Source organism: Pelodiscus sinensis, chromosome 23 (assembly GCF_052426305.1).
Source record: "Pelodiscus sinensis isolate ZL-2025 chromosome 23, ASM5242630v1, whole genome shotgun sequence".
Classification (NCBI taxonomy): domain Eukaryota; kingdom Metazoa; phylum Chordata; order Testudines; family Trionychidae; genus Pelodiscus; species Pelodiscus sinensis.
Window position 1 is genome coordinate 14,383,659 of NC_143074.1, and position 127,012 is coordinate 14,510,670.

A 127,012-nucleotide genomic window follows, 5' to 3' on the forward strand; every position below is an offset into this window, starting at 1 on the left:
CTGCCCTGCTCCCACCTGCAGTTGATAACTTACTCCCCCCTGAGCAGGAGAGACCTGAATTTACCTCAGGGCTGGCTTTCCTGAGCCTGATTGGAACACTGAGCTCTGATTGGCCAGGGCTTGCTATTTCAACCCAAAGAAGGACACGCCACGTTGGCCGTGTAAGTGCATCCTCCCTGGTTGCTACACTGGAACCTGGTATCCTGCACTTCAACTCTGACCCCTTGCTTGACTCCCAACAGCATCTCCTGCTCTAACCACTAGACCCAGCTGCCTACATCTTGGCTCCAACAGTTAGGAATCTAAGTATCTCTGAAGCTCTGAGCTAAACCGAGCCAAGGGGAGTCAGCGTTTCTTTAGGACAGTGCCTCAACCAGCAATTCACTCTCTTAAATGCAGGCCTTTCTCTTTAACTACTGATTTCACATCATGATTTAAAGATCAGTAACTTGGATTGTCTTGATTGAAATGGAGCTGTTCTGGCTGGGAGTCAGGTGAGTTTGATTGTCTACGTGCTGGCAGAGCTAACCACGGATGCGGGGAGCCCTTCCCAAGGGAATCCTGTGGGATGAGGAGGTGTGGCCGTTTCAGTCTCTATTGCAGTGAAGTTCTGTTCAGTTTCCTTAGCGCCTGCTTCTGGCCTGTACGTCCCACCCGCTTGTTCAATGCACGTTCGCAGGCGCAGACCAACTCGGTGCCGCCCCTTGGGGTGGGATAATCAGTGTGACACCAATCATGGATCTGGCTCTGAGTCTAGAGTCTTTTGTGCACGGAGCTCAGGACCGGATTTGGCCCAGTCGTGTTTCAGCAGAGCCCTGCCCCCTCCCTGCTCTCCATGAGAGTTTCTTGCTGGCACCACAGCGAGTGGCTCATCGCGATGCTAAATGGGGGGGTGAGTTTGGGAAGGGGTGACAACAGAGCTGTCTGCACGAGCCTCCCCCGAATAGCAGAGTGCACGTTTCTTGGAACGTCGCCATTAGAGCTGGCAAGTAGTCGCTGCACACGCACCTCATCAGCCATCATAATCATATTAATAATGAAAGGGCAGCGCCTTCAAAGATCTTAGACCCTTCCTTTCCTCCGCTGGCAGGAGCGCGGAATGCAAAGGAGGCGCGTGCACCTCATTCCAAACAGGCCAAATAGCACACACAACCTCTTCAATCAGCAGCAAAGAAATTACATGGAGCCAGTTTTATTTTTAACCCTGTGTCTCTTTCTCTTCCCCGCAGGTTGGGCTGTGAGGGCCTCTCCCGCTGCCCGGGCAAGGCTCGTGCTTGGGTCTGAGGGGAGGAGAAGACAGCAAGGAAAGCAGCTCTAATGGAATCCCAAATCTGCGGCCTGCCCGTTCCTGCCGCCTGCCAATGCGCAGCGATCAGAGCCGGCCATCGCTCTGGTCTCAGGGAAGGTAAGGGACATTCGTAGGCTTCTGTGACTCCCTTTGCGGTGAAGTCAACCCTGTGCACTCCTGGCCTGCCGGAGAGGCCGCAGCCATATACTGTGTGAAGGCTGGGCCAGGGCGGAGAGAGGACATCGGTGTGTTTGCCTGTTGCTGTTGAGCCCTCTCCACCAGGCACAGTGGGAGGTGCTCTGCAGCGGCTTTTGGATGGGAGATCTTTGCAGAGCTCCCTTCTTTCCCGAGCTCAGCTGGGGAGCAGTCTCTTAGGACTTGGCTTCACTGCAAAGTTAATTTGGGCTCTTCCTCGCATGGAGGCCTAAGCCAATATCCTGGCCTCTATGCAAACCCCTCGGCTGTGTCTACATTGGCACCCTTTTCCGGAAAAGCGATGCTAATGAGACAAGTCGGAATTGCAAATGCCAAGGGGGATTTAAATATCCCCCACGGCATTTACATGAACATGGCTGCCACTTTTTTCCGGCTCGGGGCTTTGCCGGAGAAAAGCGCCAGTCTAGACGGGATCTTTCGGAAAATAAAGCCTTTTCCGGAAGATCCCTTCGTCCTCTTAAAATCAGGAATAAGGGATCTTCCGGAAAAGGCTTTATTTTCCAAAAGATCCCGTCTAGACTGGCGCTTTTCTCCGGTAAAGCCCCGAGATGGAAAAAAGTGGCAGCCATGTTTATGCAAATGAAGGGGGGATATTTAAATCCCCAACGGCATTTGCAATTCCAACTTGTCTCATTAGCATCCCTTTTCTGGAAAAGGGTGCCAATATAGACACAGCCCTCATGCCTGGGCATGGGGAGGCTTGACACCCAGGCGGCTGGCCCCTGGGTAGGGGGAGGAAGGTTGGGCTAAAGCAGTGTTTCTTAAACTGTGTTCCATGGCACACCAGTGTGCTGCGAGGCAGTTGGAAATATCTGCAGAGAACATCAGAATTTAAAATGGCTGCCCTTAAAGGGGAAGGTGACTCTTTTTTTTTTTTTTTTCTCAACAAAAAATCTTTGGTGTTCCCCATAAAAATAAATTATTGTTTGGTGTTCCTCGGTCTTAAAAAGTTTAAGAAACACTGGGCTAAAGCCAGTGTGCTGCCGCCACGTGAGCTGCTAACGTGAGCTCTCTCGGCAGTGCGCTCTCAGGCTGAGCCTCTCAGGTGCCACTTGTCCTCCAACGCTGTCCCACAACTCCCACAGGCCCGTATTTCCATGCCGTCTCTCTGCTTCTGCATGGCAAGTCTGGAGTGCAGCAGGCAGAGCCTTTCCCACCCTTTTTGGGCACCCCAAAAAGTCCACCAACGACACAAGCCCCATGGTTTAAAAGCATTCTGTGCAGTGACCAAGCCTGGCCACGGTTGTTGGAGCCTTCGCCTTGCTCATGGGCCTGACTTCACGCCAAGCCTCTGCCAGGAGCAAGGCCTGCACTCAGTGGCAGGTCTCCTCGGTACAGAGCGCATCGGGTCTAGCGCCGAGCGAGGCCTTTTGCATCGACCTATCACGTGGCCCCCCTGCAGCGGGCGGGCAGAGAGCTCAGTCGATCGATTTGTGTTAGCGAGGTCAGGGTCTTTGCTCTGCACCGGAGGGACCAATAGCCGCGGCCACGCACCAAAGAGACTTCAGCTGTGGCTCAGGCTCCGGCAGCACAGGGACAGCACGCAGTGGAATGAGCAGTGGCGCTGGGACTGTTTGTAGGGTGGGGGTGCAGAGCTGCCCCCAAAACCTTTTCACGCCCCTCACTGCCCCAGGCTGGGGTCACCTGATGTCCATCTGGTCTGGGAGAGTTGGCAGCCCTGCCACAGCCGGAGGCGGCTGCAAAGACCCGCATTGGAGGCAGGATCCAGGGTGGCAGCGCAGCCTGCAGGGCAGGGGGCCTGGACCCTATGGACGGCGTCTGCAGTGCCCATGGGGACAGTGGGCGGCAGGACCCTCAGGGGTGCTGAAGCCACTGGGAGCAGTGGGACCCCGGAGGGGCTGTCTTGAGACTGGGGCATGGGTCTGGTGGAGCCGGCCGAAGGACTGGCCCTTAGGTGTGGGAAAGCAGAACAGAAAAACTAGGGGAGCTGCAGCATCCCCCTCCCCGCAGGCTTCTTCCCATGCCTATGGGAATGATGAACACATGTGCCAGAGAGGAGACGTATTCGAGTTGTGTTCTCGTTTTATCCCTTTGTGGCAATCAGCTCCTGGGTCCCACTAACTCTTCATCCCTCCATCCTCTTGTCCTGATGGTTTGGGGGTAATAGCAGGAAATTATCTGGGGAGGGAAAACAAAGGCACTTGGTTATCCAATGGAAAGCAAAGCTCTGGTATGTGCGAGGCTGCAAAATACAGTGAGGGCATGAGGGACAGCGCTGGACAGAGCCATTGGGAGGCGTTTTGGAGCCTCCACTGGCCAGGGGAAGGAAAGAGAAGAATAAGCCTGGGAAACCATGCCTGGATTACCGGGACAGCGCTAGACAGAGGCAATGTTTTGGGGGAGCAGATCGTTTGGCTGAGACTCCTGGGCTGGAGAGTGTCCCCAGGTAGCCAGCAGGCACAGGCTGAGACCATCCTGCTCCATGCAGCCCAGAGGAGAACAGCGGCCATGGGAGAGGCCGGTTTGGAGTCCTGGTCAAGTCCCTTTGCTGCTCTTCGCGGTGAAATGCGCCTGAGGGCTCCCCCACAGCAGGGAATCCGTCCATGCACATGTCCCACGTACTCCGGGAGGGAAGGCACTAGGGAAATACTCCCCCCTTGGACCTCACTGGCACGGAGAGCGTCCCCAGCTGCTGAGCCTCCCAGAGAGCGCGGAGAGAGCAGAGTGAGTTCCCCACGTGGGTGAGAGACCCCACAGGCTCCGCCCCAGCCTTTACCTCCTACCAGCAAGGTGGGCCCCACAGAGCTCTCGGCCTGGGCTCTGCCGAAGTCACCGCACTGAACTGAGTGCAGGCCTGGGGCTGTCAGAGGGTCGCTGGGCAACGTGCCCCACTGCATGTCTCCAGCGCTGGACTTGCTCTGCTATTCCACAGCAGGGCGCTGTGGGCACTGGGCATGGGAGACCCCTCCCCTCCGCTACAGGGCTTCTCTGCATGGCAGAGCCATTTTTTGGCACGTCAGTATTCACACCGCCCTTGTCTGGTGCTGCACAGATCAGTCCCGCCAAACGGCATCGGTGGAGTCCATGCTGGTGAATGTCCAGTCGTCGCACTTAGGTGCCATCAATCAAGTAGGCACCACGGGGGAAGAAAAGAGGCAGGAATCTGTTGCATCCGTACCTGCATGTTCCATAGCACTGTTTTCTTTATCCCCTATGGAAACCCCCCTCCCCTTGGCTTGGGGCCACTTTATACTCAGTAAAACTCCCTGACCTGCTTGCCCTTTGGCAAAACGTTTTCAGTCCTTTGAAGAAACATCCTTAACCCCCCACACTCCTTAGGAGCCTGATCCCAAGGGATCCCTGGCTCCAGTTGCTTTCAGTGGGAGTTGAGGGCACGTAGAAATCCCTCAACCTCTCTTCCCTTCCCTGAAATCTTAAACTTCTTGGTGCTCCGGGCAGGGAGGTCTCTCCCACCCTAGCGCCCTGGTGCAGCTGCTGGGGATTCCCGACTATGGAAGCAGTAGTTAGTTTGGAGAAATCTTGGCTGAGAAGCTCAGGGGGTGGGGGCGAGAGGGAGGTTAAATAACTACCCGAGGAAGGAGCACATTGAGGGTAGGCCAGGCTCTGTCTGGAGGAGCGCCCGGTATTGCATAAGTCCCAATGCATTCCAGGTAGCAAGGGTAGAAGTGGGCTCCTGCTTTCTCCACTGGAGATGCGAAGGCCTCCACAGAAGATTGAGGAGCCTTTGTGTACGTTGTTTTGTTTTTATTTTTTGCACACACAAAAAAACCCACTTCCCCAGTCATGAGAAATGTTTTTTCTTCCTCTTGCTTTTTGCCCTTTTTCCTTCTCTTTGTTTCCCCTCTTCCCCTCTCTACTGCAGCAGCGTATCGATTGAACTGTCTTGTTGTAATCCATCGGGTCTATGAAAATTTGGCTTTGAACAGTCCCCGGTGGGAGCGGGAGAATCGGCCTGCGTCTCCGGTTTGCGTGCACTGCCGAGTTCACACCCAGGCAGGCCATGGGGCAGAGTGTGGTAGGAAGGAGAGGGCGGTTGCTGGTCAGCCCGCTCAGCCCTGAGACAGTGGTTTTATAACCCTTGCTCTAAACTCATTTGGTGTACTAGGCCCGATCCTGTTCCCATCAGAGCCCGTGGCAAATCTTTCATCGTGGTCAGTGCCAGCAGGATCAAGCTTGTGGTGGGGTGAGGGAGCTCAAAGTAGGGCAGAGGTGCTGATTCAGAGGAGAACTAATTGCAGGCTCGTGGCTCAAGCAGGCTTGCAACCTCAGGGGAGCCGACAACCTCTGCAGGATCCTGGACAAGACGGGAAGAGCTGGTTCTGTGCTCCTGAAGGGGCGGGGCCTCAGGCAGAGCCCCTCCCTCCCCAGCCTGCCATGCTGCCCAGAATGGGGCTCTGGCAGCACTTTAAAGGGGCCCTGGGTTCTGGCTGCTGCCACAGTAGCAGCAACATCTGGAAGGCCCAGGCTCCTTTGAAGCGCTGGTCCCCGGGGCAATTGCTCCCTTTCCCTCCCTCCATGGTCCTGCTTCGACGGCCTCCGTATCGGACACCCCAGAGCTTGGGGCGCTCAGCAAGAGGATTTTGATCCAATCCGTTACAAAGAGGGGGCTTATTTGCTTTCCACTGGGGTCTGGATTTTGAACCTCCCCAAGTTGCACCGGGGTTTGGAGTTGGATTTTGGTTTGAGCACTGTGGATCCAGATTCTAATTTTAACCCCTTACTTTCTTCCCTCGTTAATATTCAGGATGCCTGGGCTTTAATTCCAGCCCATTTCTAGTTGCGAGGTGACCCAGAGGGCTTTGCAAGGGATCAATCCGAGCACACGGGCTGTCGCTAGCCTCGCTCAGAGCAGAGAGGCAGCGAAAAGGCTGCTGGCGGGAAGCTGATTATATGACTATCCAAAGGCTTTGCAGGGGGCAGGACAGAAAAGAGCACTTTAGCTACTCTCTGGCTGAGGAGGGAGCAAGGAGGGGAGCAGCTGACCAGGGGCTGAAAGGAGCTCATTATCTGGCTACCCAGAAGTGTCTGCAGGACAATGGCACAAAAGAGCAGAGGCTGGCCCAACAGGAACTAGGAGAGAGGATAGAAAGTAGGAACCCCTGCTGGAGAAGCTCGCAGTTAAAGAGGATTTCCATTTCCAGCCCTGAGCTCCCTCGCTGCAGTGTTACTCCATCTATTGTTAATGATGGCAAATGGTTAAAAAAAAAAAACACAGGAAAGATTTTAATGTAAACCATCTATTGCATGGAAAACACCCTCCCTAGGCCATTTGGAGGAGCGTATGCAGGTAAATGGGAGGTGCCTCTCCCAGGCTGTGCTGCTGACTGCTAGACCCTGGGGATGCGATGATGGCATCTGGGGTTCCACTGGTGGGGAACTACACTCCTGGGGCAACAGTGCCCCTTCATCACAGGCAAAACCTGCCCACGCTTCCAGCTGCCTCCTGCAAGTTTGCAAGACGCCTCCATTTAATCGCTCTGTTTGCAGTAAAAGTCCTTAGGAATCCCCCTGCCAATGTAGAATAACAACCGAGTTTATTGAAAGTTTATCTGAAACTGCAGGAGCAGAGCAGGGAAAAGTAGTCTCCAGGTGGGAGAGAGGCAGCCCAGCTCTGCCCCAGGAGATCCATACCAACCCCCTCACCATGGAGGATAGCAAGTCAATACGCTCAGTCAACGAAACACAGTCTGGAACCATGGATGTCGCCAGCACATGTTCCCATTGGCCCATCCCATCCTAAGGGGCCGGGCGCTGTTACCTAGCAACTTCTGAGCAATGTCAGCTTTCACCAATTAACCCTTGCCTGGGCACCTCATGCCCCACCTCAAACCAAACTCCAAGGAAAACCTCCCTCATCTGGGCAGAGGGAGCCTTTGTGTGATCCTTTGGGGCCCAAGTGGATGACAGAAACTTGGACGACAAAGGGACCGTGCCCTGTGCCCTTCCTGCCTGATAGTTGTGGCAGGACTGTCGCTGTCTGAAGGAGGAAGAAGCTGATGTGTTAGCAGACACAAACTGATGGGCTTCTCAGAGCTCCTCGGGTGAAGGAGCAGACTGCAGGTAACATGTTCTGTCACACACTAGCTGCACCCTACCTGAACCCCATCAGTCTTGTACTGCCAGATATCCCCCTGGCTCCTATGATGCTCATCGAGAGGACAAGCTCCCTGTGCTTGCGGCGTGCCAGCCTAACAACAGCAGTGAGTCAATGAGGTGCCGGTCCAGGAGCCTACTTTGACAGGTACCTGAATCCCAGAGGTTGGTCATGGAGGGATACGAACCACCAGCAGGGTAAGAGCATGGGAGAAATGGGCCTAGGAGTCTAAGTAGGTTGCCCATCTCATGCTTTTCCTTTGACAGTGTGGGCTGGTGAAAGCCCTTACCTCTGCCAAAGGAGATCTTTGCAGGTGACATACAACCCTGGACTTGTGCTCGGACTGCTCCACTTTGGCCCTTGAGATGATGAGCCCAGAGGGTGCATTGCTTTCCCAGTACAACCATCCACCATCCTGATGGCTCCCCTCACTTGGCTAGAACTCCGATGACAACTTGTCTGGTTGGATGCCGATCAGCCGGCCTCAGCGAAATCTGAAAAGTGAGGGAATGATTCTAGATTAACTCTTGGGATGTGTCAACACAATAAAGTTATTTCGGAATAACAGCTGTTATTCTGAAATAACTATGCGAGCGGCTTCACAGCAATTCCATTATTTCGAAATAATTTTGAAATAACGGACGGCTTATTCTGACTTCTGTAAACCTCATTCTGCAAAGAATAATGCCTATTCTGAAATAGCTATTTTGAAATAAGGCGTGTGTAGACGCTCTACTTCTGCTATTTTGAAATAGCCCTTCACCAGGGCCACTCTAAGTTATTCCTCCTGGGGCTCTAAATCGAGATAGCTTATTCCTAGAACATCTACACTGCAGGGAAGCCTCAAAATTAGTCCGAGGCAGACTTCCCTAGTGTAGACGTGCTATTTCAGAATAACTATTCTGGAATAGCTTATTCCAAAATAACTGTGCAGTGTAGACACAGCCTTAGGCTGCGTCTAGACTGGCAAGTTTTTTCCACAAAAGCAAGCGCTTTTGCGCAAAAACTTGCCAGCTGACTACACTGGCTGCTTGATTTTGCGCAAAAGCACTGATGTTCTACTGTCCGAAATCAGTGCTTCTTGCGCAAATGCTTTGACGTTCCTGTTCGGGCAAAAGCCCTTTTCCGGAAATGTTTTTGCGCTAGAGGGCCAGTGTAGACAGCTAAAAACTGTTTTGCGCAAAAAAGCCCTGATGGCGAAAATGGCGATTGGAGCTTTCTTGCGCAAAACTGCATCTGGATTGGCACGGACGCTTTTCTGCAAAAAGTGCTTTTGCGGAAAAGCGTCCATGCCAATCTAGACGCTCTTTTCCGCAAATGCTTTTAACGGGAAAACTTTTCCGTTAAAAGCATTTGCGGAAAATCATGCCAGTCTAGACGTAGCCTCAGTGTTTGGGAAGACCAGCTGACAGGTACCGGGATGGATGAGCCTTCTTTATGGTCCATGGTCAGAATCTTTATGCTCTCCCCCCTCTATCCCTAAATGCTCATTTAGGCAGCTGAAGATGTCAAGAAAACCCACTAGGGGAATGAATTCTGGAAGGGTAACACTTGCACACCATTAGCAGTTTATGCCACAGTGCAAGAAGCTGAGAGAATTCACTGGCCAGCCAATATGAAGTTTCCCACCCCAAGGACCTGGCACAGGCTTACAGGCATGTCTTTGCTGCTGATGTTTGGTGGTGTTTGAAATAGTGAAGCCGGGAGCTGTGCAGCAGCAGAGCCATCGTTTGACTCATCATGCTGAATTGCTAGCTGGTCACTTTCCCTGAACTGAAAGCATTTGCTCATGGGTGTCTTGTGTCCTGTCACTCACACAACATAAAATGGGGTTATTTGACAAAGAGGCGCTTTGCTTTGCTGATAGCTGCTTCGAATCTATAACTCGTCTCATCTCTTGAACAGGGAAGAGGAAAAGAGTCTGTCTGGTGCTGCTATTTGATTTGTAGATACTAAAAAAATACCTGAAGGGTGTTCATGCTGACACAGTCAGTCTGGGTAATCAAGCCTTGTTGATTATTCAAGGCTTAATGTTTTCTCTGGGGGGAAAAAAATCCTCAGGTTTATGTTTCAGTGACAGATGTTTGGTTTCTAAACGTCGCAGTCATTTTGAAGGCTTCATTCTCCAGGCAGAGCATGCCGTGGTTCCAAATCGACCGGTGTAAAACCACATGTCGTGCGTTTGTCATTGCATTTCCACTTTTTTCTTCTTAGCTGTCATTGGAGCAACATGCCACGGTCCTCTCCTCAAAATGATCCGTCTCTCTGAAACTCCCCTCAGCCTGCACTGAGTTCTGACAAAGGCTGGACAAAAGCTTGGGATCTACACAGGCATGGTCCGATCTGCTTTGATTTCCCTACAATTCATTAGCTGTCACTAGAAGTGTATTTGTGGAGAACCATTTGGAAGCGTCAAAATCTTTTCCCCCGCATTCTATTCTGAGTTGCCATTTCTATCTAACCTATCTATCTTTAGCTGTGTGACTACTGACTTGCCTTCTGATTGGTTCTGTGAGCCCCGATGCACCAGTGAAGATCTACTCATGCCGTGCCTATAGAAAAGACCCACTTAGGCCGCTAATGCGAGAGCAGGGCTGGTTGTTCCCCACAGGGTATTATTGAGTGCTTTATCAAGTCATTGTAATAAATGTCTCAAATTATAGCACTTCCCTCACTTCCCTCGGGAGCCTATTTTGCAGACTAAGAGATCTCACTGTCAGGAGTTTTCATGAAAATCAGACTCATATTTTCTTTTTCTTAATCCCCCCCCCATTACATCTGTTGTGTCACCCTCTGCCGTTCACCTCCCACCAGGTCATCACACCATCCGAACTGTGGTCTTCCTCCTTCTCCACTGGCCCCTGTAGGGCCTGACCCTGGTGAAGTCAATAGGAGATTTGCCCTGGTCTGACCATTAGCCAGGAGGGGTAGGGATGGTGTCCCTAGCCTCCGTTTGCCAGAAGCTGGGAACGGGCGACAGACAAGGGGTGGATCACTTGTGGATTATTTGTTCTGCTCATTCCCTGTGGGACACCTGGCATTGGCTACAGTCGGCAGACAGGATACTGGTCAGGTGGACATTTGGTTTGACTCAGTATGGCCGTTCTTACACTGTTATGAACAAACCAATAAATGAACATTGTCAGTGTTCCCGCAGAGCACATAAAAGGGTGTCACAAGGAGGAGGGAGAAAAATTGTTCTTCTTGGCCTCTGAAGATAGGAGAAGAAGCAATGGGCTTACACTGCAGCAAGGGAGGTTTAGGTTGGACATTAGGAAAAACTTCCTAACTGTCAGGGTGGTTAAACACCGGAATAAATTGCCGAAGGAGGTTATGGAATCTCCATCTCCGGAGCAGATTAGACAGACATCTAGCGGGGTGGTCTAGACAGTGTTTGGTCCTGCCGTGAGGATAGAGGGCTGGACTCAATGGCCTCTCAAGGTCCCTTCCAGTTCTAGTGTTCTATGAGTCTGAGAAACATAAGATCCAATCCAGCTCTCACTGATGTCAGTGGCATGCAGAGATTCCCTTTGGCCTTAGGAGGCATAGGACTGGACACATAATCTCTGCCCCAATGATCTTACAATTTAAAGAGAAGAGTGATTAAAATCTACAAATATCAAGTACAGGTTGCATCTCTATAAAGCAGGACTCTCTGGTCCGGCAACATCTGTGATCCAGAAGGCTGAGAGAGTCACAGCATGCTGCAGGTGGGAGCCTGGCACTATGCGGTGGCAGGGGGCACACAGCCCAGCTGGGCTGCAGGGGGTGGGGATGGGAGCTAGGAAGTCCAGCATGCAGCTCAGCTGGGCTGCGGGGGAAAGTTTTGGGGAGGGGAGGTCCAGGGGCTGGCATGTGGTTCAGCTGAGCTGTGGTGGCATCCAGGAAGCCTAGTGGGGGAAGCAGAGCAGAGGGGGAACCAGCAGCAGAGGGGCAAGAAATGACCTCCCCTGGTTCGGAAAAATCCCTTCTCTGGGTGCCAAATCAGGGAGGTCCAACCTGTACTGGATTGTCCTACGGTTGTCTCTCTTGTGCTTAATAGTATATAAATTACAGCCCTTCCTGTGGGAGGAGCATTAACAGGACTAAACTAGCTCCACTCCTAACCTCCTAGACAAATAAAAATGTCCTTGAGAAAGTAAAATCACAAGCGGATAAAGTGTGCCATCCCAACCTTACTGTTTGCACAGTGCTTTGAACATGTAAAGCTGCTATATATTTTATTACTATTATTATTACATCTTGGATCAGCTATTTTGTTTAGAGTCTGGGGGAACTAGAAACGGTCTTCTCTCCAAGAGGAACTGAAGAAAAATGATTTTTTTGGGTTAAAAATAACATTTTGATGTTTAAATAATCTGAGGCTTTTCTGTTTTGATAGTTACCGGCCTGAAAATGTATCCAAAGATCAGAGGCAACTAAACAATTCACTTTAAAAAAAAGTTTAATGTGTTGTGCTCTAGTTAAAATGTACCATAAAATGACTGAATTGAAATTTTAAGTGGGGGGAAAAATATCTTCAGGGTTTTCTTCTTGTATTTTATTATTGCCAAATAAAATACCAGCCTACAATTAAAGAAACACTTTATGTGCCAACTGACATAGATAATATTGGTTTTCTGGCTGCACTTTTTGTAGCAGCCATCGAAAATAAATGATGCAGGATATATAGCAGCCATCCAGACACATTGGCTTGACGGTGGATTCTGAGCAGCCATCATTAGAGAGCAAAACAGAGGGATTTTAGTCCTGCTTTAAATAGAAATTTCAGTGCAGCTTTAAGTGTAGCTGCATCACTAGTGCCTCCATAAAGCAGTTCAGCTTTTATAAAGGAACTAGTAGATTTACCCAGCGTTTCTCGGGTCCTTAACTCGATTCATTTTTGTTTTTCTTCATTAACTCCTAGCTCTGAGGTGGGGCCGGGATGAGGGTTCAGTAGGCAGGCTGCACAGGGCAGAAAGGATGCCCTCAGCCCTCTCTCGCTGCAGCAGCTTGGAGCCAGCTGAGAAGTGCCTGTCTATAGCTGCTGCAGTTCCAGCTGGCATGGCTGGGGCAGAGATGCATGTTCCCGGCTGGGGCAGGTCCAGGTTCGTCTGCCCCCTGCACTCCCCAGCAAGAATGAGGAATGGAGTAAACTGTGCATTTTCCCCTCTCTCTGTGACGAAGGGGAACAGCCAGCAATGTTCCTTTATGAATCGGGGGCGGGAAGAGCTGCAGGCCCCCCTCCCTAAAGGATACCTAGGGGGTGGTAGGCCTGGGGCAGTCCCCGATGGAGAGGGGGCATGCCCCAAGTCAGCCCCCTTCATCTGCCTGGTGATTCTGTCTCTTTTCAGTATGGTTTTATGCGGCCCTGAGACAGGGTGCTTGCCCTGCACTGGTCCTTTAAAGGCAAAAACCTAGCCCTGAGCAAGGGCTGAGAGAAGCCCCAGTGGCTGATGAGGGCCCAGCTGGAGGGCTTTATAAAGAAGGGCTCTTGAAGGGAGAGGAGAAGGGACTGCTGCTCTTAATAGAGAGCAGGAGAGCCTTGGTTGCCAGGGAAGCTGAGCAGTGACAGGACTGGGGGCACTCTGGCCCAGTTAGTCCCCGGGCTGCAGAGAGGCAGCCAGGTTAGGCAAAGGCAGCAGGTCCACATCTCTGCCAGAAATGGGTGGCCATTATAGGCTGCAGTTTGCCCCGATGCAGGGGCTCGATGAAGACTGGCAGTGGGTCACCAAGGCAAGGTGGGTACAGGGGAACTGGGTGTTCCCTGGGAGAAGAATTGGGAGGGGAGGGCCCTGGCGTGCAAAGCTGGATAAACACCTACACCCTCGGAATGGGGCCGGAGACACTGGAGTGGGCACTGCTGGAGGGCAGTGTCCTGAAGCAGATGCCGTGGTCCAAGAGGGAAGCGAGAACACGAGGAGGCACCAGCTGGAGGGAGGCGTCCAGTGATTCGAGCAGCTAAATTCCCAGGGCTACCGGCTGGAAGTGCCATGGTGGTGAGTCAGCCCTCGTGACAGGCCCTGTATGCATCTGGGGTGTGGGGGAGCTTCATGCCCAAGCCCTGACCTTGCTTTAAGTTATAATAAGAGGAAGCTGCCTACCCAATTTGGTGCTCCTAGCTCTTACTGTTCATGGCAGGGGTGGCGAACTTGCATGGATCCTGACCCCAAGGATCAGCATTGAGGAGCATGTGCAAAGCTGGAACATACAAAAATCTACTCGTGTGGAACTCCCTCTTCCCTCCTTCCCCCCACTCCCCCCGCCCGGCTCTGATATGCAAGGGGAATGTGAACATAAGAACAGCCGCACTGGGTCAGACCAAAGGCCCATCTAGCCCAGTAGCCTGTCTGCCGGCAGTGGCCAGCACCAGGTGTCCCAGAGGGGGTGGACCGAAGACAATGATCAAGCGATTTGTCTCCTGCCATCCTTCTCCAGCCTCTGACAAACAGAGGCCAGAGACACCATTTCTATACCCTGGCTAATAGCCTTTTATGGACCTAACCTCCATGAAATTATCTAGCTTCTCTTTAAACTCTGTTATAGTCCTAGCCTTCACAGCCTCCTCTGGCAAGGAGTTCCACAGGTTGACTACATGCTGTGTGAAGAAGAACTTTCTTTTATTAGTTTTAAACCTGCTACCCATTCATTTCATTTGGTGTCCTCTAGTTCTTCTATTATGGGAACTAATAAATAACTTTTCTTTATCCGCCCTCTCCACACCACTCATGATTTTATAGACCTCTATCATATCCCCCCTCAGTCTCCTCTTTTTCTAAACTGAAAAGTCCCAGTCTCTTTAACCTCTCTTCATATGGGACCCGTTCCAAACCCCTAATAATTTCAGTTGCCCTTTTCTGAACCATTTCCAAGGCCAAAATATCTTTTTTGAGGTGAGGAGACCACATCTGTACACAGTATTCAAGATGTGGGTGTATCATAGTTTTATACAGAGGCAGTAAGGGGATATTCTGTGTCTTATTTTCTATCCCTTTCCTAATAATTCCTAGCATCCTATTTGCCTTTTTCACCGCCGCTGCACACTGTGTGGAAGTTTTCAGAGAACTATCCACAATAACTCCAAGATCTCTTTCCTGATTTATCATAGCCAAATTAGCCCCCATCATACTTTATGTGTAGTTGGGGTTATTTTTCCCCATGTGCATTACTTTATACTTATCCACATTCAATTTCATTTGCCATTTTGTTGCCCAATCTCTCAGTTTGGTGAGATTTTTTTGGAGTCCCTCACAGTCTGCTTCTGTCTTGATTATCCTAAACAGTTTGGTATCATCTGCAAACTTTACCACCTCACTGCTTACCCCTTTCTCCAGATCATTTATGAATAAGTTGAAAAGGATTGGTCCCAGGACTGACCCTTTCCATTTTGAAAATTTACCCTTTATTCCTACCCTTTGTTTCCTGTCTTTTAATGTGGGCAGAATCTTTCTCCTGAGTCAGGAGCTTTTTGCTTTACTTCTCACCTGTGTGCAGCCCCTGACTGATTTTTTTTTTCTGTGGGTCAGCACCCCTCTCCTCCTCCCCCCGAAACAGGTTTCCCATTCCTTGGCTTAGGAGGAGTTCTTGAACAAATGGAGGGACAGACAGCCTCGCTTGCTCACAGATACACTCTCTCAAATATGTACTAGATTCACCCTCTGAAATAGAGCTCCCCAGCAGGACAGATTTGAAAATGAGATTATTTAAGTAACGGTACCTAGCATTCGCATGTCCCTTTTCATGCAAGGATCTCAAAGCCCCTTGCAAACATTATTTACCACAGCAAACAGCACCTCCAGGAAGTAGATAAGCATTAATCTTGTAATACTGATTAGACAGATGGATAAATGAGGTGCGTAGAGGTTAAAATAGGCCTGAATTGCAGAGCAACTGAGTGACTTGGGTGGGTTTCCAGTGATGTGGTTGTTACAGGTACTCAGCACTTCTGGAAACAGCCTGCAAAGCTCTGGGTAAAGCAAAGGCTCTGTTGTCTTGTGGACAGCACAAGGGTCCAGGAACCATGAGTTCAAAACTCTGCTGTGTCAGGGCTTGTCCTGTGTTTTCACAAGTGGCCATGGATGCGTTTTCACTCAGTTTGAGACCCCTTGGAAGCTATAGGTGCTCTGGGCTGCGAGGATGAGGTGTCTCAACTGGCCACCCCAAAATCAATGGCCTTTATGACAATCTGGGTCAAAATGACTCATTCCATGTCACGAATCGGACACAGCTCAGAACCCAGGAGTCTAGAACCTCAGCTCCGCAGAGCCCTGCGTGGATACAAAGTTTGAATCTATATCTGCATCCGTAGCCACCAAAATGAGCCGTGGATCCCTGCAGCTAGAAAGCAGATCGCTGCCGATTTGCAGGGCTCTGTGGGCTCGGCCTGATGTCACAGACCCCCAGGCGTGGCTCGATGTCTATATTTGGGGGAACGGCTCCAGTCAGGCCACTGGAGCTGCATGTAGGAAGGGAAATTCCTCATCGGCCTGAGGTTTGCCGTTCAAGGGGTAACGCTCTCCTGCCCCTTCAAACAACACTCCTGCCCCGACCCCAGCTCCAGCTGGTAGGCCCTGGCAATGCAGGTACACCTGTCTGCCTTGTAGCTTAGTCTTTTTCATACCTCGGGCCCTTTTTACCTTTGAAGCCGGCTGGATGGCCCACCAAGCACCTGGACCTGTTCTGGCCAAGGCAGTTTTATTTTTCAAGGCAAAACTAGGCCACTAGGAGATAGTGTTAATGGGTAGAATCAAGCTAGGGGTTATCCCTCAGGCGTGTGGGAGGAAGGATAGCCCTATCCCAATACCTCCTCTGCCCCCTGCAGAGCAGTTTACCCATAGGCTCCCTCCCCCATACAAATCTTACGAAACATTTTTGACGCCGTACTGTAAATCTTCTCGCGCAAGAACCCGCCAGTGTAGACATAGCCAAGGAGTGCCTGCCCCTCCCAGCTCTTCACACCCGGGGAGAGGGACAGAAGGGGGGCAGCTGCTCTGCCCCAGTGGGTCATTGTTGCTGTTCTCAGATCCTGGGCCCTGCCTATGTAGCAGGCTAAGGGGATGGCAGTGGGTGCCAGACACTGACTTGCACTTCCTCCTGAGCTGGAGTTGCCAGGTGCCCGGTATTGACCCGGACAGTCTGGTATTTTCGCCTCCTGTCTGGTTAAAAAAAATTCAGAAAATACTGAACACCTAAAATGTCCGGTATTTTTGGATTTATTTTCCAAGCCAGGAGGCGAAAATACCAGATACCTGGCAACCCTACAACACACTTAGCAATTGGGCCCGGGCCCCCTGCTCACCTGGCTCTGCAGGGAAGCTCCCTTCTGTCTCAACCAAGAAAACAAGATGGCCAACAGCAAAAAGCCTAAAGACTTGAGCAAGGGGAAGCAATGCCTTCCCTGGGTCTTAGTGTTCATCCTTTCCTCTTCCTATCCCTATTCTGACTGCACACAATTAAAGGGGCCCTACTGTTTTGTTTTATTCCCCCTCCACAGAATTATTCCCCTGGTGTTTTTTTTTTGTTGTTTTTAATTTTTTTGTTTTTTTGTTTTGTTTTTTTTTGTTTTTTCAGTATTTTTGTTGAAATCATCTGGCAACACTATCCCGAGCGCCCATTGCTGTGTACAAAAACCCCATTCAGTCCCCCTTCCCTTAGCCCAGTAAAGGGCAGACCGGGGGGTGGCAGAAAGGGGGTGCCCGTGCTGCTGCCCTGCTATTCATGTAACTGAATGAGATGACATAAAGGCAAGGCCCTGATCGCTGGAGGTCAGTCACTGGTTCCCCGGGGATGGGCTGGTGTGGGGCTCTGGCTACGTCCCAGCGAGGAAGTCACATTCCTCCTGCTCAACATTTTTAAAAGTAAAAACTCCCCTTGGCAGTGGAGACGATGTTGCCCTCCCCCGAACAGAGAAGCAGCGTGGCCTAGTGCATAGGGCAGCAGGCCAGGCATCATGGGAGCTGGGTTGCAGTCCTGGCTCTGCTTCTATCGGTGGCAAGGACAGTCTCTTTGTGTCTGTTCCACCGTGCCCGGCACAGGGAGGCACTGAGCTCAGCTGGGGCCCAGTAATGAATCCGATGGGGTTGCTCTCTTCTGCTCTGGAGTAGGCTGAGTAGTAGGAGCAGATGGAGGAGAGAGACTGTGTGTGGGGCTCTGCCCCTCATTATTCACTGATTCCTAGCACTTAGGCCCCTCTGCTCCCTGTGTTGCAGAGGGGGAGAAAAGCCAGCAGTTCTCATCCCTCCACAATGTCTGGTGTGGTGCCCACTGGAGGGGCCTGAGACCACAGGGGCTGGTTGCTGGCCTGCTATTAGTAGGAGTGTTAGTAGGAGTGTGTGGTATATTTGTAGACAAGGTGGGTGAGGGAATCTCATTTACTGGACCAGCTTGTGGTGGCGAGAGACAAACTGCGGAGCCACCCACAGCTCTTCTTCTGGTCTTCAGCTTGTCTCTCTTAGCCATTGAAGCTGGCCAATCAAAGCTCTTCCCTCACTGCCCTCATCTCTCTCAATCGGTGCAGGTCTGTTTTGGCCCTGGGTCCACCAGGGTTCCCAGTGCCTGGCCCTGGCCACATCCCTGGCCTGATCTGCGGTGCAGCAAGCAGGGGTGTGGGGGCACAAGGTAGCTCAGAAAATGTGTGCAGGTGGGGAGCCTTTGCCCCCCCCATGTTTGTCAGCTTTGCTGAGTGCTTTGGGGATCCATGCGGTGATTTTCCCCCCTGCAGCGTGGGTGGGAGACCAGTTCCCTTTAAGAGAGCTGAGCTCTTCTGCACCCTCCCTCCCTCAGCATGGATGGGCTGGGGGTGACAGTCCAAGTCTCTCCTCTGCCCCTTAGCGGTGGGCACTGCCTCTGCTGCCTTCTTTTGTGAGGGAGGAGGCAGCAAGAATCGAACTCCATTTCCCTGTGGGGCAGCGCTGGAATCACTGGATTCCCCCCATTTGCTCGCTGTTTATTCAGATGTGTGGCTCCTTCCTCCCAGCCCTGCGGTGTTCATCCGCTGCTGAGCAGTAGCGAGGGGGAGATGGAGACTTAGGTCGCCTTTATATCTCTTGTCTGAGGTTGGTAGCAGAGGACAATGCAGTCAGACCCTCCCTGGGCACCCACTTCCAGCGACCCGGGCCTGACCTGCCTGGGATTAGTTCCTCCTTAGGGAGCTGAGGTAATTGAGTCTCTGCGCTTTCCTTCTCTGGCCAGGGCCTCTTCCATCCCGCCTTGCGACTGCTGACTGGCCCAAAATCCCGGTGGTAATTGGATCAGGGCCACTCTTTTCCAAGAGACTATTAAATCAGGCTCGCTGCCCCCGTCAGGAGGGACACGCTTTGGAATATAAAGGCGCAGAAGATCACATTACCAGGCTTATTTCTTGTGCTTCAAACCTTTGAAGCTATCACAGCCGCTTCCTTGGTGCAAAGTAAATTGAGTCTGTTTTTATTGGGGGGGGAGGGGGAACAAGACAAAGATAGTGGTAGCAACTGATATTGGGGTCAGGCAGAATCTGGCCTGGAGCGCTGAGCACTCACAGCTCGTCACAGCCAGAGGGGCCCCAGGGGCTTAGCCCTGCTGAAAAATAGCCCTGTAAGAATCTCAGCTGGGGAAAGAGAATGGGACCAGAATAAATAATTCTATGCCCAGTCTGGCTGTCTTGGTGACACAGCAGCCCTGGGCATCCTCGGCTCATCTCAGCAAGGAGCTATGTCTGCCAGGAGAAGAGAGGTACAGGGGTGATGGTAAAGCCTTAAATCCCTGCTTTTATGAAAGGGGGAAGCTTATTTTCAGGAGCTCTGGGTTGTTCAATGGCATTTGCCCCATGAAGCAGGAATTCACTGTCCGAGCTGGGCAGAGTTTAAGTTCCTAATGGGATTTGCAAAGCAGGGGGTGCCTTGTGAATAGGCTAATTTGTACAAGCCAGCAGCTTTCAAACCCTGCAGGTGACCTCTTCAGCCAGTGTCCCTGGAACAATTTTTAGGCCGGGGGGTGCTGAGCCATGCCCCCCACTATACCTATCTGCACCCCCTCACTGCCACACATGGGGGTGACTGCAGAGCCCTGAGCCAGAGCCAGGAGCAGAGCCCAGGGTGCAAGGCTGGGAGCCGGGACTCCAGTGTCAGCGGTTGGAACCCCAGGACCTGTAGCTGAGACCTGGTGTCAACAGTGGGGACCTCCAGTGCAGGCTGGCAGCCCAGCCCTGATGGAGACCCCAGGCAAAAAACCTTGGGAATGTTGCCATGTCCCCCACATGGCTGAAGCCATAGGCATAGGAAGTAGCAAACAAGAGTATGCTCAGGTGATCACATTGTAGAAGCTGTAGAAACTATTTTCATATTTAGCTAGAAGCCATCTTGTATAACAGAAACCATTTCAGCTTTTCTCTCAAGCATGTAGACCAGAGTGAACTTTCTGTTACCCCGTGAGAAGAGGCCTACAGGATGGGCTATTGGTATGTGTTAATTGGGCTGGTTGGGACAGGAGATGCACTCCCTCATACCTGTCCGCCATCTTGTTGATAAGGCTTTGTTTTTCCAAGTTTAATTGAGGATTTCTGTAATTGGATGCCCTGACGTCAGACTGTTTGGCTAAGGGTATAAAGATACTAGGATTGATTGTATTAGCAGCTTTACTGGGCCTGGCTTTGCTGGGACCACGTTTGGCTCATGCTGTGCTTTATTAATTAATAAAGCCGTTTGTTAGCTGCCTAAACAGAGAGGAGCATTTTTGCTTCGACAACATGATTGACTCCAACTTAAAATCCTGCTGAGGCAGCCCACTCTCTGGAGTTGGTATGGACTCTTGCAAGCTCTGACACCTTGGAGGTGGGCACTGTGTAAGGGGTAGATCAGAAGATCTTGTGTAGCTTGGCTTAAGCTCAGTTGAGTTATCTCTGAGTCTTAAGAAGTGCAGTTGTTTTACTCACTTGCCTCTAGACTCTTCATAATCATCACTCCCCTGCACAGGAAATTTACCAGGTGTGCTGGGAGTTATTTAATAAAGGGGAGCAGAGGCTAATTGAATAGAAGCTGAGAAGGTAATTTAACAAATGACTCATAATGGGCTATAGAACCTTTTACCTCTAGGTCATTGGTTTATCTCCTTTTCGGGTTGGCGGTGACCATCTGTTACCATCTGATTGCTGCTTAGCAGCCAATATATGAAATAAATGTGTCCCAGCCCACTGCCTCATGTCCACATCACTGAGGATTTGTGTGCAAGGAGTTGTGGCTGTCCCCTTTTTTGCTGGGAAGCGAGTCTAAGGTTTGAATGGGCCACAGAATCTAGAGTCATCCTTAAAAACAGTCCCTCCGGCTGAGGTGTGTTGGGAGGAGCTGCTGCAGCCATGTTGGCTCTGTGATGATCTCAGTTTACTTGAAGCAATCTGTAGCGCCATATGTCCTGGGTTCTTGGGTGTGAGTTAAGGTGTGTGGGGGGAGAGGGGGGAGCTAGGTGGTCTAATGTGAGCTCTTGTGGGCATTGTGGAAGAGAGTTCAGAAAGAAATGGAATAAAACCACCCCAGATTAGGAACGTAGCATGCTTTCTTTGCATGCCTTGTCTGACAAGTAGTTCAAGTCTCTTAATGGCCCCTCACACCTTGGCTGTGTCTAGACTGGCACGTTTTTCTGCAAAATCATCTGCTTTTGCCGAAAAACTTGCCAGCTGTCTACACTGGCCGCTTGAATTTCCGCAAGAACACGGACTTCCTACTGTAAGAAATCAGCGCTTCTTGCGGAAATACTATGCTGCTCCCATTCGGGCAAAAGTCCCTTTTGCGCAAAACTTTTGCGCAAAAGGGCCAGTGTAGAAAGCTCAGATTTGTTTTCTGCAAAAAAGCCCCGATTGCGAAAATGGCGATCGGGGCTTTTTTTTGCGGAAAAGTGCGTCTAGATTGGCCACGGACACTTTTCCACAAAAAGTGCTTTTGCAGAAAAGTGTCCGTGCCAATATAGATGCTCTGTTCCGAAAATGCTTTTAACGGAAAACTTTTCCATTAAAAGCATTTCCGGAAAATCATGCCAGTCTAGATGTAGCCTTTGTTAAATAAAGTACGCCAGTCTAAGGAGTTAGGACATCCCATTTCCTGGGCCCCAGCAATAGTGATGCCCATCACATCTGCTAGGTACATAATAGAAGCTCACCTTCTTCCAGTTTATACCAGATGTGCTATGTCTACACTGCAGGCTTCTTGAACAAGAATTGTTTTGCACAAGAGTTCTTGTGCAAAAGGTCTTCCACAAGAGCATGTCCACAGTGCCATGTGCTTTTGCGCAAGAGCATCCATGGCAGTGTGGATGCTCTCTTGCGCAAGAAAGCTCTGATGGCCATTTTAGCCAGAGGGCTTTCTTTGCGCAAGAAATTCATGTTGCCTGTCTACACTGCCCTCTTGTGGAAGAGCTCTTGCGCAAGAGGGCTTATTCCTCGTGGGGAGAGGAATAACTCTTCCGGAAGAAGCCCTGTTTTCCGACGCTGTACTGTAAATTTACTTGCACAAGAACACGCGTGCAGTGTAGACGCTCTGCTGTTTTTGAGCAAGAACAGATGTTCTTGCGCAAAAAGCCTGCAATGTAGACGTAGCTGATGGAGTCTTGCATGTGGGTTATATTGACAAATGTGGAGCAGGCAAAGGGGATGGGATCTGAGTTTGAACTGGAGTTAGGAGTAAAGATCCACTCCAAACAAGTGGCCAGATCCTATGAGTGACAGGAGGGAACCCGCCCCCACTCTCTAGGATGCCAGGATATACTCCAGTGACACAAGGTGCTGGGATGTGTACATCCAAGGGGCCAGGCAAGGAAGTTTCCTTTCCCTCAGTATGGAGGACGGCTTTGGCAGATCCTTCCCCAGACTGATTGGATTGAAGAGCCAGATGAGCCTGGCTAGCAAATGGGGTAGCCTCAGGTTATGCTAACCAGACCATTAAGAGGGCTTATAAAGGGAGTATGGCTGGTCAGCAAGGGGCGAATGAGGAAGAACAGCAGCTTTGTCTGGGAGGCTGTTAGAGAGGAGCAAAGCTAAGCTGGTAGCTAATTAAATAGAAAGGTTTTCTAGTGGTGCGCTGCTGTTTGGGCCTCACTCGTGAGCTAATACGAGAAGGCTGGTGATTATGGACTCTGAGACTTTTAGCTTGAATTATTAGGCAACTGAGAAGCTCAAACCCAAAGAAAGGGCATTTCTGGCTTTATCCAAATCCGCAAGAAAGGTCTGTTCCATTCAGCTGGCCCCAGTCATTGTTAGTCATTGTCAAGTCCCCTGTTTTCCTCAGCCACCTGGACAGGAGCGTAGAAGCATAAAGACCCTTTTCCTGCCTTTCCTCCTCTTCTGGGTCTGAGCTGAAGACAACAAAGACTTGCAGAGGCTTTAATGGGCTTTGGCTTAGCCTGTCGCTGATGATGGATGCGCCATTCTGGCATGGGTCTGGTAAACCTTGTGGGTAAGAACTTTCTCAAGATGAGATTTGCTCCTCAGAGTATAAACATTCATTAGGGGGAGAGAGCGTTACCATGGGCGTGAGACTATAGGATGTATCTGTCTGCTGAGATAAGCCAGGGCCTTGACAACGACTAATGGATTTATACCACAGCATGGGAAGATCTTTGTAATTTACCTCGCCCAACGGTCACCCGGATTTTCCTCATGACCCTAAGCCACTTTAGGTTCCAAGTCTGTGTGTTCCTTAATATGGCATTTCCACCTGGGTCTCCTCTCCTCTGTTAACAGTTTAAATGAAAACTGCAGACAGGGAGGCTGTTGTGTTTGTGCCCTTTAAATTTGTCAGTTCTGTACAAGATGTTAAAAATTGCTCCGCCTGCCCCGTAAATTAGGGGGGAGTTATTTAATTTTTCTGTTTGTCTGGGTTACATTAGTGCTCTGGTCCCAGCTTCCTTTGAAGATTCTCTGCACAGGATTGGGAAATTATGAAACTTGAGCAATTGAGGGGAGCACACCCTGATTACCCGATAGCAGTGGCTCTCAAAATTTTTGGCCCACAGCCCTCCCCTTCCCCTGCTCAAGGCAGACCTTTCTGCAGAACAACCACCTGTGATGACAAAATGGGTGAAGAAGAGGGTGGGAGTGTGGGGACTGGCTGGGAGGTTGGGTACAGGAGTGGGCTCGGGGTGGGGGGGCATTTTAGAGGGGGGGTGTATGAGGGAGATGGGGGTGCAAGGTGCTTATCTGGTTTGTGCCTCCTGCCACTCCCAGGCACTGCCCACCCACTGTTCCCATTGGCTGTGATTCCAGCCAATGGGAGCAGTGAAGAAAACCTCCAGGTGAGCAGTTTCATGTGCTTCTGTTCTCCCTTTGCCCCCTTCTCCCCCCCCCCCGCCCCGCCCCGCTGGGGGAAGGAAGGAGCAGCATCATGTGGAACTGGATCTGGCTCACGAAGCTCACACCCCTGCAGTGGGAAGTCAAGGCTGGTGCTCCAACCTCCACAAGGGAAGGGGCAGGGCTGGAATGCCAATGCAAGCTCCTTGCTGCAGGGCTGGGCGTGGTGAGCCATCCTGTGTGGGTGATGAATCTGAGGAACTGTCCTGGATTGAAGTGTCATTAGAGGAGGTTTTGGAACAAGTTGAAAAACTTAACAGTAACAAATCACCGGGACCGGATGGCATTCACCCCAGGGTTCTGAAAGAACTCAAATGTGAAATTGCGGAACTATTAACTGTGGTTTGTAACCTATCCTTTAAATCAGCTTCTGTACCCAAGGACTGGAAGACAGCTAACATAATGCCAATATTTAAAAAGGGCTCTAGAGGCGACCCTAGCTATTACAGACCGGGAAGTCTAACGTCCGTATCGGGCAAATTAGTTGAAACGATAGTAAAAAATAAAATTGTCAGACACGTAAAAACATAATTTGTTGAGCAAAAGGCAACGTGGTTTCTGTAAAGGGAAATCATGTCTTACTAATCTATAAGAGTTCTCTGAAGGGGTTAACAAATATGTGGATAAGAGGGATCCAGTAGATATAGTATACTTAGATTTCCAGAAAGCCTTTGACAAGGTCCCTCACCAAAGGCTCTTATATAAATTAGGTTGTCATGGGATAAGAGGGAAGATCCTTTCATGGACTGAGAACTGGTTAAAAGACAGGAAACAAAGTGTAGGAATAAATGGTAAATTTTCAGAATGGAGAGGTGTCACTAGTGGTGGTCTCCAAGGGTCAGTCCTAGGACCAATCCTATTCAACTTATCCATAAACAATCTAGAGAAAGGGGTAAGCAGTGAGGTGGCAAAGTTTGCGGACGATACTAAACTGTTCAAGATAGTCAAGACCAAAGCAGACTGTGAAGAACTTCAAAAAGATCTCACCAAACTGAGTGATTGGGCAACAAAATGGCAAATGAAATTTAATGTGGATAAATGTAAAGTAATGCACATTGGCAAAAAACCCCAACTACGCATACAATATGATGGGGGCTAATTTAGCTACAACTAATCAGGAAAGAAATCTTGGAGTTATCATGCATAGTTCTCTGAAAACATCCATGCAGTGTGCAACGGCAGTCAAAAAAGCAAATAGGATGCTAGGAATTATTAAAAAAGGGATAGAAAATAAGATGAAGAATATCTTACTGCCCCTATAAAAAACTATAGTACGCCCGCATCTTGAATACTGCGTGCAGATGTGGTCGTCCGCACCTCAAAAAAGATATTTTGGCATTAAAAAAGGTTCAGAAAAGAGCAACTAAAATGATTAGGGGTTTGGAACGGGTCCCATATGAGGAAAGGCTAAAGAGACTGGGACTTTTCAGTTTAGAAAAGAGGACACTGAAAAGGGATATGATAAAGGTGTATATAAAATCATGAGTGGTGTGGAGAGGGTGAATAAAGAAAAGTTATATTATGGGAACAAGTAAATAAGAACTAGAGGACACCAAATGAAATTAATGGGTAGCAGGTTTAAAACTAATAAAAGAAAATTCTTCTTCACACAGCGTGTAGTCAACCTGTGGAACTCCTTGCCAGAGGAGGCTGTGAAGGCTAGGACTATAACAGAGTTTTAAAAAGAGCTAAATAAATTCATGGAGGTTAGGTCCATAAAAGGCTATTAGCCAGGGGGTGAGGAATGGTGCCTCTGGTCTCTGGTTGTCAAAGGCTGGAGATGGATGGCAGGAGACCAACTGCTTGATCATTGTTTTCGGTCCACGCCCTCTGGGGCACCTGGTACTGGCCACTGTCAGCAGACAGGATACTGGGCTAGATGGACCTTTGGTCTAACCTAGTATGTCCATTCTTATGTTCTTATGGACCACACTTTGAGAACTGCTGCCCTCTTGCTAAAAACTTCCACCACTACTGGCACTTTTAGAGCTATACCAGAGGGGAATCGCACACCCATCTTTTCCCCAAGTGTTAAAGCAGCCTAGGAAATGGGATTTAACCAAGGTGGAATCCTCATTGGATAGACAGTTGTGTCCTCTCATTCTTTAGGGACCGGGCACAGAGAGCTGGAGCAAATTAGCCGCTTCCCCCACTGCCACTCCTAGTACAAGAACCAGGCTTTAGTTTCCAGTGCTGCCATAGTCTTGCTGTGTGAGCTTGGGCAGGTCACTTAGCTGTTCTGTGCCTGCAGTTCCCATCTATGAAAGAGGGGTGACATGCATGGGTCTGGTGAGGGAAACTGCATTTAAGATAGCGAGCTGGTGCTGTGGGAACACAGGGGCTATGTGTACATTTGCATGATTTTCCAGAACTGCTTTTTACGGAAAAGTTTTCAGTTAAAAGCATTTTCGGAAAAATCGCGGCTAGATTGGCAGGATGCTTTACCGCAAAAGCACTTTTTGCGGTAAAGCGTCCATGGCCAATCTAGATGCAGTTTTCCGCAAAAAAGACCCGATCGCCATTTTCACGATTGGGGCTTTTTTGCGGAAAACAGTACTATGTTGTCTACACTGGCCCTTTTGTGCAAAAGTCTTTCGGAAAAAGACTTTTGCCCAAACGGGAGCAGCATAGTATTTCTGGAAAAGCACTGATGATTTTACATGAGATCGTCGGTGCTTTTCTGGAAATTCAAGCAGCCAGTGTAAACAGCTGGCAAGTTTTTCTGCAAAATCAGATGATTTTGCGGAAAAACTTGCCAGTCTAGACACAGCCAGGGTGTGTAATTATCTAAAATAAATAATTCTTCTCTCTGCTCCTACTATAAATTGCTCCTGATATTCAAGCCTGTTTCCCGTTGTCTAAACTTCCTTCTGTTACTTCTGACTCCTGTTGTGCCAACCTCCCTGTCCCACCTTGGCCTGGCTTAGCTTGGCATCATTAGTTAAATTCCCCCTTCATTCAACGCACAGTTCCCTCTGCCTTAGTAGGGATTAGCCATAAAGTGCTCTTACGAAGCTAGAATATGCTTGGTTTTAACACAGGGGAATTCGAATAGTGATTTAGTTATTCCTGGGCCTCACATTTAGCTCTTCCCTGACATGTTGAAAGTGCTGTGAAGAAGGAAGAGGGCCAGGTAAGTGGGGGCTGGGGGGGCTCCAGTGTGTGAGGTGCATGGGGAAGGGGAGCCAGCTGGGGAGGTGGCAGGTGGAACACTAGTGGGCCGAGGGCTGCTGAAGCCCAGTGAGGTGAAGGAGGGGCACTCATGTGGCCCACTCACTGTTCCTGGTTGTCCATCCCTGTGCTGGAATGACATGGCGGGAGATCACTGAGCAGGTTCAGTACAGGAGAGTGCAACCCATAAGCCCCCTGGGACGAGTCCATTACAGGCCCAGCTAGGAGGCTTAATTGTCCATAAATGGTAGATTGACGCGAACAGTTTTTTATTTATAAAACGCTTTATTTTTTTTCACGATCAGGCATTTTTGACTGTTTTTGGGGTGTGTTTGTGGTATCGCTTCTGCTATCTGTAGGATGAAACCTTAAACTGCTTTAGATAGTTAACATCATAAAGGCTTTGACGGGAAGGGAAAAGGGGGTTTCCTAGCTCGTCATTTTCTGTTATGTTAGATCATGAATCCAATAGAAGCACCGCTCGCTCGTGTAGTAGTCAGGATTCACTGGCAGACCTCCTGATAACCAATGGGCTGCGTGCGTGTGCTCCTCTGTGCCGTGCTGGCTGGCGCAAATAGCCGCCACAGCAGACTCCCAGATCCCTCAAAGGCCACAAGATCAGAAAAGGACTGAAGGTGCCCGGTCAGGTTTACTGTCCAACTTTCACGGTCACAACCACCAGTCCCTTCCCCTCTCCTGCATAGGCAGCAGGTTATATGGGCCGTGATGCCCATGCTCCACCAGTATTCGGGAACTTGGGCCTGGCTCCACCAATGTTCAGGGTGATATTTTCAGAGCCGGCCCATCCATAAGACAGACTGGGGCAACCACCCAAGTGCTTCGGGGGTGCAGGGTCCAGGGCAGCCCTGGGGGGTTTACTGAAGGCCTGGCACAGCAGCAGCAAGCAACCTGGCCTAAGCCCACCCTGCTCCTCTTTGCCCTAGACTGTCAGGCAGGAAATGCCCTGAAGCTGGGAGTGATGAGAGTTCCAGCAAGCCGTGGAGCTGGAGCAAAAGGCTATGAGCAGGAGGCTCATCTACCAACTTCCAGGTGTTGACATCTGGGGGCAAGAGCCATACTTGAGAAGGAAGCAGCCCAGCTAGAGCAGGCACATGGCGAGAGATGCCTGAGGTTGTGGGACTTGAAAAAACTGTAATGTTTGGGTTGCACAGGGTATCCCCAGGGTGAGTGACCAGATCCCTTTTTTTTTTAAAGGGACAGTCCCATGTTTAAGCCCTCCTGTAGGTGTCCCAACTTATATTAAAAAATGGTCCAATGGCGCCATATTTTCTGTCTCTCCCCTCCCAGTACTGGTGGGTCCTGCTGCCGGCTGGAACCTTGCTCACCAGCCCCCTTTTGGCCAGCAGGTACCCTTCACCCTCTGTCCCATTTCCAGCCAGCCCTGGCTAATTGCTGCGGTGACTGGTGAGTGTGGGCAGGCGGTGGCTGACTACCTGGCACCTCTGCCCATCCATCAACGCTTTACATGCTTCTCTCACTTTCCTCTCCCTGCTGCACCTGTTCACCCCCTGCAGCCCTATTGCCCCTCCATATTTCCCTGCAATGGGTGTGCCCTGCTCCCCATGCTGTGCAGACAAGCAACCTCTGGTCAGCTCACCAGCAGATTGGCTGGCAGGCTCCTTCCTTCCCCTACTGCCTCTGCTGGGCCAGCATCTAGGGGAAAAGTCAAGACTTTATGGCCTAGGGTGCTGGCCTAGAGGAGCCAAGCCCTGCATGTGCTACAGCCTCATGCAGCGTGGGCACGAGGAAGCTCTGCAGTTGCAGGGAGGAAGCTATTTCCAGCATGTTTCCATCCCAAGCCTGCAGGCTTCACAGCAGCCCCTCTGGCAAGGGCACACATTGTTCCTGCCCCTAGGGCATGCCAGGCTGCTCTGCCCCCTAGGCACCTTTCCCTGCTGAGCCACCTCTCCTGCCAAGTTTGGAAAGCCCTTGCAGACAGATTCTCTGAACTCTGGAGCACAGTGCATCCTTAGAGCTTAACCACTTCCTGTCTGTGTGTTAGCCAGGGAACAGGACCTATGTGGGCAATAAAAAGGCAGCAGTTCACCAGGGTTAGCCCCTTGTGGGCCACTGCCACTATTTACTTGCACCTCTGCACGTACAGGCAATTGCAACTCCCATTGGTTAGGAACCGCAGTCCGTGGCCAAGGGGAACAGTGACCTCCCAGCTGGAAAGAAAAGCTACAAGCGCAGAGTTTACAGCAGATACATTGTGTTTGCCTACACCAAAGGTCTCTGTAAAGATAAAGGAGATGTGTTCTGTGCAAGTCCAGATGTTCGCTTTAAAGTGGGCACTTTACAGCAGCTGCTCAGACTTCTCAGGGGAGCATTGGGACACACTTGGTCCGGAGACAGGCAGGCATGGTAAGCGGCCAGCCAGGGCAGGAGCCTGCAGGCAGTGGGAGAAGGAGAACTGGGAGAAGGGAGTTCCCTGCTGTGTCCAGCACATGCTGGGTCCGGCATATATGGCTTCCCAAGATGGTGCTACTTTCCCAGGAAGGGCAGGAGCCTGCAGGAGGGAGGGGATGGCAGGGGAGGGTGGCTTCCTGCTCTGTCTGGCACACGCTAAGTCTGGCATGTGTGGCCTTCCAGGGACACTGCTTCTTTTCCTGCCCATGGGGGGGAGGGGGAGAAGAGACATGTGTCTGGCACATGTGGCCTCCCAGGTTCCCCTCCTCCTTCCCACAGGTTGCCATGTGAGATATCAGTCTTCTCCAAATAACACTTGAGTGATAGGGAGCGGATGCTGATTAAATGTGGCCATACACCTGGGCTTTAGGCTGCAATTCTTTGTGCTGCGGTGATGCCAGATCACTTACAGCTGGCTTGGCATGGGAAGGTGTCATACCATTTGATGTAATTTCCACGTGTGCTGTGGTATGTTGCTCACTCCCGAATGTGCTCATAATGCTGGCTGCACAGGAAAGGCCATTCTACTTCTCCGGGGACTTTTTGAGCTCACTAGGAGAGCAGTAGATGCACAAGTTCTGGTCAGAGTGGGGAGCTGCTGGAGGCCTCCAGCGTTGACTTTCCAGCAATGCTGTATCTACACTACCGTAAATTCAATCATGCAAGGTCGGGAATAGTGTTACTCCTTGTGAAAAGCAGGAGTACTGAAATCGACTTCAGTGGTCCTTAAGGTTAACGCAACAAGCTTGGTAGTGTGAATGCATCACTTAGAAAATTGACCATATGTAGCTAAAGTTGATGTAAAGGCCTAGTGTAGAGTAGGCCCTGGAGACAGGATCAGATGGAGCGGAGTTGGTGCACCACCATGGCCGTCATGTCCTCCTGTCTCAAGAGAACAAGGGTGTGTCTGGGATGCATTAACAGAAGTGTTGTGAGCAAGACACGAGAAGTCATTCTTCCGCTCTACTCTGCGCTGACCAGGCATCAGTTGGAGTAGTGTGTCCAGTTCTGGGCACCGCATTTCAATAAAGATGTGGGGAAATTGGAGAAGGCCCAGAGAAGAGCAACAAGAATGATTAAAGATCTAGAGAACATGAGCTACGAGGGAAGACTGAAAGAAATGGGCTTTTTAATTGAGAATACAGGAGAGAGAGAGGGGACATGACAGCGGTTTTCAAGTACCTAAGAGAGTATCAAGGAGGAGGGAGAAAAATTGTTCTCCTTGGTCTCTGATGATAGGACAAGAAGCAATGGGTGTAAACTCCAGCAAGGGAGGTTTAGGTTGGACGTTAGAAAAAACTTCCTAACTGTCAGGGTGGTTAAACACTGGAATAAATTGCCTAGGAAGGTTGTGGAATCCCCATCTTTGGAGATATTTAAGAGCTGGTTAGATAGACCATCCCTGATACAAGTCTAGAACAGGGGTGGCCAACCCATTCTGGGCCAAGAGCCAAGATAGTAGTGGATCTAGCGTGAAGAGCCGGGGCAAAGTTGTCAAGCGGACACTCTCCCCCCTCCCCCCCCCCCCCCCGCCCCCCGCCCCCAAAAAAACCCTGTCCATTTAAAAGGAGCTCCCGGTCATGTTTGGAGGAGGGAAAAAAACGGGAAAAAACCCTCTGCCCCTTTAAGAAAACGCATTTAAACGCTTTTAGAGGCTTTTTGGCCACATTATGCTCCTGCCAGCCAACGTCATCTTTAATTCTAGTATTTCATGGCCAGGCTGGTCAGCTCCCCTGCCCAGGCCAGCACAGGGAGCCGGGAGAAGAGAGCTGTTTTTGGAGGCACGGGGGTGGCTTGCGAGCCACACCTGGCGGGGAGGAGGGGGGACGAGCTGCATGCGGCTTGAAAGCCTTAGGTTGGCCACAGCTTAGTCCTGCCTTGAGAGCAGGGGACTGGACTTGACCTCTCAAGGTCCCTGCCATTTCTAGTGTTCTGTGATTCTATAACTTAGATGCCCCCAGGAATCTGGGAGGATTAATGGCAACTGGTACCCTGGAATGGATGTGTCTTCCTGTCTAGTGACCTCCACTGCCCAAACCCTTCCCATTCCATTGTAGGAGAAGCTACTTCTCATTGTCAGATTTCTCTGTTTGGTTTTGGTGGCTTTATTCTTCCATTCCCATTAGGCTGCATTTCTGGCGCCCCAGAATAGCAGGGTTTCCTACAATGAGTAGAGTAGCCTTGGTGCCTGGTGGTGGGGAGTTGGCCCCAGCTGTGTGTCCCCTCCTACTATTTCATTTAGGATCAATCTCAGAAGATTTGGCAAGTTTTAACAGGGCTCCCATTACCTAATGGGGGACAGTGTCAGATGGGAGGTGGATCATTTAACCAGGAGTCCCATTGTCTGGCTTCTGTCAGTGTCACTCTTCTGTTGGGTCCCATTTCCCAGCTGGGTTTCCTTATCTCTGGCCTACCAGCAGTTTGTAGACTGACAGTAGGCTACAATGTAGAGCCTTGCGCTGGGTCACTGATGGACAGTTGCAGCTAAGCCACCAACTTCCCTAGTTTGGGGAACTGTGCTGAGTTCTAATGGAGCCTCTTCTCCTTCCCTTCCATCAGCAGCCTCCTGTCAGTGCCCAGACTTCCCTGAGCCAAGAGTCTTTCTCCCCTAAGTCCCTTTGCTGGAGACACTGGGGGACAGGAGCTAGACCTTCAGCTCCTTCTATCCCCAAGGGATCCTGGTGCAAAGGGATGGGGGTAGGGCTCTCCAGGAGGATTTGCCCCCCCCCCCCCCGGCTGCTCCAGGATGACAAGCAGGGCTTTGGAACATGAACTCCACTGAGCCAGGAGAAGAGGAACTTGATTCAAGTGTCTCTCATGCCCTTTTCTGACTCTGCCTTCCTAAGGGGAACACTCCCAACCCACAGCCCCTGCAGCTACAGCTCCAACAACCGATCAGAGACCATCTCTCTGCGTCCGGAGTCAGGGAGCCCTCAAATTCGGGGAGGAGGGTGAATCAGAATGGGGCTCTATTGTTCCTTACATCCTTGGCGCTCTCCTGGGACACTCTGGGCCTGATGGAAAAGTTGACACACTGTGGAGGAAGGAGCCAGGCCAGCCTCAATAGACCTGTGCACACGCTGTGCAAACAAGCCCATCCCTAGGACTGAGACACTGTGCTCAGGGTGGAATATCTGATTCATTGATCATGGCGCTTGAGAAGGGGATTGTCACAATTCGTCTTAGTCTCTTTAGACAGGGATAATGCTCAGTGTCTGGGCTGGCCCTGTCCTTTCTGAAGTAATTGATCGACAGCTCATCAGGATGGAGATGGACCCCTTGAAAGTCTTGGTCAGAGGAAGGGGGTGACTGAGGACAATTCCTTCTCCCTCCTACCTCCAACCCCCAAATCTCAGTGCTGGTAGGAGAGAAGCACTGCTTCCCTTCGGGCCCACCTGGCCCTCCCAGCAGGAGTCTGTGACTTTTCTGTGAGCACCATCTCCTGGACCTCATGGCAGGAGTAGGGGAGGTTGGGCAGGGGGTGGGGGATTTGAGGCTCTGATTCCCAAAGCCAGCCAGGGCCCTGACTTGAATTTCCATCTCCTCCTGAAGGAGGAAGGGCCCACCATTGCATTGCCCTGACCAAGGATGGCCCAGTGGGGTGCTGGAAAATGGATTTCCAGTCTTCCCTTTCCAGTTCCCTCCAGCACTAAGGTAAAATTGCCCCCTGTCCCACCTAACCATACACACCTCCAAGATGTATTGGAGCCTGTCTGGGTGTGGGGATTCTGCCAGTAAGTTCGTCAGCATGGCCTGCCTGAGGTCAGACAAGGCCTTGTGTAGAACCGACGAAGCAAGGGATAGGCAGGGGTCAGAGCTGGGATATTGGGAAAACTTCTCCCTCTGCTCAGCCAATCAGCATCAAGGCTCTGAGAGGAGGGAGGCTGAGCGGTCTCAGCCGATGTCCTGGGTCATCACCAGAGGCGATTAATCTCAGAGCAATCCTAGCCCCGTTTCTTTGGGATGGCCTTCCACAAAGCCATAAGAGGGGGGTGTCTCTGAGGTTGCCCCTTGCCTTGTACCTCTGTCCTACCTGATGTGAGAGTCTCTCTGTGAGGTCACCACCGCCCCACCACCAATAGGCTGCGGTCCTGCAACAGGTCTTTGTGATGTCACTGCCACGGCAGCCCTTCCCCTGCCAGGCCGATGTCCTGCTCCTAGCCAGTCCCTTTGCACACACTGATGGCTCAGAGCAAAGTGCTCTCAAGTCAACTTCAGACCAACAATTGCTTCATAAACTTAAAAAACAACCAATGGTCTGGTAGCACTTTATGGACTAACAAAACATGTAGAGGGTATGGCGAGCTTTCGTGGGCACAGCCCACTTCTTCAGATGACCGGAGTTTTGAGTTTAGGATGTGCAGACCCAAAATAAAAGCTTTTTTAAAAATTGTTTCATTGTCATTATTCAGCAAGTGTTTAAGAAGAACTGGCACATTAGAGAGAAGCGGGAGCTGCTCCCAGACAATGATTGCAGAGAAGCAGCGTGATCAATCAAATACATGATTGCTTGTGACTTATTCGTTTGGTCTTAAAGAGACCAAAAGGACCTGAGTCTTTCCTATCAGTAGCCGCCTGCTCGGTCAATCAGCAGTGGGACTCATTGCGGGGGAGGGAGGGGCAGTTGCCCCTGGCGCCACGCTGCGGGGGGTGTCAGTTTAGTCCCTCTCCACTCCCCCGTCATCCCTCGGCTCGCCTGCTCCTCCTGTGCCCACTGCTGCCGGCTGGAGCCTCCTCTCCACCTCTAGCCCAACCCTCCTCCATCTCTGCCGGCAGGTTAGTGTGCGTGGGGGCCCGGCCCCAACTGGAGTGGATAGGGGAAGACGTGGTACAAGCTGTCATGATTGTGAGGGTTACCCAGCAGCCTGGGGATTAAGGGGTTAACTACACCTAGCCAGGTGGAGTGGCCAATAGGAATGTAGGTGGGACTTTCAAACTGGGACAAAGGAATTTGGGTTTTTTCCTTTCTCCTTTTGTCTCTCTGGGGGAGTCCTCTGCAGCTACAGAGAGGGACAAGCATGTCTCTCTCTCTCCAAGAAACAATTCTTCACTTTCTGTAAGTAGGGTAAAGTTTAGGTAGTTTCGTTCGGCTTTATTGTTTTAAGGGTTGGGTATGGGATCTGAGATCTGGCACTGCTTAAAAGATGTTTGGCTTTTCTTTTTAACTAAGTTCTAGCCCATGGTGTAATTCCTCCATGAGTATATTTTGTTACCTTTCCATCTGATCCTTATGCTTGCAACAGGAATATTGTTGTAATAATAAAAGTTTTCTCTTTTCTTTTTATTCACCTGGCATTGGTTACTTAAGTGTGTGTCTTGATTTTTATAATAGGGGTGAGATTTCCCAAATTATCTTTCCCCTAATCTCATTATTAATATTTGGGTGGTGGCAGCGGAAGTTTTATTCCCAAAATCTAGGTTTTTAAGATTTTGGGGGAAGTTTTATACCAAAGCCTGGTAGATAAGGCTTTGGGGTACACTTGCTGGCCCCCACTTCTGCATTTATCATGCCAGAGTGGGGAAGGAGCCATGACACAAGCCCACCCTCCCCTGAGGGTCAGGGTCAGCCTTGCAGCGGGGTCTGTGTGTGTGTGTGTGTGTGTGTGTGTGTGTGTGTGTGTGTGTGTGTGTGTGTGTGTGTGTGTGTGTGTGTGTGTGTGTGTGTAACAGCCTAGCTATGCCTCTGAGAGATGGAGTGGTCTCAGCAGAAGTCCAAAAGGATGGCCCAGGTCACCAGCAGAGAGGATCACTCTTCCAGTCCCACCTCTTTGTGAGAGCCTCCCACACTGACTGCCCCTCCTGCCCTGACACACATACACCCCTCCTTGGTGGAGGCAGGGAAAAATGGAAAAAGGGGAGGGGGAAAGAAGCAAGAGAAGAAGAGAAAGAGGGAGGGAAGGAGAAAAGGGAAAACTAAAAGGACAAGCCTCCAATGCCCCCCAGTGATTCTACAGGATAAAGTCCTTGGTAGGAAATTAAATCAACTTAACGTAGTGATTTCTGTGCCTAGAATTCACCTGGGACCAGGGAGATCAGACTGAGCAGGGTCCAAACCACTTTGAGGCTCTTACCTTCTAAACAGGGATTACAAAATCAGTGGCAGGGAAGGAGAAAACTCTGACAAGGTTCCTCCTCATGCTCATGTACATTAATCTGAATTCTCTCTCATTCCCTGGGGGAGACCTTGAGAAGGAGCCTTACTGCTGCAAAGCTACAGGAGTCTCTGAGGTTGCCCCTGCCTTGTGCCTCTGTCCTGCCTGGCTGATGCCAAGGTCTCTCTATGAGGTCACAACTCCCCACCACTGTCCCCCAATAAGCTGAGGTCCTACAACGGGCCTTTGTGATGTCACTGCCACACCCTCCCCGGTAAGGCTGGTGTCCTGATCACAGTCAGCCTCTCGGGATATTTGAGTGACTTCCCTTCGATCATCCCACTTCATGACTGCTAAGCCTGGGGGTCAAGCCGGCTGCACAGTAAAGTCCTAGAGGCTGTTTCCTGTGCTACACTTAGTTTTTCATTAATTAGTAACTTTAAGGCCAGAATCTGACCCCTGCATATCCCAGCCCTCCTCTAGCTAGATTCTGATCCAAGCACTCACCAGCCTCTATTAGGAGACATCAAGAAATGGAGACTCCGCCCCTTGCTTTGGTAGTTTGTTCCAATGGCGAATCATCCTCACTATGAAATGTTTGCCTTATTTTTATATGAATGTGTCTGTTTTCACCTTCCAGCCACTGGTCTTGTTCTGCCTTTTTCTATGACATTAAACAGCCCTTTAATGCCTGACATTTTCTCCCCAGGAAGGCACTTAGACTCTTCAATGACGTCACCTCTCAGCCTTCTTTTGTAGATGCTCAACAGATTGGGCTCCTTTCAGTAGCTCACAAGAAGGCATTTTTCTTCAGCCCTCAAAACACTGGGCTCTTTGCTGTCCCAGCTCCAGTTTTTCAATGTCCTTTTCAAAATGGGGCCCCCTAAACAGGCTGCAGTCTCCTCAGCCTCACAGAGGCAGTGTTACCTCCCTCCTCACTCCTCTGCTCATGTGTCTAGTGATGGCTGTAGCCCCATTCACCACAGTGTCGCCCTGGGGGTGCCTGTGGAGCGACTTGCCCAGTTTGACCCTTCTCCATTCCAGGAGTGTGGCCTGCCTGCTTGGGGGTTAGGGTAGGATCTTACATTTGGCTCTGGGAAACCTGTTTTGTTCACATGGGTCCAGCTTCCCCGGGGATCCCGATCCTTCTACATCACTGCTGTGGCCTCAGCCTTATTTACTTCTCTGCTCATATTTTGTCACCCACACGTGTTACCGCCAGCAATTTCATATTTTCTTCCAGTTTATTGATAACATTTTTTTAAACTGTTACTTCTGGAGAGCCGCAGATGAGGCAGATACAGCTAATTAGGGTCCAGCTGGGCCTGTATGAATATGGGCTCCTGGAGGGAAAGAGAATACACACTATTGCTCCAGCTGTGGAGCAGGAAGGACCTAGCTGCCAGGGAAGTTGGAGCCTTCCTGAGCCAGGGCAGGGCTGGAGAAAGGCAGGCAGAGCTGGGAAGGTCTGGTCTGACCTCACTCCCAGGCTGCAGGGCCTGAAGCAAGGCCTGAGGTTACTAGGGCTGCAATGAAACAGCCAGGATAGGAAAAGGCAGCAGGTCCACCCACACCCCCTTGCCAGTGATAAGCGGCCATTTAGGCTACAGTTTGCCCCTGAGGCAGAGGCTTGATGACGACTGGCAGAGGGTCACTGAGGCAAGGTGGGCAGAGGGGAATTGGGGGTTCCCTGGGAGGGGAGGACCCCAGAGTGCAGGAGCACTGAGATGGGACAGTGAGGAAAGGGCACCATGGGCAGGAAGGGACATGGGGCTGAACCACCAGGAGACCTGCCACAGAGGCTGGGACACCAACCAACAGAGGGCGCCTTGCAGCAGGAGAGTTGATTTCCTGGAGTGACCAGCAGCAGGCACGGTGACAGCAGAGCCGGTATTAGGGGCAGGTGAGCCGGGCAGTTACCCGGGGTCACCATTTTGAAGGGGCCGCTGACAGAGCCGGTCTTAGAGGCAGGCCGCGAATGCATTTTGGCCCAACCTCCCGAATCCTCTCCCCGGCTTTCCGACACTTTTTTTTTTTTTGCTCAACAAATTTTCCCCTGCGGGTTTTTGGTGGTGGTGGGTTTTTTAAAATTTTTGTCCGGGGCCGCCAATTGGTTAGGACCGGCCCTGCATGACAGACCCCCTTGTACCAAATATCTGCTCCTCTCAATCTTTTCTAGTTCTTCTGTCGGTTTTTCGAGATGTCACCCAAACCCAGGCAGAGTACTCTGGGTGCAGGCTTTCTGTGGCTTCGTAAAGAGGCATGATGGGGGATTTTCTGGGTTTTTTTTATCCCTTTCATAATAATAAATAATCCTTCACATACCGATAGCCTTCGTGATTGCTGCTGCACAAGGAGTAAAAGCTTTCAGAGAATTACCCATTGTGACATCAAGATCTTTCTGGCATGGTAACAGGTAATTTAGAACCCCTCGTGGTATGTGTCTAGCTGGGATTACCTCTTCCAATGAGCATTGTATTGCACATCTCGGTGTAGAATTCCATCTGCCATTTTTCCTCAGCAGAAAAGGATCTGGCGATTACAGTGGATGAGAAGTGGATGAGTCAACAGTGTGCCCTTGTAGCCAAGAAAGCTAATGGCATATTAGGGTGCATTAGGAGGAGCATTGCCAGCAGATCTAGAGAAGTGATTATTCCCCTTTATTTGGTCCTGGCGAGGCCACATCTGGAGTACTGCATCCAATTCTGGGCTCCCCACTAGAGAAAGGATGTGGACACATTGGAGAGGGCCCAGCAGAGGGCAACCAAAATGATAAGGGGGCTGGAGCACATGACCTACAAGGAGAGGCTGAGGGATTTGGGCTTATTTAGTCTGCAGAAGAGAAGAGTGAGGGGGGATTTGAGAGCAGCCTTCAACTTCCTGAAGGGGGGTTCCAATGAGGATGGAGAGAGGCTGCTCTCAGTAGTGACGGATGGCAGAACAAGGAGCAATGGTCTCAAGTTACAGTGGGGGAGGTCTAGGTTGGAGAGTAGGAAAAACTATTTCCCTAGGAGAGTGGTGAAGCACTGGAATGGGTTCCCTAGGGAGGGGGTGGAGTCTCCATCCCTAGAGGTGTTTAAGTCTCGGCTTGACAAAGCCCTGGCTGGGTTGATTTAGTTGGGGTTGGTCCTGCTTTGGGCAGGGGGCTGAACTCCATGACCTCCTGTGTGATTCCTTTAGTAGCTCTTCACAGTCTGCTTTGAACGTCACATTTTCTTCGGTATCTTGTTATCAACTGCAAAAGGTGCCACTTGCCTGTTTGCCTCCCTTCCTAGATTATTAGTGAATATGCTGAAGAATGCAAGGCCCAGTACCAAAACTGCCCCGTCCATAGGACTTTTTGGGGTGGCCACTGTGGGCCCTGTGGTTTGGGGGAGGTCCACTGCTGCCACCCCAAATGTCCTATGGACAGGATGTGGAGGTTAGCCTGCAGAAGCCAGGGGGACCCAGGGGATTACCTGGGGCTGGCAATAGGGGGTTGGACCCCATGCACTCACTGCACTAGCAGAAGCTGCAGGAAGTGGTGCAACACACAGCAGCCTGTTCCATTCCACCACCATCTCCCAGCCAGGTCACTCGGCCTCACTGTGGCAGCAGGAAGTGGAGGGACCCAACCTGTCAGCTCCATTGAGTGATGCGGGTTCAGGGGAGCAGAGCACAGTGGGCAGTGGCTGGGTTGCTATGGCTCCCACCACTGAAGTGAGAGTGGGGGGGGGGCGACCCTTGCTACCACCCCACACCAGGCCCCCTGTAATCCCCTGGGTTGTGTCACTTGGGAGAGGGGGCTTTGGGGAAGGAGGTGGAAGAGGTGGAGCATGGGTGGGGCAGAGGGTGGCATGGGGGTGCACTGAGGCAGAGGGTGGTTCCTTGGTGGAGAGGGGGTTGTCCTGGGGCCCTTTTCCCCCTAAGGATGGCTCTGCCTCGTATGGATCCTTGGGGGAACCCATTGGTCACCTCCCTTCTTTGTGAGCTCCTGTGAGCCATAGTCCACCTGCCACCTGTCTCTGCCAGAGCTAGGGGCTCTTTAAAGGTACGTTAAATATGTAGCTGGAGTCGACATACCTTAAGCTGAGCTTCGGCGCTGTCCTCAAAGCGGGAGGTTGATGGCAGAAATGCTCCCGTTGACTTCCCTTACTCCTTGTGAGGAGTTCCAGTGTTGACAGGGGCACCCTCAGCATTTGATTTATTGTGTCTTTACTAGACTCGCTAAATCAAACTCCAGAAGATTGACCGCTGCAGCATCCATCTTCCAGGAAGTGAAGACATGGTCTTGGAAATGCAGGTCCAAAGTCAACTTGGCCATGCCGTCTACTGGGGAAAGGTCCCTTTCCATAGGCATTCGGTATAATAGGCCTGACCCCACTCACACTCTGCCCCCAGGACACCTGCTATAGGAGTTCTGGGGTGAAGTGTTGTTGCCCCTAGCACTCTGGGGCCGGGGAGGCTGGAGCTGCGCACACACCCACCTGTGGTAGGGGGAGGCGGCTTGGCTCCCGTGAGGGTCAGGCTTTCAGCAGAAGAGGCGGAGCTGTGGGCTTGCCTCCCCCAGCCCTATCCTTGTCTGCTGCTGTGTCCCTTTCCTGATCTGTTGGGGGAAAATCATCCACAATGCTAGACAGTGCTGCACTGTGCCCCAGCCTTATGACATGGGGCGGGTGGTCTGGCAATGGAGCAAGTGGTCTGAGCAGAATGGGCTCCTACAGGAGGGATAACCAAGGTGCTGATGATTCTAATGGCGTGGCTGTCTCTGAGCTAGTGTGTGCAGGCAACATGGCAGCTGGGGGCTGTTGGAGGTTCCCTCTCACAAAGGGGCTGCAAAATCCAAGGTCCTGACCATCTGTGGCCACGGAAGATCCCAGGGCTTCTCCCCCCTTGATAGCGAGGTCCTAGTCAGGCTCCAAACCCCTCCACCCTCCAGGAGGTACCATAATGTCCAGAATAGAAGCTGGAGCACAAAATTATAGGTGCCTCTCTTAAGCAGCCTCAGCGGTAGGTGAAGTGCCGTGCATGGCAGATGAGCTGTTCTGGCTCAGGTGGGACGGGGCGCAACTGTGGCTAATTAAGGAACGTCCCACACCACTCCCATACCCCTCCTGTGCAAGTGTGATGCCACCAGACTGTGAACAGATCGATCGTTTAAGAAGGAGACTTTCACACCGACTTTCTCATTTTTTTGGAAGTGGAGTTTTAATTTCTCCGGTGACTGAAACTCCAGCCTCCCTGAGAGCCACAGCCTGTGTTATCAAAGAGCTGCCTCATTTCACCACTTCTGTGCTGCCCTGGGAGCTGACCTGCCATCCTTGGGAGATGGAAGTGGGTGCAGCTGGATGCAGAGAAGTAAGGCAAAGACAGCCTGGGGTAGAGCAGCCAGTGTGGGCAGGAGAGAGGAGGCAGAGGCAAGTTGGCTGCTGTAGTGTCCCAGGAAACGAATGGGTTTCTTGGGACGGATGGGATTCACCTCTTTGCTCTGGTGCTTTGCACTGCTCCAGCCCTGCCCAGCAGCCCGGGACTAGCCCTGCCCTCATCTAGGGCCCTGAGATAGTCCCAAAGGAGGCTGGGGCAAGAAGCCTACAGCTGTAGGACCCCGGATTATTAGGCAAAGGCTCATGGTTGGGATCAGCCATCACCTGGAGCACGTCAGCCTGCCAGAGGCCCAGGTGGGGCCTATAGAGGGAAAGTAAAGACAGGGACAACTGTTTGCGGTGAATGATGGGGGCAGAGAGCCGTTGCTGTGGGAGAACAGCCTGGGCTGTGTTTGGGACACTGACAAGAGGAGACTTGCAACTCAGCTTCCCAGGACGCTGGTTAGTTTAAATTAGGGGCCTGGGTTGTGTTGCAGGCTCTGGCTGGAGAAGCCATCTTTGCTTTATGTGGCTTTCTTGATATGCTGGTTTCTTTTTAGCTGTCAATGCTTCCACTGCAGCCAGCTGGAATGGGAAAGGAACTGTAAATACAGTTTGCTCTTGCTTTGCTTAGACATGTCAGATATTCAGTAGACGGGGCGGGGGTTTGCTCATTGTCACCAACTTCATTTGTGACCCAGCCCCTGCGCTGTATTAAATGCAGGGATAGCTACAATAGGGTTACCAATGTGTGCAACTGCAGGGGAATACAGAAAAGTGGGCTTGTGCTACCTTGTTCCAACCGCAAGGGCTCATAGTTAGCAGAAAGGATCTTGCAAGGGCAGGGGTTCGACTTTCAGAGCTCTGTGAAGGGAAAGGGGGAAGGAAGGTTATTCTGATCCGAAGGCGACGTGCTTGTGTGGAGTAGTTTGATTTGTTTCCCTCCCCAGCTCCTTTTGTTCAAAGAACAGAACTAAATAAATATCAATAGGAGCCTCTCTTCTTATGTTAATTGAGTTGAAGCTTTTTTTTCCCCCTCCCCTGCTTGCCAGGAGTTGAACTGGGAGCTGAAATCCTTTGAGGCTGATGGGCAGAAGTCACTGCTAAGAAGTGGATGGCAATGGCTGGTGACTGAGAGCCCACAGGTCAGTGGCAGAGAGATGCAATGAGTGGCAGAAGCACAATAAATGCCAGTAGGGCAGTGACAGGGAGGTGTGGCAGAGAGGTGAGAGAAATGCCCAGCAGGGCACAGTAAAGAGCTGATGCATCTCTGAACTCTGGATCTACCCTGACCAAAGGCAGCAACTGGGACTGGAGTTCAGAGGAGGGTTGGGCATGTGAAAGGGGATGTTTTCATTTCTGGACTTAAAAACCAGAGAGGAAAAGGACACTGCCCAGCCTGCTTGGGGTGCGACTGTTACTTGTGGTTTTAGTTTATGAACCCTGTTTGTGATGTTTACCCAAATTAAGGCCACACCACTTCCCTTCCTTTTTTATTAAAAGTTTCTTTCCTACTCTGATTGTGTGCTTGCGAGTGAGGAAGTAATTGGGGATGGTGTGTGAATTTCCCAGGTTACTGGCTCGGAGCTCAAGCCAGTTCTGTGTTGGATGGATGGAGAGGAACCCCTGGATATTGAACCTGGTCCTGGCTGCTGTTGGCTCTACCTAGCAGAAGGGTAACTACACCCAAAAAACTGTCTAATCAGCAGCCAAACTGCAGCTGCTTTGTGCTGGCAGAGCCTGCTGCTAAATCTGTCCCCAAAGATTTATAACGTGTTTGCTGCCGACTAACACCAGGTAGTGTTCAAAGCTGGCAATGTTTAAAAATTGTTCCCCACTAGTGTCATTTGTTTGCTCTTTGCAGGTATTCATCCTGGAGGGTGAGAGTGGATTAGTCGGTTTCATTCTTTGTTTCATCAGTTTCCTGTCTTGGTGTCCCTGGACTAGCCAAATGCAGCAGTGCTGAAGGCTGCAGGCGAGGCTCAGATGTTCTGAAGTCGTCTCAAGGAATTGATTTTTTTTTTTATAGATTAGAATAATAGAACACTAGGGCAGGGCAGTAAATGAGCAGAGGGTGAATGGGTGTGTCTGATGGGGCTGGAATTTAAACATGTGCCTGATGGTTCTAACAAGCTGTTGGAGTGACCTGTGCAGCAGCTTACGAGTGAAGTCAGGAGCAGGTTCCTCTGCTCTCCCCATTGTGCACAGCACTTTCTACCTGGGTTTAATTGCACCAGATTCTCAGTCCCTGCCCTGTGCAGGACCCAGCTCTCAGTTTGTCCGAAATCTGCTGGATCCAGCTGGGGCAGAGTTGCGAGGAAGGCGTGTTTGGGAGAGGCTGTGGCAGTTATATGGGACAGAGCAGCTAGGGGGTTGTTCTTCAGGGGCTTATGCTCCCTGTGGCTAGTGCGATGCTCTATGGTTCTGTCCACTCCGCAAGGAAACTGTCCATAAGGTTTAAACCATCAGGCTCTCTCCTGAAGGCAGGCCGTGTCGGTGGGTGAGTTCCATTGTCACCCCATGTGGGAGAGACAATGGGTCTTGTGCAGATGGGGTGGCTCAGAATCAGTGGCCATGGTGAATTCCGTAAGTCCCAGACTGCTGGGACTGTTCCAGAGGACTGGAAGAAAGCTAGTGTGGTGCTGATGTTTAAGACGGGCAAATCTGGCTAACTATAGACCTGTCATTTGAATTTCTAACATCCGTCCCAGCAAGAGGCACAATTAACAAAGAATTAAAGGAGGGTAATGCAATGAATGCCAATCAATGTGGGTTTATGGAAAATAGATCCTGACAAACTATGTTGCTACCTATCTTAGGAAGATTGCAAGTTTGATCAAGGAAATAGCGTGGATGTAATAGACTTAGACTTCTGAGTGTCCTTTTTATTAAATGTAGGGAGATGAAAAATTCACATTCAATAGATTAAAACTGATAGGATGCTCGGAGTTCTTCAGAGTGTCTGACGGGTGAGCAGGGGAGGGCTGCTATTTAATATAGGTACCATCTCCATCACCAAGTCCCCTTCTTTCTGTCTTTCCCTGCTACCAGGCCCACAATGTGTCCCAAGTGCTGAGCTCTGAGGCCCAGGACAGGATGCCAACAACCCTTGGGGGGTCCCATCCCCATTTCCTGCCCATTCGGGGCGTTCATTCTGTGCCCCATGCCCTGAGTGTTTCCCCAGGAACATGGAAGCAGCTCTTGGCTGTCTGCTGCCCTGTAACAAATGGGCCAATGTGCCGCTGCCCTCTAAAGGAGGTGATCGGAGCTACTGGACTGTGTGGCACACACCTTGGACTGTAACCAACAACAGGAGAGTCTCCTTTAGCATATGTTGAAGACACCTGGGCTGTGTCTAGACTGGCCAGTTTTCCGGAAAAACTTGCCAGCTATCTACACTGGCCGCTTGAATTTCTGCAAAAGCACTGACTTCCTACTGTAAGAAATCAGTGCATTTTGCAGAAATACTATGCTGCTCCCGTTCAGGCAAAAGTCTTTTTCCGAAAAACTTTTGTGCAAAAGGGCCAGTGTAGACAGCTCGGATTTTTTTTCTGCAAAAATGCCCCGATCGCGAAAATGGTGATCGGGGCTTTTTTGCGGAAAAGTGCGTCTAGATTGGCACGGACGCTTTTCTACAAAAAGTGCTTTTGTGGAAAAGCGTCTGTGCCAATCTAGGTGCTCTTTTCCGAAAATGCTTTTAATGGAAAACTTTTCCGTTAAAAGCATTTCCGGAAAATCATGCCAGTCTAGACATAGCCCTGGGGTTTTATGGAGACACGTGGATGCAGTGATCATGAATTCCCAAGCAGTGATGCTGGGCAGGACAGTGACCGCTGATGCTCTTGCAAGCTGCACAGGCAGCAAATTGAGCAAGTGTTTTCTCCCATAATAGTTGCATTTGAGCACCAGCAGCACTGCCAGCCCTGAGCCCTTTGCTGGCTCATTTGCTTGCAGCCTGAAGCTGGAGCATGCAGCAGGCGGTGTTTAAATCATGCCAGCTTCTGATCTCCTACATCACTGGCCCCCTGTAGCGCCCTCATTCCTAGGGGGGTGATCCCTGCCCTCAAGATCTTATAATCTAGGTGTGAATGCAGCTGGGGATTGGGCCTTTTTACCACCAGTTTGTCTGGATGTGCTGTGAGCCTGATCAGACCACACAGAGGTGAAACCTGGAATGAGGCTGAGATACAGACAATGCACTTACCAATGTTGCCTCTCTATCCCTTCCCCCACATCCATGTGTAGAATAAATGTTATGTGCACCAAGGCATGTGTGAATGTGCACCACCACTAGGAACACATGCTGCCATGTACCTCATAGGGAGATATCTCTTTAGGAGACCCAAGAGGGGAGGTAGGAGTGAGTTGTCTGGGTCATCGTTGCTAGGCCGATTTAGCACTTCACTGGAATTGGGCTGGTAGTTTGGAGGTTTGCTCCAATGGGTTCTGTTGCTGGGGTTAGACTCCATGAGGCCAAGCAGGCTGGGCAGCTGCTTTCCTAAGGGCCATGTGTCCAGTTAGGGTTGCCAGGTGTCCGGTTTTCTACCGGACCGTCTGGTATTTGCACCCGTAGAAAAATTCAGAAAATACTGGACATGTGCAATGTCTGGTATTTTCTGAATTCCCGGCTGGGCGCCAGACGAAAGCCTGGCGGGGGCGGGGGAGCGACTGGGAGGCGGGGCCGCGATTAGTGCTGGGAGCCCTGTGGTCGTGTGCAAAAGCCGGGAGGGGTGGGGGCCGGGACTCCCAGCCACTCCCCCGCCCAGCTTTTGCATGCGACCAGAAGCTCCCAGCACCAATCACAGCCCCGCCTCCCAGCTGGGAGCCTCTGGTTGTGTGCAGAAGCCAGACGGGGGGGGGGGAGTGGCTCCTAGCCCCTCCCCTGCCCGGCTTCTGCTCGCAACTCGAGGGAGTGCCTGGCAGGGGCACAGCCCGAAGGACTCCGGCTGTGGCCAGTGGCTGCCCCCCCCAGTCTGCTTCCTGCCCCCCTTCCTCCCGGCCAGCTCCGCGGCCCCCCACCCTTCCTCCCAGCTAGCCCCGCAGGGAAAGGGCTGGATGTGACAAGTGAACATCTTCGAAAGGGCTCAGGACTGGGCTGCTCCTGGTTTTACCCTGCCTGGGCAGATGAAGGAGTTTAGCCTCCAAGCCCAAGATCTGACCTCAAGCCCTTGATCTGCCAAACTCCCTGCATGACCTAGTCCTACCACTTCCAGATCTGTGCAGTGGGGATGAAACGTCCCCATCTCCCAAGTGAGTTCAGATGTATCATTTGGTATTCTAAAGGAGGGGGAGGGCTGTGACGGACCGGGCTGTGTCTGGGCACAGCTGAGGGCGTCCGCTCAGGGCGAATTGCTCAAATTCGGGGCTCCTTACAGCCCCCAGACTGGTGACCTCTCCAAACAGGCCACAAACCAGTCCCACAGAGCGCTTCAGCTGCCTGCCTGAAGCCTCACGAGCAAAACCCCTCCGACACCCCAGCAATATCCGTGCACCAGATGGCCCCGGGCCTCATACACAGGTGGGGGGTCCTAGCACCCAACCCCACCTACCCCGAGCAGGTTCTGTCCGGTTCCAAGAAACCAGCCACAGATCCCTGGTCAATTTACCCTCTGGATCTTACCCACAAATCATGCTGGGCCAATCCTTTAGAATCTATATCTAAAGGTTTATTATCACAAGAAAGAAAAGCATGAGAGTAAGGTTGTTAAAGAATAGTATGTTACATGCACCGAATCTCCCAGTTCTCGATGCAGGCTCTAGCAGAGATGTTACAGCTGCTGGTTTAAAAGTCCTTGTTGCACATCCTAGCATCGGGATGGGTTCACAGGTCTTCCGGGCTCTTCGATCCCTGCAATGCTGCCTCTGGGATGAAGTGCTGAGCTGAGAACCAAATGGCATCGACCACATGGCCTCTTTATACCTCCTTCCTGGCCTCTTCTGGTATGCAGCAGGTCACCTGGTCCTTAGCCTCTCTCTGCTGGCCGCTCTTAGGTGTCCGCCCTCATGCTTTAGGTGTGTCCTTGGCCCATTGAGTGCCATTGTCCCACAGGGCCTCGCTAATTAGCATGTCCACAGGCCCGGGCTCTGCCCAATGCTTAACCACATGCAGAGAAATATTTAGTATCCACACAGACTACAGATTCCTAACTACACACACAGACATTATACACTCACATAAATAGCGTACCCAGGATCAGCCGACAGTAAGCTTCTATTCAATACCTCACATGGCCCCCTTCTATACCATTCTTGGGGCCAACACCCCCACCTATGGGTGCAGCATTGATCTGGCTGCTTCCCTCAAGATCCAGAAACGTGACAAGGGCCTCATCTGCACAGCCTGGGGGGGGGTCCCATCCCCATCTCCTGCCCATTCACAGCATTTGTTCCCTCCCCAAGCAGGTGCTCAACAGCCAGTGGAGACTGAAATATTTCCACTCCCATGGTTCCCCCGCAGTGAGAACATCAGTGTCTTATCGGGACCATACAACCCATCCTATTGCAGCCCCAATCCTCCTTCCACCTTGCTCGGAGGGGGTGGGGCAGGAAGGACACATGCCCTGGCAGCCGTGAGAAACCAGATCCAGCACCAGTTGAGATGCAGCACCAGGTCCCAGTGTCGAGGAAATCACCACGCCGGGGGGCACCAGTCAGACCACAGGGAGAGTCAGGCTCAAGGCGTTCTGCTAGGCTCCTCTCCCAGGGAGGGGGTGGCCTCTCTTTAGGTGGAGGAAAGACGGTCCTGCCTGGCCACAGCTTGGTTGGCGTTTCCAAGCACATGCAAAGAAGCGGTGTGGATGGGCGGGTAGAATTCCAAGTCACTCCCCTAGGGGGCGCTGTGCTGCTAGGGTGGAGAGGAGACTGAATCCCATATCTAGGTGATGAGATGTCCCATTTTTAAAGGGGCAGTCCCATGTTTCAGCCCTTCTGACGGTGACCCTTTTTTTGATTGGCAAATGGGCCTGTATTTTCTGTCTCTTCCCCTTCCTATCAGTACTGGGGGGTCCTGCTGCTGGCTGGATCTTTGCTTGCCAGACACCCACCTGCCAACCGTGAGTAGGGGGAGTCCAGTGGCTGGCAATGGGGTGAGCAAGCAAAGCTGCAGTGTGCAGGGTCAGCTGCTGCCCCTGCTGGTCCATCAGTTCAGGCCCTGCTGCATGCCCACTCTGGGCCAGGAGTCCCCCCCCCCCCCACACACACACACCCTACCGCCTACCCCATTTCAGCCAGCACTGTGTGCAGGCAGGTGATGGCTGGTTACATGTCACCTGTGCTGCCCACACATTGGCTCTTTACATGCTTCCCCTCTCACTATCCTCTCCCTGCTGTGCCCGTTCACCCCCACACCTCTCGTGCCGCTGCTCCTCCATATCTCCCCCAGTGGGGTGTGCCCCCCTCCCTGTGCTGTGCAGAGAACCAGCTGCTGGGTGGATTATTTATCTCTCCAACAGCCTGGCTGGCAGGCTCCTTCCTTCCCCCACTGACCCTGGCTGGGCTGGCACCCAAGGAAAGCTCAAGCCCTCTGGCCCAAGGCGCTGGCCAGGAGGAGCAAGCCCTGCATGTGCCTCAGCCCCACGCAGCGCAGGCCTAGGGAAGCTTCCCCGCCCCCCAGCTGAGCTCTGCAGTGCTGGGGAGGAAGCTATTTGCAGCATGTTTGTGACCTAACCCTGCAGGTCCCCAGGCTGGGGTGCTTAGCACCCTCTTCACATGCTGCACCCTCCACCCTAGGTCCTGCCCCCAAGGAGTGAGGGTCTGCTCTCACCCCAGGAACCTGCCCCTGCTGAGCTGCCTCCCTAGCTGGGTTGGCTGAAGCCCCTGCAGTCAGGTTCCATGGGCCCTGGGGCTCTGTGCAGCCTTAGGGCTTAACCCCTTCCTGCCCAGGCTGTGACCAGGGGACACGAGGCGGCTGGGTTATGTTGGTGGCCAGCAGCAGCTTGGAGATGTGAGCTGCCATTTGACACTGCCGGCAGGAAGTGACTAGGGATGTGATAGTGTAAATGGTTCACGGATGAGCCTGAGCTCCTAGGTTAACCTGCAGTTACTCACAGGACCCCCTCCAGCCCTGCTGCCTCTGATACAGAGGCTGCAGCACAGGGGGGAGCAGTCGCCTCTGCAGGAGCTGGTATGCACATGGGGATGGATGAAAAGCCAGCTTCCCACGCGGCACCGGTTCCCAAGGAGCCGCCTCCCACCCTGTGTGTAAAGATGTGACTGCTGGAATTTTCAGTGGTTACGTGTTTACCTGAATACACACATCTTACCATCCCTAGAAGGGACAAGCTGCTTCTAGGGGAGCAGGGGCCAGGAAGGAGAAGAAATCTCTGAAAAACACAAGCCAGGTTATCTCCACCTCCACCTCCACCCCATTCCACTGGCAGCGGCTCCCATCCCCTCCCTCCCACACAGAGCAGAAAGGCGGCTACTTGCTATGGGCTGATGCAAACCTGAACAGAAGTCCATGGAGTGGAGGGCTGTGACCCAGCATGTCCCCCACATGTTTCCTTGAGAAGATGCAGCAACAGGTACAAGCAGTGGCGGGTCTGTCCTGGACTGCCAGCCAGGCATGGAGGGTGGAGAGTGGTCAGTCATGTGAGAGACTTTCCCCCATGTGAGAGACTTTTCGGGAATGCGTGTCACCTCTCCCCAATCAAAGCTTCAAGATAAGAAGGTAAATAAAGGCTCCAGCCACGCAGTATTTCTTTTTAACAGGGGCTCAGTTAACTCGATGTTAATTTGAACATTTGTACTGCATCTTTCTGACTGACTGATTGCCCTTGAACTCACTTGAGTACGAGTAACTTTACCAGGTGTCCTATGTTCAGCACAAGGAAATATGGTCACCCTAGGTATCTTGGACTGGAGTTGTGTGATTTTTGTAATCCATTAGCCCCTCAAAGGACTATTGATGTTTGGAAAGCTTGTCTGGCATTACTGGGGACCTCAGAAGAAAAGGGGAAACTAAGGCAGGGGTGCCTGTTTTGCTGCAGTCCTCTGCTAGAAGGCATTGCAGGCAGGGTCACCCAAGAAAAGATGAGGTACCAAGTGAGACATGTCACCCCTGTGGAGAGCCAGGGTTCCCCAGAAATTCTAGAGCTGAGAATGCAGGAACAGGGAAAGGGTCAAAGTGGGTTCTTATTCAGTCTGTCTCTTTCTGTTCCTTCCCTTACTATTCATCTGTAATGCCCCCTCCATGCCTCTCTCCATTCGGCTTTTAAGTCATTGACTCTGTTTTTGATTGATCGTTATGTTCTTCATTTGTGTACTTCACCCCCAAGAACCATCTTACTGTCGCTGCTTGTATTTGTGCAGACTGCAGCTCACTCTCCTTCCAGGTAATGCAGGTGAAGCCACAGATTCCCCTAGCTTCAAAGGTACATGCTGCTTCCTCTCTTGTCTGGGAATGTTTGAATGTGATGGAGGAGAAAAGGAAGTCTCCCCCCGTCCAGGCGTCTAGTTAAATCCACACAGAGCCTGGTGGTTAGAACCTGCCTCTAACCCCATCCCATCAGTAGGATCCTCAAAAGGGTAAACTTGGAATTGCAGCTGCTGTCGGGGGCAAAGGAGGGCAGAAGCAAACGGGTGGGTGGTTTTGTTTTACCTTCTTTCCAGACCATGGCAGCCACAGCGTGTGATGTGGTGGCAAGAGAAAGCTTAGGGCCAATTCTGCCAGGGCTGCTAGATGCTGGTGATTAAGAACTGGGGATCACTCTTGCTGCAGCTAACACAAAATGGGGGGTGAAAGCAAGAACATCCTGCAGAGCAATCTGCTTTAATGCCGAAAGCCTGGCCCAGGAAGGATGGAGAGGGTTAGCCGAGTCCTGTTAGTGCCTGGCAGCCTCGGGAACTACGCTAGGGCAGAAAATCCCATTTGAATAAGAAGCTTGCTGAGGAAGCTGCCTGCTCCATGAACAAGGGAAAGCAAATGCCTGCCAGTCACTGGGAGCGGAGGATGAATGGCCTCTGCTAGCACTGGCCTCCTAGAGGACAGCTGGAAATTGCTCCAGAGACCTCCTCTGAGCCCTGACCTAGTCCCTCCCCGAGGGCTGCATGCTGGGAAGAGCTGTCCCTCAGAGCTCTGAAAGCTGCAGGTCCTGGTGTTTGGATCAGGCCAAACCATCCAGGTAGCTGGTCTGGTGGCAGCGTGTGGCCGAGAAAACCTTCCCAGCACTAACCGAAGGCTGCATCTGGGTGTGATCCAAGTTGGGATAGTTCGAGAAGGCCAGTGTAGTGCCTGCAGGAAGGTTGTCCCAAGGGTATCTTAGTAGCAACCGCCCACCGACCTTACATAACCCACACACCTAGGCTGCGTCTAAACTATGATCCTCTTCCGCAAGAGGAAATGCAAATGGAGTGCTCATTTGCATAGGTCACGCTCTCATTTGCATTTCCTCTTTGGATCCCTTTTGCGCAAAAAAGAGCTGTGTAGACGGCTCCTTTTTGCGCAAAACCCCCTCTTGTGCAAGAGCTGTTCTTCCTCAAAAAGGGGGGTTTTGTGCAAAAAGGAGCCGTCTACACAGCTCTTTTTTTTGCGCAAAAACCTCTTGCGCAAAAGAGATCTGAAGAGGAAATGCAAATGAGAGTGTGACCTATGCAAATGAGCACTCCATTTAGACGCAGTCCTAGCGTGAGACACTGTCCCATGCAGTGGCACTTAGACCACGTGTAGTGAGAGATAAGAACAAGACTGCTCTGCAGCCTAAGTTGCAAGCCAGCTGGCTTTATAGCTCAAGCTGTAGAGGCTCTTATGCTCAGGTCCCAGGTTCAAATCTGCCCCCTGGCAGTTACACATGCACTCAGTCCTCCTTTAGAAACAGCTTTCCGTGGCTCTGATTTCCTCAGAGCAGTGTGGCACTGATGCCCCGTAAGCCAGATTTGCAGCTGCAAGGCCAGAGTCTCTCAGATGAACACAGAAATCTAAGCCCCCTGCTCCTCCTCCCCAGCCAGGGAACTGAGAGAGGGAGACCTCTTCTCATTGGCTGCAATGGGAAGTGCCACTTCCAGGAGAGAACTTCATTGACAGGCTTTCTTTGTTGCATGGGTCATTAAAGGCAGGAAGGTCCCATCCTGAAACCCTGCATCCAAGCCCCTCTAAACACCGGCCGGGTCTGGCTCTGGCACCAGACAGTGCCTGACTCTGGTAACAGGAGGGCTCTGAATTCCTTCCACCAGCTACAGATTGTGTGCTGCCCACTTCCTAAGATGGGGCCAGTGACCTCTGGGACGGGGCTTGGTGGAATCAGGCAAAGCTGGAGACAGATGACAGACATCCTGCTCCTCGGCTCAGGTGAGCAGCCAAGGAACAACGCTTGATTCCTCCTCTCCCTATTCACCCCTCTCGGCACCTTGGGCTTTGGGCGTGACTCTGGGAATACAGCTCTGTGTAACTGTCCCTGCCCTGGTTCTCCTAACACTGCACAGCTCTGGTCCCCCCTGTGCAGAGACCAGAAAGGCAGGTCAGTGGGGTGCTGGTAGCAGACAGGATGCTCCTGCCCCCGCCCCCCAAACTATGGAGATCCGCACTGCGTGCAAAGCGATTCCACCCCCACACCTGAGTGCCCCTTCAAAAGCCAGCCCGAGCTCCATGCCGGCTGTGCTCCTTGCTTTGAACTGGGGGCCAGGGAGGAAGGGGGATTTTCTGCTCTCGTGCACACCTCACCGCTGCTGGTGCCTGCATTGTCAAGTCTGATCAGGAGGAGGATCAGTCGGCCCGGCTCCCTCTCTCTCCAGATTTAATTAATGAGCCTTTCATCTCTGCCCTGAAGGAATCTGCTCTCTTCTGTCTTCTTAATTAATGTTCATTAAGCAAATCAGAGGAACATTTCTCCCCGATGCCTGGAAGGTTCTTAACCCTTGTGAGGTGCCAGGTTTGGGTTGGCTGAGGCTGGGTGGCGAAATACTTGGAGATGGATCCTGGCCCTGGGCCCTCATGGCTGAGTGACCTGACATGGCAGAATACCCGTCCTGGGAGAGTCAAATTTCCTCCATCGGGCTTGGAGCTGCACCAGAGCAGATGGGCAAAGGCTCCTTATCCCAGCCATGGAGGGGCCAGGCGGTGGGTGGGTCCCATGCTGTGACATCACCATCTCGGAACAAGGACAGTTCCTGAGCTGCCCTTTGGGTGACTCCCCCACTCTTGTCCCATGGCTTCCCCTGCTTTGAGAAAGCTGGAGTCCATTGGCTTCCTCTCTGTGGCAGTGGGAATTTCCCATAATTCTTTGAGGTGGCTTGGGGGGTCTCCATCCACAGGAAGAATTTGGCTTAGACCATGAGGGAAGATCCTGTGATTCTATTCAAGACCCCTTTCTGCTAAGTGGGTACTTTTCTTTCCAGGCTCTGGCCACACGAAATGAAAGGAAGATTCCTCTCAAGATCTTGCTCTCCAAAAGTGAAGACATGGAGGAGGAGTTGGTGCAAGCCCAAAATAATACTGAATTCGGTCAGGAAGCTTACTGATCAGGCGTATTGTTTAGAGTTGGATTTGGACCAACACCCCCACGCCTCCAGCTCAGGTTTATTTATCCAGCTAGACAAGGTAAAATAGAAACCAAATACCCCGAGGAAAGCCGAGGAACAATTTTGCGGTGCTTCATAGAGGGGTCCCTGCTGGAGTAACCCAGCACAGACCTCCCCGTTGGCATCCAAAATGGAGGCGTCTGACAGGATCTCCTCTTGCAAATTGCCCTGCTGGTTCCCAAGCTGTGTGCCAGCTCCGCTGCCGTCCTTCTGAGACCTACAACTGTAGTGGGATTCTGGCAAAAGGGGCCTCTGGAGATGCACTCTCTCTCCAGGTGTCTGCTGGATGCCTGACCCGTGGCGGAGTTTTCTTTGGGACACATACAAGATTCTCCCTCTGGCCAGCAGGCCGATCAATCAGCCAGTGCCTGACAAAGCCCATTCCGTGAACATGTTCACAAGGCTCTGCCAGGGTGCCAACTGGAGTGTGTGTGACAAGCTACGAAGCGCCTTCCATGGCCCCTTGCCAGGCTGCCAGTCAGCAGTGGCATGATAAATCTTCAGGCGCTTTCAGGGATGTGTCAGAGTTTTCCTGCTTTCTCTTGTCCAGCTGTGACAGCCACTACCACAAATCACAGGGCCCTGCTGCTGGAGAGCTTAGTCACCTACGATTTAAGTCAAGTCCAGCCATACTGATCATCCAGTAACGGTAAAGTGGGCCTTAATACAGGGCCTTGTGCTCTGCTCCCTTTGGATCTGGGTGGGTGAGTGACACTGTCTTTGTACTCGGAGCAAGTTTGGCTGTCATGCCGCTGGGCGAGATGCATCCTTCACCACCGTCATGGGGAACAGCCCTGGTTTTTGCCTCTTCACTTACCTGCATGGCTTTGGCTTCTCAGTCGCGTTCTCTTCGGGCACCTTACCCGGTTCAGTCAAACTGAGCTCTCAGTATGAGCGTCGGCCTCACTCACTGCTTCTTTTGTCTGTGTAGCTCTGTAAAACTAGAGCAGTGATGTCAGCTCTGCTCCAGGGTGAACATTTCTTACAGGCACTGTCCTATTGCAAGCCAGGTCCCTGCCAGTTCTTTAAGTAGCTCCCTGCCAGCTCTTGCCGGAGCTGCGCACCTGCTTACTTTCATCTCTGGCTTTGCCTGAGTCCACAAGGGGCCATCGCCCCAGCCACTGATACATAGTTAGCAACAACTCTCACTGCCCAGCTGTTTTACTGGTGGGTAGCACAAAAACGTCCTTCTCTGGCTATTACATGCATTATGGTAGTATCCAAAGGGCCGAGTCAAGATCCCTGTCCCATTGTTTTAAATGCTGTACAATCACCCAGCCCTTGCTCCACAGCATATACAGTCAAGAGAAGCACCACAGATGAATGGTGGGGAAAGAGGAAGGATTGTCACCTCCAATTTTTGGCAGGGGACCAAAGATGTAGAGAGATGGAGTGACTTGCCCAAGGTTACACAGCACATCTGTGGCAGAGCTGGACATAGAGCCCAACTCTCCTGAATCCCAGCCCAATATCGTCACCATGAGCTGCTGTTTCAGTCTCCCTCGTGCTTCCACAAAAGACCAAGTGGGCAAACGGGTGGCTGTTTGGGTCTCTTCTAAAAGAGGACCAGACCTTCAGGCCACAGAAGGTTTGTGTGCACTTCCAGCTGGGCCTGAAGCAAGGCAGAGAGCAGCTCCGCAGCTTGTGCCCATCGCTTCTGGACAGCGTTGGACACAGGGCCGAGTGTTCGTCTGCAGCAGCTCTGTCTTGTGCCAGACAAAGGGGCAACTTTCTGGTTGCTACTGCTGCTGGCTCCAAGGGCTCTGGGCAGATCAGTCCCGCTGAAGGGCTCATGGTGTCAATCAGACTTACTGATGGGGGGTAACAGTGGAAAACGGGACAACTGCCCTAGGGTCTGGTGATTCAAAAGGGTCCTGGACTCTGGCCACCTTCACTGCTACTGTGGCAGCCAGACCCCTGGTCCCTTTAAATTGCCGCTGGAGCATTGCACCATGCACCCTCGGTAAACAGGATGAAGTTTAATAAGGACGAATGCAAAGCACTCCACTTGGGAAGGAACAATCCGTTTCACACATGCAGAATGGGAAGTGACTGTCTAGGAATGAGTACGGCAGAAAGGGATCTAGGGGTCAGAGTGGACCACAAGTTAAACATGAGTCAACAGTGTGACACCGTTGCAAAAAAAGCAAACTGATTCTGAGATGTATTTACAGGAGTGTTATGAGCAAGACACAAGAAGTCATTCTTCCGCTCTACTCGGCACGGATTAGGCCCCAAATGGAGTATATTGTCCAGTTCTGGCCCCCACATTTCAAGAAAGATGCAGAGAAATTGGAGAAGATCCAAAGAAGAGCAACAAAAATGATTAGAAGTCTAGAAAACATGAGCTACAAGGGAAAACTGAAAGAACTGGGTTTGTTTAGTTTAGAAAAGAGAAGATTGAGAGGGGACATGATATCCATGTCAAGTATCTAAAAGGAGGAGGGAGAAAAATTGTTCTCCTTGGCCTCTGATGACCGCACAAGAAGCAATGGGCTTAAATTGCAGCAAGGGAGGTTTAGGTTGGACATTAGAAAAAACTTCCTGTCAGGATGGTTAGACACTGGAATAAATTGCCTAGGGAGGTTGTGAAACGTCCATCACTGGAGATATTTAAGAGCAGGCTGGAGAGACATCTGTCAGGGATGATCTAGATGGTGCTTGGTCCTGCCGTGAAGGCAGGGGACTGGACTTGATGACCTCTCGAGGTCTCTTCCCGTTCTATGATTCTATGACAGCACAGATGGCTCTGCCTAGGGGAGGTGCAGTGCACCCCGGGCAGCAGTGCTGAGACGTGCTTAGGGAAGGCTAGCCCCACCCCACCCCTTTCTGCTAGAGGCCCCACCTTTTCCTGGGATGCAGAGTTGGCCCCCAAACTCTCGTTTGCCCTGCACATTTGTCATCCTCACTGGTGTGTCTGATCCCTGCCAGAAACCCCTTCTTGCTGCTGTAGCTGCTTGAATGTCCATTTGCATTTCTCTTCCCTGCTTTTTTTTCAGACAGCTTTATTTGGCAATAACGGGCCAGCCTCAGAGCATGGAGCACACCCAGAGCCTGATCAACGCCACTGGAGAATTTGTTCCCAGACACCTGGAGTCGTACAAAACACACAGCGAAGAGGTGAAAGAAGCGGTTCTTCCCTTCACCACCTCTTCATCTCAGATCCTCTTCCCTCAGGGAACCCAGCAGCAATCTGTCCACCACCCTACGGCTCTTCCTATTTATCATCCATGTCCCTGCTCCTAGCTGGCCAGTGTCTATATTTCATAGCCTTTCCCCCATGTCCTCCCCGGGCTGTGGGTGGGTAAAGTGTCAGATTCTCTTCAACTCAATTCTTACACTCTGCTTTCCTAGTCATCCTCCCTCCCTGAGCATGGCCATCCACAGGCTGACACATCTCTCCTGCTGTCTGCGTGCAGCATGGTCTAGGCCATGGCCCGGCGGGTGGGCCGGGTACCGGGGAGCTGGATAGACGGGAGGAGCGAGGTGCAGTACAGTGGAGGCAGATACCCCTGGTGGGGTTGCAGAAAGAGCAGGTGGACCAAAGCTGTGCTCTATGGAGGTTGCACCGCACAGAGTCTGAGGGTATGTCTACACAACCCCACTAGTTCGAACTAGGAGGGTAATGTAGGCATACCGCACTTGCAAATGAAGCCCGGAATTTGAATTTCCCAGGCTTCATTTGCATAAACTGGGCGCCGCCATTTTTTAAATCCCTGCTCGTTCGAACCCCGTGCAGCGCAGCTACACGCAGCACGGACTAGGTAGTTCGGACTAGGCTTCCTAGTCCGAACTACCGTTACTCCTCGTGGAATGAGGAGTAACGGTAGTTCGGACTAGGAAGCCTAGTCCGAGCTATTTAGTCCGTGCCGCGTGTAGCCGCGCTGCACGGGGTTCGAACGAGCAGGGATTTAAAAATGGCGGCACTCAGTTTATGCCAATGAAGCCCGGGAAATTCAAATCCCGGGCTTCATTTGCAAGTGCGGTATGCCTACATTACCCCGCTAGTTTGAACTAGCGGGGTTGTGTAGACATACCCCCAGAGTGTGCGGAGTGCGCTTGCTCTGGGGAGGGTCTGGAAATAGAACAGCCCCTGGCTCCGCTCTAAAGACGTGCTGTGACAGTCAGTTAGCCGGGGGAGTCAGATGGCCCATCCCAGCCCAGGCAGCGAGAGAAGCCGTTAGCATGGGGATGGGGCAGAGTGATTGGCCGGGAGAAATCTGCTTGCTCAGCCTTCAAAGTGCTGCCAGGGGCTCCTCCCACCTCTCTGCCCTGATTCCCTCCTCCCCCTTACCAGCTCAACTCATCCACCTCATCGGCTCCACTTGACCCCATCTCATTATACTCAGCTTACCCTGCTCTCCCAGCCCACCTCCTCCCATTCTCACCCCCAAGCTCTCTTCCTTCTCCCCCATCCATCTCCTCCCATCACACTGCACCATACTCCCCCCACACGCCACCTTCCCTTGTCCTCCCCTCAGCTTCAGCCCCACCCCATCTGACCTCCTGGCAGTCCCCTTGTCTCAGTTCCCTGGGGCCCGAAGCCTCCTAGCAATGTTCTTTGAACAGCTCTTTGAACCCCAAAGGAAATAGTTCTTTCCACCGGCAGCCTCCTTTCTGTGGAGAACTCACACGTGCTAACAATCCCTTCTCCTCCTTTCTCCCCCAAAAATCCAGTGCAGGGGGAGAGGGTGAATGACATTTATTTAAAGCCAAAAATATGGAGCAAGGAGAAATGTTAGCTCTTTGCTACAGGCCATTTTGCCATGAGCAGCTCTGATATGGAGTTTCTCAGCAGTGGGAACTCTCCCTTCCTTAAGGATTCAGCTGCGGCTGTCAGAACTTGGGTCGATAGATGTTAATGAGGCTTTGAATCTGCAGTGCTGTGGGAACCGCTTTTGGACTCCCTAAGTCCTTGGTAATTCACAGCCCGTCTCCAGTGCTTTCCCCCCATAGCGCCGAGAGGGAAGCTGTGAGACAAAAATAAATAAATAAGAACAAAAGAGAAGGCGAGAGAGGGAGTTTAAATTATAAATAAGGGCTAAGTTTCCGGAGTGCTTCTAAGGGCAAGTTAGTCTAACCAAGGAGCTCTGCTGTGGGTAACCGAAACAGGGATTAAAGGAAAGCAAGGGGAGCTTGGCCAACAGGGACGGTTCTCTGTCCTGCTCCTAGGCCTGGCCGTCGGCTTCTATTTATTGCTGAGCGCACGGATGGGCTTTCTTCTGCTCTAGTGCTTTGGGGAATGCCTGGGTGACTAGGTAAATCTTGCGGTAAGGCCTGAAGCTGGTAAAAGCTGAGCAAGTCCTGGTCTCCTTTGGGAGGGTGCTTTTGAAGGGGCTAGCAGAAGATTTCTCAAGTCGATGCTCTTTCTGCCAGCATCCCTCCCCAAACCCTGTTCTTGCAGGTTGATCCTGAGGTGCATTGACAGGACTGAGTGGGGGTGGGGGTCTAGGCCTGGCAAGACAGGGAGTGTTGAAAGTCAAGGCAGAGATTCCTGGACAAGTACCTAAAAGGGTGTTACAAGGAGGAGGGAGAAAATGTTTTCTCATTAACCTCTGATGACAGGACAAGAAGCAATGGACTTAAATTGCAGCAAGGCAGGTTTAGGATGAACATTAGGAAAAACTTCCTGTCAGGATGGTAAAACACTGGAATAAATTGACTAGGGGGGTTGTGGACTCTCCATCACTTGGAGATATTTAAGAGCAGGTTATCAGACACCTGTCAGGGATGGTGCTTGATCCTGTTATGAATACAGGGGACTGGACTTAACCTCTTGAGCTCCCTTTGGCGCATCTACACAGCACCGTAACGTGAAATAAGATTCGCAGTTTGAGCTGTGCATATCTTATTTCAATGCTATTTTGAAATAGCTTATTACACCAAATTTTGAAATAAAGCACTATTCCAAAATGTCCCTTACTCCTCATAGAATGGGCTTGCTGTGAAGATGCGGGATAGCTATTTTGGGATACTCCGGTATCCCGAAATAGTGTTGCAGAGTAGACGTAGCCTTCTAGTGCCAGGTTATGTCTACACTGGTGTGATCCTGCGCCAGAGCTATGCAAATGAGGCTAAGCATGGAATATCTCTGAGCCTCATTTGCATATCTAATGAGCTGCCATTTTGCAAAAGAGGCTCTTGCGCAAGAAGGAGCTGTCTACACTGCCCCTTCTTGCGCAAGAGAAACCCTCTTGCGCAATGCCATTACGCTGATTATTTTCAGGAATAACGGCAGTGCGCAAGAGTTTTTTATGCAAGAAGAGGCTGTGTAGACAGCTCCTTCTTGCGCAAGAGCCTCTTCCGCAAAATGGCGGCTCATTAGATATGCAAATGAGGCTTGGCGATATACCATGCTTAGCCTCATTTGCATAGCTCTGGCGCAAGATTGCGCCAGTGTAGACATAGCTCTAATGTTCTATGAGTCTATGACTAGCTGGTGGGTGAGGGGCTGTAAGAGCTGGTTGTTGTAGGATGCGATTGAGAGGTCTTGGCAAGCAGTGTGAAGGCCTGGGACCAGACTAGCCGAGGGTGCTCCATGTCTGGAATGATGTTCATGGACAGAGTTGGGTGGAGACGCTGGGATGGAAAGAGTGCGGTGGAGTGAGTCTGGGGTGAGGTGGTTTGGCAGAGCTGTGCAGCCTCAGTGCTGGATGTGACCAAGGTGCATTGGTAGAATTGTGTATGGGCCTAGGATACATTTTCATCTAAGTGTAGAACTGTGTGAAATCCAGGGTACAAGCTGCAATGTCTGTGCTGCAAAGCTAAGAAACAAAGCTAAGGACACTTGCAGCTGGAGCTGAGGGAGGGGGCTGTTCAGGCTGGATTCCCAGTCTTAGCCTTACACCTGCCTGGCTTTAGGGAGCTTTCGGCTCAGGAATCTTTACGGAGCTTTATGCCCTGCACTGTGAGGTGCTTAGCCTTGGAAGTGAATTTCTCTTAACAGGACTGAGCTGACGCCATCCTTTCCCCATGGTGAGGCTTGCGCTGTCTGAGAGCAGTTCAAAGGCGCGAGCCAAAACAAGTGTCTGTGTCGAAGTGTCTGTGTCTTAGCTCCTCCCCGTATCTTGGTTTCCATTTCTCCATCAGCAGCCTTGTGGCAAGCGATACAGAATTTAGCAGCCAGGACCATCTATAGAAATGTCTCTAAAGACTTATAAAATGCAACAGACCATGCTGACTTTTCCCATGTTTTGACCCATCCTACGGAATCCCAGTGCGGGTCATAAGGCTGATCTAACATAACTGTTCTGTTAAATTTGGTAGGCCTGTTCCACAAAAAAACTTGCAACCTAGACAAATACACGGAGGCTGCAGGTGGCGGGTTGTGAAGTGCCCGGGGGAGGGGGGGAATCTAGCCTCGCTCCTAGCAATTCAGCCACAGGCAGGCCCAGCCAAAGGGTTTGCGGGGCCCAAGGCAGGATGCTGGGGCTATGTCTAGACTGCATTCCTCTGTCGACAGAGGGATGCAAATCAAGCACGTCGAAATTGCTAATGAAGCAGGGATTTAAATATCCCGCGCTTCATTAGCATAAATATGGCTGCCGCTTTTTTTTCAAAATGGAGCTTTTTCGAAAAAAAACAAAACCCGGCAGTCTAGACGCAGATCTATCGAAAAAGGGTTTATTTTTCGACAGATCCACCTCTAGAGTGCCGTTTTGTTTTTTTTTAAAAGCTCCGTTTAAAAAAAAAAAGTGGTGTCCATGTTTATGCTAATGAAGCACAGGATATTTAAATCCCTGCTTCATTAGCAATTTCTACATGCCTAATCTATGTCTCTCTGTCGACAGAGGGGTGCAGTCTAGACACAGCCTGGGAGTGGATGGGGCCAATCAAAGGTGAATACTCAGCAGCGCAGGACCCAAGGCATTTGCCTTGTTCATCTCGCTGTAGGGTCGGGCCTGGCTACAGGCCAGCATCTCCTTTCAGTCAGCAGCAGGGGAACCATTGGGTTCTTGAGGGAAGTCTTGGGCTTAGTCTCTATTGGAGACTAAGCCACTGGAGCGACTGCATCGAGACAGGTACCCCAGTGCACACCCCCAGCAGAGATGCAGTGCACCAGAATGAACCATGACTTACAAACCTAAATAAGCTGTTGCAGTGTAAGGGCTGGTTATCTGTGTGCAGCTCCTCTACGGTAGCCATTGCTCTACTGTTGCTGCAGCCGGGTAGCTACACGGGTGACCAAGCATCTCATTACAGACAAGGCTTCAGCTGCTTTGGGATGCAGGCCTCTCACCTAGCACCAGCAGCCTGGGGATGATGTGAGTGCATCCCCCATCCGCTGAGTCTACCCTGATGGACCCCCCTGATTGTGATCTCAGTCTGAACTTCACATGTCCCATGCCCACACAGCCTTGTTCTGAGTAGCAAATGTTTGGCCAGGCCAGTACCAGTTTCTCTGTCTCGGCCCTGCTCTGGGTGCACCCTTCACCCGCTGCAGCCCTTTTGGTTCCTGGCTTTAAATATGTGACTGGTCTCCTGGGTGAAGAACTCCTCTGAAATGGGCAGCACAGAGGCAGGGAAAAGGAAATGTTGGGGGGGGGGGGGGTTTGGCCTGAGAAGCTGCTTGGGGAACTGCAGCCTTGTTCTCCTTGTAACCTCCCCTTAGCTCCTGCTCCCCGGTTCCTGTGACCTCTGAGCACCTCTAACCCACCCCAATAGCATCCCCCTGCTTGTAGCTAGACCGGGATTAATGATGGTCCATCCCTGCCACCTACTGGAGACACTTTTCAAGTGGGAGCCTGCCTAGAAGATGGAGAAGCTTCCTCAACCCTTCTGAGACCTGGAGGTTCCTTAAGTGCTTGGGGAAAGGGCCATGGAGCACTCTGAGTGCTCTGTTCACAAGAGGGGATGGGGATCCTGGAGTCCTGCCCCCCAAACTTGCCTTACTGTGGGGAACCAGGGAGGAAGAGTTGGGGCATCTCAGCCCGGTCCCCGGTGGGAGAGTGCGTTAGGCCCCAATTTTATAGGGACAGTCCCAATATTTGGAGTTTCTTTTCTTGTATTATCCCCCACCCTATCCTGATTTTTTCACACTTGCTGTGTGGCCAGCCTAGAGTGCGGTCCCATTACAAAACTCAGCTGAGCGCCGTGTGGTTGGCACCACTTGAATAACAAGGGTGCCAAGGGTGAGGGCAGAGCTGGTGTTTGCGTGAGGGGGTCCCTGCAGGCAAAGCTGTGCATGGGGAGCACTGCCAGCGCTGGGTGTGAGAGCCCAGGCAGAGCTAGGCATGGGGATCCGTGACTCTCAAGGTCTCCCCCGCTCAAGAAATAGAGCGAAACGTGCAGGTTCAGGACTGGCCCTACCATGAGGTGAACTAAGGTGGCCGCCTTAGGTGCCAGACTAGGGGGGGGCACCACTAGGCCCCAGAGTGTAGAAAATTGTGTCTGCTGCTGGTGCCTATGTAGGTAGCAGAGCAGAACCATGAGAGGAGTAGAACAGGAAGAAGGTAGAATTGAGACCTTTCAAAGTTTTGGCCCAAGTGAAGGGGAATGGGGGCGTCATTTGAGCTCCCCACCTCAGGTGCCAAAATGTTGTGGGCCAGCCCTGCTCAGGTTTCATGTAAAACAAAAGCTTCCAGCCCTTTTCCTTGCAAAGAGCCTGGAAAATGTGAGGGATGTGAACCATTACAGAGCCATTACTGGGCTGAGGAGAACTAACTGCCGAGCTCTGTTCCCACAGCGGGGGCCCATACGCCTGTCAGGTACAATGAGTCAAGTTTGGGGTTCCCTCCCAGAGACTCCTCCCGAGAATACTCTGGCTGGTCCTGTGTTTTTGTCACAAAGGCCCACAACAGCGAGACCAGGATGGGAGTGGTGAGGTTGTGTCCGGACGGGAGATCACAGGGATGTGCTGACACTCTAGCAGCACCCCAACTGCAGCCAGGGTCTGGCACTTGGGGGGTATCCCTTGGCATCTATGGGGGGAGAGAAGAGGGGCTATGGCTGGACTCCACCTCAAGTGAAGCCTCTGTAGACCCTGGTGTGAATCTTGCCGCTACGGAAGGTAAATATGTGGTCTCGGATTAAAAAATAAGCCCATTTTGGGTGTTTCCCTCAGCATCCACAAGATGGAACCTGGAGCAAGTGGATCCGAGAGCGGGGCTGCTCTGGCAAAGGAGGAGGGACCTGCCAGAGTCTCCAGAGGCTGTGACTGGAGAGAAGGAAACTCAGTGTCCTCTGAGGCTGGCCATGGCACGGGTTCCATATCTGTGTCTCCTGGCTTTGCTGTCCCTTAGGCTGCGCCCTGCTGCAGGGGTCATGGACTCCTGCTATGACCCACAGGGTCGGGCACAGCGCTGCATGCCCGCCTTCGAGAACGTGGCCTTCGGCAGAGAGGTGCGGGTGACCAACACGTGCGGCTCCCCGCCCGAGGATTACTGCCTCCAGATGGGAGCACGGGACACTACCAAGCTGTGCCAGCGCTGTGACGCAGCAGACCCCTTGCGCCACCACAACGCCACCTACCTGACCGACTTCCACAGCCAAGAGGAGAGCACCTGGTGGCAGAGTCAGTCCATGGCCTTCGGGATACAGCACCCCAACTCCGTCAACCTCACGCTGCACCTGGGTAAGCGCGGCCAGACCTTCCCACCCCCCTCTGACACTGGATGGTTTCCTGCTAAGCGCCATCCTGCCCTTGGCTTCCAAGGGGCCTGGCCCTGAGTGTCAGGGGCTTCTGGAAGGAGAAGGCCCTTGGAGTGAAGAGGGAGGTGGACTGGTCTGATCAGCTAGGATTACCCCCTCCCCGCCCTGATACAGAGATTAAAAATATGAGCCAGACCTGTGGGAGTTGTGGCCCTGGCCTGAAATTCAGGAGGATCAAGCTGAGTTCCCCACTCCACTGCTCCCCGTGTGAGCTTCATCTTGGCAGGGTGACCCTTGCGGTCCCTTGTAACCCGGCGTTTCCGTGACTCTTGGCCAGGCAGTGGGATGTCTGCAGTTGCTGTAGGCATATCCAGGCGGGCATTACCCTAGTCAGTGTGGGTAAAAGGAGCAGTGAAGATGCCCCAGCATGGACCAGCAAGGCAAGTATGCACCCAGGGTCCCAGGCAGGCTTATACAGCCTGGGTTCTCTTCTCTTCATGGCTATAGTTAGCCCAGCAGCTAGATTCAAGCTAGGGCATGGATGCAGGTCGCAGTCACCCCGTGTGCTGCAGTGTGGACATACCCGTAGTCTCTGTGTGCCTCAGTTCTCCATCAATACAATGGGGATAATTGCACTGCCCTGCCTCTCAGGAGCTCTGAGTAGCAATGCATTAAGCTCCTCCAGCATGGCAGTGATTGCTTCTTTTCTGGGTCGCATCTAGACACAGCTGAGCCCCTAATGAGTGGGGAACTGGAAAGCGGGGTTTGTTTATGGTATCGAGGAGGGGGAAGGGTAGATTCAGACTGCACAGGGCCCTGCTGACTGAATGGGCTAATTCAACCCCGAACGTGTGTGAGTCCCAAACTGGCCTTTGCCATGCTGCCACTTGCCAGCCACATTTGCCCAGCCTCGAAAGAGCTGTGGGAGGCTCGTGGGCGTTCCCCTAAGTCTTTGCTCTTCTAGAGCACTTTCCATCTGGGATCTCGCAGCACTTTATGAAGAGTCACGAAGGGAGCTGCATTCAACCCCCCTGCCGACCACCAGTTTTGTGATTTCCAGCTGTCAGAGGAGGAAACCAAGGCACAGAAAAATGAAACAACTTGCCCAAGGCCACACAGTCAGTCAGTGGCAGAGCAGAGAGACTTTTGCCTCCCAGTCCAATGTGATAACAACAAGCCCCCTTTGTTTCCCCATGGGGAAAAATTGCTATTGACCGTACAGTTATATGTTGAATTCGGTGTATTACAGAGGGGTGTAAAAACAGATGAGGTTCTATAAAGGCAGTAACCCTTGGATATTCAAAGTAGTCCCCAATGGTTGAAGGTGTATGGTAGCTTATGCTTCTTACTTAAAGCCTGGTTCACCAATCCGCTCCTTTAGTTTTTCACTAGTGTTTATCTCCATTGACTTCAGTGCAGTTCCAAGGGTGTAAAACTGCACTAACGTAGTGGTGACTCAACCCCTACGGTGTAGGTCTTCAACAGGCATAAAGGAGCCACATTGATGCCAGTGGAGCGATGTCAGCTTCCACCAACTGAAAATCTGGCCTACATATTCTAAAACTGTCCCACTTTTTTGACAGTTAAAATATAGGGGCTTGTGCCTTCTACTTACGAATATGATTTAAAAGGTTTCTCTGCTTCATAAATTATCCTGGCAATTGGCCAGGTCTGTAAATATTGTCCTGCTTTCATGTTCTGCCCTCTGCATTCTGAATACAAGAGACTACAGAGAGTCATTGTCTGGGCTAAACAAATATGAAGTAATAATCATACCAGCCAAGAGCTGTCCCTGTATGTCTGTTTAGCACGGGCCACGCTTGGAGGAGACGCAGTGGTGTTTTTCCCAGTGGAAGCAGTCGATCACACCTCTTCTGCAAAGTCGTTGGGGTGGAGTGTGGAAGGTTCGTGTGGTGGCCACTGATTCCGAAGGGACCAGTGGGGGTGAAGGCCGGAGGGAGACAGGAGCAGTTTGCTTCCAAGAGAGGTCACTCCTTTCCCAGCCCCCCATGAAGAGACAAGCAGACATCTGTTCTGAATCACGGGGAAGTTAGAACTGGGCTTCCTGCCGGGGACTAAAGGCGACACTGGAGGAGCCGAGAAGCGCTCAGTCCGCATTCCAACACCTCCATAAACAATGGTTTTTCCTTTTACAGCTTCATCTATTGTAAGGCCAGAAGGGACCACTGTGATTGTCTAGTCAGATATCCCCCCGCATAACACGGGGCCAAGATGTCCCGGAGTTCATTCCTCTTTGACCTGGGTCAAAACTTTTAGAAAAATATCCAGTCTTGCTTTAAAAAAAATTCCGGTGATAGGAAATCCACTTCAACCATTGTTCCAACGGTTCATTGGCCTCACTGTTGTTAACGTCTACACCTGATACCATCTACATGTTTTCTTAGTCTTTAAAGTGCTACCAGACTATTTGTTGTTTTTTAAGTTGATCTTATTTCCAGTGTGACTCTGCCTAGCTTCAGCTTCCAGACAATGGAAAGAAGGGGTAGCTTTGTCTGCCCACGGCTATCAAACGTGTCTTCCCCACATAGGAATTAAATAGACTTGGATCAAGTCACCCCTTAACCTCTTTGTTAGCTTAATACAGGGGTCTCCAAACTACGGCCCGCGGGCCGGATGTGGCCCGCGAGGCCCTCTCATCCGGCCCGTGGAGACCTTTTTGTCTGGCCCTGCCTTCCGCGTGCCGGTGTGACGAGACGACCCCCGCCCGTCCCTGGGGCGCCGCCGAACGGGCCCTTCTTGCCGCGGGGGGGGGGCCCTGTCAGGGGTGTGCGGCGTGTACTCACGCCGCGCCGGGGCAGGAGAAGCGGGCCGCTCCGCTGACAAGCGGCCGCACGGCGGCAAACGGCGCAGGGGGCGGGGGTTAGCACGGGCGGCGTTCCCCCGCCCAGACTGACAGGGCAGCCGGCCCATCAGGGGGCAGGATGGGCGGTGGTGGTAACGCATGCCCGGCGACGTGCACAGTCCTCTCAGACATCTTCTTCCTCCAACCTCACAAGCAGAAAGAACTCTTAATGCTGATAGCAATTTATGTCTTACAATATGATGATTCTAAAATAAAATAAAAGTCACATTCTGTAATTCGTTTTTCAAAAAGAAAGCAATATTAGAAATACATTCTCTTTCAGTTGAGGAAAAGCAGCTTTAAATAAAGATGTATTGTGCTTTGGGGGTGGGGGAAGGAGTGAGCGGTGGCAAGCAGGAGGGGAGGACAGCGTGCAGAGGAAGGGGAGAGCAGGGGGAAAAGCCCCCCCCCTTCTCAGGAGTCCAGACCCGACGGCCACCCAGACGGCAGGACCAGCCCCGGCGGGAGGGGTGGGCATCTGGATATACGACCGTCAGCCTGACGGACGAATCAAAGGTGACCGCCCCACGGTGGGGGGAGGTAGAGGGTCACACGAGGAGGGAAAGGAAGCAGCCCAGGGCAGAACTCGTTAGAGTTGGCGGGCTGACAAGTTACGGCAGGAGCCCCGTCAGCCGGACCGGAGCCAGCTGGTTCCGTGTCCTTAGGGCCCTGGGCTGGGACCCGTGAGTGAGGGTGGGGCCGGGCCCCCCTTTCCCTCCCCTTCAGCACTGGAGGGAGTGCATGGTCAGAGTACCGGCCGCGCTGCGACAGAGGGCGCAATAGGCAACTGAAATTCCCCGTCGTGAAAGCGGCCTCCGAACTGCTGTTTGATAGTTAATGCGGCCCTCGGGCTGAAAAGTTTGGAGACCCCTGGCTTAATAGATTGAGTTTCTTGAGTCTTTCAATATAAGGCATGTTTTCCAATCCCTTAATTATTCTTGTGGTACTATTCTCTCCAGATTTTTTTTAAATCCTTCTTGAATTAGACACCGTATTCGGTGTATTACACAGGGGGGTAAAAACAGATGAGGTTCTATAAAGGCAGTAACCCTTGGATATTCAAAATAGACCCCAATGGTTGAAGGTGTATGGTAGCTTATGCTTCTTACTTAAAGCCTGGTTCACCAATCCGCTCCTTTAGTTTTTCACTAGTGTATATCTCCATTGACTTCAGTGCAATTCCAAGGGTGTAAAACTGCACTAACATAGTGGTGAATCAACCTCTATGGTGATTCCAGCAGTAGTTACATCAGTGCCACAGAAGTAAAATTACCTTGTTGCCCTTACTCCATATTCCTCTGATTATACATCCCAGGATCACATTAGCCTTTTGCCCGCAGCATCACCATGGAAGTGCACGTTCAGCTGATTATTCCCTCAAATCCTTTTCAGAATCATTGCATTCCAAGACAGCATTCCCCACTCTGTACGTATAGCCTACATGTTCTTTGTCCCGAGACGTGACTTTACCTTGGACCTTATTAAAATGCATATTTGCTTGCACCTGGCTTACCAACAGATCCATATTGCTCAATCCTCTTCATTATTTACCACAACCCCCTTTAATGCCAACTTTTATTATAAATGAATTTATATTTCTTTCTAGATAATTGATAAAAATGTTAAATAGCATAGTACTAAGAACTGACTTCTGCGTAGGGTTGCCAGGTGTCCGGTATTCACCCGGACAGTCTGGTATTTTCGCCTCCTCTCTGGTAAAAAATTTCAGAGAATACCAGACACCAGAGATTTTCTGATTTTTTTCCCCGGCCAGGAGGCAAAAATGCCGGGCACCTGGCAACCTTACAAACACTCAGCACCCGACCTCCCTCCCCCCCCCGGCTCCCAACACCCCCAGCACCTCAAGCCCAGCCCCCATGCTTACCTGGTTATGCAAGGCTGCTGGCACAGAATAGCTACCGGCCAAAAGACTTAGCGCTCAACTGCTCCCCTGTTCCTATCCCTGCACTCAGTCTTAAAGGGGACATACTGTTTTAATGCTGTTTTGATTTTGGGTTTGTTTTTGTTTTTTTGGCTAAGTCCTTGGAGTCCTTTTCTTTTTTTTTTTTTCCCCCTTCAAGAACTTTGCCCCCCCCCTTTTTTTCCCCTTCAACAATATTTTTTCCCAGTGTTTTTTGGGGGGGGGGAGGGGCGTGTTCGGTATTTTTATTTCAACCATCTGCCAACCCTACTTCTGCAGGGTTCCACTGGAAACATACCTGACTGTCAACAAGGAATCATCGATTATATTTTGTGGCCTATTACTTAGCCAAACAAGTCAAATGCCTTAAAGAAATCTAGGCCTATTATACTGCTGCTATTACCTTTACCAACCAAACTTGTATAGCGCCCCCTCTCCATCTGCTTAACTTCTTTAATGCCAATGTGCTTACAGGTTTTGATGGACAGGTCTGGGTTCTTCTCCATTCTGCCACCCACTCAGCAGGGTGTATCTTCTTTATTTTTTCCTATGAATTTATTTCCTGGCAGGGTCACCAGGGCAGCTTGGGAGGAAAATTCTAACCACAGGGTAATCCCAACTTACTTGCCAGATAGTTGGAGACTCCCAAAAAATAACACAAAGACATACAATATATTCAACACAATAATTATATTAAACAGAAGACAAATAGAAGATAACAGGGTAAAACACTATTTTTAGGTTCACCGGTGCCCACGCTGCTAATACTTGTGACTTTCCCTAGTCACATGACTCGATGTAGCAAATGTAAGATTAGTGTGCCATTGGTACGCGTACTTTGTTGGGGCCCTTGATGACCTATGACCACAAAATTCCTCTCTGCAGTGGTTTAGCAGGGTGGCTCATTGGGTTCTGTACAGCTCAAAGGACTCACAAGTGGGAGAAGGTGGTAAATCCCTCCACAGGTTTAATATGCAGCAGGTTATAAAATCCCCAAACCCTTACTCCCTGGCTTGAGGACACAGTTCAGGGAGTAGGGGGTCCCCAAAACAAATTCCCTGACTAACTAAAGGATGGTGCACTCACAAACTCCATGAATGATCCTCAGGTTCAGAGATGACTCTGGACTCCTCAGACACTGCGGAGGGCTGATCTCTGCTAACAGGGATCCTCTTCAGGCTGGAATCAGGCTGCTTCGGTCCCAGGATTTCCCCTCACCACAAAGGGGTGCAGGGCTCAAGGTGCAGATTACACAACTGTACTAAAATCCAAACTGTAGTCTCCTAGCCCCGTGTCCAGACACACACACAGCAGGCAGCAGCCCTGAACTAGCTGACCACGTGGTGACTGGTCTCACCTAGGGAGCTGGAGGGCTAACTCAGCCTGGCTGGGGAAGTTTCCCAGCAAACTCCACAAACTGGGAATCAGGAGTGGAGAAGGAAGAGCCCATCTAAGGGATTTTGCTTTCAGGTCCCTAGAGGCCAGTTCTCAGGGGGAACCCTGCATGCAGGCCTGGGGCTTACAAACTCCCCACACAGCCAATCCTGCCTTTGCCCTTGCCCTGGCTGGCTCCAGCCTCACTCAAAAAAATGGCTTCTCCCCTTTCCTGAACTCCCTGGGAGGGGCATCTCATTCCCTCTTGGTTGCCAGGCGGACTCTGAATTTGCCTTGGCTCCCCTTCGCTACCAGGGACAGTGTGCCTCTTCCTGAGCTGCCAGCAGACAGAGCCCCAGGAATCTAAGTAATCTTCTTGGGAGTTACACTTGTAATCTTATCAGAAAAGATGAAGGATTAATTTGAAATCAGTTTTTCATAAACCCGCATTGATTAGAATTCTTTATATCGCCCTCCTTTGAATTATTTGCGAACCGAACCTTGTATCAGCCATTTTTGACTGGCTTATCCTCGTTACCCCCTCCCCCAGTGTTCCAAGAATTCTTGAAAATCAACATTAATGGGCCAGAATGCTCCTCAGCCGGCTCTTTTAAAACTCATCGGTACAAGTTAGCTGGAGCTGCTGATTTAAAAATGTCTAGTTTTAGTCACTGCTATTTAACATCCTCCTTATAATCTACATATAGCTTCTTGTGCCTAAGAGGGGAAAGGAGGAGCCAGTTTGACTTCTAAAGAGGGATTTTTGTGTAGCAACTACTCATGTCATTGAGGATTAATGCATGGCTTCTCCATCAAAGGGCATTGCTAATAATGTAGATGGATGCAACATTTATGTATTACAATAATAATCTGTCCATCTATAGTCCTTTTCATCCAGAGACTTCAAAATGTTTTACCAACTTACACCAACTGAAATTCCCAGCCTGGTGGACCTTTCCCATTTTACAGATAAGCAAACTGAAGCCCAAGGAGTAAGTAATAGAACTGGGACGAGCACCAGGAGTCCTGTCTCCCAGGGTATGTCTACACTACCCTCCTAGTTCGAACTAGGAGGGTAATGTATGCATACCGCACTTGCTAATGAAGCCCGGGATTTGAATTTCCCGGGCTTCATTAGCATAAGCGGGGAGCCGCCATTTTTAAATCCCCGCTGCTTCGAACCCCGTGTAGCGCAGCTACACGGGGCTCGAACTAGGTAGTTCGGACTAGGGTGCCTATTCCGAACTACCGGTACACCTCGTTTCACGAGGAGTACCGGTAGTTCGGAATAGGACCCTAGTCCGAACTACCTAGTTCGAGCCCCGTGTAGCCGCGCTACACGGGGTTCGAAGCAGCGGGGATTTAAAAATGGCGGCTCCCCGCTTATGCTAATGAAGCCCGGGAAATTCAAATCCCGGGCTTCATTAGCAAGTGCGGTATGCATACATTACCCCGCTAGTTCGAACTAGCGGGGTAGTGTAGACATACCCCCATTCTTTTCCTCTAACCACCAGAGCGTGCCGTGCTCCTTTTCTTGCCATGCATACACAATGTTCTTTTACCCCCTTCTCCTTCCCCCACCAGGCTACTAAAGGAAAATATGTGCCAGAATTTTTGTTGGTGCTAGCTTCGCTGACTACAAACATTGCTATTACAGATTCTCAGCTTGATCCATTAACTCTATCTTGGATCTAAGAGCTAACTCCAAAACATTCTCTGGAGGGTGTGCTGTCTGACGTGCTGTCTTTTATTAATCTGATAACCTGTCGATTGAACCTGGGATCCCCAATTTGCGCTGCTTCTGCTGTCTCCTGCTTAGCTGGAATCCAGACTGATTCTGTGAAGTTCATTCAATGATTGTTTATTGACACAGTACAGAGACCGGCTCCTCTCCCAGAAGAAATTGTTCTGTACACTGACTTCTGTAATCCTTTGCTGTTTTGGTAGATGCCTCCAAGGAATTTCCTGTCTGGGAATAAACCCACCCAGGGTGTCTGGAATTCCTTTTAGGAGTCCTGCATGGGACCAGGGTGTGAATCTTTCCCACGGCAGGCAAAATATGGGCATCATCAAGTTATGCTCCGCAACCACTGCTTCTCCACTATGTCTCCACCAGGAGAGACTGATTTAAATCAAAGCAATTTTAAACAGCTGATTTTAATAATTATTTAAACCGCATGGAGGAAACATGGATTTAAATCATTTTATTTAGTTTGATTCTCGTTGGCTGGTAACCATGGAATCATGTTGATTTCCTACTAAAGATATTCTTTAGCCTAAATTTGGGGCTGCTTTTTGCTTACCAGGACAATACACTATATCTTTATACATATTTATTTAAGCAATTATATACATGTATTCAGACTTGTAATTTTCATTTTAAGTTAGAAATGGTTGCTGATGCATTTCTTACTTACTAAATGAGATTTAAAAAAAAACACAACTCATGATTTGCATCAAGCTGTTTGGAGGGAAATTGTAATTTTAAATACAGAAAATATTTTAATTTTTAAAAATAAATTAAACCCTAAATGTGCTGGTTACAAAAGAAAAATTAATCAAAACATCTTCCGCATTGAAAACTAAATGACTTATTCAACAAAGGAAGTGTTATCTGTAGCTAGTGAATTGACCTGTTTCTTTATGATCACCATGTCCTTCAAGTTTTTAGAACTATTCGATCTCATGCCCTCATACCTCACTTTTATTCATAAATTGGGAGAGGAAAACAAAGTTTTCTAATGCTTCAACTTCCACTTGATTTCTTGACTTTGAATGGACTAGTTATTCAGCTGAACAAGTTGAATAAACGAAAATGAAGAAAATATTCTCTCCACATCTTCAGATAAGGCAATTGCTGTCAAAAGCTGGTTTAGCAAACTGTGGTTCCAGGGGCTAAGACAGGGACTTCTACCAGCTCAGTGGTTTGACTTTTGCCTAGAAGTTTGTCAGCAAATGTGGACTGCCTAATTTTAATTTGTAAAGTTTAATTTACATGATTTTTAATAGATCATTGCAAGTTCACCCCATAACATAGGTTGTCCTAATTTCAAAACAAAATTGAACTTAAATTAAATTAAACAATCCGATTTTATTATTATTTTTTATCATCTGTTTTTTATCCGTGTTGGCCTCAGTCTGGACCTGAAGAGACCCAATTCTTGGGGTGAGAAACCGGCAGACCCTGCCTCTTTCTGGACAATCCTGAGCGTCTACAAAGAACGCTGGTTAGAATCAGCTGTTGTGATGGTTTTGTGTTTTGCCTCCCTGGGAACTACGCTGAGACCCACCAAACCAAAGTAACTTTCACAAAAGACATTAGAAATGCATTATTTCTCATTGGCTACATGTAGATACATCTGCAAGAGCGATGAATTGGAAGCAGGTCAGTGAGCACAAAACCCAGCCATGGATAAAGTCCTCACTAGGATCAATTTAGAAAGTTCCCAGAGGGTGGAAGGCAACCAGAGAGGAACAGAGCACTGCTGGAACACTCAGAGAAGTGAGAATATGGGCCCGATTTTGAGACGTGCTAAGTCTCCGCTCCCACTGAACTCGATGGGCATCCAGTAGGGTTCCCTCTAAGCTGCGTGGCAGCACAACCCCATAGCTGATTAATCAGCCCTGCCCAGTCAGAGGCTCAGGAGCTGACTGACAGGGTGGGGCTGATTAATCACCTGTGAAGCTGCGCTGCCACCCAGCTTAGCGGGAACACTGGTGTCCAGCAGTCAGGATCTTACAAGAGTCAACCTGTGCCAAACAGGTGTATGGGGTTGTCTCCAAAGAGGAGCCGTTGCTGGCAACTTCCCCTGTCGCTTGCTGCCTCCATGTGGGGTTATCAGCAGATCTCTCCCAAGGACAGAACTGCAAACAGTAGTCAGGCTTGTATGATGATGAGAGCAAATCTGGCCATCGCTCTACAGCTCTGATCCACAACTGATTCCTCCCTGCACAGCCCGTCAGCAGTGTGAGTTATCTCTGCTCCCCGACAGCATTCTTACAAAGTCACAACCCGGAGCCGACATAATTCATATGGGTCCAATTAAAGGCTGGTTGTTCTTAGTCCTCAAATAACCCATCTAACATTCTGAACTCATTATCTTTTCCAACAAAGCCAAAGCCTTGTAGAGGATTGTTTTTATGATCAGTAGTGGCATAATTGTGGAGGAACCAGCTCTCAGAGTTGGACCCAGCCCTTCATCTCTGGCATTTAATTTTCCTCTGTTTTCAGCAAGACATTTTAGCAGTGAATTGATCTGCCCCCAGGGACTGGAGCCCCCTCTGTTCATCCGTGCTGCAGCAAAGGCAGCTACAGCACAAGCCTTCCCCACATGCTGCTGTGTCTGTGGGTGGCGTTGCGCTTCTTTTGAAAGGCCGAAAGGAGAGTTGAGTCTCCATGGTTTACAGAGTCCTTCAGCTCCTTTCCTAACGCTGCTCTGGAGGAGACCAGTCACTCATGGCAGGTCTGATTCTCCTCTCCCTTATGCTGATTTTACAGCAGTCTAGCTCCGCTGGACCAGCTCTTCGATGGCTGTAAATCAGCGTTGCTCTGCTGACGTCACACTCAGAGGAACTGGTTCATGGACTTCAGTGAAGTGATTCCTGATGCGCAAGGGTACCAGTGAGCTCAGAATCCTTTTTGTGTGTGTGCAGGATGCTGTCTGTTGGCATTTGGCTTGGGACCCAACAATCCCATTTTGCAGAGAGCACGGCGCGGCCGTCGGATGACAATGAGCTCCAGCTAGGGTGGATTTCAGATGGCACCTGAGAAGCTGAATGTCTGGGTCCCAGCTCTGATTCCTTGACCTGGATGGATTGGCTGCTTTTTGATGTCCAGCATCCTCATCACTGGTGTGGATCAGCACTGGAGAGCAACCACAAATCAGTCTTTGGGTTGATATATCAGTGTGTGTCAAGAGAAACAGAAGGGAAGTATAAACGGGCTGGTTTAAACAGCAAAAAGATTTCAGAGACTCTGAGCTGGTACAATGCAGGAACATCCAGGCTGCAACTGGAATCGGTGTGAGCTAGAATTTTCTGCATGGTGTTGACATGGGGAGTGTCCACGAGAGGAATCATTTGCTTATCCCTGCACCATCTACAGGAGACAGACCTGCTCTGATGGCTCATTCCTCTGGGGTAGCGTCTGTAGAAACCAGTCCCTGCAGATGCTTTTTTTAGCATTTAAAATGTGGGCATGGATTTTGTGTTGATAAGAAGAGTATCAAGAAGGACAGTCCTCAAGTCCTCTGTGTATCCACAGAACATATACAGCATAGGACTGGGCTTCAGGACTCCTGAGTTTTATCTCCGATCGCTTTAGTAATTCTTTTCCCTTGGGGGAAAAAATCACTTTATCTGCCCTCTTGAGCCTCAGTTTCCCCAGCTGTACCACGGGGATAATGTTACATCTCCTCATTTAAAAGCACATGTCACAGGTGCCTCATGGCACAACGTATGGGGTGAGTGTGGGAAATAAGTCAATTACCCCATGGCACGAATGACCTACGTCAGCAGATTTTGACTAGCTTTTCTAGCCCCTGAAATTGGGGGGACCCAAAGAAATGTACAGGCTTTGAATGAGCTCTCTGCACCTAACCCCATTGCCGTCTCTTCTCCTGCTTCTTCAGGGAAGTCCTATGACATCACCTATGTGCGGCTGAAGTTTCACACAAGCCGGCCAGAGAGCTTTGCTATCTACAAACGTGGCCAGCTGGACGGGCCCTGGATTCCATACCAGTACTACAGCGCCTCCTGTGGGAAGACCTACAGGAAGCAAGAGCGGCAGTACCTGCAGCCTGGTGAGGATGAGCAGGTGGCCTTCTGCACCGAGGAGTTCAGTGACATCTCTCCGCTGAGTGGTGGGAATGTAGCCTTCTCCACCCTGGAAGGCCGGCCCAGTGCCTACAGCTTCGACAAGAGCCCTGTGCTACAGGTACTGGTGGCTCGGGGTTGGAGGTGGCCATGTGAAGAGTGAGGGGGGATTTGATAGCAGCCTTCAACTTCCTTAAGGGAGGTTCCAAAAAGGATGGAAAGAGGCTGTTTTCAGTGGTGACAGATGGCAGAACAAGGAGCAATGGTCTCAAGTTACAGCGGGGGAGGTCTAGGTTAGATATTAGGAAAAAGCTATTTCACTAGGAGGGTGGTGAAGCACTGGGATGGGTTCCCTAGGGAGGGGGTGGAATCTCCATCCCTAGAGGTTTTTAAGTCGGCTTGACAAAGCCCTGGCTGGGATGGTTTAGTTGGGGTTGGTCCTGCTTTGGACATGGGGCTGGACTCAATGATCCGCTGAGGTCTCTTCCAGCCCTGGGATTCTCTGATTCATGTGTGGCCAGCAGACTAGGTGGCTCAGGGGTGTTGGCATTGGGAACTATGCTTGGAGATCTGTAATATTGTTAAGGTTCAGGTGCCAAAGGGGGTGGGGTAGGAGTGCATTAGAAATATCTTCACTCCATGTGTGTGAACATGCAATATGTGCATGAGCTGGATTTATAGGGGTTTGCTGGACCGTACTCAGCAGGCCCAAACGCTGATCCACCAAACCGCTGGTGCCTAACTTCAAACCCCCTATTGGAATAGATCATGCTAGGCCTGTCTTAATCCACTTCTTCCAGACTCTGTCTGGAAAGCCCCATTCCTGAACACCACTGGGAGGTCTGCACTGGAAATAGAAGGTGTAATTCCCAGCTTGAGTTGACATACCTGCTCCAGCTATGCCTGAGCTAGTGCTTTAAAAATACCAGCCTGGCTGTGGTACCACGAGTGATAGGATGGGGTAGCTGCTCTGAGTACGTTGCAGTCCGAGAGCCGAGGGACATACTCGGATGGCTAGCCCTTCCGTCGCCATGGCTACACTTGTGTTTTTAGTGCACTAGCTCTATCAGAGCTGGGGCAGGTATGTCTGCTTGCCTGGAATTTACAGGTTCCAATGTAGACGTAGCTTGAACTCAAAGCTTTCCGTTTTCATTCAGCTTCATATAGGCTAAGGTTCTCCCTCACTTTTCTTCCATTATTTGGGGGGAATTAGGGTTAAACCACGCTATGCTCTTGAAGGGGCTTAGTGGAGAGGATACACACAATATACTGGCAGCTGAATGTCCCTTTCAGCTCCTGTCCGTTCTCTTGTGTCTTGGATGCAAAAGGGTTTAACTAACGTTACTGTTCCAGTCTCTGACTTTATACCATCTGACTCTGTGGTAGCTCTCTCAGTGAATCTTCTGACTGGATCCCTTGGAGAGATGATCTTTCACAAATGTCAGATCTTCCGCTCCTGCTCTGTGCAGAGGGCAGAGGACTTTGACAAAGAGGCTGCAGGGAGAGTAGAGAGGCAAAAAAAGTTTTCTCTTCAGAGTGACCTCTGCTGGTGTTACCCTCGTGCCTTGAAAAGACAGGGCTACTCAACTTTGGAAGCTGTGGGGGCCACAGTGATACTCACAGCACGTGCCAAGGGCCGCAACTTAAGTGTGGCTGCATATACATGCAAATATATATGTAAATATATGTAAATAGCTTCTTTCACACTGACAGGCATGAGTACAAAGATTAAGGCAAGACTACAAAACACTCAGGCCCCATGTAAGTCAGTTCTGCTGATATTAATAAAATGCAATATTTACCCGATTTCTACCCATATGACAGCACTTTTAATGAGCAATGACAGACCAAGAATTTAACTACTAAAACACATATCAACAGAAGATGATTATATTGACTCGCCATTGTGGAGTGTATTCCCAGTGGAGGCCATGTTCAAAGGATCCCACCTGTGGGCCATGTGTTGAGCCCCGTGTAAACCCAAACCGCACCCCGGGCCACAAACAAACAGGCCGCGTGTTGAGTAGCCCTGACATAGAGCAAGGTCCTCATCACGCTCATTTTCCCAGGAGAAAGGAGGAAAGTTGTTCTCCTTAAACCAGTCAAAAACCAGCCACTACCAGCTATGACCCAAAGTAGACCTGGACCAAAATCCTAGATCCAAACAGACTTGGAGGCATTTGGTTGCTAATTTTATCTAATCTTGCCATTATTCCTTAGGTCACCTCTCACTGTGGTATCTGAGCTCCTTCCAGCTCCACAGGTGAAATCAGGCTCAAACCCAAACTTCCCCAAACATTGGCTATTTTGAAATCAGGATCCAGTGTTAGGCTTTGGGGGCCCCTCACCACTGCTAGCTAAACAGGGAGAACATTTCAGGGGCCCTCTCCACATGGGAGGGCATGGTGCTGATGGAGGGAAGCCTAGTTCATGCCATACCTGGACTGCATGATTTCAGACGTGCCCATGCCAAAGCAACATGAGGGTTTGACGAATTAAGGGGCAGACTTAGCACTATACACACATGGTAATTTCCCAGGATGGGTGTGGTGGCTCTGTTGTGTCCTCCATGGCCTCTTGTCAAGGGGCTGCTGCCCCTGTCCCCCTAGGGGGATGTCTTTGCTTGAACTGCTCACCAGCATCTCTCTTGTGGCCTGAACTCCTCAGGAGTGGGTGACCAGCACTGACCTGCTCATCTCCTTGAACCGGCTTAACACGTTCGGGGACGACATCTTCAAGGATTCCAAGGTGCTGCAGTCGTACTATTACGCCATCTCAGACTTCGCAGTCGGTGGCAGGTAAGGGGCGGGTCATGGGGAGAAGAGGTGGAGGTGAAAGGAAGGTTAAGGCATAAGAGGGGGAGTCAGGACTCCTGGATCTTGCCTCCAGCTCTGACACTTGTTGTGTGAGTGGGTCAAGCCACTTAATCTTCCTGTTCCTCAGTTTCCCCATTTGTGATGATGATTCGGAGGGAGGTGGTGAGGCTTAAAGGCCCTTTGAAAGCCTTAGAGGAGAGACACTAACACTCTAGCTCTTCCTGTTTAAGCAGCATAATCCCTATTTTGCACATGGCAGTTATAGTGGCTCACACTCTAGATAGGAGTCTGCAATGTAACACTGTTCCAAAAAAGTGCTCATCATTCTGGGCTGTATCAGCTGGGGCGTAGTAAACATGACACAAGACGTAATTATTCCACTCCATTCTGCACTGATAAGGCCTCTGCTGAAGTATCGGGTCCAGTTCCAGGCAACATGCTTCAGGAAAGATTGGAGAAAGTCCTGAGGAGAGCAGCAAAAATGGTTAAAAGGCCTCAAATACACGAGCTATGAGGAAAGAGTGAAGGGGGGGAAAAAAGGTTTGTTTTGTTTGGAGAAGAGAAGGCTGAGGAGGCACAAGAGTCTTCAAATACATAAAGAGGAGAGTGATAAATTGTTCTCCTTATCTGCTGAGAACTGGACAAGAAGTAATGGCCTGAAATTGCAGCAAGGGAGATTTTGGTTAGAAATAGGAAAATCTTCCCGTCAGGGTAAATAAGCACAGGTTGAGCTAACACCTGTGAGGGAGGGTTTGACTAATACTCAGTGTTGCCTCTGCCAGGGACTGAACTAGCTGATCTATTGAGGCCCTTTCTAGGCCTATGTTTCTAGGATTATTTCACAATCCCTCCAAAAAAACCCTCCCGGCCCATGAATCTCAATGGAGTTAGAAAGCGTGTCGCTCTTTCTCTTCCCAAAGTTCCCCTGTCGCAGCTCCCAGGTGCTGGGGCTGCAGGAATGTTCCTGTTATCAGGTGAAAGAGGAATGTCAGGCTGCAGCAGGCAGGGACTCAGGGGAAATGGAGCTGCAGTAAACAGGCCCTGGCAGGGGAACCGGCTGTGGAAGACTGCTCATGCGTGGAACAGGCTTTGTCCTGCTTGCATGTGGCGCACAGTTCGTATTCAACACGTTGAGCATTTACATGGACCGCGCAATTGGATCAGGGAGCTGAAGGCTGCCAATCAGGATCTGAAACCGACTGTGGGAGAAATGAACCCTGGGCTCTCGTGCGACACGCTTGGCACAATGAGCGCCAAACAAAGCCCTGTTTGGGGATGAGCAAACCAGCTGTAACACATGACTTGCCCAAACACAGTGTCTGTGCTAGCTGAGCCCTCCAACTCCCGCGTGCCCTGGACTGGGGCCAGCTTTCTTCCTGTGAAGCGCACGGGGCGTGCGAATGTGGGATGCAGGGCCCTGTGGTCCAGACAGTCTGTGAGGTTTGGGGCTCAGCCAGGGAGGGGTCTCCAGCTGTGCGTAGGCAAGATGCTTAGGAAGATCCCCACCCCCTCCCCTTCCCCAGCTAGGAGGACCCTCGCTTTTGTCCCCGTGTCCTTCAGCCACCTCCTGCCCCTTGCTGCTTCCCAGCTGCTCCCTCAGACCAAAACTGAGACCGGTCTCCTCAGGCGGTCGGGTTGTGGGTGGGGAGGAACTGGCGCAGGGAAGAGCTGCCAGCAGCCAAGGTCAGATAAGTGGGATGCAAAGATCATGGCTGACTGTGGGGAGGGGAGGCTGCGCCTCTCTGGGACTGAGGGAGACGGCCAAGGATTAAGATTCTGGCCTAATGGGTTCAATTCTGACCAGCTTAAAACCAGGCGCTTGGGCCTGGGGTCGCCATGTCTGACAGGAAGGACAGGATGGGGTTACAGCTGCTGCAGGGATCTGATTTAGCTGAGTCCTTCCTCTTTTTTGATCTGCTATTGCCAGCCCAGCTTTGTCTTTCTGGCGCCCGGCAGAGTACTCGGCTTCTGGAGGACAAATGGGGCAAGGCCTGCGGTGCCTGCGAACAACCGTCGTGGGTCTCCACACTCCCTATGAAGCAGGGCGCGCTCTTCCCCTTCCGGCACCCAGAGCAAGCCTGTGCCTCCCGTGTCTCCCTGCTCCCATCCGAAGCCCATGGTCACGCGTCTCAGTCACCCGGCGAGAGCTATTCCCCACCCTCCAGAGTAGAGAGGGAGACCAGGGCCCTGCCAGGAGCACAGAGTGACTTGATCTGGCACGCCAGACCCAAACAGCTGGAACGCATTAGCGTCTGATCAGGCCACCCTCCGTCTGAATGACCTCACAGCTGGTGCTGGTGGGGTGCACCTGAAAGACTCGGGGGAGGGGATGTGTGGCCTTGAGATGGGTCCAGTCTGTACTGCTTTCCCTCCTCCTCCTGGTCAGGTGACGTCTGTTTGGTCCATGCCCTGGTGCTCGCCTGGTGACTGAAACCGGCCCAGCAGCTGCCCCTTTAGGCACATCCCCAGATGCTGATTGGATGCGACAGTGCACTTGACCTGCCGGTTCGGCCTGCTCTGTGCTAGCGAGGGTAGAACCAGGCCCTTGTGTGCTGTAGGCAGCCAGCAGTGTTCCTGCTAAACTGCGTGGCAGCACAGCCCCGCAGCTGGTTAATCAGCCCCGCCCAGTCAGAGGCTCAGGGTCCCTGCTCAGAGCTGACTGAGCGGGGCTGATTAATCAGCTGCGGGGCTGTGCAGCAGCACAGCTTAGCGGGAACACTGGTAGCCATCCTAGCAGAGCTACAGGGAGCTGGGCTCAGCTGGATGTACCTGTGTGCCCCGAGCCCAGTCTGCTTACCAGGGCCCTAAAGCAGTGCCCTTTTTGGCTGGAGCTAGAGACTGTCCCCACCCGATCCCCTCCCATCATGCTTTACTTGTGCCCAGACATGGTGCTCTCATCTTCCTCTTAACCCTTTCTGTGCTGGTTGCTCTGGCCCTGCTGTGCTCCCTTCATGTCCCTGTGACCCTCCTCTTGATCCTGACCACCTGTGCCCTAGCAGTGTTCTCCCCTCTGGGTGACTCCACTCCCAGTGTGTTGTCTCCTCCAAGTGACCCTCTGGAGCTGTGAGGCAGGGCTGGGGAGCTGGGAGTCTGCTGGAGGGTCTGGTGACAACGACAGATTTTTGGCCGGCACTGTATGCTGGCAAAGTAGGACACTCGAGAGCTGCGTGGGGCCAGGACCACAGGGTTAGACACTTAGCACCACTCCCAACCTGGACCAAATCCTGGGGTGAGCCCCGCATTGTGGATTCCCTGTAGTCCCTGAGTGCTGGGGATGGCTCTGTTGAGCGCGCTGTTCATGCTAGTTAACACTCCTCGGGCTCAGCCCGACCCTGGCGGCGACAGTCCCTTGGCTCTCTTGCAGGTGCAAGTGCAACGGCCATGCCAATGAGTGTGCCCCCAATGAAGAGGGCCAGCTGGTCTGCCTCTGCCAGCACAACACCACCGGCGTGGACTGCGAGCGATGCCAGGCTTTCCACCAGGACCGGCCGTGGGCGCGAGGCACCGCCGAGTCCGCCAACGAATGTCTCCGTGAGTATCCGACGCTGGGACCCTGCAGGCGCTCCCAGGACACAGGCTGGTCTCATGCCTGACTCTGCCAGGCAGGGACTCCCTTCTTCTCTGCATCCGGGGAGCCTGGTCCCTCTCGGGTGTCAGTTTGAATCCAGCCCTGGTGGGCAGTGGCTGCAAGCTGCTAACGTCTGATGCTGGGGAAGTCAGCCCAGGGTCTGGTTTCTGACCCAAGACGGTGGCATCAGGAAGAGACAGCTCCTTCCTCTTGCCAGACAGCTCCTGCCGCTGCAGAAAGAGATGCCCACGCTGCACCCAGCGGGCAGGGGTCTCCCGCCTCTTACATCAGCCCTTCTCTGTGGGCCTACCTACATTTTGTGTGTTCCATCCAGTTAAGACGATAAGTGTCAGGGGGAGGGGTCTGCACTCCTGTGTGTAGCACGGCTCTGAGCCCCCAACAAATCACGAGGTCAGCTCAGAGGCAAGAGCACCGCCTGCCATCAGAGACAGGCACACGGACAATTGTCAGACAGGCACACGGACCATTCAATGCACTCAGGACCTGGGCACTGAAAGGGAAGCCGGCGGGGGCGAATCTGAGGACTGGCACAGCTGAATGTGGCCTTTCACAGGGAATCCCCATCACACCCCAGAAGCAGGAAGAGGGCTGTATTTCCATCATAGGCTCTTGTCTCTGTTCTGTGCTTAGCCCCTAGCACAAAGGAGCCCTGAGCCATAACTGGGGATCAGGGGGCACCCAGATTTCCATCCATACAGAATAATAGTGGTCCAGTGGGGTAACCTCATCCTTTTACTGCAGAAGCCCTGGGCTGGAACCCAGCAGCAGTTCCCAGTGCTTTGGGTTGTCTGAGCTCAGTCCCTCCGTCTCTGTGTCTGTTGCGGCCCCATGATGTTCTCTCTCTTCCCTCCTCTTCCTCCTCCCCGTCCCAGCATGCAACTGCAGCGGCCGATCGGTCGAGTGCTTCTATGACCGGGAGCTGTACCGGAGCACGGGGCATGGCGGCCATTGCCTGAACTGCCAGGATAACACCGACGGGCCGCACTGCGAGCGCTGCCGGCAGAACTACTACCGGTGGGACGGGCAGTCGGCATGCCAGCCATGCAACTGCAACCTGGCGGGTACGGTGTGGGCAGCAACATGGCCAGGGGGAGGAAACATGGAGGCACTGGTGCAGGTGATGCCATGTCCCATCAGCTTGTCCAGCCTCTACCTGGCAACGCCGTGACCTTGGCCTGTGTCTCTGGGCAGGTCTCTGCTGGAGAGTTGCTAGAGATCCAGTTATGCTGGCCAACAAAGTGCCTTTGTGGGTGCAGCTAATAACTGGTTCCCGGAGCGAAATGAGTTCTGGTGTGAGACTAGCTTCCGACCCCAGCTCACCCGTCTATGAGCTCTTGGTCCCGACACACTCAGCTTGGGGTCTGCGCTCCAGAGTAGGAAACAGAGGAGCCAGGCTCCCCCCAAGTGCAGGGGATAAGAGGGTCTGCATTGGGGAGTCGTGTGGTAGAGCTATACCAGCCAAACTGGTTGGGACCAGACCTCTTAAAAAACCACAGTCGTAAATGTTCAATCACGTCCCATCCCAGGAAATATCTCCCCCCCCCCCCCCATGCCCTCTTCCCCCACCCCCACCCTGCTCTCCTTATCAGTCCCCCCATTTTTCTATGACTTGCCCTCTTTGCCAGCGGTCACAGCCTCAACTCATGGCTCCTGGAGGTGTCCCCCTTCCCAATCCAACTCCCCCAGGTTCCACAGTGCTACGCTCAAGGCAGAGTCCTTGCTCCCCTTTGCGGGGGTGGGCGGAGCAGTCTCCCTCTCTTGCCAGCCCCCTCCCACACTGTGGCTCAGCTCCTGTCTCCCCAGCTGCAGGAGGGGGGGTCTCTCCCACCCACACAGCCATTCTCTCCCTTGCTCTGCCTCTGCCACCTCCCCCTCCCTCACTGCTCCCTCTTGGTTTGGTTCCTCGCAGGCTCCCTGCAGCTCCAGTGTGACAGCTCCGGGGCCTGCATGTGCAAGGCCAGCGTGACTGGCTGGAAGTGCGAGCGCTGCCGGGCCGGGTTCCACTCCCTGAGCGCAGGGGGCTGCAGGTGAGAGAACACGGGCTCCCCTGAGCTTGTGGGGAGCTTGGCCCCTCTCCGCTTCCCACCCAGGAGTGCAGACTTGGCTCCGACCTGAGTCTGGCAGGGCCAAGGGCTGATAGGCAGGTGAGTGGGGGTGGGGAGCGGGTCTCACGTTGTCGGGTTTTGCCTCTGCAGCCCCTGTGCCTGCGACCCTGCAGGCAGTGTGGGGACCTGTGACCCCAACTCAGGGCGCTGCTCCTGCAAGGAGAAGGTGGAAGGCTACCTGTGCAACAGGTGAGTGGAGCCCCGGGCCGTGCTAGGGACTGGGTGTGGGCAGACCTGGAAAAAGCTCTCCCCACACACCCCCTTCAGGGGTCAGGGCTCCTGGCATGAGCTCAGTCGCTGCTGTCTCTTTGCTGGGGCCGTCTCTCCTCTTGGGCTAGACATGCTACCGGGAGCACCATGGGTGGTGGGTATGCTAGGCGGGGGAAGGCATTGCCTTCCCCATCTGCCAGGCATGGCCCCACCCATAGTCCACGCCCAGTAGGCGTTCTGGGGGCAAAGAGGCAGGAGCCACCCACCATCCCTGTGCTCTGGGGCCAGGGAGGCTGGGGCTGCACACTGCCCTACCTCTCCGTGATGCTGAGGGGGTGGGGCCTGGGCAGAAGGGGCGGGGCTGAGGTTCCTGCTAGAGCAATGGAATATGGGTTGGAGACCAGAGGAACTGAACGCTCTCTGCTCCCTCCTGCGGGGAGGGGCTGGGAGTGCAGTGGTTAATTCCCAGAGCCAGCACTCCTTTCCCATTCTGGGCAGTTCCTGTGCTCGCTGTGGGGGGCCCACGCTGCCTGAGAGAGGCCAGGAACACAGTATTTGAGGTGTCCTCTACAGCACCACCTCTCCAGCGACTCCTGCTGGGAGAAGTTGGTATCTGGACTCGTTTGAAGCCCTTTTTTAATCCCTCCCTCCCTCCCTCCCACCTCCGCGCACACACACACACCCATTGCCCCTTAGCTGCATCCTTTGGGGAGTCCCTCCCACTGCAAGCCTCCCTGACTCTTCAGCACCACTGCCATGTTTTGTTTCCCTGTGTCCAGGTGCCAGCCTGGCTCGTTCAACCTGCAGCCCCACAACCCCTCAGGCTGCACCAGCTGCTTCTGCTATGGCCACTCGGCTGTGTGCACTGCAGCCAACCAGTACGAGGTGCACCACGTCAGCTCTGACTTCAGCCAAGGTACCCGACCCAAGGCCGGTGCCAGTGCAGTGGTCTGTTTATTGGGAAAGGGGAGGCAGGGCTGGAGGCTGGCAAGTCACTGAGCATTGTGCTAAGGCTTTAAAAAGTTCGGGTCTGGCTCTGAACATCCTGGTTTGGCTTAGAATGTGGGGTGGGCGGGAGGCAGTCCCTTAGCTCCCCCTCACTCTTGTACCAGCTGAGTTTAAATTTGCCACCATAAATTTCCCCGGCGGCACGGGTGGCTGGTACAAGAGGCAAGGGGAGGCAATGCCTTTCATGGGTCTTAGCACTCAGCCTCTCACCTCTTCCTATCCCTATTCTGACCTTTTCTGCAGGCTCCCAGAGCAGGCTGTTACAGCCTGGTTAGTCTTCCCCTGGAGCGGATCTAGCATCTTCAAAGTGTTAGATCCTTCCAGCTTGCCAGATCTATTACCACAACATTAAACCTATGAAAGATCCATTAAGTGGGAACGAAGCCATTTAACAGGCAGGGGCCAGTCCAGGGGTTTATACTGTCCGTTTCTGAATTTAGGGACAAAAGTACTTGTGCATTATTGTAATATGGCTATGGGACCTTCCTTTAAAATTTGTTTTGAATATTTCATTCTAAAATCCTTGTATATATTTTTAACGCACGTTTTTAGCCTTAAATGCTTGAGTCTTCAGACATGGTTTTTTAAAATAAGTACTGTAATTTAAAAGATCATCCTTATCTGAAAATGCACATTTTAATTGTAATTAATATAGTGCAAAAACTTGCTTCCAAAGTCTTTCTGTCCATCCCTGCTCTCCTGTCAACACCGTATTGAAGAGAGCCATTAAAAAGACAACATCCGTTTTCTTCCAGATATATGGACAAATGAGTGTCCTTTTCCCCCCTCACTTCTGATTATTTGATGAGCTAGTTTTAAGAGACATCCCCCACCACACACAAAAATTAGTACATTAGTAAGATATGAAATCCTTTGTTATGCCTAAAATCTTTGGAAACATTTTTAACCTATTGCAACATTTCATAAAAATGTGTGTGGCTATGGAGGTCACACTAATTAAATTAGTGTTCCCTTTTTCTAAAAGCATCGAACTTTGTTATGAACCTACTCAACTGACCTGAATGATTATTTAAAATAATGTCTTTGTGTCAGTGCTTTATATTTGTAGTAATCTGGAATGATTACATTACGAAGGCTTAAGTGTATGTTTAAAATATACAGTCAGTTTAGACATACTGTTTGAGACAACGTAAAACAGAGAAGAGCTGCATTGTGTATTCCATAATATTTAATGTTGTATTCAGCAGGACAGCAGACTTGTCTTTGCTATAAAAACAAATCTGACAAACCAGGGTGTATCAAAAAACCTGTGACTAACATTTTTTATTCCCAAATTTAGTGCTTTTAACTAGGTACTTTCTGCATGTCCCGGCTTTGCAATCTGGTGAGCAGTGAAAACCTTGCTTTTTCTTTTAGAGACCGTTTAGAAGAGGGCTTTTTTTTCAAGTGTCATTTGCACATTTGGGTTCAGGGATTTGGCTGGAAGTGGTGAGCAGAGAGGAGTAAGGGGCAGAGACGGGTAGAGGGTGGGGTCTGGGCAGACTGGGGGCGGGGCGTAGGTGGAGCCAGGGGTAGAGTATGGGCGGGGCCACATGCTGCGGAACTGCCTCCCTAAGCAGCTGCTTCATCCACTGCCCATGCCTGGGGGTTTCAACAGGACCCAGTATTTCCATTCACTTCCTACCCCGCATGGTATTATTGGGTGGCCATGTCAATCACTAAGTGGAGCTCAGGGAAGTGGTTGCTGCAGGGGTCCCTAGATACAGTGTACAGGCAGTCCCCGGGTTACGTACAAGATAGGGACTGTAGGTTTGTTTTTAAGTTGAATCTGTATGTAAGTCGGAACTGGCGTCCAGATTCAGCTGCTGCTGAAACTGACCAGCGGCTGACTACAGGAAGCCGGATGCAGAGTTGCTCTGCCCTGGGCTGCCTGGAATCAGCTGCTGATCAGTTTCAACAGGCTGAATCTGGATGCCAGTTCCGACTTACATACAGATTCAACTTAAGAACCCCAGGCATCCCCAAGTCAGCCGCTGCTGAAACTGATCAGCGGCTGATTCCAGGAAGCCTGGGGCAGAGCAACTCTGCCTCGGGCTTCCTGTAGTCAGCGCTGGTCAGTTTCAGCAGCGGCTGACTTGGGAACGCCTGGGGCAGAGCAGCTGGGGTGCTGCTGGGTTGGTCCAGTAGCGCCGCTCCTCGGCGCTACTGGACCAACCCAGCAGCACCCCAGCTGCTCTGCCCCAGGCGTCCTGATTCAGCCGCTGCTGAAACTGACCAGCAGCGGCTGAATCAGGATGCCTGGGGCAGAGCAGCTGGGGTGCTGCCAGGTTGGTCCAGTAGTGCCCAGAGCGGCGCTGCTGAACCAACCGGCAGCGCCCCAGCTGCTCTACCACAGGCGTCCGGAGAAAAGCCTGGTCTGCTGGGGGGGGGGGGGGGGGCACACTAGCTGCGCGGGGAGTGCACTAGCTGCGCCCCCCCCCCCCCCCCAGCAGACCAGGGAGACGTGGGCGGCGGACTGAGATGCACCACGGTCCCGCCGCCCAGGTCCTCCGCGGCTTTGCTCTGCGTCTCCCTGGTCTGCTGGAGGGGGGAGCCCCCCCAGCAGACCAGGGAGACGCGGAGCAGCTTTTCTCGTCCCGCTGCTCCCGTCCTCCGGGGCGAGAAAAACCCCGTTCGTAACTGCGGATCCGACATAAGTCGGATCCACGTAACTCGGGGACTGCCTGTAGTCTTTAAAATGGTTTGGGCAGACAATGCTACTGAAAGCTGTAATCATCCTGCAGTGGTCAGGGGCAGGGGTTTGCTTTGAAAGGTTTGAATGGCCTTTCCCCCAAAAAACCATGGGATAGACAGCAGTGTTCTCTGCAAGCTGTGTACTTGTGCTCAGAAAAGATCTAAATGCCGCCCAGCTGATCAGCAGAGCACCCACGGCTAATTTTTTGTGTTCTAGTGGTGCATATTCACACATGCCTTGGTGCATGTAAAAATTTATTCTGCGCATGGGTGGAAAAGATTAGAGGGAATATTGGGAGAGAGTCTGATGAAGAAGCTCAGTTGGCTTGGGGAGGGGATAATTATGTGATAAGTTTGCCCTGGCTCCCCCAGGGTTCACTCATCCTCTGCCTCTCAAATGCAGTAAGTGACAAAGGATAAACAGCTGGCTCCAAGATTCCACTCAGACTTTGGAAAGTGAGCATGCAGGGTCCAGAGGACATTTACAAAGCCTCATATGAACTTCCTCCTCCTCACAGCCTTGGCCTAGCCACTATGCACAGGATAGGTTATTTCCACTGGGGAAAGGCCTCTGCATGACCCTAGCTTTGACGGAGGAAGGTACTGCTCAGTCCATAAAAACAGGACATTATCTACACTGGGCCTGCAGCCAGGGATATGTCCTCGAATGCTGAATCCCAGCTCTGTGCAGCATGTGTGAGGAAATCCTGCCCTCTGCTGAGCATCACAAGAAACATACATAACATGACCATATAGCATCACATTGGGGGTGGGCTCCTGCCCCACTGGAAAAAAAATTCCCATGTGGGTAGTCAGCCATCGTGCCCATGACAGTATCCTGGCTTGTGCACGGTTGCCAGACGGTATGAAAGAACATCCCATGAAAACTTATCTTGATTGTATTAAAGATACGTTACCAATTGTCACATTCATTTAACATGTTTCTTAAATTTGAAATGGAGCCAGGCTTTATCCCATGTATTTTTCTATGGTAGGAAATCTGGCCAGTTTGTGATTGCTCATTTGGGGCCAGATTTTCAAGAGCTCGGCTCCCACTTAGCCATTCGCTCTTGTATAGTTCGTGTCGAGCAGTGCTTTTCTGTTCGAAGTGGATGATTCTTAGTGCTCTAAAATCGGCGTGCTTTCTCGCATTGTCCTATACCTTGATGTGCCCCAGAGGGATGCTGGGTGGTCTTGATGGTCAAGTTTGGGGGTCATTTGCACAAGGCATTCCCGAGAAGCAGCTCCCATGAAATCTAAATAAGAGCTAGATTTCCAAATGTGCTGTCATGGTGATGCTTAAGCCCAGACCAAACATCTGACTATTCTACAGGGTTTTTTTTACCCCTCAAATCCAGTGTACATTCCCATCATGCCTCACAGCATGCTCTGATTGTGTGCGTTTGTTGCCAAGGGCCTGAGGGCTGGAGAGGCGAAGCTCCAAGTGGCAAGGAAGTCCCGCTGCATTGGGCTGATGGGGAGATCTATCTAGAGCAGGACAACAAGGACCCAGCCAGTTTCATAGCACCAGGTACTGACCATGGAAATGCCTGGCTGCACTGCTGCATTGTAACTGTGGTTGCTGTGTGGCTGCAGTAACACCTCCGCTGTTTGTTGCTGAAGAATCCACAGCTGAAACAATGTACCAGCTGCTGTGCTCTACCCCAGAGGTGGCTGCATTTCAGCGGTGGATGAAGTGGTTCCTTTGGATGTAAGGGAGGGAGTGGATTCTAGTGAACAGGGTGATAGACTCAGGGTATGGCTACACTACAGCACTAATTCAAACTAACTTAATTTGAATTAGTTAATTCGAACTAAGCTAATTCGAACTAGTGCATCTAGACCTAAAAACTAGTTGGAATTAGCATTTTGCTAATTCGAACTAGCATGTTCACGTTGAGTGGACCCTGAACCAAAGTTAAGGCTGGCCGGAAGCAGCGCTGGCAGGGCATCAGGTTAGGACTTAGAGCGTGGAGCTGTTGTCTCAGGCTAGCCGAGGGCTGTGCTTAAAGGGACCCGACCCCCACCCCAGACAGACAGTTCTCAGGGTTCCCCGCTTGCTTGTCTACCTCGATGATGGACAGCAAAGCAGTCCTGGCTTGGAGTGCCCTGAGTGCCCACACTCGGCACATCACAGCACTCGGCCATCAGCCCGGCTGCACTTGCCACAGGCTGCCATCCGGGGGGGGTCAATCGGGGGGGGCTGCAGGAGAATTTCCACCCCAAGGAGCCTGCAGAGCCACCCCAGTCCTCCTCATCAGGGGCTCGTACCCCATTCCTCCCTCACATCCTTCCACTTGCCCGTCCCTAGCCCCCCTTCCTGATGTACAAAATAAAGGACACATATGGTCAAAAATAGAAACTCTCTTTATTTAACAAAACTGAGGGAGACTGGGAAAAGGAGGTAGGAGAGGGGAAGAGAGAGGGTGGGAGAGGGGAGGGGGAAACCTGGGAGGAGGGAGCTGGAAGGGGGAAGCCAGGGGAACAAGGAGGAGGGGAAGTATCAAACTATGGTACGCCATATCTTCAGTACTGTGTACAGATGTGACCTCCTCACCCCAGAAAAGATATTTTGGCCTTGGAAAGGATTCAGAAAAGGGCAACTAAAATGATCAGGGGTTTGGAACAGGTCCCATATGAGGAGAGGCTAAAGAGACTGGGACTTTTCAGCTTAGAAAAGAGGAGACTGAGGGGGGATATGATAGAGGTCTATAAAAGCATGAGTGGTGTGGAGAGGGTGCATAAAGAAAAGTTCTTCATTAGTTCCTATAATAGAAGGACTAGAGGACACCAAGGGTATATCTAGACTACAGGCTTACGTCGACATAAGTTTTGTCGACAGAATCTGTTGACAAAACTTATGTTGACATAGAGCGTCTAGACTACATCCAGTTCTGTCGACAAAGCAAGCCGCTTTGTCGACATAACAGTGTGGACACAAAGGACAGTGTAGATGCAATAATGCCTTCTATTGACAGAACTCTGTCGACAAAAGGCGTTATTCCTCGTAGAATGAGGCTTACATGCGTCGACAAAACTGCTGAGTTTTGTCGACGTTATGTCGACATAACTCAAAGGCAGTGTGGATGCAAGTATAGTTTTGTCGACAAAAGTCCACCTTTGTCGACAAAACCCTGTAGTCTAGACACACCCCAAATGAAATGAATGGGTAGCAGGCTTCAAACTAATAACAGACAGTTCTTCTTCACAAAGCAGATAGTCAACCTGGGAGCTCTTTGTCGCAGGAGGCTGTGAAGGATAGAACTATAAGGGTATGGCTACACTACAAAGTTAATTTGAACTAACAGACGTTAGTTCGAATTAACTTTGATAGGCGCTACACATACAAACCGCTAATTCGAACTGAATTCGATCTAGCGGAGCGCTTAATCAGGACTGGACCCAGGCGCTGGGGCAATTTGGCTCAGCCAAGGTCTCATGGACTCTCCTCTCTTCCTTTCACCTCCCAGAGAAGTTCCTGCACAACCAGCGCCTCAGCTACGGGCAGCTCCTCTCCCTGCTTCTCCGAGCGGAGGGGAACGGGAGCGGAGCCTCTCCGTTCCCCCTCTGGCTGGTCTTAGAGGGAGATGGGATCGTGGTGTCTGCGAGCTACTCCGCCCCAGCCGGCAGTGAGAGCCAGCCCCACTGTGGAGAGCACAAGGTCACCTTCAGGTACAGGCTTGTCCACTTCATGAGCTGACAGACGTGCGTCTCATCGCTGAATTCCCCACCTCCGCTGGCCCCACTGTTGGCTGAATCCAGCAGAGAGGCCTGGCCCATGGAGACTGAACTCCCCTCTTGTCTCTCCTGGCAGGTTTGACACCCATTGGCAGGGCACCGTGGGGGAGGCTTGTACTAATGCGCCCCGTGCTGGACTTTTCAGCGGCACTAATCCCTGTGGCCTGGTTCTGATCTCGGTGGAATCAGGGCTGAGTGTCCTCAGCTCAGTGAAACGACCCCAGTGTTAAACCAGCATAAGCGGTAGCAGAATCAGGCCCACTAAGTCGCCTCCACCCATTACCCAGAGTGCCTGGCTCCATGTTCTGGGAATGCACAGAGCAGGGTTTCCTCATCCAAACCCACCAGGCCCTGTTGATGCCCCTTCCCCTGCCTGCTTCCTCGGGCCCAGATGGCCACGTTGGCTTTAGTGTGGCCACTCTGCAAAGGAGCAAGGCCGCACCGTTCCTTTCTGGGCTGGTTTCCACCAGGCTCCACGAGGCGGAGGAGGAGATGCGGCCCTCGCTGTCGCCCTTCAGCTTCCAGCGTCTGCTCTCCAACCTGACTGCCCTCAGGATCCAGGCTGGCAGCAGCCACGCCCCTCGTAAGTGATTCCTGGCGGCACCAGAACCGCTGCCTCCGGCTGGGGGCTTCCTCTTGCTAAGAACGGAGGAGAGCTCTGGGACCAGGCGCTGTACCGGGTAGCCCTGAGGTGAAACAGGGAGATCAAAGGCCCAAGGGGAGGGAGGAAGACTGAGCTTGTAAGCTCTCCAGGGCAGGATCTGTGTGACTCCCAGGCCTGGCACAGTGGGGCCCAGATCCTAAGTGGGACCTGTGGGCTCTACTGCAAGATAAATGATTAATAATCATGGTCACCAGATGGAGGCTGCACTGGTTTCCTCTACCACCATCCTGAAGGCTGCTGGGTGCTCTCTAGCCAACATCTTAGGGTTCAGGGTCCTGCTCCTCTCCACCTGTGCCCCTGAGTCCACAGATGGAGCCTCCCTCTGTGTTTAGGAAGGCAAGCAGCACCCTTGGGATCAGTTCTGCGCTCAGCATGGGCTGTGATCTGACCCCACGTAGGGCTGGGCTAGGTGGTTACGCAGAGGGGAGACCTTCGCAAGAAAGAGAGCTCACGGTCTCAGGCATTCAGCAAGCAGTGCCCTGCTCCGAGGGCACGTCCAGCCACGCAGTGCCCCACTGTTTCCATGTGAGGCGAAAAGCAGTTCTGTGGCAGAGTGTCCCCACGGCTCCAGGTCAGGCTGGAGGACCTAACAGTCCCTTCTGATGCTCTTTGTAGCAGGCACGGTCATGGCCGCATTCCAACTGGAATAGCAAGGTCCTGCCTCCCAAAATTTCCTTTGCAGGTTTAAAACCAGCATGGTGTCGTTGCGTCCTGTCCTAAACCCTTGGGCAGCCTTGCTGTGAGTTGCTAAGCAACAGCTGTGTTCCACCCAGGCCTGCTGGGGGGAAGGGGGCAATTGTTTCAGGAGCCTTGAGCCCTTTAAATTGCTGCTGGTGCGCTGCACTCGCCTGGCAACACTAACGGCGGGGAGGAGGGGCACTGAGGGTTGGCTGCCCTTGGCCCCACCCCTTTCAGGAGGGCGGAGCTAGCCCCCTCCCCCACCTTGCCCGAGGGACCCACTGGTTCCACCCCACCGGTGCCTTCATTTCAGTGATGGGGGCCCTGATCGCGCTGGATTTTACTTGCTGGGGTGTTATGAGGCTTCATTGCTAAGACCAAGATTTTCCAAAGTGCCTTGTGACTTGCAATCCTTCCTTTGTTTGGCTGCCACAACTGAGACACGTTAAAGAGGCCGGGTTTTCTGAGGGCAGGTGCTCGGCACTTTCTGAAAGACGGGCCCGTCCGAGACGTCTCAAATCAGGCACCTGGAGTCACTAGTCACGGATGGAAATCTGGCCCCGACAGTAGTTTGCAAAATGCTTGGAGGCCTTTAAATGGAAGCCTGTAGACCGGGGATCCCTTCTGACAGCCCATGCTGGAAGAGATGCCAGCTGCCGTGCCAGAGAGCCTGGACTGATGGGTTCGTTGTCTCTGCCTGGGTTCCATTCGCCTGGCGTAACTCCTATTTTGTCCTTCCGCAGACAGAGTCTCCCTGGGGGAGGTCCAACTCACCTCTGCTCGCCCAGGTCATTCCCAGCCTGCTCAGTGGGTGGAGGAGTGCGTCTGCCCTCCGGGGTACATCGGGCAGTTCTGTGAATCCTGCGCTCCAGGCTTCAAGAGAGCCACACCACTTGGCGGGCCCTTCACCAGCTGCGTCCCCTGTACTTGTAACCAGCACGGCAGCTGCGACCCCCACACAGGTTTGGATCCCCTACTCTTTGGTGGTGATTTGCTTTCAGCATCACACCCTCTCCTTTCTCTCCTTCATGGCATCAGTTCATTTCACAGCAGCCATTTATCCATATAATTACTATGCAGTTACGCTGTAAATAGATAATAAATCTGCATAATCCTCAAAGAAGGTTGGGAATTACACGTGAAGTTACAGTACCCAGCATCTCAGGTTTATGGCCGTGTAAATTATAGGGAGTTGATTTCATAACACTGTCACTTCAGAGACAGGGATAACTGCCTCATTGTAATAATAACAATGCATGCATCTCCCACCTCGGATGCACCCGGCATTTTATGAAGGTATGTAGGGAAGAGGGAAGGAAAAGCAGAAGTGTCCGCAGAAACGTTGTTAGGCCTGGGTGAGGCAGGAAGCCAATGGAAGGACTGAAGGAGGGAAGATGGTGAGAGCAGATCTTGGGGAGACAAAAATGACCTTAGCAGGACGTTGGGGGCAGACTGGAAGTAAGAGGCCTGAGAAGGCATAAGTTGTAAGGAGTTGTAAGTTGGACAAAGGGTTGGACATGAACAAAGGGTTTATCAGTGAGGAGAAGATGGATCTCGAAGAGGAAGGAGATAGGGTAAGTGGGGAGAAGAAGCCAATTGGAGATGGAATGTACATGACGTGCATCATGATAAAGAGTTGCAATGTAACGTCGCTATTACACTGTTTTGTATGCAAAATGTGCTACCTGTAACCAGTGAAATTTCACACCCATGTATTGGGTGTTGTAGTCTCTAGCCCAGAGCTCCTGGGGGAGACATGTTCATGTAGAACCCACATTAGGAGAGTGTGGTTGGGAGTTGTCTGCCTCTGGTGGCTGGCCCACATAAAAGATTGCTGTAGCGCCCCAGTCCTTCAGCCCTGTGGGTCTGAGGGTTCAAACCCCACTGGCCACCCAAGGAGGGTGGGTTATATGGGGGTCTGTCCCAGGCAGTAATGATTCCCCACTAGGCCAGGACTATCAAACCTGGGAAGCCCCGGAAGCCACAATGATACTCAGCACATGCCAAGGGCCGCAACTTAAGTGTGGTTGCATATATATGCAAATATATATGCAAATAGCTTCTTTCACACAATGCTCCGGCACTCCTGGCTCCTCCTCCCTGGGGGCTAGAAACACCGACACCCTGTACCCGTCTGTTCCAGCCATCCCATCCCCTTGTGTCTTTCAATGCTCATCCTGCCTGGGAGATGCCCTGCCATTATGGAGCATGTTCCCAGTGGAGGCCATGTTCAAAGGATCCCACCCGCAGGCCTCATGTTGAGCCCCATGTAAGCCCAAACCGCACTGCAGGCCTCAAACAAATGGGTGATGGGCCGCATGTTGAGTAGCCCTGCACTAGGCACTTGAATGGGTCTGGTACTACATCCCCTGAGGGCAGGACTAAGGGACAGCGAGCAGACACACATGCAGGAGTGCTGCATAGCTGTCACTGGAACACAGGTCTGCACAGGCTGCCAACTTCAAATGAATTGCAAATGGCAGAGATTCCCTGCTGTGAGCTGCTCCTCCAGGGACACATCTGGGTTTCTCTGTCACTGGGGAAAATGTGCTGGCCCACAGCTTCACACGAGCACCCCGGTATCCAGACCAAAGGCCAGCCTGGGAGGTGACTACATCTGGTGTCTGGAGATTCCTCCCGCCATTCGCATGGGACACAGCATTGTTCTTGGCTGTCGCCCATGCACTCCGGTCACTCAGCTGCCACGCTCAGCCCCAGCCTGTGCTGCAGCTGAGGGATCACTGTACACGGTCTGCGAGCCCCCGTGCTGGCTTTACTCACACTGAGAAGTATTTTTCTCCTCAAGTTGTCCCATTGACTGCAGTGTAGCCACTTTCCTCAGAGAGAGAGGCAGAATCGGGCCCATCTTAGGCGGTGTCTAGACTACATGGCTCCGTCGACGAAGCCATGTAGATTAGGGTTATAGGCAAAGGGAAATGAAGCGGCGATTTAAACCTCGTGGGATGCGGTTTACTGGGGCTGCCGACAAAGGGCTTTGATGTCGGCAGGGGAGCGTTCAGACTAGCGCGCTGAGCTGACAAACAGCTGATCAGCTGTTTGTCGGCTCAGCGCGGCAGCCATGTAAATTTAAATTTAAATAATCACCGCTTCATTTCCCTTTGCCCAATAAACAAATCTACATGGCTCCGTCGACAGAGCCATGTAGTGTAGACGTACCCTTAGTGTATGAAATAATATAAGATAAATCCATGGCCACTCGTGACCTCACAACTGGCAGTGTGCAACATTGTGAACATCATGGTGCTTTATGGTGACAGCAAGGACTGCATCCAGATCTCCAAAGCATAGAGCATGAACTAAAGGGCTATTAGCAGTATAGGGCCTGTGACACACGGCTCAGCTGCCAAAAGCATGTATAATTAGCCAGGCATGGTACATGATGTACTCCCCAGGTCAGGCAGAACTCAGACATGAACATCTAGGGTGTCGGCTACCCAAGAACATACTGTTAGTGTCAGACAGAGCTCAGTCTGCCTGTGAGTCCTATTCCAGCTGTTCTCCAGCCAACAACGTGACAGGCCCCCGTGGAGCCCAGTCCAGTGTAATCCCCTCAAAAGGACTTGGAAACAAGATGATTTACTTAACTGAAGAAACCCAGGAGCCAATGTCCGCGCTAACAGCAGCCCTCCCCTGCCCCCACCTCGTGTCTTCCTGGTGTTCCAGCCCGGGTGTTGTAACATCTGTGTTGCATGAATGAGGAATTGTTTATGGCTGGGATGGGGAGCCGTTTTTAGCATGTGCGTCTGCCCTGCCAGACAGAAACATTACAATGTTCTGCAGCTTCTCTCCTCTTTTGTTGTGGACTGCGGTGTCTGGTTGTCTCCAGTTTAATATGATTCCTGGGTACAAGTCCAGGCCTTTGATCTTCCAGCCTGACAATCAAGCCACCCATTTGACATAGGGGCATCCCTGCATTCATTTTCCATCCTTTTTCCCCCACCCTCTTTCTCTCTCGGTTCCTTCTTTCCCCATTGTGTCCAACCCATTCCACAGCTTTGCCCACTGTGATCCAAACTACCCCGGGTGTGCTCAAACCCCCTCAGCACGTCCCATTCCCCCTCGTCACGTGTCCCCCATGTGTCAAGCTGACTCCATGCCCATGGGAAATATCACTCTCACTATCCTCCAGCCTAGCTTGCCTAATATGCTCTGATCTTGCCAACTGCATGAAGAAATCCTCATGGGACTCTTGGCTCTCTCTCTCTGTCCAGTCAATTGGTCCAATTGCCGGAGGCAGAGGAGCTTCAGCCAAAGGGGGAGAGATTCAGAGTTTCCCCTAGTCCCCCGCTTGCTTCCTCAACCTGTGACTCAGTGGCTGGGTTGCCAGAGGAAGTTACTCATCTGCTGAGTTCCGGACCCATGGCTTGTGTGTTGCATGATTCAGACTGTGCATGTGTTTGCACACACCTTGTGCCATCTTGGAGCAGCACATTGTCACTTATTTTTAAGATGGAGAATTCAGTGTGTGTCCAGCCCAATGCTCGAGTGGCATGGCTCTCCCAGGGAGAGCTGGGCTGGAATCTCTCTCTGAAATTTGGCCGAGTCCTTATTCATTGCAAGCCAATCGGCGTTCCTTACCAGGGCACGGACTGTAGGATTTGGCCCCTACATTGTAGAAAGAGAAACACCATGGGCTAGAACCCGAGCCTCCCATCTGAGTGTGACTCGTTGATCAGTGTGTTACATGTCCTCCTCTGGGCCTGATCTTCTGGAGTCTATTAAAGTTCCAGCTAGGGCCTGGCTCTCTCTAGCTCATGCTGCAGAGTTCTGGCTATCCCTGGTGTCAACTAGGATGGTGGTCCTCACACCAGCACCCCCATTGTGGGGAGCTGATTCATTGAATCCTAGAACTGGAAGGAACCTTGAGAGGTCATCGAGTCCAATCCCCTGCCCTCATGGCAGGACCAAGTACCATCTTTAAACCATACCTGAGAGGTGTTTGTCTAACCTGCTCTTAAATATCTCGAATGGTGGAGATTTCACAACCTCCCTAGGCAATTTATTCCAGTGCTTAACGACTCTGACGGGAAGTTTTCCCTAATGTCCAACTTACACTTCCCTTGCTGCAATTTAAGCCCATTGCTTCTTGTCCTATCAACAGAGGTTAAGGAAAATATTTTTTCTCTCTCCTCCTAACAACCTTTTAGGTACTTGAAAATTTGTTATCAATCTTGTCCCCACTCAGTCTTTTCTTTTCTAGATTAAATAAACCCAGTTCTTTCAGTCTTCCCTCATGTTTTGTGTTTTCTGGACCTTTAATCATTTTTGTTGCTCCTCTCTGGATTTTCTCCAATGTCTCCATCTTTCCTGAAATGTGCCCCCAGAACTGGACACACTACTCCAGTTGAAGCCTAATCAGCACAAAGCAGAGGGGAATAATTACTTCTTGTCTTGCTTACAACACTCCTGTTAATGTATCCCAGAATCATGTTTGCTTTTTTTCCAACAGTTTCATATTATTGATTCGTATTTAAATTGTGGTCCACTATGACCCCTAGACCCCTTTCTGCAGTACTCCTTTCTAGACAGTCACGTCCCATTCTGCATGTGTGAAACTGATTGTTCCTTCCTAAGTGGAGCACTTTGCATTTGTCCTTATTGAATTTCATCCTATTTACTTCAGACCATTTCTCCTATTTGTCCAGATCATTTTGAATTATGACCCCATACTCCAAAGCACTTGCAACCCCTCCCAGTTTGGTATCATCAGCAAACTTTATAACTGTACTTTCTATGCCATTATCTAAATCATTGATGAAGATATTGACCAGAACTGATCTCTGCGGAACCCCACGTGTTATGCCCTTCCAGCATGTCTATGAACCATTAATAACTGCTCTCTGAGAGTGGTTATGTAACTAATTATACATCCACCTTATAGTAGCCCCATCTACATACTATTTCCCTGGTATATTAAAAAGGTCATGCGAGACTGTAACAAATGCTTCGCTAAAGTCCAGATATACCACATCTACTACTTCCCCCTTATACACAAGGCTTATTATCCTGTCAGAGAAAGCTATAAGTTTGGTTTGACATGGTTTGTTCTTTACAAATCCATGCTGACTGTTACCTATCTCCTTATTATCTTCCAGATGTTTGCAAATGAATCCCTTAATTATTTGCTCCATTAACTTTCCTGGCACAGAAGTTAAGTTGACTGGTCTGTAGCTTCCTGGGTTGTTCTTCTTTCCCTTTATATAGAGGTGCCCAATATTTGCCCTTTTCCAGTTTTCTGGAATCTCTCCCATCTTCCATGACTTTTCAAAGATGGTGTCTAATGGCTGACATACCTTTTCTATCAGCTCCTTCGGTATCCTAGGATGCATTTCATCAGGCACTGGTGACTTGAAGACATCTAACTTTCCTAAATAATTTATAATGTGTTCTTTTCCTAATTTAACATCTGAACCTACCTCCTTTTCTCCAGCAGTCTCTATGCTAGGAGTCCAATCACCACCAGTCTTCTTGGTGAAAACTGAGACACAGAAGTCATTGAGCACCTCTTCCAATTTAATCTAATCCAAACCCAGATGCAATTGAAATTTTGCAGTGGGTCCCATCTCTGCAAAGAGACCAGTAAAACTCTACAAACTCTGGGGGAGCTGGAATTTGGCTCAGACTCATTCTAACTAGCAATCCCAGCACCCTGGAGCTGAGGCCTTTGACTTAGCTGGAGTTGCTCCTGAGTCATGTCTGCTGCAGCCAGTGGTGTGTAGAGATTTGCTCCAGGGATGGATTTGGTCCTCTGTCTCTGGATGGTGGCACCAGGCATAAATCCGGTGCGGGGCATGATGATGAAAGTGATCCCCGAATGTAATGGTTTGCAACTGTCGCTTAACTGTTGCCCCTAGGGATGGAGAGAGGGACAGCCAGGTGAGCAGGTAGGGGCTGTGGGATGGGCAGGCAGGGAGCCAAAGCTATTGCAGTGGTACCGGGTTGGGGCAAGGCCAGGAACTTGCAGGAGAGCTATGGAAGTTCAGATAGGCAGCGAGCATGCAGTGGAGGGTTGGGCGGGGCTGGCCGAGAGGTTGTCCATCAGTCCACCCCAGGGCTGACTTATGGAGCCTGGCCTGGGTTTCCACTGTTTCAAGAAGTGGGAGAAATCTGCTGAGGTCAGAGCCCAGGGCGGCTCAGCAAGCGGAAGGCAGAGGCACCCACCCATGGCTGACTCAGCTTCGCGGGTCTCAGGCTAAGGGGCCATTCAGCGGTGGGCTAGATGTCTGGGCTCTGCCCAAAGACTGAGCTCTGGGACCCTCCCACCCCGCAGTCCTAGAATCTGGGCACCACCCCAAGCGCCAGCGTCTCCACTGCAGTGAAACAGCCCCTGAGCCCCAGTCAGCTGGCATGGGCCAGCCGCGGGTTTTTTGCAGGGTAGACGCACCCGGAGGGACCTCGCCCGTGTCAACTAAACCTGCTCTTGGAGAGGCAGGCGGGATGCACGACCATGAGGTGGGGCCGGGGCTTTGTAGGACCAGAGGATCCGGTGCAGAGTGCGATGTCTGACACAGCCTAGTGCAGCCCCCTCAGCAGGCTCAGGAGGGGATGTTCCCTGGCCCAGGGGTGATGTCTTTGGGGGCTGGGTGTCTGGCATCCTGGCTTTGGGCTTCCTAGCTTGGGCTGGGTGGTCTTTCTGCTCTGTCCCCTGCAGGGCGCTGCCAGTGTCTCCATCACACCGAGGGCCCGTCCTGCGAGCGCTGCGCCATTGGCTTCCATGGCAACCCCTTTGTGGGGCACATCGACGACTGCCAGCCATGCCCCTGTCCCGGGGGGTCGCCTTGCACGGCGATCCCGGAGAGCGGGGAGCTGGTGTGCACCCATTGCCCCCAGGGGCAGAGAGGTAAGGGGCGGGGACAGCGGGGCTGAGGGAAGCGGTTCTGGATGGGAAGGAAATGGGTGGGCAGGCTGGCAGACCGACTCCCGAAATGCTATGCCCCGCCCCGCATTGCTCCCCTGGTCCAGGAAGACGCTGTGAGCTCTGTGACGATGGGTTTTTCGGCGACCCCTTGGGGAAGAACGGCCCCGCCCGCCCCTGCAGCCTCTGCCAGTGCAACGGTAACGTGGACCCCAATGCTGTGGGCAACTGTGACCCCGTCTCCGGCCAATGCCTGAGGTGCCTGGACGATACGACAGGAGAGCACTGTGAAAGGTGCAGGGAGGGCTTCTATGGGAGCGCGCTGGCTCGCAGCCCCGCCCGGAAGTGTTCCCGTGAGTACGGAGCCCCTCGCTCAGCTTCCCCCTCTCTGGCCACGGCCTCCTGCTTGTCAGATCCCACTCCACGGACCCCAGGGGCATAGGGCTCTGTTCACCCCAGTGAAAACGGGCACCACTGCTCTGGAGGGCAAAGGAATCTGCCCCCCATCAACTGCAGGGCTGGATTGGGCCAGTGGTAGGTTGAGGGTAAATCAGTGAAGAGCAGAGGGAGTGTAGGCTGGGGGGGGGTATGGGCAGTGATGTTGAGGAGTTAGAGCAGGGGGCTGAATTAATGGAATTGTGTCTCTGCCTTGGCCCTATGGCTACATTATAATGCCTTGCCCCTCTGCAGTGCTGCCAGCCCTGCTTCCCAAAGAGATGGGCGAACGGTGACCATGAAACCTGCCCCCTTTTGCGCGCCTGGGTTTTATAGGTGGGGAGACTGAGGCACAGAGGGACCAAAAGCCGTGCAGCATGTCAATGGCAGGGCTGGGGCCGGACGGAAGTGTCCTGATTCCCGGCCCCTGGCTCCAGTTGCTAACAGGCGCTGCTGGTGTTGGATCCACGCGCTGTTCCGGGCTTTGCCGTGGTGGGGGATTCTCCCCAGCCCGCCTCGCAGTGGGGGTGGGAGCATCCTCCCAGGCAGCAGGAATTACAGCCAGATCCCACGTGGGGACGGAGCCGCTAAGACCTGGGCCTGTGACCGCTGCCCACTCCCAGCTAACAGCCAGTGTCCCTACCCCCAGCCTGTGAGTGCCACTCCGTCGGCTCGGCCCCGGGGCTGGAGCCCTGCGATCCCCTCACTGGCCAGTGCGCCTGCCTCCCTCGTGTGACGGGACGGGACTGCAGCCGCTGCCAGCCGGGCCATTATGACCTGCAGCCAGGGACTGGATGCAAGAGGTAGGTGGAGCTGGAGCCCTTGTTAGATGGTCTCTGAGAATCGCTGCCTTGGACCACAGGGGACCTCCCGGGAGAGGGAGGCAGCGGCCTGTGCCCAGTGAACAAGGCTCCCTGCCCTCTGGATTTCCTGTGTGGTGCAGCTACGCGATCCAGACCCCTACCCGGGTCCCAGCACCAGGCCCCCCGTAACTCCGCAGCCGCGGCACGAGGCAGCCTGCGCCCATTGAAGGCAATGGCAGAGCCCACGCGGAGCAGCGGACCCAACCCCCAGTCTCACATCATGGGGTCAGTGCATGGGGTGCCCAGGCCCTGAAGCAAAACCACCCCCCTCCCGTCCCTGCACGCGTCACCGGGAACTCGCTCTCCGAGGGGCGGCTGGGGACAGGATGCCCCATGGGCCTGGGAGCTAACACGGTGCTGGGCATGTGCCAGAGCTGCCTTCGTGCCGGTTCCCATCCGGCGGGGCCCTTGGTGCCCAGCAGTGGGTCGGCAAAAGGTTTCTCTGCACTTACTGCCTCCCTTCGCCTTTGTCCCAGCTGTGAGTGCCACCCTGTGGGATCCCAGCACAGCCAGTGCCACCCGCTCACAGGGCAGTGCCCCTGCCAGCCCGGGGTCGAAGGCCGGTCGTGCAATCGATGCCAACCTGGTTTCTTTGGGTTCTCAGCCAAGGGCTGCCGAGGTAACCGCGCCGAGGGGCGGCTGCTCCAGCGAGGCCGTGGGACTCCGTTTCTCTCCCACGTCCGTGAAGGCTTATGGTATTGGAGGGGCTGAGCCTCGCCCACTGGGGGGACCCGGGACTGGCACAGGGGGTGGGCTGTGGTGGTGAAACTTCGGGCACCATGCCTGGGTCCTGCCCTCCCGTGGTCCTTCCCTCTCCTCTCCCCTGTCTGAACTAGTCTATCACAAAGGGGGTAGCAGTGTCTCCCGGTGGGGCAGGGACCTGGAAGGCTGGGCTCCTGGGTTCTCCTCCCAGACCCGTCCTGGACTCACCATGTCTCTTGGCAAGTCCCACAGCCCTTGGTGCCCGTGGCCCTCGCTGTCTGGTGGAGATAAAGTCCTGGCCTCCCTCGCCAGGCTCGTGTCCCTTGGAGAGGCACTGGAGAATGGCAATCTGCTGTGCGGTCTCCCCTTGGGCCAGGCTCTACCTCCACTACGTGGGTGGAAATCTGGAGCGACTGCTCTGGACTCAATGGCGCGGCTCCAGAATGAGGCCAATGGGAAGGAGAGCAGCGTCGGCCCTGAGCCTCCAGGCTGACCCTGCTCCCATAGGCTAGTCATGGCCCCTGTCCATGGGCTGACTTGGAAGCTGGCAGGGTCACAGCGTCCCCCCACCCCCATTCCTTGTGCGGCCTGCACCTTGGGTCTGGCTCGTGCCTGCTGCTGGGCCCTGACCCTGCTCTCCCTCGGGTGCAGCCTGTAACTGCTCCCCGCTGGGCGCCGTCACCCCGCAGTGCCGCGAGAACAGCACGTGCGTCTGCCGGCGGGGCTTCGTGGGCTACAAGTGCGACCAGTGTGAGGTGAACTTCTTCTACGCCCCGGAGCGGTCTCTGTGCCAGGAGTGTCCCCTCTGCTACGCCCTGGTGAAGGAGGAGGTACGGCACCTGCCCTCTCTCCCACCACCCAGCCTGCCACCGGCCTCCAGGGCCAGAGCCGCTTCGCTCCCCCAGCCTGTCCATGCCCATTAGCAGCACCCTGGACACTCCACTTCCCTCAGGGGTCAGTGCAGGGTGTTTAGAGGGCAGCAATGGCCTGTGACCCCACTTCCCTCAGGGGTCAGTGCAGGGTGTTTACAGGGCAGCAATGGCCTGTGACCTGCGGCAAGTCAGACTAAAATGGACCCGCTTGGTTGTAACCCCTGGAAATCTGACGTCCCTCCCCTCACACACCCCTGTCTCCTTGACTGGGCGAACCCTCCTCTCCCCCGGAGTCCCCTGTCGTCTCTGCGCTTGGCCCTGTAGCCCTTGGTACTCACACAGCCACACTCCCGCCCTGTCCCTCACTCTGCGCCTCCCAGTCCTGGGGCTGCTACAACCCTGGCCGGGCAGCGACCCTGCACTGTGCCCTCTCCAAAGTGCCCTTCACCCTTCCTTGGCCTGGCCCTGTGCACCAGCCTCTGTGCTGCCCTGCCCTGTACACCGGGTGTTCTCAGCCTTTTTCTTTCTGAGCCGACCCCGTGCTATCAAACTCCCCAGCCCACCTGTGCACAATAACTGGCTTCCTGCCTACAAAAGCCAGTTGCCTGGGGCCCCTGCGAAGCTACATTGCTCGGACTTCAGCTCCCGGTGCTGGGACTCAGAGCCCCAGACTTCCATCCGATGGGATGGGGCTTTAACTCTCTGCCCTGGGCCCTAGGGAGCCTAACACTGGCCCTGCTAGGCAGCCTCCTGTTGGAGAACCGCTGCTCTATGCTGCCCTGCTCAGCCTGGCCCGATGCATGGCCCTATGTCTGCCCGCACACCTCTGGCTTGGCCCCCTACGCTGCCTCGCCCTGGCGTATACCAAGCCATGGCCTGGCCCCAAATGCCGCCCTGTCCTTCTCCTCCCAGGCTGACAAGCTGCAGGCCAGGCTGCAGAAGATGGAGGTGCAGCTGCAGAGACCAGACTGCAGCAGCCCTGAGACCCATGAGGCAGCGCTGGGCGAGGAGCCCCGAGGAGACAGTCTTCAGCTGACAGGTACAGAGGGACAGGGGCAAGGGAGGGTGTCGGGGCAGGGAGGGCTCGATGCACCTTGGTTGCTCTCCACCCGCCCTCGGGGTGCGATGGGGATGGGGCAGAGTAAGAACTGCAGAGCCGCGCCTGCGGTCAGAGCCACGCAGTCATGTGGCCCGAGGGGGGCGCTAGAGAGCACCGGGCATGCCCACCTCCCACGCTGACCTTGTGTCCAGAGCTCTGTTCCCCTTCGCACGTGGCCACGTTGGCACAGCAGCTCAGTCGAGGGCAGAACCCTGAACCCCTCCCTGTAGGTGTTCCCGTGGCTGAGCGCGCCTAGGAATCTAGCCCCTGGTGTGGGCGCGGCGTGTGGGACCTTGGCCCCGAGCGCCTTAAAGCTCTTGTCCCCCGCGGCCGTGCCCCGTCGCCAAACCGATACGGACAACGCGGAGGGGGCTCAGAGAAGAGCCACAGAATGATGGGAGGGGCCCGCAGGGGACAGGCACCGAGATGGGCTCCGCAGCGGGGAGGAGAGAAGCCCTCGATCAGTGGCCACGAGGATTTGGGCATTGCCGGGGGGAGGGAGCTCTGGGGTGGAAGTGGGTGCAGGGGAGGAATCTAACTATCAGACCCCTCCCCTGCCGTATTAGATGTTAGGCTGGGGCAGGAGCCCTGCTTGCCACGTAGGCATGTGGAGCGCCACGCCTGGGCAGGGGAGGGCCAGGCCTCAGCACGGGGCTGCTCCCGCAGGGAAGGGCCCCAGGGTGACGGCTGCAGGAGAGCTCTCCCTGTGCTGCTTGCAGATGCCAAGGCCGTGTTCCTGGAGCAGGTGGCCCAGCTGGAGAGCTCCGTGAGCACCGTGCGGGGCCAGCTGAAGAACGCCAGCAGGACCGTGGGCTGCACTGCCGCCGGCGCCGAGAAAACCTGCCGCCTCCTGTCGGAAATCAGCGCCGTGCTGCTGTCTGCACAGCGGGAGATCCAGCAGGCTGCAGCCGGGCTAACGACAATGGTGCCTGGCTCCCCCCAGCACGCTGGGTTCTCAGCCCCTCTCCCGCAGCATCGCCAGGCTCCAGGCCGGGCCGGGTGCTAGTGGTAGTGCCTTGGGGAGAGCCCTTGTTCCTTTCCCGTCCCCCCAGGCGTGGTAGGACCTGAGTCAGCAACTGGCTCCTGCAGGTAAAGAAGCAGCCCCAATAGGCAAGCACAGAGCACCTGCCCCTTTCAACCCTGCAGCCCCCCAGGTGCAATGCGGCCGGGGCAATTTCTTCCTTTGCTCTCTTCCTAGGTACAGGGAAGTCTGTTCAGTGACTCGTCCACCCCCAGGAGAGCCTGGTGACCAAGCCATGGGGCAGGGGGCAGGTTGTTCTGGCTTTTCCCAGCCTTGCCTGGGGGGGAAGTCATGTGGAAGCCCTAGAAAGGGACATTCAGAGCCATCCGGCCAGGCTCACGCAGAATGTCCCTGGCCTTGGTGTGCTCTAGGCACGGTACTAAGGCCAGTGCTGTCCCCACAGAGGGGCCCCGGGGCTGAACCCTGCGTTTCCCATTCATGTTGGTTTTTATATGTTGAAGGTGATTCCTCAGGAGTTTTCCGGGCACCCCACCAGTTGGAGTCGCCAGGCACTGGAGTCCCAGGGACTGGCTGCAAGGTACCTCACGCAGGACACGGACCCAGAGTCACACACCTGCACGTCCCGGGTTCTCTTACACTCTGAGACCCCCTCCTCCTCCAGTCCTCCGGCTGGCTTCCCTGCTCTGCGCACCTTGTCTCCCCTCCCGGGCTCTGCCCCGCCTGCAGCTCTGCTGTCGTTCCCCCTCCTCCTCCTGCCACTCGCGGCCCTTTTATCAGACTCCCCCTCACTCTTGGGAGCACCTTCCCTTGGCCCCCCCTCCTGGAGCCTCCTCCCTAAAGCCAGCCCTGTTGTGGGTCCCCTGCCCTGCTCCTTGCCGGTCCTCATGCCACTGGCCTGCTGACCCCGGTGTTGTGCCCGAGGCAGAGGCGCCTGCTCTCAGCCTGTGCTCGAGCTAAAGCACCGGGAAGGCAGAAGGCTCCGTAGTCAGCCAAGTGCAACATCCACACAGGGAGACAGGCACCTTCTGGGTGGTGTTTCCCCTACTAGAGCAGCTGTGCCCCAGCACGGGCGAGGGGGGGTCCCGCCACCTGCCCTCCTGCTAGGCTCCGCCAGCTGGAGCAAGGAGCCCCACAACGCTGGGCCACTCGGGAGCATGCAGCAGATGCCATTGTGCCTCGCTGGCAGGATCGCTCCGTTCGTGCGGCAGGGGTCGGTCCCCCTGAGCTGGCCTAGTCCTGACTCCTGAGAGCTCAGACCGGGCTGACAGCATGAGGGCAGACCCCATCTGTGCCCCGCTTCCGGGGCATAACCCCAGGGCGCTCATGGCCTCCCCGGGGGGGTTGTCTCCGCAGCCACAGGGACACGGCGGCACAGGTGGAGTCGGTGGCCAGGAGAGCCCTGCTCGCGTCCAACACCAGCTGCGCTCTGCTGCAGGGCACCCTGGAGGACAGTGCGAGCCTGGATTTCAGGAGGGTGCTGGAAGAGCGGTGAGAACAGCAGTGTGTCTGGGAGCTGAGTGCGGGGGGGGAGGGGAGCGGGCCCTGCCTCACAATCCCCTGCCAAAGCGACTCCACCCCAGCAGGCCGCGACCCCCACGAGGGGCAAGAGGGGAGCTGTCGGTGTGGCCCATTCAGCCCTTGAGCTCTTCGCCAAGCTTGCCGACAAGGGGGCTTCTTTGTGTTCTGGACGCCTGGGCTGAGACCCACCAAACTCATTGCATGCGCGCCGCCCAAGTGCCCTCAGGTTGCTGGTTCCCAGGTCAGTCAGCCTGGACCAGCCTCAGACCCAGCAGGCTAGAGAGAACCCCCCTGGAGTAGCAGCCCCCTGCCCCCTCCGTGCCTGGCCAGCTCCTGCAGGAAGCAGCCCCGGCGAGATCATAGCTTTGTCTTGTGCCCCTTCTGTGTAGGTACCAGGAAATCCAGCAGGCACAGGAGGAGCTGGCTGCTGGCATGTTGGAGGGGGCAGCTGAGGCCAAGCGAACCTTTGCGTCCATCCGCCAAGCTAGTGCAGACATGGCAAAGAACCTCTCCACGCCAGACCTGGTGGGCAGCCTTGCGCACTCGCAAATGCTAGTGCCTGTAGGGCGGGGGGTTCAGATGGGCCGCCCCTGGCAGTGTGCCCAGTCCCTCCCCAGCCCAGTCCCTCCCCTGGGGCTCCATGGCAGAGTTACTGGTCTAGGAACTTACTTCCCTGTGGTATCCGGCCCCTCCTGCTTGCCTGGGTTGTAGCCTCACACCTGTGTGGCGGGGGAAGTTGAGGCACAGGTCAGGTGAAGGGACATGCCCAAGGTCTCCAGGGAGCCAGTGGCTGAGCTGGGAGTTGGACCCTGGACTCTTGAGTCCTGACCAGCCAGCTCCGCTCGCTGCCTTTGTGCAGAGCCAGGCCCGGGACAGTCTGAGCCCCTCTGGTGCGGCCGTGGTTGTGATCAGAGCGTGGCCAGCCCGGCCTTGCTCCACCCCCAGCTGCTGGCTGGCAGGGGAGGGAAGGGGGCAGTTCCCAGCCTTTGGGCAAATGCTGCTGAGCCTCTTTGGGGGCGGCTGGATGTTATCCCCACCTGAAGCCAGGAGCCGAGCCTGGGTCCCCTGACTTGGGGCCCACTAGAGACACTTCCTCTGAGCTCATCCCCTCCCTCTCTGTGCTGTGGGTTTGGGGTGGGGAGATGCCCCCTCCCCACAAGCTCTGCTTTCTGACCAAGCGGGTGGGGGTGTGGTCCCACAGCGCCCCCTGGTGGTGCAGGCCGGAGTGCTGGCTCAGGAGCTGAGGGCGCTGGAGCGGGGCGTGGAGGGGAAGGAGCGCCTGTTCCTGGACAAGTCGGAGGCTCTGATGGCCGAGCTGCGCAGGGAGCTGCAGGGGGCTCAGCAGTTCCAGCAGGCAAGTGTCCCGGGGAAAGAGGTCCGGGGGCGGGGGGGCTGCTCTGAAACCGGGGAGCACGCTCCAGGCAACGCAGAGCCTGATGCTGATTCAGGCTGGGGGTGATAATTCACACCCGTCTCAGGCCTGTATGTGCGAAGGGTGTGAAAGCACCCCCCATGTTTCCCCAAGTAGCATACTCCAGCTGGCCAGAGGAAGGCAGGAGCAACGCACTACCCAACCCTCCCTCCCTCAGACTTACTGGAGGGACTGTGGGGGGCGCAGTCACACCTTTGCAGTCTACACTTACAAAAAAGCACCCTCCCCCCCCCCACACACACACACACAGAAATCCCTGCGTCCGGGCCTGTGTCTGCACCCACCACTGCAGACAGGAGGGGGAGGAGAGTGAGATTCTCCCTCCTTCCCAGGGGATGGAATCGGCTGCATCCCAGCAGGACCTCTGAGTCCCCCTTCCCCTCCCCTCCCATACACCCTACACCTCTCTAGGCCTTGCCTTCTGCAGGGTCCTTCTGGCTGCAGGGCACTGGATGAGCCTGACCTCCCTAGCCCCCCGGGTGCCCCTCCTCCGCCAGCCAGAGGGGACCATCCGCAGCAGCTGCACCTGCTCAGGGAAGGAGGAACAAGGGCAGGAAGGGCCGACCCTTCTAAACCCCCCACCCCAGTGTAGCGGCGTGGCGGGTACCCCTCAATCCTGCACCCCCATCTGCAGCTAGATGAGACTCCGCCAGCCAGTAGAATAGAGAGGGCTTATTGCTTCTCCAGGATACAGCACAGCATAGACGTGCTGCGGTTACAGGAGTCAGCCAGGCAGCCTTAGACCTCTGACCTCTCAGTACTCAGCTAAGTCTCCTCTCTTCATGTCATCCCAGCCAAAAAACTGCCCAGCTCCCAGGCCCTGCCCCCCAGCCAGGTGGTCGCCTCTGCCTCCCTCCTTTTGTCTCTCCCCCTGGGAAGAGCCTGGTTATCTGCTTAGGTTGGGACTAGGTGTCTGGACCAATCCACATGTGGGGGAGTCAGTGTGAATCTCACATCACAGCGCAGGGGAACCCCGGGTGACAGAGCAGACAGCCCCCCCACTGCATCACACCCAGAAACCCCTGGGGCAAGCCAGGGCAGGAGTTGAGCCGGCTTGCGTAACGCTGGGGGTAGTTCCTTCCCTGACCCCGTAGTGTTCTCAGGTTCAGAGGCCAGTGCTGGGACCCCGGAGTCAGCCCAGGGCGCATCTTGGCCCTTGCTCTCTCCCCTATAGAAAACCCACCACAAACATCGTCTGATCAGCAGGAGGGCTCTCCACCCCCTTCCCCTGCCCCACACCCATACGATGCTCCTAGATTTCTTCTGCCTCTTCCCCTGCAGCTGTGGAAAGGGGCTGATGGGGCCCGGGCTTGGGCAGCCTCGTCTGTTTCGCATGGGAAGGCCGTGGTCTCTGAAGCGAAAGCCCTGCTGTCCAGCTTGGAAGGTAACCCTGGCTGCCCAAAGCCATCTCCCTGGAGCTCAGCTCCCCCACGGAGCCAGTGGTTGGGATGTGCCAGCCCTGCCGTGCAGGGTGACGCTCGGGGCCTCCACCCGGCTCAGCCTCGCGATGCTCAGAGCTCCTGCGGCAGTGAGAGGCTGATGCAGATGGAGCAGGGGAAGTGGGACTTTCTCCCCACCACCAGCGGGGAGTCCTCTGCCCTGCTCTCTGCAGCACCAGGATCGGCACAGAGAGTGGGACCTGGCCAGGGGGTGGGACGCCCATGGGTCTGCGCCATTTCCTGAGAACCCCGCTGGCAGATCACACCCTGACACGCAACCCTCCCCCCATTGTACTGCCACCAACATGGATGGACAGGGCGTCTGCCAAGCCACGGGGTTAAAACCTCTTGGAGGCTGCCAGAACCGGCTCCGCTGCCCGTGGGACTGTGCCAGCCCATTAGTTCCTTGCGCTCTGTGCTGAGGCTCCCGGTGGTGACGCTGGGAGCTCCCGGCCACGGAACTGAGGCTCATCTAGCTCCTTTCTTGGGGTGTCGGGGGGTAATCCTGACGTCTGATGCCTGGCCGCATTGACCCCTGACCTAGCAGTGAGGGGTGCGGAGGCCGGTATCAGGCCTCCAGCTCCGCAGGCTCCGTGTCATGGTTGGAGGGTGGATTTCGTTTTCTTCAGCTTTGATGCTGGGGGAGGGTGTGACGGCGCGTTGGGGGTCCCCCGTCTCCTGCACCCCGAAATGGCACAAACAGACTGCACCAGCCGGTGGAATAGAGGAAGTTTATTGCCTCTCCAGGATACAGCACAGCACAGATGTAATCTGGTCACAGAGCTGGGCTAGGATGCCTCAGGCCCCCTTGAGATGGGGGAGACTGGGCCCCTAAACTCCAACCCCTTTCCCTAGACTGTCTCCTCCATGCTCCCAGACAGCAACTAACCAACACTCTTCCAGCCCTGCCCCCCAGCCAGGGCAGCATTCCACCTTCCTTTGTTCCTCTCCATGGGGGTTGTCTGGCCATACCCGTTGAGAGGTCCCTTTGCATAGTGACTCATCCTGTTTTGCTGGGTCGTGGTACCCACGGCAGCCAGTGGGGGTTACCCCAGAGCCAGCAGCATAGAAACCAGCCAGGTACCCCCACTACGTCACAGAGGGGACGGCTGGTTTTGGCTCCGCCCATTTCCCAGGGAGATTCGAAAGCCTGGAGGTTGCCGGGGTTCTCACACTGGCTCGGTTGATCCCGATTCTCCTCTTGTTCCCACGGCGTAGCTCAGGGGTAACTCCACAGATGTGAGGCTACACCAGTGCATGCTGTGGGGGGAAGTGTTCTCCTGACTGCTGCCTTTGTCTGCAGGGGGGAAGAGGGTGCTGGTGCGTCAGAAGGGGCAGGCCGCTGTGCGCAGGAGACTGGCCGTCGTCCGGGACAGAGTGGTGGGGGATGCCCAGAAGAAAATTAGACAGGCAGAGAGGATGCTGGGAAACTCTGCGACTGTCTCTGCGGCAGCCAAGAGGACGGTCAGAGAAGCAGAGAGAGTTGCTGGGGAGAGCTCCAAGGTCAGCAAGGCTGGTGTTCAACCGAGGGGAGAGGGGCTGTAGGAGGGGGTCCAGCATGTGCCAAGGAAGGGAGAGCTGGAGGCTGGGTTAATGCAAGGAGATGCTGCATGGGCTTCCTCAGCATCACTCTGCCAATGCCCCCACTTACTGGCCTGCAGCACCCTCCCGCCCTGACACAGGAACATAAGAACATAAGAGTGGCCATACTGGGTCAGACGAAAGGTCTGTGTAGCCCAATATCCTGTCTGCCAAAGGTGGCCAATGCCAGGGAGGGAACACAACAGGTAGTCATCACATAATCCCTCCCCCATCATTCATTTCCAGACAAACAGAGGCTAGGGACACCATTCACACCCATCCTGGCTAATAGCCATTGATGGACCTAACCTCCATGAATTTATCTAGCTTGTTTTTGAACCCTGTTAAAGTCTCAGGGTATGTCTACACTACAGCGTTATTTCGAAATATCTAATTTCGAAATAGTTAATTTGAAATAGCTTTTTTCGAAATAACATGTCTACACACACAATGCATTTCGATATAGCGCGTCCACACTGAGTGGACGTTGAATTGCATTTAAGGCTGGTTGGAACCAGTTCCAGCAGGGCATCAGGTCAGAAGTTACTTTGTGGCCAGGGCGGACACCAGGGCACCCTGGGAAGGGATGGAGGCCCCCTATTTCGAAATAAGCATCTACACAGTGCTTATTTCGAAATAGCAATTTTGAAATTGGCACTATTCCTTGTGGAATGAGGTTTACCAATTTCTAAATAAACCCTCCGCTATTTCGAATTAATTTCGAAATAACGGAATGGCTGTGTAGACGCTAGGAAAGTTATTTTGAAATAACTGCTGTTATTTCAAAATAACTTTGCTATGTAGACATACCTTCAGTCTTCACTACATCCTCTGGCAAGGAGTTCCACAGGTTGACGGTGCGCTAAGGGAAGAAAAATTTCCTTTTGTTTGTTTTAAACTTGCTGCCTATTTTTTAAACCTGCTATCTGTTAGGCCGCCCTAGCTCTGCCAATGCACCCCCATCCTGACCTGTAACACCTTGCTACTGGGCCCCCCAGCTCTGCCAATGCACCCCCATCCTGACCTGCTGCCCCCCTGAATTTCCTAAGAGCACTTCAGAACCTTCTCTTCCAGTCAGCGTTAATTCTAGCCTGTAGTTCTCCCAGACTCTGCCTCCTGCATGCAGCATCCCTTGCTCTTAGAGCCAAGGTCCTGTTCTGAGCCTTGGTCTGGCTGTCTGGCTTTGCAGCGTCTCAAGTGCTGGCTGATCTGCATCTCAAGTCCAACTTGAATTGCCATGTGAGGAAGGAAGGGCTGGCGCGTGGACTCACTGAGTTCCACATCCCTCCCACCGAGCCATCGCTCACGCCAGTGGGCGAGTTACCTGGGGCTGACAGGAACCTGGTCTCCCTTCCACACACCACCCCAGCTCAGGCGATAGCCTTGCTCAGCGGCCGTCTGGGCACAAGGAGGGGATCAGGACGGGGAAAGGAGCAATGCAAAAGCCGACTCCTACTGATGCTTCCCCCTGTAACCCTGTGCTGCTGGCGCCGTGCAGAGGTCCCAGGCCCTGCTGAGGGAAGGGAAGCAGGAAGACAAGCGCGCCAGAGAGCTTGCCAAGCGCGTCAACGGAACCCTGGCAGAAATCTCAAGGCAGGAGCACGTGTCTGAGCAGCTCGGGGAGGAGTTCGAGGCGTCTCACCAGGTGAGCTCTGATCCCGGGGGCGTGGGCGCGAGCCCCCTCTCTTCCTTGGCTGTCACCATAGCGCCCTGTAAAGTGTGCGGCTGAGTGGCCACACAGGGCACAATTAAGACCTCCCTACCTCATTAATGGAGCCACGCAGCCGCACCTGCACTAATTAGCTACCTCCTCCTGAGTGCTGAACATTAAAACGGGATAATGAATACAGTGCATGACTTATTTTGTGTGTTTAATATGAAATCAAATCAAATTAGTCCCCTCCTTGTCCTAACCCGAGTTCCTCGCTGGCTTGGGCCCCTTTGTAGCCCTGTGCTGCCTGCACACTATGTTGGACTTTTTGTGAGTAAGTGGTGGGTGCCGCAGAGCACACACAAGCACACACGACCTCACCACTGGTGCACATGATGAACCTCGCTCCGCTCATGGCTGGGAAAACTTCGAAGGAACGCTGCCCATGGCAGAAACCCCGGACGTGGCATGTCTGTGGCAGGCTCTGCAGGATCCCCATGCACAGGCCGGGATGTCCTCCGTGGAATCCCCCACGTGGAGTTGATCTGTTAGCGCTGGTGGCCGGACGCACCCTGTGATTTGTGTGTGGCTAATGCAAGTCCGTGTGTGTTGGCAGGTGAGGATGGGGATGAGTGACGCTAAGGAGAGCCTCCGAGAAGCCCAGAGCTCCCTGGAGACGGACATTGAGATCCTGAATAACCTGCTCAGCAGCCTAGGTAAGAACCCATCCCCAGTGTGCCAGTGCACTCCCCCTTCCTGGGCCCCGCCGTAGGGCCGCCGCAGGAAACACTGCTGCACCGCTTGGACTTCCTCAGCGATCCGCCTGTCAGAGCCAAATCCAGTCCGGGCATCTCGGTTTCCCTACATGCTGCACTTCAGGTTGGGACGTTGGCCCTAGATTTATTACTAGATTTACCTGGCGTGGCCCGGGTCCTTAATGAAAATGGCTTCACATAAATCACTGCTCTGGCCGGGGGCTAGGGAGGAGGGTTCAGTATTCAGGCTGCTCCGGGGAGAGAGGACAACCCCAGCCCTCTCTTATAGCAGCAACTATGGGTAAGGTTGCCAGGTGTCCAGTTTTCTACTGGACAGTCCGGTATTTGCACCGTCTGTCTGGCAGAAAAATTCAGAAAATACCGGACACGTGCGATGTGCCATGTGCAATGTCCGGTATTTTCTGAATTCCCGGCTGGGCGCCGGACGGAACCCCCCAGGTCTGCTTCCCAGCCCCTCTTCCTCCCAGCCCCCACTGTTCCTCCCGGCCAGCCCCGCGGCCCCCCCAGCTCTGCTTCCTGTCCCCCCCCTTCCTCCTGGCTAGCCCCGCAGCCCCCAACCGCCCTTCCCTCCTGCCCATGATCAAGTGTGTCCAGTTTTTTGGCGGGGTCTTCCTGGTAACCCTAACTATGGGCCAGGTGAGCAGCGCCTCTGCATGGTGACTGCAGCTTCAGTGGGCACTGCCAGGGGAGGGGTGCACGTCCCCCGGCTGGGGCAGTTCCAGGTTTGTCTGCCCCTTGCGCTCCCCAGCCAGAGTGAGGAATGCAGCAAACTCTGCCCTTTCTGCTGGCTCCCTGACAAAGGGGAACAGTCAGCAATGTCCCCATAGGAACGGGGAGGGGCTTCAGCCCCCCCTGCCTTCCCTAAGGGGCAAAGGGTGTGGGAGGCTTGGGGCTGGGGTAGTTCCACAGCAGGGGGGCGCCCCCAGCCAGCCCCTTTCACCTGCCTTGTGATTCTTTCTGACTGGGAGGAGGAGAAACAATCCCATTCCAGGCACATCCCCTTATCCTGGCACAACCGACCCCCGACCTTGCTTTACCTGAGGAGAAAAGGAAGTGGAGTAGCAAACGTGGCGGTCCTAGCGCCTCCTGTTTAGGAGAAGTTTCTGAACAGACAGACACTCAGCTGTATGCTAGACAACAGTTCAGTAGCCACCTACGACATCACGGCTGGATCTCTGCTGTACATCATGGTCACAGGGAACTTCATAGCCACAGCAGGGATCAAATCCAGAGTCACACAGCCCCCAGCCATTTGAGCTAAAGGGGGAGCTCTGCCTGCTGGCCGCACACTGTGCAATTCTAGCGTGAGCCAGCAAAGGGCAGTGTTAAACTCTCCTTTTTTAAGCCTGTGCTTTTTGGAGAGCTGCTGCTGACACAGCCAAGAAGAGCACTGGTCTCCCAGTGTGGTCACTGGCCTCCTGAGTCACTGAAAAAAGGGAATTGGCTGGTGCACACACCACATCCAGAGCTGCCTTTTGGCCTGACATCTGGATCGTGCTGTTGGATTTGCATGGGCTTTCCCCCACTGGCTCTTCAGTGGTGAGAACAGACTGTAACTGTGGGGTCATCGTGGCCAGGGTGGAGTGTCGGGGAGGCCAGCCAGCAATGAATCAGTCTTTCTAGCAAGCCAGGAGTTTGGGGCTCACAAGGCTATGGGGTGGTTTTTAATTGATGTTTTTAATGTAAATGGATAGAAATCTGAGGGGGAGAAGGGAGACAAAAATCTGTGTGGCTAAAAACTCCAGTGATTGCTGAACCCAAAGGGATTTCGACGGCCAAACGTGGCCAAGTCACTTCCACTCTGGGCGCCTCTGTTTTCCTTCACACCCTTTGCCAGTCTTACCTCTGTAGGCTGTAAGCCCACTGGGACAGAGACAGCCTCTCCTGGGGTGTGTCTAGAGTACATGGCTCCATCGACGGAGCCATGTAAACTAGTTTACCCGACAGAGTCAATGAAGCGGGGATTTAAATAATTCCCGCTTCATTAAAATAAAAATGGCCACCGTGCTGTGCCGACAATCAGCTGATCTGGCACAGCATGGCAGTCTAGACACAGATCGGTCGACAGGGGAAGCCTTTGTCGACTGCTCCCTTCTGCCTCGTGAAACGAGGTTTACAGGCGCGGTCAACAAAGGCTTCCCTTGTCGACTGATCTGTGTCTAGACTGGCGCGCGATGCCGGATCAGCTGATTGTCGGCACAGCGCGGCGGAGCTGCCAACGCCCTTGATACCCTTTTAACTCTTTCCAACCCTGAGGTGAGAGCCCAGGATCTGCCTAAAGCCCCATGGCCTGGATCCACACAGGGCTGCCCTGGCTCTCTGCCAGCTCCCTCATGGCTGTGCTCTTTGCTTCCTGCAGGCAACCTGGAGCAGGAAGCGCCCACGGCCACGGTGCTTAGCACTAGCCGCCTCCAGCTGGGCCGCCTGCAGCTGCGCCTGGCCAGGCCCGGAGCCCTGGAGAGGAAACTGAGCCATCTGCAGCGGGAGGCCAAGCAGCAGCGGCAGAAGATCCGGGAGTTCGAGAGCGACCTGCGGGAGATCCAAGCCGACAAGCAGAACCTGGAGGAGGTTCTACGGAGTCTGCCCGAGGGCTGCTCGAGCTGGCAGTGAGCAGGCCCCGTGGACGACCCCTCGGCCCCCACCGCCACAAGGAACGGCAGAGCCAAGGACGTCCCCCGGCTCACCAGCCAGCACCTCGAACCTGCTGTCCTCTTGCTACGCTGCCTTCCCGCAGACTAGCGGGCGAGGGCTCCGCGCTTCAGGCCCTGCAGAACTGCCAGAGCCCGGGGGAAAGCTTGTCTGTGAGGGAAGCAGAGCTGTCGTGGGAGCAGCTGACTCCCACGGGAACTAAGGGACCATCCCAGGCCAAAGCCTCCCACCCCCCATTCCCAGGGCCACACCCGCCCACCCCAGTGTCTGCACAGAGCCACGTTGTGGTTTTTAAAAAGAGAAACTCTGCCCCCGCAACTTACCTGGGCCAGGTGCTGGTCCCGTCCCTCCATGCTGGGCTCACACGCTTCGGTCCTGGACCACAGCACAACCTGAGTAGAAGGGGAGAGCGCGGAAGCCAGAGCTCTCCTGAAGGGGATGGGACAGAGGGCTCAGGGCTGCCCGCTCCTGGGGTCCGCGGTCCCAATGGACGGGGTTGTAAGGGCCAGCAGTGGAAGTGGAGCAGGAGGCGGATGGGCTGGGCTGTGCCCTGCCTCTTGTGACTCTGCAGCTCTACCAGGGTGGCACCGGTGAGAAACAGCTCCGTGAGTGGAGCCCCTGGGGCACAGTGTCTGTCAGTGCTCCCGGGGGCTGCGAAGGGACCATCCCAACTCAGTAGTCAGGGGGCGAGGGCATTAGACCAGGCCTAGGTCTGCTCTTGCTTCGTGTGGCTGTAGCCTGTCATCCCAGCAGCTTGTGGACAGCCCCTCGCCCGCCCTGCCAGGAAAGGCAAAGGGCTGAAGAGCTGGGTAGTCGCCTCAGGCTTCGCCGCCGGCTTCATCCGCTCTAGAGTGACTGCCTGCAAGTGGCTCCAGGCTAAAAGCTGGACTGTAATTCCCAGTTGATGGCGTCGCAGCTGGGCTGAATGTGCCGCTGCAGCGGGCAGCGTCAGCCCTTTCCCCCTGTGTGCTCAAAAGCAGCAGCTCCCAACCTGTGGTCCGCAGCCCCCTGGTGTTCCCAACGGCATTGGAGGGGGTCCGCGGAAAGTTTAAAATAGAAACTGTCACCCGCTCTCCAGCACCAGCCATCTCATTAAGTAAAGTCCAGGTATTATCTCCTAATGCTACGATTTGTTTTTAGATAACACGGGCTAATCTACATTTCAATTGATTATCGAATAATGGAATGTTTGAAAACAGCTGTAGTGTTGGGGGGGGGGGTTGTAAAATGTTAATAGATTGAAAAGGGTCCATATGCTCAGAAAGGTCGGGCGCCACTGCTCTACAGAGAAGGCCAGCAGGGGTTGATCCAGCTTGGAGGCAAGCAACACATTAGACAAGAGAGAATCTGGCCCCTTCTGCTCTCGTTCGCACTGGCACGACGCCAGGGGAGTGACTCCTGATTTTCCCTGGTGTAAGATCGTGCTGGAGCCTAGAGCCCTGCTTCTGGTTTGCTTTTGAACCTGATTCTAATGTGTTTGGGTGCCATTCACATTACTAGAAACTGGTTTAGCCAGAGCCACCTGCCAACCCCTTTGTAAGGCTTCTGGAGTGGTTTGTAGCTCCCCCTTGCCCCTTCCTTTCCCCAAATAAGCCGGCTGCCCCTTGCCTCTGCGCAAAAGCTGGCACTGGCAGACAGTTCCAGCTGGGTGTTATCAGCCTCTCCCCCTCTCACTGCCCAAGGACAGCCCTGTGAAAGCACAACAGTTGTTGCGAAGAAAACACAGCATGCTGCCAGCTTGGGAGGGGGGCCTGGCCAAATAGCCACATATTTGCCTCCCTAGGAAAACAACTGGGCATCTTCAATCTGCTCACTAACTCGCTGCTGTGAGAGACATGTCAAGCCCTTGCCACCTGCCCGGTGCTGAAGACGTGATTTCACCCTCCTTCCCAGAGACATGTTTTCTGAGCTGATGCTATGTGCTTGGAGCTTGTATCCATTTTTTAAAAATCTTAATATAATACATATGCTACACTCTGCTTGGAGTGCGGTCCATGGGTATGAAACAGCTGGTGGGGTGTGTGGGGGTGGGGGGGAATACATGGCATACTTCTAGCAGCTGTCCTCTGGCAGAGTTCTGCAAAGGAAAGCCATGCAGAGTGACTTCAGCTAACAGCAGAACGCAGCGGCAGCTGTTTAACAGCTCTCAGTAAACGGGCACAGCCCTTCAGGCGAGGAACTTAAAAACCCCAATAGCAAATTGAAACTGCAGGGGGAGCTCAGGGAGGCAGAGTGTGACGACTCCAATTAGATTCTGGCCAGGACACTAGAGGTAACATATTGTGCTCTTGAAAAATGCCCTTGGCTCTTTAAAGACCATACGGGTCTGGGAGCTCAGCTGCATGTCTGCTGCAGCCCTACATAGGGGCCGGGCTAATGACTGACTCGGCCAAAGCTGCTGGGTTTCTTCTCTAGGCTCCCCACTGGTACATCCGTGTGTTACTTTGCACCTCTCCTGGCCTCGTGGGTGTGTAGTGCCCTGAAGAGGCTGGGGCTGTGTAGCCAGTTGGCAGGGAAGGGGTGAAAAGGAACCTGGGACCATAATCTCCAGCTGCAGGGCCCCCCAGCATCGCTCCCGTTAGCGTTAGAAAGAGGAGTCCCGCCAATCCCAGCTCCTCCTGCAGATTATTTCTAAACTAGGGCAACACCCAGAAGGCTGGTACGCTATGCAGGCAGTGATGCTGCATGAGGGCTGGACGCATGCCCACATCCGCTCAGAGAAGAGACGGCCCACGCTGTGACTGTGAAGGGCAGGGTGGGGTACCAGCAGAGCAGAGGGTGACCTGTCTAGGGGCAGGGGTGAGGCTGCTTGAAGGGAACACCACCCTGGCCATGACAAGCCCATCAACAAGAGGCTCACAGGATATGGGGGTGAGAGGTTGGCAGGAGAGGCGGATCTGGGAGTTGAAGACAGGAGCTGAAGCCGAGAGTGAGAATTGTGTAAAAAAGCCATCACATGAGCACAGGAGTGCGTCAAGGCCAGCGAGGACATGGGGGCCTGATGAGGGGAACTCACTGGATGCGATGCCAAAGGGATTAGGAGAGAATCCTAGGGCTGGAAGAGACCTCAGGGGGTCAGCAAGTCCAGCCTGCTGCCCAAAGCAGGACCAACCCCAACAAAATCATCCCAGCCAGGGCTTTGTCAAGCTGGGACTTAAAAACCTCTAGGGATCCTTCCCTAGGGAACCCATCCCAGTGCCTCACCACCCTTCTAAGGAATAGTTTTTCCTAATATCCAACCTAGACCTCCCGCAGTGTAACTTTAGACCATTGCTCCTTGTTCTGTCATCACTGAAAACAGCCTCTCTCCATCCTCTTTGGAACCGCCTTTCAGGAAGTTGAAGGCTGCTCTCAAATCCCCCCTCACTCTTCTCTTCTGCAGACTAAATAAGCCCAAATCCCTCAGCCTTTCCTTGTAGGTCAAGTGCTCCAGCCCCCTAATCATTTTGGTTGCTCTCCGCCGGACCCTCTCCAATGCATCCACATCCTTTCTATAGTTCCAGAACTAGACAATACTCCAGATGTGGCCTCACCAGTGCCGAATAAAGGGGAATAATCACTTCTCTAGATCTGCTGGCAATGCTCCTCCTAATGCACCCTAATATGCCATTCACCTTCTTGGCTATAAGGGCACACTGTTGACTCATATCCAGCTTCTCATCCACTGTAATCCCCAGATCCTTTTCTGCAGAACTGCTACTTAGCCAATTGGCCCCCAGCCTGTAACAATGCTAGGGATTCTTCCGTCCCAAGTGCAGGACTCTGCACTTGTCCTTGTTCAACCTCATCAGATTTCTTTTGGCCTAATCCTCTAATCTGTCTAGGTCACTCTGGACCCTATCCCTGCCCTCTAATGTATCTACCTCTCCCCCTAACTTAGTGTCCTTAGCGAACTTGCTGAGGGTGCAATGCATCTCCTCATCAAGGTCATTAATAAAGGTGTTGAACAAATCCGGCCCTAGAACTGATCCTTGGGGCACTCCGCTAGAAACTGACCGCCAACCTGACATTGAGCCGTTGATCACAACCCATTGGGCCTGACAATCTAGCCAACTTTCTATTCACCCTATAGTCCATTTATCCAGTCAATCCTTAACTTTATCCTTAACTTGCTGGCAAGAATACTCTGGGAGACCGTATCAAAAGCTTGGATGAGGCCATGAACATCATGGGAGGGGCAGGCTTGCAGTGGGAAAGGTCTGGGTAGCAGAGGTCAGTGAGGTTGGAATAGGGCCGGGAGGGAGGGTTAGTGACCTAGCTGAGAGCAGCAGGAGGAAGCAGGGAGCAGATCAAGGTTGGAGGGATGCAAGCTAGCAGCTCAGGGGGTAGATGTCCAATGCCCCAAATGCTCACTCCACAAAGGGGACAGTCCCTGGGTCTCACCTGGGCGGGTACCAGTACCACTCTGCCTGGTGTTCCCCTTCTAGCAGTTCTGCATGCTCCACGATGACCACCCCACCGCGACCCTTGACGTACTGCAGGGGGCAATGAGGCATTTGAAGGATCGGCCCAAGGACTGTTCAACCCCCAGCTGCTGAAGCTGCTGCCTAGACATGGCTCATCCTCCACCACACAACCTCCTTCCATCTGCATTGGCTGGCAGCGTCACACGGACCGGCAGAATCGAACCTGGGACCGCTGGAGCTTAGTGCATGAGCCTCTACCAGGTCAGCTAAAAGCCAGCTGGCCATAGAGCGGTAGAGCAGGGCTGGGCAATAATGTTTAAAGGGGGTGGGGGAGAGGCACTGCATAAACTTTTGAAGTGGCCCTGGGCCTGGAGTCTATGCCCCCTGCCCCTGGTGCCTAGAGAGACTCACCAGCTATTTTAAAACAGCTGCAGTTCCCTCTAGGTGCCGCAGTGGGAGGAGACTTTGTCTGCTCCCCATGCCTACAGGCCAATCAAGGCCTGGAGGATGTGGGGGAGCACACAAAGTCCCTCACCCCCTGCCCCGCCGCACACCCCTGGTCAGGGAGGAGACTTTGCGTACTCCCCTGTCCCCAGATCTCAATTGGCCTGGGGGCAGCCGGGCGGCCGGGAGCCAGATCCACCAGCTTGGCGGGCTGGGTCCGGCCTGTGGAGGCTGTCGTGCCCACCCCTGCACGACATTCGGTCATTCGTCTCAGTGCCACTAGCTGGGAGAATGAACCACACCCAGCAGGTGCGCAGGTTACTCCAGCACTTTCTCGCTCTTGCCCTCTGTTTCCTGCAGCATCGCTGTGGACACTAGAGGGAGGCTTCTCCCTTCCCAACACTTTCCACCTGTCTGTTAAAACCCAGCCAGTTAGAGCCAGGTGTGGGATGCAGCTCTGTGCATGGAAAACTGTGGTAGCTAACCCTGTGCATCGTATAATGATAGAACAGAGTTTAAGGCCCTAACTGGGGATTTGGGAGGCCTAAGGTCAATACCTGGCTCTGGCACAGATTTCTGGTGAGAGTCTTGGGCAAGTCACTTACACGCCGCTCCTCCAAGGTATGTACGCTTGTGCCTTCCATGGAAATCAGGAGCAGGGCTTCCATCTCACTCTGCCTCAGTTCCTCATCCCTCAGTGGGGCTGCCCTGCAGCGTGGTTGTGTCAGGAGTTGCACTGATACTGCAGTGAAGGAGAGTCCCATGCGAGCCTGGGCAAGAGCAGATCGACGTATGCTCAGAAAATGCAAGGTGGGGTGACCCAGGTCCCCTGTGTACAGGGCCTTGACCGGAATGAGCAGGTGGCATTAGCTTGCAGCAGTGGGTCTGAAAGGCTCGCTGGAACCGGGGTGTTTCGAGGTGCCGTCTGAAGGAGGGGAGCTGGATGGCTGCCCAGGGGTAGTGTGGAGCAGGTGGCAAGACTGGAGCAGGAAAGGGAGCAGATGCTAGAATAACTGAAAGGACGTGCAGGGTGGAGGTCTCTGGGTCCCTGGACTTTCAAGCCAAACCCAGGACACCTCTCTTAAGAGACTTCGGCTTCCAGCTGGTGACTCAGACTTGGCGTCTCCAGGCAGCAGCCCTTCCAAGGGGCCCACCCAAACTCTTATTGTTTCATTTGTTTTCTTTAATTAACATAAACAGTGTTGTTATTAGTATAAGTGAGCATTAGGACGGGGGAGTTGAGTGGTTAGGCAAGCGGGAGAGTGAAATGGGCTGGAATCCAACATGGAGGGGGGGACTAGTGGGTTAGGCAGGATCCTCCCCTCCCCATTGTGTTCCCCCAGCTTTGTGGATGCACCTCAGTCCTTACCACTGCACCTCCTGACTCCGGGCTCCTCTGCAGCTTTACCCGGCTCCTCCTCTTGTTTCAAGTTGTGGGTGAGTGAGGCAGAGTCTTGCAATTGTGCCCAACCGTTTGGTTGGTTCTTGTGATCTGGACCAATGCCCCAAAGGGAGCAGGCTGAGCACCCCAAGCTCATCTCACCAGCAATCAGATTCCATGCTCTGCGCCACCAGCCCCTTGTCCTCGTGAGAAAATTGTTTTCACTGGGTGAAAATAAATCCTGCTAAGTCCCTGCACTCAGAGCTCAGAGGGGTGAATCCTCCATGGCTCATCCCCTACTACTCCAGCTGCTCCACGTAGACACTGCAAGTAGCACCAGCCATTTAATGCTCCTGAAACGTGCAGCTCCGAGCAGGGCTTGCTCAGCCGCACACCACGAGGAAAATGGCTGAGTGAGGCCAGGGGCTGACGGAGAAAGAGCCGAGGGGCAGGAGGGACCCCGCAACGTAGGGCAACCCCATTGAGAGATGAGGAACTGAGGCAGAGTGAGACTGAAGCCCAGATCTGGTTGACCTGGTGGTCTAGGACAGTGTTCCCTGTAAGTGATATGCTTGTGCAGCTGCTCAGGGGAGGTTCCAATGCCACACAGCTGATTAGCAGAGCATTAACAGGTAGGTTTGTTTCTTCTGGTGGTGCACACTCACATGTGCCTTGGTGCACAAAAAATTTATTCTGCACATGGACAGAAAACCTCTGCACATGGCTGGAAAAGATTGGAAGGAACATTGGTCCAGGAGCAGTATAATTCTTATCACCTTGACTTTGAGGCTAAAGCTGTACCAGAGGGTCTACGCATAAGTCTGGGGCTCAATTTGGGAAAAACAACATTCAGCATGCTGCTAAGGAGGCATTTGCCTAGTTGTGATGCTTGAATTCAGTGCTTTCCCTAGTAATTGAAATGGGGGGTGTATCAAAAATACGTGGAGGGTACGGACCGATGAAGAGTGAGCTGTATGGCACCAGAGTAAAAACTGAAAAATGTTTCACACCTTTTTATTAGATTTAACTCGTGTTTTTTAAATAATCATAGAAATTAAAGTTGGCCACACAAGCCTACGATGGAGCACTATCGCTACATCTGTGATGGATAGGAAGAGTGCTGGCCTTTTCTGAACATCCCAGCATTCAGTAACCAAAGGGTTAAACTCAGGTAGCTAGGAGGTGTTGGCAGGGAGCCAGGAGAGCCAATGGGGGAAGGTGTTGAGATCTGAAACGAAAAGAATACCTGCCTGCTGTTCTTCTTTCTGTGAGTTTAACCCAGGACTTGGGGGAACAAGATAAATTGAATCTGACAGATCTACCATGCCTACAAAGAATTCTGGGCATGGAAATGGACTGGACCTCGAAGCACGGATCTGTGAGTAGATAGGGACATGTCCATTTAGACACGACTGGGCTATTTTCTTTGTTTTGTTGTTTGGTTAAACTTCTCTGTGCTAAATCCATGTGCCCTTTCCCCATACACTGTACTTTAAACTGTATCCCAGGGACAGAATTTTCTGTTTTCAAACTGTTCTTTTTCTCAGTTGCTTTAAAATACCTAGCAACCCAGTATGCTTTATTGAGTATATCTCTTTGTTTTGCTTAATGAAATCACCTTTGTTAAGGTGATTGATTCGATTCTTGTGTCCTGGAAGGTAATAGGTCTGTGTATACCTGCCTAAGACTGAGAGGTCAGATATCAAAGATAACAGTTTGTTTTCTCTTTTTATCCAAGCTCTCTTTTGCTAGGAGAGCTAGGGGTACCCCTCTGGAAGAGGTTCATCCTGGGCTCAAGAAAAAATAATTTTTTCACTGGGTGATGGCAGCCTATCTCCCATGGCTAGGAATTCTGTGATCTTGGGAAGCTTTTAAGCAGAAGCCTACCGAGGCAAGGTACTTTTAAGGTCTTTTGGGGGTCCTGCCTTCTGCAGTTGGCGTGCCAGAGTGAGGAACAGCCCTGACAACATCCTTCTTGGTTTCTTGTAATTTTTCACATTTCTGTTAATGAGCTTCTCAAATGCAATGCATTCATTTTTGGTGGCTTCTCAAGTGTCTGGTATTTCCAGTCCTTCATGATATGCTCATCATCACACAGAAGGCGACGTCTTTCAGATCACAAAATTCTACTGAACTACATAAGAACATAAGAATGGCCATACTGGGTCAGACCAAAGATCCATCTAGCCCAGTATCCTGTCTGCTGACAGTGGCCAATGCCAGGCGCCCCAGAGGGAGTGAACTGAACAGGTAATGATCAAGTGATCTCTCTCCTGCCATCCATCTGACAAACAGAGGGTAGGGACACCACTCCTTACCCATCCTGGCTAATAGCCATTAATGGACTTAACTTCCATGAATGTATCTTGTTCTCTTTTAAACCCTGTTATAGTCCTAGCCTTCACAACCTCCTCAGGCAAGGAGTTCCACAGGTTAACTAGGAAACAGAATGCTCAACTGTCTGTAACAGTTGTGACCAGGAGTAGAATTATTCCTGCTTCTTTCATGCCAGGAAACTTAGCACAAAAATTGGGTCGAACCAATAGTGTTGATAAGAAGTTGAAATCAAATCTTCATTTGTTGATCTTATTATATTCCACTCTGTGTTCAAATTCTCTAGTCTGTCTTGATCCCATGACAACTCTATTGAGGGTAGTGTCTTGCACTACTCGATTATCAGTGTTTTATAAGACAGGTGTCTGTAAAACATGCATAGAGGATAGAATCCAGGAGTTGGTGGTGTAGATTTATAAGAATCAAGTCTGTGCACTTTACTTTTTTCAGCTGGCTTGTCAAACACCTTGGCTACATCTACACTGGCATGATTTTCCGGAAATGCTTTTAACGGCAAAGTTTTCCGTTAAAAGCATTTTTGGAAAAGCGCGTCTAGATTGGCAGGACGCTTTTGCACAAAAGTACTTTTTGCGGAAAAGCGTCTGTGGCCAATCTAGACACGCTTTTCCGCAAAAAAGCCCCAATCGCCATTTTTGTGGAAAACAAATCTCTGCTGTCTACACTGGCCCTTTTGCGCAAAAGTTTTTCGGAAAACGGCTTTTGCCCGAACGGGAGCTGCAATTTTTAAGGGGCCCCCAGGCTCTTAGGGGCAGGCCGGCTTTTTTTTGTTGACCAGCTTCCCCCAGGCATTTTTTTAAAGGGTTCCGTGGCCAAATAAAATTGGGAAACACTGGTCTAAAAGGTGCCACAAGACTTCTCCTTGTTTATCGATTATAAATGATAGATTGTGATTTTTGGCTGTAGAGTCCATGCTGCTTCCAGGTCCAGTGACGGAGGCGACCGTATGCAGCGCTGGCTTTCTTAATTCATCCGTCCCTTGCATGGTCAGTTGGCGCTTCCTTAATCTACACAGGCAGCCAGCACAGGTGTGCTTGTGGCTTGGCGCCTGGTGTCTTCCAAGGCTTATGGATG

General features: G+C 52.7%; 1 protein-coding gene and 1 long non-coding RNA gene across 3 annotated transcripts; one reads left to right on the forward strand and one right to left on the reverse strand.

The window, feature by feature from the left end:
- Window positions 1–3,291: 3,291 nt before the first annotated feature.
- LOC112546663 (uncharacterized) lies at window positions 3,292–35,670 on the reverse strand. Its single transcript, XR_003090376.3, has 3 exons — window positions 35,541–35,670; window positions 7,870–8,074; window positions 3,292–3,643 (listed from the first exon to the last, which is right to left on the reverse strand). It is a non-coding gene; the product is annotated as an uncharacterized LOC112546663 (long non-coding RNA).
- A 27,833-nt stretch (window positions 35,671–63,503) lies between these two features.
- LAMC3 (laminin subunit gamma 3) lies at window positions 63,504–120,963 on the forward strand. Of its 2 annotated transcripts, XM_075905922.2 has the most exons (28): window positions 63,507–63,989; window positions 75,795–76,099; window positions 78,646–78,776; window positions 82,159–82,325; window positions 83,256–83,444; window positions 84,293–84,410; window positions 84,579–84,677; window positions 85,478–85,614; window positions 89,815–89,931; window positions 91,871–92,072; window positions 92,609–92,721; window positions 94,224–94,442; window positions 101,153–101,341; window positions 101,464–101,709; window positions 102,441–102,594; window positions 103,131–103,273; window positions 104,008–104,186; window positions 105,141–105,267; window positions 106,047–106,252; window positions 106,810–106,886; window positions 107,663–107,797; window positions 108,217–108,352; window positions 109,029–109,181; window positions 110,541–110,643; window positions 112,002–112,201; window positions 113,778–113,924; window positions 114,547–114,646; window positions 117,066–120,963. In XM_075905922.2, the coding sequence occupies exons 1-28, from the start codon at window positions 63,611–63,613 to the stop codon at window positions 117,314–117,316; spliced, it is 4,722 nt and encodes a 1,573-aa protein (XP_075762037.2). In that variant the 5' UTR covers window positions 63,507–63,610; the 3' UTR covers window positions 117,317–120,963. The 2 variants fall into 2 exon arrangements, with proteins under 2 accessions (XP_075762038.2, XP_075762037.2); XM_075905923.2 differs by lacking the exons at window positions 113,778–113,924; window positions 114,547–114,646; window positions 117,066–120,963 and adding an exon at window positions 113,469–113,635 and having other exon boundaries at window positions 63,504–63,989.
- Window positions 120,964–127,012: the final 6,049 nt, after the last annotated feature.

Coding starts and splice junctions, on each gene's coding strand:
- LAMC3 (XM_075905922.2), top strand. CDS start 63,611: ATGGCACGGGTTCCATATCTGTGTCTCCTGGCTTTGCTGTCCCTTAGG. Junction 84,411..84,578: donor CTGAGCGCAGGGGGCTGCAG/GTGAGAGAACAC, acceptor TTGCCTCTGCAG/CCCCTGTGCCTGCGACCCTG. Junction 104,187..105,140: donor ACGCCCTGGTGAAGGAGGAG/GTACGGCACCTG, acceptor TTCTCCTCCCAG/GCTGACAAGCTGCAGGCCAG.